The 114,732-nt window shown below is 42.5% G+C and overlaps 1 protein-coding gene and 1 long non-coding RNA gene across 9 annotated transcripts; one reads left to right on the plus strand and one right to left on the minus strand.

Moving 5' to 3' along the window:
* Positions 1-17,223: 17,223 nt before the first annotated feature.
* On the plus strand, positions 17,224-106,415 carry LOC104153745 (guanine nucleotide exchange factor subunit RIC1). 8 transcript variants are annotated; one of them, XM_068925420.1, is made up of 27 exons: positions 17,224-17,524; positions 36,061-36,277; positions 43,088-43,195; positions 48,072-48,148; positions 71,472-71,579; positions 79,361-79,503; positions 79,732-79,868; positions 81,493-81,584; positions 82,865-82,953; positions 83,912-84,056; positions 84,559-84,607; positions 85,681-85,833; positions 86,199-86,402; positions 88,873-88,911; positions 89,234-89,344; positions 90,631-90,720; positions 91,293-91,453; positions 92,498-92,636; positions 95,109-95,225; positions 97,682-98,410; positions 98,744-98,902; positions 99,021-99,154; positions 100,281-100,567; positions 101,272-101,430; positions 103,670-103,847; positions 104,003-104,191; positions 104,531-106,415. In XM_068925420.1, the coding sequence occupies exons 2-27, from the start codon at positions 36,137-36,139 to the stop codon at positions 104,814-104,816; spliced, it is 4,224 nt and encodes a 1,407-aa protein (XP_068781521.1). In that variant the 5' UTR covers positions 17,224-17,524; positions 36,061-36,136; the 3' UTR covers positions 104,817-106,415. The 8 variants fall into 8 exon arrangements, with proteins under 8 accessions (XP_068781521.1, XP_068781520.1, XP_068781524.1 ...); XM_068925419.1 differs by lacking the exon at positions 17,224-17,524 and adding an exon at positions 35,763-35,901; XM_068925423.1 differs by lacking the exon at positions 17,224-17,524 and adding an exon at positions 35,763-35,901 and having other exon boundaries at positions 79,735-79,868.
* LOC138064150 (uncharacterized) lies at positions 19,012-35,988 on the minus strand. Its single transcript, XR_011137434.1, has 3 exons — positions 35,564-35,988; positions 30,119-30,195; positions 19,012-21,191 (listed from the first exon to the last, which is right to left on the minus strand). It is a non-coding gene; the product is annotated as an uncharacterized lncRNA (long non-coding RNA).
* Positions 106,416-114,732: the final 8,317 nt, after the last annotated feature.

The raw sequence follows: 114,732 nt of genomic DNA on the forward strand, positions 1-114,732 counted from the left end.
CATGAGGTTCCTCTCTGCCCATCTCTCCAGCCTGTCCAGGTCCCTCTGAATGGCAGCACAGCCCTCTGATACATCAGCCACTCCTCTCAGTTTTGTATGAGCAGTAAACTTGCTGAGAGTGCACTTTGTCCCTTCATCCAGGTCATGGATGAATATATTGAACAAGACTGGACCCAGGACTGACCCCTGGGGGACACCGCTAGCTACAGGCCTCCAACGAGATGCTGCACCACTGACCACAACCCTCTGAGCTCTGCCATCCAGCCAGTTCTCAATCCACCTCACTGTCCACTCATCCAGCCTGCACTTCCTGAGCTTGCCTATGAGGATGTGATGGGAGACAGCATCAAAAGCCTTGCTGAAGTCCAGGGAGACAACATCCACTGCTCTGCCCTCATCCACCCAGCCAGTCATTCCATCCTGGAAGGCTATCAGGTTGGTCAAGCATGATTTCCCTTTGGTGAATCCATGCTGACTACTCCTGATCACCACCTTGTCCTCCACATGCTTAGTGAGGACCTCCAGGAGGAGCTGTTCCATCACCTTTCCAGGGATGGAGGTGAGGCTGACAGGCCTGTAGTTTCCTGGCTCCTCCTTCTTGCCCTTTTTGAAGACTGGGATGACACTGGCTTTCTTCCAGTCCTCAGGCACCTCTCCTGTTCTCCAGGACCTTTCAGAGATGATGGAGAGTGGCCTAGCAATGACATCTGCCACCAGCTCCCTCAGCACTCGTGGATGCATCCCATCAGGGCCCATGGATTTATGGATGTCAAGTTTGGACAAAAGATCTCTATCCTGATCCTCCTCGACCAAGGGAGAGTCTTCCTTTCTCCAGACTTCCTCTCTTGTCCCCAGGGTCTGGAATTCCCCAGGGCTGGCCTTAGCAGTGAAGACTGAAGCAAAGAAGGCATCCAACAACTCTGCCTTCTCTGTATCCTTTGTCACCAGGGCACCCACCCCATTCAGCAGCGGGCCCACATTTTCCCTAGTCTTCCTTTTGCTACTGATGTATTTGAAGAAGCCCTTCTTGTTGTCCTTGACATCCCTGGCCAGATTTAATTCCAAATGGGCCTTAGCCTTCCTCGTTGCTTCCTTGCATACTCTGACAACGTCCCTGTATTCCTCCCAAGTGGCCTGTCCCCTTTTCCACATTCTGTAGACTTCCTTCTTCTGTTGGAGTTTTGCCAGGAGTCCCTTGCTCATCCATGCAGGTCTGCTGCCCACTTTGCTGGACTTCTTACTCAGAGGGATGCACTGCTCTTGAGCCTGGAGGAAGTGATGCTTGAATATTAACCATCTTTCTTGGACCCCTCTTCCTTCTAGGGCCCTCCCCCATGAGATTCCTCCAAGCAGGTCCCTGAAGAGGCCAAAGTTAGCTCTCCTGAAGTCCAGGGTTGCAATCCTACTTATTGTCCTGCTTCCTCCTCGCAGGATCCTCAACTCCACCATCTCATGGTCACTGCAGCCAAGGCTGGCTGCCCCCTCCCACCTTCACATCTCCAACCAGACCTTCTTTGTTTGTTAGTACAAGGTCTAGCAGCACACCTCTCCTTGTTGGTGTCTCCACCACCTCTGTCAAAAAGTTATCCTCAATGCTCTGTAGGAACCTCTTTAACATGTCCTATGGATATGTTTCTCTATCGAGCTATATCATAAATCTTTTCCCAATGTGGGAAAGCCACACGGAAGTGCACAAGCACTCTAGGAGACTTTTGGAGCATGCCGAGGACAACTTCCCAATGCAGTTGTGGGATGTACCTACCAGGAGTGGTGTTCTTCTGGACCTACTGCTTACAAATAAAGACGACTTGTTTGGCGACATGACCGTTGACAACAGCCTGGGCTGCAGTGACCATAAGATCATAGAGTTTAAGCTCCTAAGAGGCATGAGGAAGACAAGTAGCAGAATAAAGACCTTGGACTTTCAGAAGAGCAGCTGTCTACTTGCTTAGGGAACTTGCTGACTTTATTTGCAAGGAAAAACTGTCAGATTCTGAGAATGTCCTGGGGGTATTTTTCCCCTCCTCTTCTTCCTCCTCTTTCCCTCTTCTTGCAAATAAAGACAGAAGAGAATGTTGAGACTGACCTACTCTATCCTGCCTTGAATTCTTTGTTATTGTCTTTCATTGGGGGGATACTCCTGGAAGGAGTGCCCAGTGTACCTCCATGCCAAAGGAGGTACACCTCTGAGGGGACTGCGGCCCATAGGTGACCCATGCTGGAACAGGGACACTAAGAAACAGAGCAGCAGAAAAAAAAATTGGCAAGAAGCAAAGAGCAGCAGAAAGAAACCAACATGCACATGACCTCCCCCAACCTCCTACGCCACCCATTGCCTCACCAGAGGAATTGGGAGGGACTGAGTGTAACCCAGGGGGAAAATAAACTTAAGTTGAGTCTGGGGAAGGAGGGGGGATGGTGTTTTTCTTAAATGTTTGTTTGATTGTTCTCGTTTTTCTCAATACCTGAATCAGTGATCAAAAGTTTGTGTTTATTGGCACTAAATTAATTAAGTAAAAATTCCCTGAATCGAGACTGTTTTGCCTGTGACAAGGTAATAGGCAAGCAAATATTTTTTCACGTGGTAGTTAACTTGACATTGAAAAGGATATCAGTGGATGTTAATTTTATACTTTGTCTCTCAACTTTCTTCCCCTCAGATATTTCATTGGCTTCCCCTTTCCTTCTTTCGCACTTCCTCACACGTTTTTGAGTACACACTTGCTAAGAAAAAATACATTTTCTGATTAGTGACTTACTGAATAATTTGTTAGGCTAATTCATATCACTTGAATTTATTTCCCCTTGTTTTCTCATTTCTGGCACTATTTTAAATTGCCAATGATGTTTAAATGAAACATGAAAAATAATGTAGACTTCATCTTAGCAGATAATAGCATTGGCCTTATACAGACTTTGTATTTGGATTTTTATAGGCAGGAAAAAGCAAATGGACACAATGTGGCACATGAATCTTGCTGTTAAGGTCACTGATCATGGAGCATTTGTGTATATTGTAAAATCACATGTAGTATTTACTGTGTTAAAAAAAAAAATTTGCTGTTGCTCCGCTGCTTGACTGTGGCAAACTAAAAATATACTTTGGTCAGTGTATAAAAAAAAATCCTGTGTACATTTTGTATTTACTTTTTCACAATTTTTCTTGAGAAGAGCATGTGCATGGGGGACAATAAGAAAAGGACCCTAAGGGATTAATGAAAAAGTCCCTGCAAACCAGAAGTCCCTGCAAATGGGCCAATGGGCCTGTGAATCATAAACTATATTTTTGAGGTAAGTTTCACACAGAGAGGACAGATGGGGGTGGGAGCTCCCTTTGGCCATGTTTGTGGGGGACTCTTACCTGTAAGACCATTATGGGGTGTAGGCTGGTGCTGTATGTGTTTTCTTATCCTTAGGTTGATGACTTTATAGAAAGTTTCAAAAAGCTCTGTCTGACTAACTGAGGAGGGAGTAGACGCACGGGGAGCATGCCATGATCTGTTTGCGTTTCTGTCCAAGCCTGCAGCAGCCAAAGAAAGGAGAACGAGCATGCAAAGGGCAGCATTGTTCAAGGAAAAAAAGGAAAAAGGCTGGAGGAGCCTGACTGCCAACCAGCTCCCCTCATACCATGTTAATAAAGTTTCTCTGTACTTGAGTTAAATTGATTGTCCAGGGTTTCATTTTGTACATGTGTGTAGTAGTAGTGGCGTGTCAGTAGCCATGCCTTTGCCACCACTTCTGTTGAAAGACGTTTACTATGCTGCTGGAGAGGTGGGAAGCTTTGGGAGTATAAAACCCCTTTTTGAAGCTGCTAAAAGGTGAATTGCCAATCTGAAAAGAAGCCAAATGGCAACCTGGCTTGGAAACCAGGACGCTTACAGCTTACACGAGGCAGCAAGAAAGTGCTTTAACAGAAACAAGGGGCTTATGGTGGAGGTGGCCGCACAATGGCAGGCAGACTTGGTGGCTATGCAACAGGTTTCCAACTCCCCCAAAACTGGCTTGGCTTTACTAATTAACGGCCTTGTTTGGGGCTTGGGGATTCCTGTTCTGACATACTTCCGGATAATCGTATTTTACAAAATGGTGGCACTTGTGATGGCAGCCTCCGTGCATGTAGTAGGCAGGGGCTTCCTCTTCTGACAAACATCATACAGTACATGAGCCCATATGAAGAATTTCCAGGAAGCGATTTCTCCCTTGAGTAGAATACTCCTTTGAAGAAAAGGAGATCTTGATTTCTTCGTTTTTCACAGACAGATATTGGCATTGTTTGTGCAATTACTTACAATTTCAGTCCAGAATTCTTTTTTCTAAAGGTCCTCATCCAAAGCCCTTTCAAGTAAAGAGAGATACTTCTGTTACTTGGGGGGGGGGGGGTGTGGATGAATCCCTTTCTCAGTATGAAGGTATAGCAATTTTTCATTCTTCATCTGTACTGCCTTATGTCATAGGCAAAAATAGTCATAATCTAATCAGCATATTGGAAAATGGCAATAAAGCCACATAATCAAGAGAGATCCTGCGCATTTTTGCTCTGAAAGGTGAGAGTATAAATACATCCTCATTACTCATATATGTTTAAAGAACAATTTCAGTGGTAGTGCCTCCAAAATAAGAGCTGTTCTTATGGCAGTATCTCACAAGTCTGTAGCCAATATAACTGACAAAGAGCATTCCTCATAAGGACTATTTTTAATCATGTGATTTCTTTTTTAGTTTAATGCTAATGTATTGCTGTACAGTGACAGTAGTGATGCAAGATTCATTGCTAATAATCGCTCACTGAAATGTTTTATTTAGCTTTATCATTCAATAACTGTGACGCACCAAATACCTCAGTTAAGAAAATTTAAAAACCAACAAGTGAAAAAATTACATCTCTTCTGTTACTAGTTTAATGTAGATATTCTAATGAAATTAAGTAATTCACAGCATCATAGACTAATGTAGCCCATTGCTTTCTTCAAACGCCTTTTTTTTTTAATGGTTTTGTTTTCATACTCCATGTTGGGCTGAGCCACATATACAACCCACCCACCCCCCCCAATGGTGGTCTGGCTAACTCAGGAAAACATTTGCGCTCTTTGGAGTGACTCGGAGACAAACATTTACACAACCAGTTGATTTGCTCAACTGATATTATATCCAGTTGATCCACTCAGCTGATATAGTCGTTTATCCAAAGTAAAGGCCACGCTCTGGTCCCCTTTGTGTTGAGATAGTCAGCTTTCCGTGCAACAGCTGTGGTCAGTCAAGCCCTGCATTCTTCCCTGAGCTTCATGAACACATTGCCCTTGCCTAGCTCCCCAGAGCCGTCTTCCGTTGTAGGGGTTCATTGATCAGTCACAAGACCCCAGGTAAGAGATTAATAAATCTGACTGCTATTTCGTTCCAAGTTATAATCAGCTTGCTTACTTTTTTTTTTTAATTGATGCAATACATCCCATGAAAAGCTTAGAGGACTTTTAAAATTGAGACAAGTGTCACCAAACATAAAATAATATAGAAATTTTGACTGATAAATTGACTAGTCACTTGGTCTTGCTTCCAAATTTACTCTCAGGTCCCTGGAAAATGTACAGAGAACTAACAATGGGCAAGGTGCCTGGTCTCCTTTTGTTATCAGAACGTGTAAGCAAAGGATGAATGAGGCCCAGACGCTGTCCCACTGAAATCTGTCATTTTTCTCCCCTCTGTTTACTTCTGAATGCTGCAGGGAGGGGGAGAGGAGTCACATGCTGTCTTGGCCTAGTGAGCTGACATCACTTGAATAATTAGACTGATTTTGGAGGTCCACAGTTGCTATGTAGTTGTTAGGGATGTAAATTTTGTTAGATAAAGCACAATGAGGCAGGTGTTATGAAAAAAGCGCGTAATTGGTAGAAGTAACAGAACTAAACTTATACAAGAATATTTGACCAGCAACTCGCTACACCAATTGATCAGCGTGGTTCACCAGCCAGTAAAGACCAAACAATCAAGAAGATGCTCTCTACCTCATAAAACTCATCCACCTCAGCCCAAAGCGGGGAGGGGGGGGGAGGGGGGGTGGCACGACGCTATCTTTGGGGATGCCTGACCTCGGAGGACCTCCTGGGACCAAGGTTGCAGGGCCGAACTACCACATTTAACGCCCTACTCCTCCCAACCTCCAACAACCACCTCTCTTGTCAGCAAGGAAAGGGGAAGCAGCCATAACCACTTTTCTGTAACTTTGTAGTGTTCTACGCATTAATAATCACTCTTTCACAGAGGCAATAAATAGCCAAACTCCTTCACATGGAGCCAATTATTGTACAGCAATTAATGTGTGTATTTAGTCTGTCCTGACCTAAACCACGACATTAATAAATTGATGTCAGAAGTGGGATCCAAAGGAGGTTTTGGACTGGTAAAGGAGGATTGTACAGCTGTAGGGCCATCCACTGAATTTCTGCAAGGCCAGGCCCACCTATAGTTGCCAAGTTAGTTCACCCAGGTGTAATCTTGTGGAGCCAGGGGGTGGGCACTCAGGGGTGGGGTGGGGGCGCTGGTGGGAAGTGCACGTGGTACTCCTACTGAAGATAGTGTGTTAATAGTGTAGATAGATAGAACACTAACTTCTTGAAACATGTTCAAGCATAATACAGTAACAAATGAGATGCAAGTCTTTTACCTTCCCTGGTATATTTTCTGTAATCACCCAACAGCTCCCAGCATATAGTCCAGTGAATCCTCCCTATGCGGTCTAGGACATCCTTGGTATAAGACCGTGCTGCTTGGGGTGGGCAGGGAGCTGAGAGATTGTGTGCTCCTTGAGGAGCAGTGGGAAGAAACAGGAATCAAGGTTGTGTGGCTGTGCTCTGAGCAGCATATTTAACTCTTCCTCTCCTGGCATCCACATGAAGAGGTTGTTTCTTGCAGCAGTTTCTCCCACCTGGGAGAGGGGCTGAGAATAGTCACGCAAAACACTAGTGCTATAAGAAACTGAAACCATGCGACCCTAAACAGTACTGAATTGTGAAACCTAAAGACTGATTTTAAACAAGAAGAGGAAAGCCTACTAACCTAGCTATTACGATGCTGGGATGCAGAGATCAGTGGCTTAAAGCTAGATAACCAGGAATCATGTTGGCTGGGGGTCTCTGTTAAATGATGGAACCATGGATAGTGTTGGCCACCTGGAGACATGAACTCAAGCAGCAATGAAGGCCACTATCAGGGCCCTGGAGTGCACTAATAGGCCATAATGGCCCTGACCAGCTTCACCTGGGGCCTCAACCCGCACCCTCTGCCCATGGGCCAAGGAGCGCATTTAAGCGCAGGCCTGGCCCTACACTCCCTGTCCAAGCTAGGTCATAGTTATAACTGTCTGCAGTGCTCGCATAGCCATGCTTGTGCCTGGTTATGAACATCGTTGAGCCTGACCCCTGGACTGACTTCCTGGTGTGACCTCGGACCTGCCTTGGCACTATGTCCCTGTCTGGCAATCAGTGGACTATGTCTGACCCTGGTTACCCTCACTGGCCCTGATCCTGACTCAATTTCCCAGCTTGACCGCAGATCTGCCTTGTCACCATGGACTTGCCTGAGGAGCTAGACTCTTGGTTGAACCTGGCTACCATCTCTAGGGCTGTCCTGCTTGCCTTGCTTGGGTACTGTAGGACTGGGCCCTGCTGGAGAGGCCTCTGCCCTGCTGGCCTTGTTACCATGCTGGTCTCCCAGTTCCTCACCCTTTAGGGAGCAGCTAACCCTCACTGCTCCCTAACAGACATCTGCTAAGCCACAACAGGCTGATGAAGGCCTCATACCATCAGCCCTGCTAGCAGAAGAGTCCTCCTATTCCCCTCTCCTAGAAGAACTGGCTCTGGTAAACCTCCAATAGGGAGGCTCTACCCCCCCAACCAGGTAAGGGGAGAGGGATGATGAAGAGCTTAAAGACGATAACTGGATTTACTGGACTGCGTTGGGTCCTGTGGCCTGATATGTATCAACCCACAGAACATCAAGCCTTGGTGGGCACAGGAGCTTAATGCATCCCTATTCCCTTCCACCCTGAGTGGCAAGACACCAGTCATCATCAAAGGAGTCACCAGAGGCCAGCAGGAGTTGTATGTAGTAGAAGCTGAACTCAGTCTTACTAAAAGAAACTGGAAACATCACCAAGTGGTAACGGGACCTGGCACCCCTTGCAACTTGGGCATTGACTTTTTAAGGAATGGACATTTTAAGGACCCACAAGGACATTAAGGGCATCACTGCTGTGGAGATGAGTAAGGACACCCCTTTCCTGCCCCAACTGCCTGGCCTCTCAGGACAGTCAGTAGTAGGCCTGCTACAGCCATCACCTGAATTGGTGCTGATTGCGACTCGAATGGTACACCAAGGACAATATCGGACCAACAGAGACTTGCTCAGTCCCATACACAGTCTTATCAAAGAGCTGGAAAGTCAAGGGGTGGTTACTTGAACCCATTCACCCTTCAACAGCCCATCTGGTTGTTGTGAAAAACCCGATGGGGATTGGAGATTAACCACAGACTATTGAGATCTGAATGAGGCAACACCACTTCTGAGCACAGCAGTACCAGATATGCTAGAACCACAGTATGAACTCGAAGCAAGGAATGCTGCCTGGTATGTGACCATCAACACAGCTAATGCATTTTTTTCTCTATTCCCTTGACCCCTGAGCATAAACTGCAGTTTGCCTTTACCTGGAGAAGAGTACAATACACCTGGAACCGTCTGCCACAAGGATGGAAGCATAGCCCCACGATCTGTCGTGGACTTTTAGAAAAGGTTTTGGAGGTGAGCAATGCCTCAGATCACTTACAGTACATCAATGACATCAGAGGGTGGGGAAATGCCATCCAAGAGGTGTATAACAAAGGCAAAGAAACGACTGTAAATCTTGCGTTTAGAAAAAAAACTCCAATTAAGAGGAATAAGGGAAAGGGACCTGTGCAAGAAATAGTTTCTGGGTGTCACATGGCAAGATGGGAGCCATCACATTCCTACCGACATGATTGACGAGATTGTGGCAATAGTGCCACTGACCAAAGAAAAAGAAACACAAGTTTTTCTTGGAATGGTGGGAATTTGGTGAATGCACATCCCTGCATACAGTCAGCTCGTGAGCCCGTTGTACCAAGTCACCAGGAGGAAGAACGCATTTGAGCGGGGACTCAAACAACAAGCCTCTGAGCAGGTAAAACAAGACGTAGCACATGCGATTGCCCTGGGCCCTGTCAGAACAGGTCCAAGTGCCTGAAACATACTATATCTATCAGCAGGGGACTGGTCAATCCAATGGCGTTCATGACACAAGCACCAGGAGAGACCAGAGGAAGACCCCTTGGATTCTGGAGCCAAGGATCTGAGGCAAACTATATCCTGACAGAAAAAGAAATATTAGCTCCCTACGAGGGAATCCAGGCAGCATTTGAAGTCATGGGGAATGGAATAGCAACATCTGCTAGCCCCCTGGCTGCTGATACTTCACTGGATGCTAAAAGGAGAAATGTACTCGACTCATCATGTGGCAAGTGCTACCTGGAGTAGCCAGCCCTGATTACCCAGTGGGCTCAGATGGGGGAAACAGGGACATCTGGGCCTTGTAGAAGAGCTGATGGAATGCGCGCCCCCCCCCTCCCCCCCAAAAAAAATATCATGATTTTTGGGCCCTTGTCTGAGGCATTGCCATGTGCTCAAGAAGCCTCAGAATATGACAAACTAGCTGAGGACGTGCAACAACATGTCCTGTTCACTGATAGTTCTTGGCAAATTATTGGCACTCGGAGAAGATGGAAAACTGCTGTTTGGAATCCTGTCCAACAGGTGTTAAAAACCAGCTGTCAGGCTCAGGGAATTCTAAATTTCCCAGTTGACTCTGTCCCTTTTACTCGTTGAGTTGCAGAAGCACCCTCTAGACTCCTCAGCCCATTATCACCTTGTTACATCCTTTAGGGTGTTTTTCCCTCCTGAGGTTTTGCAACTCTCTGTGCATATGGTACTTTGTCACATTTCAGTTATCAGGTGTGTAAGGGTAAGGCGGGCGGGGGGGGGGGGGGCACTGCCTGGACTCCCGACAGGGACAGGGACAGATACACAAGCACAAGGCACACTAGGGGCGATACTGAGTGTTTATTACCTCTGCATCTGAGCGGGGGTTCCACAGCGATTTCCCAATCGAGGCAATAATGGAGCGGGAGAGTCCCTGGCACCGCTGAGCATCGGTCCATGGCGAGGAATGCCGAGGGGAAGGGGGCACCATGTGAGGTTTTTAATGGACTGCACACATGCGCAGTAAGCATATTGAGCTCATTGCTATCTCAATTCAAAGCCCAGGTGTAGCGCCACACTGGCATGGGCTCAGCCGCGTGACTATGGGTCAGCATGCCCCGTAGATGCTCCTTTTCCCACGGAACAGTCTGGCTAGCTTCCATTGCCTGTCTCCACAAGAGTCTTCCGCATTTTCCCATACACTCCACCCCTGCGATGGAAAGCTAGTTACAGGCCGTCCCAATCTTCAGAAGGGCACGGGGTATGAAGGCAAGGGAGTTTACAAAGCAATGAAATCAAAACATAACATAATACAAAGCAAAAGATAAACAAGAGTCCTCCTTGTATGAGGCGGCCCAGCCATCCCATTAGGGAGCCAAACCAATTAGCCAGCCAGGCATCTCCGTCGTGCTGCCGGATATGTTGGATAATATCTTGTAAGTGGCTGATAGCATTCTCAATAGACGCTGATTCATCAGTGATGTTAAAACAGCACATCCCGGTGAAGTCATGACATCCATGGTTGTGTCGCAGTAGGAGATAGTCGCTCACTAGCTGGCTTTGCAGTGTTCCCTTGCCATACTGCTCCCAACTTTTATTTAAAGAGGCAATAGCTCTAAATGTCCAATTTAAGCCTTGCGCACAGGCAACACACTCTAACTGTTTATAATTGTTTGCCACTGCCCCCGGGATCCCAACCAGGCTTAACAACAGGCCTAAGGCTTCTGCATGAGAAAATAACTTTATATGGGGGGTGGGGGGGGTGGTTACAAGTGGCAGCCAGGATATGCCATGGGGTCCTTCGCCGCTCTGGCATAAAGGGAAGGATGCTTAAAGTAACACGACCTGCAGTGCGTGGGCCACCTCTGGCGTTGGCCAGCACATAGGTATATGCTGTAGTGCCCCACAGAAGGAACCCTCCTAGTGGTAGTATCAGGTGAGCAGATGCATAGGTAATAGTCATAGTGTCATTACAAATTAAACTGTGTATTGGTTACATTCTGCAGAACAGAGGTAGCATTTACAAAGCGAAAGCAAATATCTGCTTTAGCAGATAGGAGACTTTAGAGTAAGTCCAAGGTGTCAGCTTTTGGGAAACGATACCCAAATCGTATAGATTCATGGGAGTTACAGACATAGCAAAAATTTTCAGAAAAGCATAACTCTGCAATACCACGAGTGGAGCTGGTACACCTATGTAACACATAGTTAAGCCACCATCCGCTGATCCTCGTCCTGCAATGCAGAAAGCAGAGAGGTTAGCTGATCTTTGTGCAAGCCAGATCCATGTATTTACATGGGAGGCTAGATGGTCTTGTGGATCAATGGCATCTGCCGTGGTCAGCAAGAGGCAACAGTCCAACAGCAACTTACAGATGCCGGCGTGACAGCCTGTTGATGGGAAGAGAGAAAGGCATGGTCTCGCCATCAGGAAGAACTAGAGCAGTGGCTCCTGGACCATCTGCTGAAACAGTGCCAGGCCGTTTTTCCTTCTGAGGAGTTAGTATCCCCACACTGGCTAAAGAGTGCATTGAGGATGTTTGCTGAACTTGAGGCACTCCGGCACTGCGGATCAGCATTCCTCGCAGCATTGGTGCTCCCTGCGAGACGTTCCCTGGCGTGGATACGGATACCTGGAAAGAGAAATCTTGAGGCGAGGTCAACAAGAGTGGGGCTATTTGAACAGGTATTAAAGGTGTAAACAGCCATACACACTGCGAAGGGCAGTCAAGTCTTAAATGTAAGCTTGCAACTCTTTGCTCAGTAATCATCAGTTGCTCAGGTGTATAGAATTCTACCTCCCTGGAGGTGAGCATGTGGGGGGGGAGGGCAATCCCCCCTTCCATTACAGATATCCGAGCAGGGATTGCTAGGGTTGGTTTGGCTTGTACTCGCTCATAGGGAGTAAACATTCCCACACGCCCGTTGTTAAGCATAAACAGCGCTTGTGGGAGCATGCTCGCCCACCCCCCCCCCCGCCCTCCTTAATGTCTGCGTGGTGGTAAGTTTTCAAATTTGTTCTTTTAGCAGGCCATTCATTCTCTCTATTAAAGCACTAACTTGAGGGTGGTAGGGTATATGCAAGACCCAGGTGATCCCCAAGTCCTTTGCCCATTCTTGTACTACATGGCCTGCAGAGTGGGTGCCTTGGTCACTCTGTAGTTCTTTTGGTATACCATAAGTATACATGAGCTGCTCTAAGCCCCGTACAGTGGAGGATTGATTCGCATGGGAGGTCTGCCGCGTTATTTCCACACCAGCTGGTCCTTCTCCATCTGCTGCCGCAGTGTGTTGATCCCTTCCTCAGAAGTATGCCACTCCCCCACTGTAGCAGCTAATTCACCTGTGGACGGGTAAGCACCCACCACAGCAGTGCCTAACCATTGATATAATGTTGGAGCTTCAATAACATTTCCTGCCCCATCCCGCGCAGAAGTTAATTGGGTAAGATAATACTGTACTTGAGCATCAGTTGCTAAGGGGCTCATTAAATTCAGCTCACATAGAATCACAGAATGGCCAAGGTTGGAAGGGACCTCTGGAGATCATCTAGTCCAACCCCCTGCTGCTCAAGCAGGGTCCTCTAGGGCACATTGCCGAGGCTCGCGTCCAGGCAGGTTTTTGAATATCTCCAGAGAAGGAGACTCCACAACCTCTCTGGGCAACCTGTTCCAGGGCTCAGTCACCCTCACAGGAAAGAAGTTTTTCCTCATGCTCAGATGGAACTTCCCGTGTTTTAGTTTGTGCCCGTTGCCTCTTGTCCTGTCGCTGGGCACCACGGAGAAGAGTCTGGCCTCATCCTCTCGACACCCTCCCTTCAGATACTTGTACACATTGATGAGATCACCTCTCAGTCTTCTCTTGGATAAACAGGCCCAGCTCTCTCAGCCTTTCTTCATAGGAGAGATGCTCCAGTCCCCTCATCATCTTTGGGGCCCTCCGCTGGACTCTCTCCAGTAGTGCCATGTCTCTCTTGTACTGGGGAGCCCAGCACTGGACACAGGACTCCAGGTGAGGCCTCCCCAGGGCTGAGTAGAGGGGCAGGATCACCTCCCTCGACCTGCTGGCAACACTCTGCCTAATGCAGCCCCAGGATACCCTTGGCCTTCTTGGCCACAAGGGCACATTGCTGCCTCATGCTTAACTTGTTGTCCACCAGGACCCCCAGGCCCTTCTCTGCAGAGCTGCTTTCCAGCAGGTCAGACCCCAGCCTGTACTGGTGCCTGGGGTCATTCCTCCCTAGGTGCAGGACCCTTCACTTGCCTTTGTTGAAGTTCATGAGGTTCCTCTCTTGCCCATCTCTCCAGGCTGTCCAGGTCCCTCTGAATGGCAGCACAGTCTTCTGGTGTGTCAGCCACTCCTCCCAGTTTAGTATCATCAGCAAACTTGCTGAGAGTGCACTCTGTCCCTTCATCCAGGTCATCGATGAATACATTGAACAAGACTGGACCCAGGACTGACCCCTGGGGGACACCGCTAGCTACAGGCCTCCAACGAGACGCTGCACCACTGACTGCAACCCTCTGAGCTCTGCCATCCAGCCAGTTCTCAATCCACCTCACTGTCCACTCATCCAACCCACACTTCCTGAGCTTGCCTACGAGGATGCGATGGGAGACAGTGTCAAAAGCCTTGCTGAAGTCCAGGGAGACAACATCCACTGCTCTGCCCTCATCCACCCAGCCAGTCATTCCGTCATAGAAGGCTATCAGGTTGGTCAAGCATGATTTCCCTTTGGTGAATCCAGGCTGACTACTCCTGATCACCTTCTTGTCCTCCATGTGCTTAGTGAGGACCTCCAGGATGAGCTGTTCCATCACCTTTCCAGGGATGGAGGTGAGGCTGACAGGCCTGTAGTTCCCTGGCTCCTCCTCCTTGCCCTTTTTGAAGACTGGAGTGACACTGGCTTTCTTCCAGTCCTCAGGCACCTCTCCTGTTCTCCAGGACCTTTCAGAGATGATGGAGAGTGGCCTAGCAATAACATCCGCCAGCTCCCTCAGCACTCGTGGGTGCATCCCATCGGGGTCCGTGGATTTACGGATGTCAAGTTTGGACAAATGATTTCTAACCCGATCCTCCTCGACCAAGGGAGAGTCTTCCTTTCTCCAGACTTCCTCTCTTGTCCCCAGGGTCTGGAATTCCCCAGGGCTGGCCTTAGCAGTGAAGACTGAAGCAAAGAAGGCATTCAGCAACTCTGCCTTCTCTGCATCCTTCGTCACCAGGGCACCCACCCCATTCATCAGTGGGCCCACATTTTCCCTAGTCTTCCTTTTGCTGTTGATGTATTTGAAGAAGCCCTTCTTGTTGTCCCTGACATCCCTTGCCAGATTTAATTCCAAATGGGCCTTGGCCTTCCTCGTTGCCTCCCTGCACACTCTGACAACGTCCCTATATTCCTCCCAAGTGGCCTGTCCCCCTTTCCACATTCTGTAGACTTCCTCCTTCTGTTTGAGTTTTGCCAGGAGTTCCTTGCTCATCCATGCAGGTCTCCTGCCCACTTTGCTGGATTTCTTACTCAGAGGGATGCACTGCTCTTGAGCTTGGAGGAAGTGATGCTTGAATATTAACCAGCTCTCCTGGATCCCTCTTCCTTCTAGGGCCCTACCCCATGAGATTCCCCTAAGTAGGACCCTGAAGAGGCCAAAGTCTGCTCTCCTGAAGTCGAGGGTTGCGATCCTACTTATTGTCCTGCTTCCTCCTCGCAGGATCCTCAACTCCACCATCTCATGGTCACTGCAGCCAAGGCTGCCCCCCCACCAACCTTCACATCTCCAACCAGACCTTCTTTGTTTGTTAGTACAAGGTCTAGCAGCACACCTCTCCTTGTTGGCGTCTCCACCACCTCTGTCAAAAAGTTATCCTCAATGCTCTGCAGGAACCTCCTGGACTGTTTGTGCCTAGCTGTGCTCTCTTCCCAGCAGATGTCAGGGTGGTTGAAGTCTCCCATGAGAACCAGGGCCTGTGATTGTGAGGCTACTTCCAGCTGTCTGTAGAAGGCCTCATCTACTTCCTCTTCCTGATCAGGTGGCCTGTAGTAAACCCCCACCACCGTGTCACCCATGTTAGCCTGCCCTTTAATCCTTACCCAACTCCACCACCTCGCCTTCCTGGCCTGTCTTTCCTAAAAAGCACATAGCCATCCATGACAGCAGTCCAGTCATGCGAGCTATCCCACCATGTCTCTGTGACTGCAATGAGATCATGGCCCTGCGACCGCACACAGATCTCTAATTCTTCCTGCTTATTCCCCATGCTGCGTGCATTGGTGTACAGGCATTTCAGAGAGCCAATCGAGCATGCAGACTTCTCAGGAGAGGTGCAAGAGGATCCTCCATAGCCACGTCCCATGCTGTCTCCCCTGGCTGCATGCACCTGCTGGAGGCATCCTGACTTGAATGGTGTTATACTGACTACCCTGTCTCTATAACGCTCCCCCTCCTCCATCTTTCCTAGTTTAAAGCCCTCCTTACCAGGCTGGCCAGCCTGTTGACAAAGACACGCCTGCCCCGCTTGGTGAGGTGGAGCCCATCTCTCCCCATCAGCTGTCGGTCTTCGACCAGGGTCCCATGGTCATAGAAAACAAAACCCTGTTGTCAACTCCAGCGGCACAGCCAGTTGTTAACTTGGAAAATCCGTCTGCTCCTCCTCCCATCCTTCCCCCTCGCAGGCAGGATTGAGGAGAAAATGACCTGGGCTCCCAGACCCTTGTGATTCACACAGAATCACAGAATGGCTGACTGTCAGCCCAGGCCTCACGGAGAGGCCCTAGGCACTCCCTGCAGCCTGACACCTGTAGAGCTGCATCTGATGTCTGGGAGTCTGTCTGGGTTGAAGCTTCAGACACAGGTGATGCAGCAACTCCAACAGCCACTGGGGAATGCGCTCTGCAGCGTGTCATGACCATACCCGAGGAAGCACACACTACTACGAGAAATGAAGGTGCCTTCTGGCACCCTACTGTGTGAACTGCCACGCAAACTGCTGCGTCTGTTCGCTGCCTCTGTTCGCTGCGCTCTTAAGAGAGTAAGCGAGCCGGCGCCTGCATCCCATGCCCTCACTAACCAGGCTAACAAAGACTCCCCGGGCTGCTGCTGGAAAGTAGTTAAAAACTCACGCAATTCCTTCAGGGTATACGTCCTAGAGTGCTCCACTGTATTCCCATCTACTTGCCTCTCCCCCTTCAATTGCACAAGAGGTGGGTCCTGGGGAGTAGCCAGTCCTCCTTCTAATCCAAATTCAACCTCCGAGTCAGATGAAGTGCTCCAAATACTACCATGCCACTCCTTGGGGTCCCAGGAGGGTCTAGTTATTATTGCGCTCACCTGGGCAACTGTAGCTGGGGCTTTACCATAGCGTGCATGGTGTTTGTTAGCCACTCGTAAAGCTAATCACTCTACCCTATGGGTTAATTCCTGAGTCTTTTCAGTTTGGGTCATAATCAACTCCTGTGCTACCGCCTTCGCGTCACGCAACTCCCCATTCTCCTTCTCCAGATCTTTTACTCGTTGCTGCAAAGATGATACCTCATTATCTAAGACTCGAATGCCCATCAACAGTGCCCACCCTAATCGTCTGGCTAGCTTCTGAGCCACTTCTGAAGTGGCGCGTGTCATGGAGAGGTTTGGTTTAGGGGAGAAGTTAAGAAAATGGGTTTTTACTGAACAATGGGTAGAAGGTGCCAATCACCCTGTCCTTTGTTGTAACCCCGGTTAGCCTGCAGAAATCCCCCACTGCCACAATCTAAGATCATTAGTGGAGGGCTAACACGTAACCTAGCAGCCCGTAACGGTCAGTCAAGCAGAATATTCCAGAAGGAAGGCGAGTCTACACGGCCCACATTAAAATCAGGGATTGAAACCGGACCACTAAGAGCGGGGGTCTAGACAAATTTAACCAATCGCTTGCCTGCGGTCCCGAAGTGGGACAGGGATAAAAGGGGCACACGCGAGCCCAGCAGGGGCTTTTGTGGCGGCGGCGGAGAGAAGAAGAGAGCTGAGTTCACTGAAGAAGTGGCGGCAGTGAAGAAGAAGAAGCCGCTGAGAGCTGAAATCACTGAAGCGGTGGGGAAGAAGACGCCTCGGCGGCCTTTTCCGAGACTCCGAGACGCCAGGCAGCCTTTTCCAAGGCTCCCTCCCTGCCACCGAGGGAAGCTCTCCGCCCCGGAAGGCTGCGGGCAGCCAGCACTGCCGTGCCCCCGATCTGGGATGCTGGGTCAGGCAGCTAGGGATCCCCCACCGCTACTAACACCGGCGGACACGTGAGTACTCGCCTCCTCCCCACTCCGGGGAGCGGTAACCGAAGCGGCACACCGGCTCGACTGTGGCCTGCTTACTTGCAGAGCGCGCATGGCATGGCAGCGGCACACTGCGCCCGGTGTGGCCTGCTCAGTAATCCTCGGGCTCGAAGCGGCACCCCCCACCCCGGGCGTGGCCTGCTTGTCCCTTCCTCCTCCTCCCCGCCCGACGCCTTCCGGCGTAACCACCAGGTACCTTCACCCTTACCGGTTTGAGCTCAAGTTTGTGTTTGTAATGACTGTAATTGCCCCTGTTCTGTGTTGTGTGGGGGGTTCAATGTGTGGTTACTGACTGATTAACGGTGTATTGCTACTATTGTTGTTATCATTAGCTTTTAATTGTTATTGTTACTAGTGATACATATTAAACTTTGTTATTTGTTTCTGGCCGTTAACTGTGAACCCATTCATAAGTGACAGGGACACCTATACCACCACCCGAACCTTTCTCGTAGCGTGGAGTGCTGTGGGGCCCAGAGCATGAGGGTGCTCTGTGGTGGGCTCAGCCGCCCCTCCTGGGCCTCCCGTGGCAGTGCGGGAGGGCATAGCCCGTAAAGCAGATTCAACCACTTTTGGGGTAACATTTTCCCCCTGTGCCAACTCTGGCCAGTCCTCGGGGACTGCCAGAGTGGCAAGCAATGCGGCTACCGGCCCCCACCGCTCAGTCTGGGGCCATCCTGGCAGCCGCAGGCGAGCAGCCTCTCCTTGGCTCTCGCCCTCCCCCTTTGCTCTCCTCGACCATGACATTGGCATTGTTGTTTGTGTATCCTGCTGACTACGCCAACTGTAAGGGTAAGGTGGGGGTAACGCCTGCACTCCCGGCAGGGACAGATACACAAGCACAAGGCACACTAGGGGCGATACTGAGCAGTTATTACCTCTGCGTCTGAGCAGGGGTTCCCCAGCGATTTCCTGATCGAGGCAATAATGGAGCGGGAGAGTCCCTGGCACTGCTGAGCGTCGGTCTATGGTGAGGAACACCGAGGGGGCACTATGTGAGGTTTTTATGGACTACACACATGCGCAGTAAGCATATTGAGCTCATCGCTAATCTTGATTCAAAGCCCAGGCGTAGCGCCACAATGGCACAGGCTCAGCCGCGTGACTATGGGTCAGTGTAGCTGCTGTAGAGCTGTAGATGCTCCTTTTCCCACGGAACAGTCTGGCTAGCTTCCATTGCCTGTCTCCTCGACATTCTTCCGCATTTTCCCATACAGGGTGGTTACTGGGAGGGAGGGTGCTAGATGTGTGATTACAGCATGAGGCAATATTAGCCTAGAGTTGCCTTACAGATCGTGGCTCTCATTTAAAAAATGAAATGATACTTATGGACAGATGAACATGGAGTTGACTGGCTACACCATATACCTTATTATCCCACGGCCTTGAGAAAAGGTAGAACAGTATAATGGACTCCCAAAAACCATGCTGCGAGCCCTAGACAAAAGGGATGTGAGAAACTGGGATATTTATTAATTTGGCAGAAGCCGCTTGGCTTGTGAACACTCAAGGGGCAGCATCCTGACCAGGCCTGGCCCAGGCTAAACCTGTCAGAACAGTAGATGGCGATAAAGTTCCTGTTGTGACAGGCCATGATTGGATGGGAACAAAGGTTTGGGCTGTCACCCCCCTTTAGGGAAAGGGAAACCACAGAGAGGGGGTAGTATTTGCACATGGCCCGGGACATACAGCATGGGTACTGTTACAAAAAGGAGAAATTAAATGTTTATCCACACACACACACACACACACACACACACACACACACACGTTGACTGTAATTAACCCTTTGTGAATATTTTTATATACAGGAAGATAAACCCTATTTTGGTATGGACAGCAGTCTGGACTCTGACAGTGACTCTGACTCATAACAGTGGCACAAACAATCCCCCCCAGTGCTGGCCACAAGCTACCATGCCACCACAGAATGAGAGTGAATAATATGAAACGAACTGTAACAAACTATTAAAAGATTTGCGATATGGTGGGAAATTGAAGGGGAGTATATTGCCACATATGGGGCAGGGATGCACTGGATAATAGTCCCTAAAGGTAATACAACCCAGTTAACTTTAGCTAGGAATAGCAGCCAGAGTGGAGCAGGTAAAAATGGAGCTGGGTATGTAGAATATATTAGTGAACATAAAGGACTATCTCATTGGTATAATGACTAGACTTAATTGGACCACCAACTTCACAAGTATTTATAAATGGACCCAAAACAATCTAAGATTAGAATTTAAATATAATGAGACCTTATCTAAGGGAAGAAACACAAACCAAACTAGTGAACTAACTATGGTGTAATCTTGGCAAAGAACACAATCTGGACCACCACCCTCCATTATGTTTGACCACAGGAAAGTAGCAGACTTTATTTGGGGTAACCCGATAAGAGAGAATACCACATCAGGTGGGATTGGAATCTAAGTTGACACAGTGCCACCTATACCCCTTTTATTATTGGGATTCAACGTGCCATGTTCCCTGAACACGACATTCACAGAAGAACTAAGAGAGACATATTGGGAATGCCAGGACTTGGAGGAGCTGCCCTAAACACCATGGATATCCAAGTCCTCTAATCCCAGCTGCAACTGGTTGGGCAACTAACCTCTTAGCACTTTGAGGAATTAGCCAAAGCTGCTATCCGATAAGAAATAGAAAGAAAGACCTGGGAAGTAGTGAGAAACTGATCTAAGACTATTTCTACTGGTGTCCAGAATGCCTCTTTGGCTGCTACCTGCAAGAGCATGCAACTGACCACTTTGCCAGTAATGAAACAAGAATGGTTAGTCTGTGAAGGAAAACATTGGGATAGCGTAGCCTGTTGTTTTGCACCAGGAGGTGCTGGTTCATTATGATCCCAGTAAGAAAGGCACTCAGACTCTTTAAAGTGTCACTTAAAATGCCAGTTATTAGAGCTAACGCTACAAGGGAAGAGGATTAGTATAGATAATCTTACATCCCTTCAGATGCTGGGAACCTCAAGTTGTGCAGCATCTAACGGGCCTCAAATCAGGGTGCAGCACACTGTGCAGATCCCATCTGTGGAAAGGTGGCCAAGGGATCCCCGTAGCACAACACAGGCCAGAAGACCAAGCTATAACATATAGCAGCACAGCACAGCACAAGCCTGCACCTACTCAGGTTAACTGTTGTGGATCACTAACTCCTTGATGTACAATAGTCTTCCGATTAGGATCACTATATTCCAGCCCTTGATCCACGTACAGTTGACTCCTCCTGAAGATATTGGAAGCTGCAGATTATATCAGTAAGCTTTTTGGCTACTAGAACGATTCTTATGTACAAAGTGATTACTACAGTTAATAATGCAAGAGTAATGACAAATAAAGCAAATATTGGTTGTGAGAATAAGTGTCAAAAAGCAGTTGCATTAGAGCTAGGATCCCTCAAAGATGTCTTGCCATCGGGCTCCACCCCTAGTCCCATGTCCTGTAAGACAAGGGTGGTGCAAACTCCACCAGTCCAGTTGCTTATGTGATGTAGTAGACAAGGAAGAGCTTCGGTGTGGCTGGAGGGCAGGGGTGTCCAGCACGTCATGTTCCTTGATACATAGCATGCAGAGAGCAAAAGCAATACCGTGAGGCTCCACATAGCGGCTCTGCATGAGATAAAACAAAGACATTATTTTACATACAGCATATGTTAAGGCACATAACAAGGGGTGTCTGCTTGCTCCTCTAGGATTAAGTACATGGCTCCTGGCCCATGTGCCAGGATTTCTGCACAGATGATGAGTTTCCCTTGAGAGGTCCGGTACATGTACTTGCCTCTGACTCTCAATAAGTCATTGGGCTCTGTCAACATCCCGGGCTGTACCTCATAGTGCTGATGTCCCAAGAGAAGCTGATAGGAGGTGTATCCTTGGAAGCGTGCTTTACTATTCAAGTTCATTACAGCCTGTGATAGCACTGCTGGTCAATTATGCCTGCCAAGTGTGAGAGGGGAGCAGTACATGTAACTGTTCCTTCAGTAAGTCACTGATCCGTTCGACTAGGCCAGCTCCTCTGGGGTGATAGGGTATACGGTATACCCAGCGTACTTCATGCTCAGCAGCCCACTGTCTGACCATTTGGCCTGTAAAACGAGACCCATTGTCCACCTGGATACAGGCGGGTGGACCTATCCACTGGCTAAGTAATCACAGGCCTTTCAGTGTGCCTTTCTGGTTGGTATGTGTAGTTGGGGACACAGCAACATAACTGGTATATGTGTCTACTCGGGAGTGGGAGGGGTTGCCTCTAGTGTCATGAATACAGCCTTTAGTTCTGCATACTGACTGCCACTCCCCCGCCTTGCCTTGTCGGGTCAAAGAAATTTGCTCAGCAGGTTTAAAGGCAGCAGCCTTCCACCACCTCTCCCCCTTAACATATTTTGCTGATCCATCCATGAACCAGGCACGCTATCGCTACTCAGGGATGAGATGTTCATATGGCAGGGCTTCCTGAGCCTAGGCAGGGGGGTAGCAGCTCCAGATTAGGTTGAGTCACATCTGTCAATCCTATTTGGGCTATTTTTTTCCTGCAAGGCACTGATTTTGTGGGTACCTGGCTTGGCCAGCATGGAAGTATACCATTTCCATTTTATAGTGCTGGATTGTTGTGCTTTTCCAATTTTGTAGTTGCGATCATTAGACAAAACCCACTGCAATATAGGCAAGCCCACAATCAGAGTGACGGTCTCTCCCCCAGTCACTCGTTCAGTTTCTACCAAAGCCCAATATGCAGCCAGTAATTGTTTTCCAAAAGGCACATAGTTCTGTGCAGAGGGAGGGAGATGCCATGGCCAGATGCCAAGTGGGATTTGCTTCCCTTCACCTCTTTGCCACAAACTCCAACATGCTACATCGTCCCCTGAAACTAGGCCTTCCAGTTCAAAAGGTTTGTGACGTTGCCTGAGACCTAATGCGACAACATGGGAGACAGCATGTTTAGCCTGTTCAAAGCCTCTTTTTTCATCTTCCTCCCATACAAATTGGCACCTCTTTGCCACAAACTCCAACATGCTACATCGTCCCCTGAAACTAGGCCTTCCAGTTCAAAAGGTTTGTGACGTTGCCTGAGACCTAATGCGACAACATGGGAGACAGCATGTTTAGCCTGTTCAAAGCCTCTTTTTTCATCTTCCTCCCATACAAATTGGCTCTTCTTTTTTTGCTACATTATACAGGGATCTTAACATCTGTGCTTAGTGTGGGATAAACTGGCACCAGTACCCTAGTAATCCCACAAAGTGCTGCACATCAGCTTTATTTTGGGACTCAGCTATATGAAGTAGTGTTTGCTTTGCAGCTTCAGGCATAATCTGGCAGGGTCCTTGCCAGATGATGCCTAAAAGCATTGCTTCAGTTGCTGGCCCTTGTGCTTTCTGCAGATTAATTTCCCAACCATGCTCTCTCATAAGTGTCCACAACACTACTCCGTGCCTCTCCAACATCCTGTTCAGTAGGTCCAGTCAGCAGAATGTCATCAATGTAATGGGACAGCTTACGCTCTGGGGACAGATTACACTCCTCCAAGTGCTGAACCACAATGCCGTCACAAATTGTGGGACTGTGCAGGTATGCCTGAGGCAGCACCGTAAATGTATACTGCTGACCTTCCCAGGAAAAGGCAAACTGTTCCTGTGACTCTTTAGCAATAGGGATACTGAAGAAGGCATTCGCCAAGTCAATAACAGCATGCCCGGCACTTGCCTCAGCCTCTAACCGCTCTAACAGGGTGACAATCTCGGGAGCCACTGCAGCCAGGGGAGGGGTGGCTGTGTTCAAAAGCCTGTAATCTGTGGTCATACACCAAGACCCATCCAGTTTCTTTACAGGCCAAATAGGGCTATTAAATAATGCCAAATAACCCCTGCTTCTAACAGCTGTTTAATAGTCTGAGAGATTTCAGCATGCCCCTCCAGGCAGCCAGTACTGCTTTGAGGGTATAGGCTTGGAGGGGGTAGCACAATGGGGAGGGTGCCCACAATTCTCCCCACTATGAGTGCCCAGACCAAAAGTGATTGTATTTTGAAGGAACGTTTTCCCCTGGAAACAGGAAAAGCAATAATAAGGTATGCAAATCATGTGGCTGGGGCTGTCTGGCGATACCAGTCAGGTAGCCCTATGCTTCATCATTGCAGTCTAGATCAGGCCAATAAAGTAAACCCTTTGTTGTGACCATACCATACATGCCACACCTGCTTTGCAGTGGGGCGGACTCGGGGCGGGGCGGGGGGGGGGCGCGGGGGAGGGCTTTCCCCAGCTAACACTAACAGAGAAACACCCAGGCAGACAGATTGAGCATCTTGGTATCACTGTGTCAGTGCCCTTCCCAGGCCTGACAGCAGGCCTGCTGTTGAATAGGGCAAGGGACCTAGTGACAGAGGACGTGAAAAAGGCCTTTTTGGGCCTCAGTTTTCTCTGGTAAGGTCTGCCCTCAGGCCTCCCTGAACCTAGTGGCCGAGTCTGAGAGAATGAGACATTACCCACTGTAGAAGAAGATATAGTTATGGAGCACTAAAGCCAACTAGACATGCACAAGTCCATGGGACCTGATGGGATGCATCTGAGGGTGTTGAAGGAGCCAGCTGATGTCATTGCTAGGCCACTGTCTACCATCTTTGAAATGTCATGGCAATTGGAGGAGGTGCCTGATGACTGGACAAAAGTAGATGTCACACTCATCTTCAAGAAGGGCAAGAAGGAGGATCTGGGAAACTACAGGCTGGTCAGCCTCACCTCAGTCCCTGGGAAGGTGATGGAGCAAATCCTCCTGGAAGCCATGTCCAGGCACATGAAGGACAAGAAGGTGGTTGGGAGCAGCCAACATGAATTTACCAAGAGCAAATCATGCTTGACCAACCTCATTGCCTTTCCATGATGAGGTGATGGGCACTGTGGACAAGGGGAGGGCAGTGAATGTTGTCTACCTTGACTTTAGCAAGGCCTTTGATATACTTTCCCACAGTCTCCTTATCAACAAATTGATGAGATATGGGCTAGATAAGTGGACGATAAGGTGGGTGGAAAATTGGCTGGAACGTCAGGCTCAGCTCAGCAGTACAAAGTCCAACTGGAGACCGGTTATTAGTGGCATCCCTCGGGGTGGATACTTGGGGCAATATTGTTTGACATCTTCATTAACGACCTGGATGATGGGACAGAGTGCACTCTTGGCATGTCTGTGGACGATACCAAACTGGGGGGAAGCACTCGATATGCTGGAGGGCAGGACCATGACAGGCTGGAGAAACGGGCCAACAGGAACCTCATGAAGTTCAACAAGGACAAATGTCAAGTCTTGCATCTGGGATGGAATAACCCTGTGCACCAGTACAGGCTGGGGGCCAACTGGATAGAAAGCAGCTTTGCAGAAAAGGACCTGGGGGGGTGGTCCTGGTGGACAACAAGTTGAACGTGAGGCAGCAGCGTGCCTTTGCAGCAAAGAAGGCCAACCGCATCCTGGGCTGTAGTAGTAAGACTGTAGCCAGCAGTTACAGGAAAGCGTTCCTTCCCCGCTATTCGGCACTTGTGAGACCCCCATATGGAGCGGTGTCCAGTTTTGGGCTCCCCCGTACAAGAAAGACATGGACGTACTGGAGCGAGTCCAGCGGAGGGCCACCAAGATGGTCAGGGGGCTGGAGCACATGACATATGAGGAGAGGCTGAGAGAAGTGGGTTTATTCAGCCTTCAGAAGAGAAGGATCAGGGAAACCTTATTGCTGTCTGCAGCTACCTGATTGGAGGATAAAGAGAAGAAGGAGCCAGACTCTTCTCGAAGGGGCTCAGTGATAGGAGAAGAGGCAACGGACACAAGCTGGAACAAGGGAAATTCTGACTAGGCATAAGGAAAACGTTTTTCACTGTGAGAGTGGCGTATTGGGCATAAACGGCAGGGTTTTGGTAGCAGGGGGCTGCGGGGGTGACCTGTGCGGGACAAGGTCATGAATCACCCTGTACCAGTCACAGCCAGTTCCAGATGGCTCTGTAACGGATAAAAACAACCCACCTAAAGCATGCCTAAACTCCACCCACTCAGAAGAGCCTGTGGTGCCTCTGCTAAAACATAGTTAAGAAAGGGCGGTAGCTGCCAGGGAGGAGACACAGGAGAAGACACGTGAGGGCACACGTGAGGACACATAAAAGGAAAGACGTGAGGAGACACGAAAAGGAGACACAAGAGGTACACCCCCGAAGGGACTGTGGCCAGTGGAGGAACCCACGCCGGAGCAGCGGAAGAAAAGAGTGTGAGGCAGGGAGCAGCAAAGAGAGACTGCTTGCTGACCGCTGACCCCCCCCCCCCCAACCTCTTGCACCACCTGTCGCCTCACTGGAGGGAGGGAGTGTAACGTGCAGCAAAACCAAGGGGAGTGGAGACTAGGAAGGGAGGAGGAGAACTGTTGGACTGAAGTTGAGCCCAGGGAAGGGAGGAGGAAAGACATTTAATTGTTATGTCATCTTTGTTTCTCAATACCCGAATCCGTAATTAAAAGTTTATGTTAATCGGCAATAAATTAAATTAAGTGAAATTCCCCGAGTCAAGACTGTTTTGCCCGCGACAGGTGGTCAAACACTGGAACAGGGGCCCAGAGAAGTTGTGGGCTCTCCATCCTTGGAGCTATTCAAACCTCAGCTGGACAAGGCCCGGAGCAGCAAGCTGATCTAGTTGGATGGACCTGCTCTGAGTAAGGGGTTGGACTAGAGAGACCTCCAGAGGTCCCTTCTAACCTATGTGATTCTGTGATTCTCCCAGGCAAATTTAATCTAAACAATGGCTACAGATTCTGCCTGTATAAACACTCCCTTTGAAGTCTCAATTGAAAGTCTTTAGCTTTGGCTTTTAATAAAATTTGGCAAAATTACCATCACAAATATTTCTGATATGTTTCACTTGTTCAAATGAGTCTGTTCAGCTATTCCTGATCAAAGGGTGCTTTGAGCTTTTGTTGTAGCTGACTCCTGATTTTTTTGGGGGGGGGGGGTGTGGGGGTGGTCAGGCACCCTTTCAGCAGGTGCTAGGGAGAGGCCTACATAAGTGCCAGCCTAGCATGTAGCTAACACAGGTAATCAACAGATACAGTAGTAGCTGTTGTAGCAGAAGGGTGCACGGAAAGGGGCCAGCAACTCTGCTCAGAACAGCATACATATCCCTCAGCAATGGTGATGATGCACCACAGGGCATTGTCCCCAGCAGCTGTTGGAGCAACTGTCCCTGTAACATCAGAGACCTTGACCCAGACGGGGCTCTAGAAGGAGGATGCAGTTCTGCAACTCTCAGGCTGCAGGAATGCCTGGGGCCTCTTGCTGATGCTAGGGCAGTGGAAGATGGTCTTCTAGCCTGCAGGAGATGTGCCCTGGTGGAGGATCTGTGCTGACGAGTTAAGGAGCTGTGGGAGGAGGTCAGCAGACTGCGGTATCAGAGATGATGAAAAAGAGATCAACTGGATCTTCTTTGAGACCCTGCAGCTTCAAGAACCTGAACTCCCAACTGTACCAAAGAAGGAGCAGGTAGAGTCTGTGCCTATCGGATTGAAAAGTGGAGACTCCCATGATGGTGAAGGCTGGAGGCTCGTGACTTCTGGAACCAGGAGGAAGGCTCCTACGCCACCTGAAGACTTGCAACTACAGACTAGATTCGGTGCCCTCATAGGAGGAGCGCTGTCAAAAAAAGCATCCGAATCAGCTGAACCCAAGCCACGTTGCAGCACCAGGAGGAAGAAGAGGTGAGTGATAGTAGTGGGCGACTCCCTGCCGTGGAGAACGGAGGCCCCCCCCACCTCCTGACCTGACCTGCTGTCTCCAGACGTTTGCTGCTTGCAAGGGCTCAGATCCAGGACATTGCAGAGAGACTGCAGAGGCTTGTATGGCCCTCAAACTATCACTCCCTGCTGCTCATCCACGTAGGCACCACCGATACTGCCAGGGGAGACCTGGAGCGTATCAAGAGTGACTACATGGATCTGGGGGTAAGGGTCAAGGGCACGGGGGCCCAGATGGTTTTCTCCTCAATACTACTGCTGGTGAGGGGGAAAGGGCCTGAGGAGGAGTGGATGGATCCCGCAGGTCAACAACTGGTTGTGCAACTGGTTTTGATGACAGGGATTTGGCTTTTACAACCATGGGGACCTTCTTTAGGGAACAAGGACTGATAGGGAGAGACAGGATCCACCTGACCAAGTGGGGCAAAAGCTTCACTGCCAACAGGCTGGCCAACATGGTGAGGAGAGCTTTAAACTAGGAATGATGGGAGGAGGGAGATGACTCACTGCCAATTGAGGAAGTGGTAGACCAGGTAGGCAAGCACAGGGTGATGTGAACAGAAGGGTCGAAACGTTCAACAAAACAGGGCTGAAGCGGGGTCACCCCAAGTGTAGGCACATAAATAAGGAAGTGCCTACAGGACAGCATTATGGGGAAAGCTCTCCTACCCCCCCTCCCTTTTTTTATTTAGGAAGTCAGTAAGACTGGGTGCCGCTCTGAAGTGCCTGTACACTAATGCACACAGCATAGAGAACAAACAGGAGGCATTAGAGGTCCTTGTGCAATTGCAGGGCTACAATCTTAATGGGATTACTGAGACGTGGTAGGATAGCTCACACGACTGGAGTGCTGCTGTGGATGGATACAGGCTCTTTAGGAAGGACAGGCTGGGAAGGCAAGGAGGGGGAGTTGCCCCTTATGCAAAACAGCATCTGGAATGCATGGAGCTTTGCCAAGGGATGGATGATGAGCCAGTTGAGAGTTTAGGGGGTTAGGATTAGAGGGCAGACTCACATGGTGGTTGTTGTTGTTGTGGGCGTCTGCTGCAGACAGCTTGATCAGGAAGAAGTAGATGAGGCCTTCTTCATGCTTAACCAACCTGATAACCTTCTATGATGAGATGACTGGCTGGGTGGATGAGGGGAGAGCAGCGGATGCTGTTTATCTCTACTTTAAGGCTTTTGACACTGTCTCCCATACCATCCTCATAGACAAGCTCGTGAAGTATGGACCGGATAAATGGACGGTGAGGTGGTCTGAAAACTGGCTGAACTGCTGGGCTCAGAGGGTTGCGATCAGCAGCATGAAGTCCAGCTGGAGGCCAGTCACTAGTGGTGTCCCCCAGGGGTCAATCCTGGGGCCAATACTGTTTAGCCTCTTCAGTAATGAGCTGGATGATGGGACAGAGTGCGCGCGCCCTCAGCAAGTTTGCAGATGATACAAAACTGGGAGGGGAGGCTGATAGACCAGATGGGTGTGCTGCCCTTCAGAGGGACCTTGACAGGCTGGAGAAACGGGCAAAGAGGAACCTCATGCAATTCAGCAACGGGAAAAGCCAAGTCCTGCTCCTGGGGAGGAATAACCCCCATGCACCAGTACAGGCTGGGGGCTGACTGGCTGGAAAGCAGCTTTGCAGAGAAGGACCTGGGGGGGGGGTCCTGGTGGACAAGAAGTTGAACATGAGCCAGCAATGCGCTCTTGTGGCAAAGGCGGCCAACAGCATCCTGGGCTGCATTAGGAAGGGCGTCACCAGCAGGTCGAGGGCGGTGATCCTTCCTCTGCTCAGCACCGGTGAGACCCCCCACCTGGAGTCCCGTGTGGAGTTCTGAGTTCCCCAGGCTAAGAAAGATGTGGACATACTGAAGCGAGTCCAGCGAAGGGCCACAGCGATTGGAGCTCCTGACCTAGGAGGAGAGGCTGCGAGAGCTGGGATTGTTTACCCTGGAGAAGAGAAGGCTCGGGTGGAAATCTTATCAATGTGTATGACTACCTGGTGGGAGGGTGTAAAGAAGACAGAACCAGACTCTTCTCAGTGGTATCCAGTGAATGGACAAGAGGCAATGGGCACAAATTGAAATACAAGAAATTCCACTTAAACATAAGAACTTCTTACTGTGAGAGTGATCAAACACTGGAACAGGTTGCCCAGAGAGGTTGTGGAGTTCTCATACTTTGAGATATTCAAAACCCAACTGGAGAGAGTCCTGAGCAACCTGCTCTAGTTGACCCTGCTTTGAGCAGGAGGGTTGGACTTAGACAATCTCCAGAGGTCCCTTCCAGCCTTAACCAGTCTGATTCGATATTCTTTGGGTCACAGTAAGGGAACTAAGAGGATCACATCAACATTAAACACTACGGGTAATATACAACTACATTTTTATTTGAAATATTTATTATTTTCTTCCTATAGACTTGCAATTTCTTTCCAACTTGTTTAAAGATTCTTCTAATTCAATAAAAAATGGTGGGAGTGGAGGAATCTGTAAGAGACTTGCTCCCCAATAATTCCTAACAAAATTAGTGGTTTTTGACCAGCTCAGTTGAACAAATGAAGTTGTTGATAGTATGGAGCTAAAGAATCTTACCTGTGTACAACAAAACAGCTAGATCAACTTCTCTTCTGAATTGACTTCAACTCATAGGAATGATACTTCACATATCCTTCCAATTTTAAAATACACTTTGCAAGAACACTTTTATTGTTAATTTTGCTGAAGACTTGACTGCATGCAATTTTCTATATTATAGAGACACAAAAAAAGTATAAAGTTTAAGATACTTACTTGGGATACACAGGCTCATAAATATATTTTTCTCTTGCTGACAGGAGATCAAAAAATAAGATGTATCCATTTACAGTCTGAAAGAGAAACACTGGTAAGATATACAACACCTAATCAAGCTGTATGTGCAAAATCTATGAAAATCTGTTGCGACTGCTAGACAAGTCTCAAACTAAGTGAACACCAACACAGATGCTCATACCAGTTTCAGCGATATTAAACAGCTTATCCTTTGAAATTAATTATTGATAAAATCCATACAATTCCCTTAGAAGCCACTATACAGATCAGTCAGTAAGGAGAAAAAATGAAGAACGTTACTGAGAGATGAATTCAGCATGAAGGGATTGGGCTCTGATTTTTATAGGCTCAAATACTTGAGATGGAAAGCTGCCTGAGAATTTTCAGAAACACAGGGCACTTAATTCCCACTAAAATGCAGAGTTAACATATGAAGGCATCTAGTAGAATGTAGTAGGCACTCAGAGCAAGATGTACGGGGATTTGGACACCTAGGGACACTAAAGGGTACACAGGAGCTAAGTATGGCCTCTCAGTGTCAGGCATCCCGGTAGGTTAGTTGGTTGTTTTGGCTTGTTTGTTTTGGTTTAAATCCTCTCATCACCCAGTACCTTTAGATAGCAACTATAACACTATTTAGCTAACAAATGTAAAACATTTAGTCATCAGATCTTCTAGTCAAGGCTAAAAGCTGATCCAGTGCTTGCATAAATACAGGAGAGACAGGTGACCAGTAAGGTTAGTTGTCCAACCATTAGGTGGTATGATATATAGATATATATATATATATATATATAAACCCATAAATTTATCATTTAGACAAATAGGCAAATGCATTCCAGCTAAACAGTGTTTCTTTCTAATCATTTTACTATGAGATGGGCACGTACCCAACATAATATGACTGAAAACAAGAAGCCATGAAATGAAAGGTTTCAAGGACTCTTTGCAGGGTTGGGTTGGTTCCTCCCCCCACTCCTTTCAATAATCAAGAAAAATGCTCATTAGCTTAGTCCATCAGTTTACAGGGGGGTTTTCACGCAAACGTTTTGCTTTGTAACAAATGAAATTTGTGTTTCAACTTCAAAGAAAGACCAGGAACATGTTTAAGAAAAATGCAGTTGTTCTCATTCTGCAAAGCAAATATCTTTTCTTGTTCAAGAACAAAATAGGTACCATAGTGCTGATCTTGAGACAGGCTGAAAATAAGTGGAAGCTTTTCCCTATGAAGTAAAATAATTTTGAGGTATTATATAGTTTATACATATATATGTACACACACGCACGCACGCACATGAACTTTTTTCTAACATCTATGCAGGTTCTTTCCATTACTTATCCATCATAAGCATTTAACTCGTAGATTGTCTTATGCTGGAAGAAAAAGTAAAAACAATACTTGCAAAACTTCTTTATGCCGATGTTAAGATACAAAAGGCCTTCCTGAATTCCATCCAAAGTGCAAGCTGCTGTTGTTACAAGGCTCACTTTTGAATAGAGCCTTAAATACCACAAATAGTTCCTTGAATTATAAAAGCATTCTACCATAAGCTTGCTGCACGTTGATTCCTCTCCCCCCCCCCAGTTAGTTTCCTACATTATAAGAGATGAGACTGTTTTGCAGTGAAACTTACTAAGTAACCATCACTTTCATTCCCTGATTGCTCTTATCAGAATGGACTGTCGTATTGACCTGAAAGGTATATCTGCCTACAGACCAAAGAGTAAACATTCAGTGCAATGCAAGGGAGAAACCATATAGATGAATTATATGCTATGAAGTTCAATAAGGTTACATTTCATTTGTGGGAATGGGCCCAGAAGAGTAGACTGTATTGGAAGACTGCCTGCAGCAGGGGAAGGGCTAAAATGCCTTGCACACTTTTCTAAACTGAAGTGTCTTACTCTAGTTCACAAGTTTAATTACCGGAATTAGCAACCATATGTGTAAATGCCAATCTAGACAAGAAACAAAATGTTTGTAGGATATCCTGAGTCAGCCTAAGTCAAGTCTGAAGTAACACTGGAAGAGTTAAAGAAAGATGCTAAAAATAAAGCAGCAACAGGATGCGAGAAGAAACTGCCGCGTATCAGGAGAAAGGAAAGAGACCAGTTTAAAATATTGGCTAGGATTGGGCTCTACAGACATCAACAAAAAGAAAATATGAAACAAAGACGGTCCAAAGCAAGAGATCACTTTAGAAATGCTCCAACAGTTTAGCGAGAGAAGACACTACTGCTAAAAGAAGCTAGCACTGCTAGGGGATGAATGCGATAACTACTAAAGCTTGTTTAACTGGGTAGCTTTTAAAGCAACTTGAGATTGTTTTTAAAAAGCCTTGTATGCCAGATCAAAGTTTGCTTTCGTTATGTGTGTTTAAAATAAAAATCACTATTATTCAGATCATAAACTGCAGAGAGAGTTCTTTTCATGGAGAAGTTTCTAAATGCTCCAACATTGAGAAAGCAATAAGAGAACACTGTAGATGGCAGTTCTACTAATGTCTTGACATTAAGTCCAGAATATTCTCCTCAACTCGCTTAATAAAATTGTAGTTAATTAGCCAAATGGTACATTTGCTTATTGTATTTCTGCTTGCTCACCTTTTTTAAACACAAAGTACACCATGGATTTATTATTACAAACTGCAGCAAGCATGGAACTGTGGGGCACAGGTAATGACAGATGAGAAATTGCAAGCCACCTATTTTAGCCTTCAAATTAATATATTTAGTTATTGCACAGGACTTCAGCAGTTAACTTAAATAGCCTATGCTACCTGTGACATTGATTTTCTTTTATTTGTGCATCCGCTATTGCTTCATGATTTACACTCATTAGTTTTCTCCTTGCTGGAAAAGGTTACAAAGAAGGAAGAAAATATTTTCTCAAGTAATGTTTTTCTTTCATGGAGTCAACAAGTTTATCCCCTAGAACAAAAATTCACTAAACTTTTTACTTGAAGATAAAATTATCGCTTTGCATTGGCAGGACTATCGTCCTCATTAAGCTCCTGAAGCTGCCTTTTCTTTCTTTCTATCCCTCCCTCCCTCCCTCCAATAAAAGAATCAACATTCACACATCTGGCCCCAGTGGTAGGACTCGTTAGTTATCTGATTCAAGTGAAACGTCAAACATTCCAAATGCTTATTTAAAAAGATCTTGCAAAAACAAGTGAAAGGGGGTGTTCAAACTGACATAACAAACATGTTTGAATACACAGCTACATGTAGGAGATGTTATGAAGAGTATTCGGAACCTCATGACACTCAGGGTTTCAACAGTTGTCTTGACCGTTATGAATACGAGTCACTTTAGCTTGCAAAATTGAAGTTTCCCGAATTCTAAGACACGAGGGTTTAGATTTCCACTGTTTGTCAGAAAGAACAGTAAGCGTTTAGCTAGAGAAATATTTCGAAGTACGATAACTTAGCCAAAAGGAGATTAAAGCCAGTCTGATTCTCAACTGAACCATAAGGGCTCTTGGGCAAATGGATCCCAACATCACAGAAAAGATGCAATATCTTAAACGATTCAATATAATAAGCTCAATCTCTTCTGAACTAGTTTATAGGAATGTAATTAAAATGTGCTTAGACAGTTTACTTGCTATATTACGTGCTGTATTATGAAATTGAAAAAAATCCTTTGTTTATTCATGATAAATCTTGCAAAGCAGCCCTCTCTTTGCCTTTGCTAATAAGTAGTAGCACTTGTGAACTGAAGATATAATCTGAAACTAATAAAAATGCTTTACATATAAAGGCAATAATAGAGACAGGAACTACTCCAAAAAAAAAAAAAATCATCATCTGATGCGTTTTCCACTAAGATAACAGTGCCTGCCTGGTTAAAAATTACAAGGCACTGTAGGCACCATTTCAGGTACAAATGATTGTTTATAGCAAGCAAGCAAGAAAGAAACCGTACCAATAAATACAGCAGCTATTATCCTATTTGTAATTCCACATACCCAACTTTTGAGGGGGAATTTTACATGATTTCATTCTTTCATCCTGCTGCACCTTCTCATGAGATAACCTTACATACAACAACCTTGATTAAAAGGGCTAGAGAGAGAAACATGCATAAATTAAGATTTAGTCCTTGAACATTCCAAAAGTCACTGAGGGCATCATCTCACATACTGACTCCTAAAAAATCTCTTCTCCCACCTTTGCCGTGGCTGTCAAGTTCTTCAAATTCAATTTTTACATGTTGATGCTGAAATAGTTCAGTCCACTGCTGTGAGCACAGCATGAGCCACTGAACATCATCCCGAAGATTTACCTCCCTCAAAGAAGATTGGAGCTTTCATCTTTTCCTTTAAAACCCTTAACAAAAGTAAATGTAATTGCTATACATCACCTATGACATTAATTGCTGCCTTTACTTCTATGGTCACAATGCATAGCAATTAATTTTTTTCATTTCTGTGCAAAGCTTCTAGCATGGTGGAGTACTGGCTCATGTCTAGACCTCCTAAGCACTGTAAAATACAAGTACAGAGTAATATGAAACTCCCTTTCAAGTAGATTTTGGTATGAACTAGAGAACATGCCTAATCTGAGCCCTATATCCTTTATATTTGCCTATTTAAAATATTTGTTATTACTCTGTATGCATCTGTTATTGGTGGACTCTACGGGGATCCCTGTAACATCTAACTGAATATTTGTAACAAGGATTTTCAGTGTTCATAATCTAAGTGGAGAATTTTGCTTAAAAGGGATGAGTGTGTTTTGTCATACAGTGTTACTTCAGTGTGCTGTACCCTTTGGGTTTTCATCCACTCCTCCCCCCCCCCCCCAAGTTTTGGGTCGTTGTACCTTTAAAGAGAGGGCTGTACATGCCCGGAACACACAGCATATACGTGTTTTTGGCTTAACTAGATTTGCTTGGTGACATCCCATCAGGGAGCCTTCCTGCCCATGGTCACAGAAAGATGGTGGGAAAAATTGATCTTCCCCAGGGTTGCCTCACGGAACTGTGCTTAGGTTCAGGCATAACAGAACAGGTGCTGACTACGGAGAGGAAAGGCTCTCTTAACCCCCCGCGCGACCTATGCACAACTCCTCTCCTTCCCCTCTCTCCCTTAGCAGCAATAGGAGTAAAGGAGAAAGTTCTTGTGCACCTGCGCGCCACTTCCCTCCCCACAGACACGCGTACCCCTACAGCTGTTTTTCTCCCCATCCCCCAGCTCTGGTGCACACATACTTCCACCTAGGTCATTAACACAAAGATTTTAGGGAAGGGGGAAGGAAGTTATAGCCCCCTCCAACGTCACTTCCGTGTTATCCTGCCGAGGGCGCCAATCAGTGCTCCCTCTTCTGCTCCCTTTTCCTCCTCCTCCTCCTCCTCCTCCTCCTCCTCCTCCTCCTCCTCCTCCTCCTCCTCCTCCTCCTCTTCTTCCTCTGTCTTACCGTGGAGCTGCTGTTGTGTGTGCAGTTGTGGTGTTCGGAGAGGGGGAGATATGGCAGTGGTGGCCTCAGTGGCGACAGCGAGGACTGGAGTGAGAGGCAGCTGGAGGAGAGAGGAGCTGCAAGCGTCGCAGCTCTGGCGAGCTCTCTTGGAGCAGTGACCGGATGCTTCCCCTCCTACTCTCCAGACCGTCCGTCCTCGATGGCTGTGCGCTCTGCTTCCCTCCGTGAGGGCTCCGGCTAGGCTGAGCGGCCATTGGGGAGAAGGGCCCACGGTCTTTGGCCACAGCTCTGATTGCAGGCAGCGGATTAAGAAGACTTAGTTCTTCCCACCAGGGCTGGTACGGAGCAGCGGTGCTGAGGCGAGGGTCCCTGCGGCTGGGCAAGCCGGCGAGTGTCTCTGCTCGTGGTTATGCTTGTTCTGCTCTGGGTCGGTGGTCAGAGTCCTCTGTCCAGAGATCATCGGCCGTGGAATTGAGCATTCCTGCTACTCTTCCTAGGTTGATGTCCCCGCTGCCCCCTGCCTAGGCTTGAGTGCGCTGAGAGCCCGTTCCCCGGGAAGAGAAGTCTCTAGCCATGTATTTTCTCAGCGGCTGGCCCAAGAGGCTGTTATGTCCTTTGGAATCCATGGAGCAACCTCTTCACATCCAGGCAGATCCACAAAAGACTTTCTTCACAGTGTTATTCCCATCTCAGCTCAGCATCTGGTACAGCAGAGTGAGTATCCTACTGTCAGCCTTCAAATCCTAGCCTCCTGACTAAACCTCACCTTGCTCCAACCCTTCTTCTTTAAAATACATTTATTCATTCCTGACTCAGAAAGGGTTGTGAAGACCTAGGACTAAATCTTATCAAATACTCTAATACTTGGGAATCTTTCTTGTGAATTGGTTCTATTAAGTGAAGCTTTTTATTGTTTTTATATATTTGCATGACAGTATGCAGCTATCAGTCTCCTTGGAGTGAGCACCTGTTACTACTGAAAATGAGACTTCTAAACAATTTTTCCCACTTTGACTTGAACTAGTATATCAACATATTATAAAGGATGTTTGATAATAATCCTTCTCTTGCAAGCACACATCACATATCTTATGGTTGCATGTTTTGTGATCAGTGTTTTTTGCACCTAAATTTTAGAATCCAAGGGTCTAGCCAAACCAAATTGGTTAGGTACCAAATCTTCAGTCAAGTGCATATTTGTCGTTACTTTCAAGACTCGGGCTTTATTCAAGTGTAATTGTGTAACGCAAAAATTCCCAAGCCTCTTTTAGTTGTGAACCCATTTAACTGATCTGTAGCCCTGGGCATAAGAGTTAACGTGGAATGATATTGAATTTGTCAGGCTCTTGTTTTTGAAATTGCTGCTCTAGCAGCATTCAGCATAAGAATATTTACATAATTTGTATAAATACCTTGCACTAAATGAAAACTTAACCTTTTCCCTTTGATTGACTTGGTTTAGTTAAAAAAAAATGTTGCTTGTCTTTTTTTTTTTTTTTGACGCAATCTTCGGAAGCAGCTGTGGTATTGGGTTGAACTTCTGGTACTGGATTTATCTAAATACTACCTAAACTAGGCCCTAAATCTGTTTTTAAATAACTCTATATCCAGTTAATTTATAGTATACATCTCAAATTACAGGAGAGAAGCAAAGAGAGCAATCTTAGATGATATTCAGAGGTACCAAATGGCAGTCATAGCCTTAAAAGCTTGTTTTAAGTTATGCTGAAATGTCATCACTTTACATTGGTATGCTGTGCTTTGCACAGCGATCCATTAGTTGTGGAGTTCCTGTGGCCCCCGCACGTGCCTCCCTCCGCCATGTTTAATTATGGCATATTACTCCCAGGCTCTATGTTGTATGAACATCATCACAGGGCCTCTGGTCTTCTTTAAGTTCATGTGTGCTTAAATATGTTGTGTAGACATAACCTCATATTTTATAGAAACAGAATAATCTAGACTGGAAGGGACCTCTGGAGGTAATATCTAGTCCAATCCCCTGTTCAAAGCAGGTCTCACAAGTGCCAAATAGAGGGGAATACTCTTGTCTCTGGAATACTGTATCCAGTTTTGGGCTTCCCAGTACAAGTCGAACACTGACATACTGGAGCTAGTTCAGTGGAGGGCCACCAAGATGGTCAAGGGACTGGAGCACATGACGTATGAGAGGCTGAAAAAAAATGTGTTTCTTCAGTCTTAAGAAGAGAAGGCTTGGGGGATCTTATTGCTGTTTTTCTATGCCTGATGGGAGGGTGTGGAGAAGACAAAGTCAGACTCTTCTCGGAGGCATGTAGCAAAAGGATGAGAGGCAACAGTCAGAAGTTGCAGCAAGGGAAATTCCGATTAGGTATAAGGAAACACGTTTTCAGCAAGGGTGGTCAAACACTGGAAGAGGTCGCTCAGAGAGGTTGTGGAGTCTCCATCCTTGGAGTTATTCAAACCTCTAGCTGGCCGAGGCCCTGAGCAGCAACCTGATCTAGTTAACCCTGCGTTGTGCAGGGGGTTGTACTAGAGAGTACCAGAGGTCCCTTTTGGCCTATATAATTCTATGATTCTATAACTGTTTCCATCGACCTCCAGGCTGCACTCTTGCTAATAAGGCCCAGTGTGTGGTTGGCCTGCTTTGCTGCAAGGGTGCGTTGCTGGTTCATGTTCAACTTGTTGCCCACCAGGACCCCCCAGGTCCTTTTCTGCAAAGCTGCTTTCTTGCCAGTTGGCCCCCTAACCTGTATTGGTGCATGGGGTTGTTCCATCTGGACTGTGATGGACTTTGCACTTGCATTTGTTGAATTTCATGAGGTTCCTGTTAGTCCATTTCTCCAGCCTGTCCAGATCCCTCTGAATAGCAGCCCTGTCCTCCAGCATGTCGACTGCTCCCTCCAATTTGGTATTGTCCACAAACTTGTACGTTATGTCCCATCATCCAGGTAGTTAATGAAGTCATTAAGTGATATTGACCCTAGTATTGATCCCTGAGGCACGCCACTGGTAACTGGCTGCCTGTTGGACTTCATACTGCTGATTACAACCTTTTGAGCCCAGCAGTCCAGTCAATTTTCCACCCACCTTATTGTGCACTCAACCAAATTGATAAGACATGGACTGGCTGTAAGAATCCTATGGGATACTGTGTCAAAGGCCTTGCTACAGTCAGGGTAAACAACATCCACTGCCCTTCCACAGAGACAGTCATCTCATTGCAGAGAACTATCAGATTGGTCATGCATGATTTGCCCTTGGTGGGCAAACCCAGGTGAGGCTGACTGGCCTGTAGTTCCCCAGATCCCCCTCTTTGCCCTTCTTGAAGATAGGAGTAACACTTACTTTCTTCCAGTCCTCAGGAACCTCCCCTTATCTCCATGACTTTTCAAAGATGATAGAGCATGGCCTTGCAATGACATCGGCCGGTTCCTTCAGCATCCTCGGATGTGTCCCATCAGGTCCCATGAACTTATGTATGTCCAATTGGCTTAAGCAATCCCTAACTTGATTTTTCTCTACTGTGGGTGCTGCTTCACTCTCACAGACTCTGCTGGTAGACTCAGGGACCTGGGAAGCCTGAGGGCAAACCTTACCAGTAAAAACTGAAGCAAAAAGGGAAATGCCAAGTCCTGTACCTGGGGAGGAATGACTCCATGCACCAGTATAGGATGAGGGCCAGCTGACTGGAAAGCAGCTTTGCAGAGAAGGACCTGGGGGGTCCTGGTGGGCAACAAGTTGAATGTGAGCCAGCGGTGCACCCTCGTGGCAAAGAAGGCCAACAGCATCCTGGGCTGCATTAGGAAAAGCATCACCAGCAGGTTGAGAGAGGTGATTCTTCCCCTCTACTCAGCACTGGTGAGACCACATTTTGATTGCTGTGTCCAATTCTGGGCTCCCCCAGTACAAGAAAGAGATGGACATACTGGAGCGAGTCCAGCGAAGGGCCATGAAGATGATTAAGGGATTGGAGCATTTGACTTGTGAGGAGAGGCTGCAAGAGCTGGGATTGCTTAGCCTAGAGAAGAGAAGGCTTGGGGGGGATCTTTTCAATGTGTCTAAATACTTGATGGGAGGGTGTAAAGAAGATGTAGCCATGTCTCCTCAGTGATGCACAGTGACAGAGTGAGAGGCAGCGGGCACAAACTGAAGCAGCATGGGGAACAAACAGGAGGAATTAGAGATCTTTGTGCAGTTGCAGGGCTACGATCTCATTGGAATCACAGACGTGTGGTGGGATAGCTCACAGAACTACTAGAGTTCTGCAATGGATGCAATGGGTACAGGCTCTTTAGGAAGGACAGGCTGGGAAGGTGAGGAGGGGGGGAGTTGCCCTTTATGTGAGAGAGCAGCTGGAATGTGTGGAACTCTGCCTGGGGACGGCTGATGAGCCGGTTGACAGTTTATGGGTTAGGCTCAGAGGGCATACCAACATGGACGATGTTGTGGTGGGGGGGTCTGCTACAGACAGCCTGATCAGGAAGAAGTAGATGAGGCCTTCTTCAGACAACTGGAAGAAGCCTCACGTTTGCAGGCCCTGGTCCTCATGGGGGACTTGAACCACCCCAATATCTGCTGGAAGGACAACACAGCAGGGCACGAGCAATCCAGGAGGTTTCTGGAGTACATTGATGATCCCTTCCTGACACAGATGAAGGGGGGCTCATGAGAGAGCTGTTTGATTTTCAAGGATCACCTCCTCCAAGCTCAAGAATGGTCCATCTTGATGTGCCGGAAGTCAAGCAAGAGTGGCAGGAAGCCTGCATGGATGCACAAGGAGCTCCTACCTAAACTCAAACATAAAAAGGAAGCCCACAAGAGGTGGGAGCAGGGACAGGTGACCTGGAAGGAATATAGAGAAACTGTCCGAGTGTGCAGGGATGGGGCTAGGAAAGCCAAAGCCCATCTGGAGTTGAATCTGGCGAAGGATGTGAAGGGCAACAGGAAAGCCTTCTTATAGATATATCAGCAGCAAAAGGAATACTAGGGAAAATGTGGGCCTGCTGCTGACTGGGACAGGAGAGCTGGTGACAGGGGGCACAGAAGAAGCCGAGGTACTGAATACCATCTTCACTGTGGTTTTTACTGGTAAGATTTGCCCTCAGGAATCCCAGGCCGCTGAGACCAGAGGGGGAAGTCTGGAGCAATGGAGACTTACCCTTGGTGGAGGAGGAACAGGTTAAGGAACATTTAAACAAACTGGGCATACACAAGTCCATGGGACCTCATGGGATGCATCCACGAGTGCTGAGGGAGTTGGCTGATGTTATTGCGAGGCCACTCTCAATTATCTTTGAAAGGTCAAACACTGGACCAGGTTGCCCAGAGAGGTTGTGGAGGCTCCATCCTCGGAGATGGTCACAACCTGACTGGACATGGTCCTGGGCAACCTGCTCTAGCTGACCCTGCTCTGAGCAGGTGAGGTTGGACTAGACGAACTCCAGAGGTCCCTCGGAACCTCAACTGTTCTATGATTCTATGATCTTAAGCTTCAAAGAAAAAGTCACATGTTGGACAAAATTGTTATGACAGCTTGTACTCTTAACGATAACTCCTTTAGACTTGTCCTAAAATTGCAAGGCACCAAATGAAATTGACTTGCAAACCAGTTCAATTATAACTCACTGTTACTATTATATGCAAAAGTTTCTTCCAAATTCTCAGTCATAATAGCAGCTTGAAGGAATATCACAAGGACTTTATAGTATAAACATTGCCTGTATGTTCTGTAAAAGTATTGATAAATAACTGTGCTACAGAGTGCAGTACTGAGGTACTATAAAAGTGTTTGCCTGCTACTAAAATGCTTTAAGCACAGGGACAGAAAGTTGGTCTCAATCATTAGTGCAGATTACAGAGACTGAAGTAAATCTATATTTGGCAAGACACTTTTTTTCCCCCTTGTATATCAAAGGTAATTAAGGTAGGTTTAAGCCAAGAAATGAAAAAGATTGTTCTTCTGAAGTACACATCAAAATGACTCTTTTAAGTCATTAGTTATCTATTTAGTATTAGATGGCTTGATTTGCAAATAGCTGCAATAGAAGAAACTGAATTGAAAAAGCTAGTGTAGATAGTTCTTAGGTTAAAGATTAGCTTGCTTGTTATAAATTTCAGTGTAACTATTTAACTCTATTCTTGGTAACCCAGTCCTTTGTGGATGCAAAATTTAAATAGAGCACTCTTTATTACAGAATGCTAAGATAGCAAAGTCAAACTCTGAATTCACCAGAGCTAAGACTGCCTATGCAACATTAATTCAGCTCCTTTTTCATATGCATTATGGAAGTCTTTGATTGCATAGTTGCATATTATTTTTCTTTTAAAATAATTTGTTTGTAACCCCTAGTGGATGGGGCGTGGTCTTGTTGGGTTTTTTTGTTTGTTTTTTTAACTAATTCTACAATGTGGTGGTAATGGACACTCACATAGTGAAAGGAATGAGTGCTACTCAGCTTTTTTGTTCCTCTTTGAGGCTCCAAAGAGGAGTGTGCTCTTTTTGATACAGAATTCTCTTCTCCAACTCGAAAGATAAATTGGCATTGGAACAGTTGAGGAGAGCTATTATAATGATTAGGGACAGTCTCTTTTACAAGAAGAGAAGAGCTTGACTTGTTTAACTTAATTGAAGGTTGAGGAAATACAGTTGCCATCTAACTAATATACACACGCATTCCCCCTCCTTCCCCGGGGCAGGGAGTGAATACATGTTTAAGCTAAAAAGCCATCATTGGCTCAAGAACAAGTTATTACAAACTGGTCTTGAATACATGTAGGCTGGTGATTAGAAGAATGTTCCTAATCACTGAAGCAGTGAGGAATAACTTTCCACTAGGATTTGCTATTGCAACTCCCAACTGCTTTCATGAGAAGGATTATGTGACTTGGTGCTTATGATGGCAGTCTCTGGGCTTGATGATCCAAGAGCTCTCCTCTACTTCTAGGAGGAGAGGTGCTAGTTGATGCATCTCATAAGATCATATCTGGAATCTTTTCCTCAAAGCATAGAGGTTGTGTGGCTGCTTAATTTCTGACTACCTTTTGCACCTAATAGGTACAAAGCAGATTTCTTTAGTCTCACTTTCTGCATTGTCCCAACAACTTAGTAGAAACAAAACAAAGATTGAACCAATTCCTCATTATAGAAGATTTCATCCTAAATGTTTTGACAGTACTTTCTATTATAAGAGCTTGTTTGAAATGTTTTGCTTATCTCGAGTAACAGTCACCCTGTCTAATCTGCAACTACTTGTATGCTCTATAATGACTTCATATTGGATGACTGAAGTATTTTATTTAAAGGACCTTTTTTTTTAAGATTAAGATTGACAGTGCCACAAGTATTATGCATAATCTCTCTTTAAAAGCACTGTGTAATTCATTGTCAAATATACACTAACAATTTATTGAACCTGTATTTTTAAAGGGAAAATTATACTCTTGTTAAATTAACAATCTTTTGCTGTTGCATAACAAGATAATAAAAAAAATTCCATTCCTTTTAGACATGTCATGTAGTTATCATTGTTATCCTTTCCCCAGCCAAGTGTATTAATTGTAAGCTACAAGGAACCATCAAAATCAACTTCCCAGTTTGGACCTTATAAAGGAGCAGAATGGAGGCCTAATAGCACCATGATAGCTGTTTCGGTAAGTAGGGAATTTTTTCATATTGTGAGGTTAAACTAATGTGGAGAGGATTTTGTTTATCGTTAACTTCCATGGAAAGACCTGCTGACAAGATGTAACCAATATTTACCTTGTCTATATATAACACCCAGTTCTTTAGATAACTTAAGTAATTGTCATTAAGAAAGCTTCTAATTTTTTCCCCGAAGAATTACAATTCTTTATTTATATTAAAATAATGTTCAGAAGCATAAGCCAGGATCCAGCATCTCATTGCTTCAGTAGTCTCATCACAAACTAAATATGATTCTTTCTGTAGGGAATTTAAAGACAAGTCGTGACAGATGAATAAAATAGATGAGGAGGAGATAAGTGACATGAATGTATCTAACTTGATAAATAGTTAAGGTTTACAAGTGTTCCAGAAGAGGTGAGTCTTAAGAGGATAAAACAGTGGCTTTATTGAGGTGTGAGGAGTTTTTGTGAGAGTGGCATGAAAATCAGCAATGAAGATTTGGAAATGAAAAAAATTAATTGCTATGCATTGTGACCATAGAAGTAAAGGCAGCAATTAATGTCATAGGTGATGTATAGCAATTACATTTACTTTTGTTAAGGGTTTTAAAGGAAAAGATGAAAGCTCCAATCTTCTTTGAGGGAGGTAAATCTTCGGGATGATGTTCAGTGGCTCATGCTGTGCTCACAGCAGTGGACTGAACTATTTCAGCATCAACATGTAAAAATTGAATTTGAAGAACTTGACAGCCACGGCAAAGGTGGGAGAAGAGATTTTTTAGGAGTCAGTATGTGAGATGATGCCCTCAGTGACTTTTGGAATGTTCAAGGACTAAATCTTAATTTATGCATGTTTCTCTCTCTAGCCCTTTTAATCAAGGTTGTTGTATGTAAGGTTATCTCATGAGAAGGTGCAGCAGGATGAAAGAATGAAATCATGTAAAATTCCCCCTCAAAAGTTGGGTATGTGGAATTACAAATAGGATAATAGCTGCTGTATTTATTGGTACGGTTTCTTTCTTGCTTGCTTGCTATAAACAATCATTTGTACCTGAAATGGTGCCTACAGTGCCTTGTAATTTTTAACCAGGCAGGCACTGTTATCTTAGTGGAAAACGCATCAGATGATGATTTTTTTTTTTTTTTGGAGTAGTTCCTGTCTCTATTATTGCCTTTATATGTAAAGCATTTTTATTAGTTTCAGATTATATCTTCAGTTCACAAGTGCTACTACTTATTAGCAAAGGCAAAGAGAGGGCTGCTTTGCAAGATTTATCATGAATAAACAAAGGATTTTTTTCAATTTCATAATACAGCACGTAATATAGCAAGTAAACTGTCTAAGCACATTTTAATTACATTCCTATAAACTAGTTCAGAAGAGATTGAGCTTATTATATTGAATCGTTTAAGATATTGCATCTTTTCTGTGATGTTGGGATCCATTTGCCCAAGAGCCCTTATGGTTCAGTTGAGAATCAGACTGGCTTTAATCTCCTTTTGGCTAAGTTATCGTACTTCGAAATATTTCTCTAGCTAAACGCTTACTGTTCTTTCTGACAAACAGTGGAAATCTAAACCCTCGTGTCTTAGAATTCGGGAAACTTCAATTTTGCAAGCTAAAGTGACTCGTATTCATAACGGTCAAGACAACTGTTGAAACCCTGAGTGTCATGAGGTTCCGAATACTCTTCATAACATCTCCTACATGTAGCTGTGTATTCAAACATGTTTGTTATGTCAGTTTGAACACCCCCTTTCACTTGTTTTTGCAAGATCTTTTTAAATAAGCATTTGGAATGTTTGACGTTTCACTTGAATCAGATAACTAACGAGTCCTACCACTGGGGCCAGATGTGTGAATGTTGATTCTTTTATTGGAGGGAGGGAGGGAGGGATAGAAAGAAAGAAAAGGCAGCTTCAGGAGCTTAATGAGGACGATAGTCCTGCCAATGCAAAGCGATAATTTTATCTTCAAGTAAAAAGTTTAGTGAATTTTTGTTCTAGGGGATAAACTTGTTGACTCCATGAAAGAAAAACATTACTTGAGAAAATATTTTCTTCCTTCTTTGTAACCTTTTCCAGCAAGGAGAAAACTAATGAGTGTAAATCATGAAGCAATAGCGGATGCACAAATAAAAGAAAATCAATGTCACAGGTAGCATAGGCTATTTAAGTTAACTGCTGAAGTCCTGTGCAATAACTAAATATATTAATTTGAAGGCTAAAATAGGTGGCTTGCAATTTCTCATCTGTCATTACCTGTGCCCCACAGTTCCATGCTTGCTGCAGTTTGTAATAATAAATCCATGGTGTACTTTGTGTTTAAAAAAGGTGAGCAAGCAGAAATACAATAAGCAAATGTACCATTTGGCTAATTAACTACAATTTTATTAAGCGAGTTGAGGAGAATATTCTGGACTTAATGTCAAGACATTAGTAGAACTGCCATCTACAGTGTTCTCTTATTGCTTTCTCAATGTTGGAGCATTTAGAAACTTCTCCATGAAAAGAACTCTCTCTGCAGTTTATGATCTGAATAATAGTGATTTTTATTTTAAACACACATAACGAAAGCAAACTTTGATCTGGCATACAAGGCTTTTTAAAAACAATCTCAAGTTGCTTTAAAAGCTACCCAGTTAAACAAGCTTTAGTAGTTATCGCATTCATCCCCTAGCAGTGCTAGCTTCTTTTAGCAGTAGTGTCTTCTCTCGCTAAACTGTTGGAGCATTTCTAAAGTGATCTCTTGCTTTGGACCGTCTTTGTTTCATATTTTCTTTTTGTTGATGTCTGTAGAGCCCAATCCTAGCCAATATTTTAAACTGGTCTCTTTCCTTTCTCCTGATACGCGGCAGTTTCTTCTCGCATCCTGTTGCTGCTTTATTTTTAGCATCTTTCTTTAACTCTTCCAGTGTTACTTCAGACTTGACTTAGGCTGACTCAGGATATCCTACAAACATTTTGTTTCTTGTCTAGATTGGCATTTACACATATGGTTGCTAATTCCGGTAATTAAACTTGTGAACTAGAGTAAGACACTTCAGTTTAGAAAAGTGTGCAAGGCATTTTAGCCCTTCCCCTGCTGCAGGCAGTCTTCCAATACAGTCTACTCTTCTGGGCCCATTCCCACAAATGAAATGTAACCTTATTGAACTTCATAGCATATAATTCATCTATATGGTTTCTCCCTTGCATTGCACTGAATGTTTACTCTTTGGTCTGTAGGCAGATATACCTTTCAGGTCAATACGACAGTCCATTCTGATAAGAGCAATCAGGGAATGAAAGTGATGGTTACTTAGTAAGTTTCACTGCAAAACAGTCTCATCTCTTATAATGTAGGAAACTAACTGGGGGGGGGGAGAGGAATCAACGTGCAGCAAGCTTATGGTAGAATGCTTTTATAATTCAAGGAACTATTTGTGGTATTTAAGGCTCTATTCAAAAGTGAGCCTTGTAACAACAGCAGCTTGCACTTTGGATGGAATTCAGGAAGGCCTTTTGTATCTTAACATCGGCATAAAGAAGTTTTGCAAGTATTGTTTTTACTTTTTCTTCCAGCATAAGACAATCTACGAGTTAAATGCTTATGATGGATAAGTAATGGAAAGAACCTGCATAGATGTTAGAAAAAAGTTCATGTGCGTGCGTGCGTGTGTGTACATATATATGTATAAACTATATAATACCTCAAAATTATTTTACTTCATAGGGAAAAGCTTCCACTTATTTTCAGCCTGTCTCAAGATCAGCACTATGGTACCTATTTTGTTCTTGAACAAGAAAAGATATTTGCTTTGCAGAATGAGAACAACTGCATTTTTCTTAAACATGTTCCTGGTCTTTCTTTGAAGTTGAAACACAAATTTCATTTGTTACAAAGCAAAACGTTTGCGTGAAAACCCCCCTGTAAACTGATGGACTAAGCTAATGAGCATTTTTCTTGATTATTGAAAGGAGTGGGGGGAGGAACCAACCCAACCCTGCAAAGAGTCCTTGAAACCTTTCATTTCATGGCTTCTTGTTTTCAGTCATATTATGTTGGGTACGTGCCCATCTCATAGTAAAATGATTAGAAAGAAACACTGTTTAGCTGGAATGCATTTGCCTATTTGTCTAAATGATAAATTTATGGGTTTATATATATATATATATATATATCTATATATCATACCACCTAATGGTTGGACAACTAACCTTACTGGTCACCTGTCTCTCCTGTATTTATGCAAGCACTGGATCAGCTTTTAGCCTTGACTAGAAGATCTGATGACTAAATGTTTTACATTTGTTAGCTAAATAGTGTTATAGTTGCTATCTAAAGGTACTGGGTGATGAGAGGATTTAAACCAAAACAAACAAGCCAAAACAACCAACTAACCTACCGGGATGCCTGACACTGAGAGGCCATACTTAGCTCCTGTGTACCCTTTAGTGTCCCTAGGTGTCCAAATCCCCGTACATCTTGCTCTGAGTGCCTACTACATTCTACTAGATGCCTTCATATGTTAACTCTGCATTTTAGTGGGAATTAAGTGCCCTGTGTTTCTGAAAATTCTCAGGCAGCTTTCCATCTCAAGTATTTGAGCCTATAAAAATCAGAGCCCAATCCCTTCATGCTGAATTCATCTCTCAGTAACGTTCTTCATTTTTTCTCCTTACTGACTGATCTGTATAGTGGCTTCTAAGGGAATTGTATGGATTTTATCAATAATTAATTTCAAAGGATAAGCTGTTTAATATCGCTGAAACTGGTATGAGCATCTGTGTTGGTGTTCACTTAGTTTGAGACTTGTCTAGCAGTCGCAACAGATTTTCATAGATTTTGCACATACAGCTTGATTAGGTGTTGTATATCTTACCAGTGTTTCTCTTTCAGACTGTAAATGGATACATCTTATTTTTTGATCTCCTGTCAGCAAGAGAAAAATATATTTATGAGCCTGTGTATCCCAAGTAAGTATCTTAAACTTTATACTTTTTTTGTGTCTCTATAATATAGAAAATTGCATGCAGTCAAGTCTTCAGCAAAATTAACAATAAAAGTGTTCTTGCAAAGTGTATTTTAAAATTGGAAGGATATGTGAAGTATCATTCCTATGAGTTGAAGTCAATTCAGAAGAGAAGTTGATCTAGCTGTTTTGTTGTACACAGGTAAGATTCTTTAGCTCCATACTATCAACAACTTCATTTGTTCAACTGAGCTGGTCAAAAACCACTAATTTTGTTAGGAATTATTGGGGAGCAAGTCTCTTACAGATTCCTCCACTCCCACCATTTTTTATTGAATTAGAAGAATCTTTAAACAAGTTGGAAAGAAATTGCAAGTCTATAGGAAGAAAATAATAAATATTTCAAATAAAAATGTAGTTGTATATTACCCGTAGTGTTTAATGTTGATGTGATCCTCTTAGTTCCCTTACTGTGACCCAAAGAATATCGAATCAGACTGGTTAAGGCTGGAAGGGACCTCTGGAGATTGTCTAAGTCCAACCCTCCTGCTCAAAGCAGGGTCAACTAGAGCAGGTTGCTCAGGACTCTCTCCAGTTGGGTTTTGAATATCTCAAAGTATGAGAACTCCACAACCTCTCTGGGCAACCTGTTCCAGTGTTTGATCACTCTCACAGTAAGAAGTTCTTATGTTTAAGTGGAATTTCTTGTATTTCAATTTGTGCCCATTGCCTCTTGTCCATTCACTGGATACCACTGAGAAGAGTCTGGTTCTGTCTTCTTTACACCCTCCCACCAGGTAGTCATACACATTGATAAGATTTCCACCCGAGCCTTCTCTTCTCCAGGGTAAACAATCCCAGCTCTCGCAGCCTCTCCTCCTAGGTCAGGAGCTCCAATCGCTGTGGCCCTTCGCTGGACTCGCTTCAGTATGTCCACATCTTTCTTAGCCTGGGGAACTCAGAACTCCACACGGGACTCCAGGTGGGGGGTCTCACCGGTGCTGAGCAGAGGAAGGATCACCGCCCTCGACCTGCTGGTGACGCCCTTCCTAATGCAGCCCAGGATGCTGTTGGCCGCCTTTGCCACAAGAGCGCATTGCTGGCTCATGTTCAACTTCTTGTCCACCAGGACCCCCCCCCCAGGTCCTTCTCTGCAAAGCTGCTTTCCAGCCAGTCAGCCCCCAGCCTGTACTGGTGCATGGGGGTTATTCCTCCCCAGGAGCAGGACTTGGCTTTTCCCGTTGCTGAATTGCATGAGGTTCCTCTTTGCCCGTTTCTCCAGCCTGTCAAGGTCCCTCTGAAGGGCAGCACACCCATCTGGTCTATCAGCCTCCCCTCCCAGTTTTGTATCATCTGCAAACTTGCTGAGGGCGCGCGCACTCTGTCCCATCATCCAGCTCATTACTGAAGAGGCTAAACAGTATTGGCCCCAGGATTGACCCCTGGGGGACACCACTAGTGACTGGCCTCCAGCTGGACTTCATGCTGCTGATCGCAACCCTCTGAGCCCAGCAGTTCAGCCAGTTTTCAGACCACCTCACCGTCCATTTATCCGGTCCATACTTCACGAGCTTGTCTATGAGGATGGTATGGGAGACAGTGTCAAAAGCCTTAAAGTAGAGATAAACAGCATCCGCTGCTCTCCCCTCATCCACCCAGCCAGTCATCTCATCATAGAAGGTTATCAGGTTGGTTAAGCATGAAGAAGGCCTCATCTACTTCTTCCTGATCAAGCTGTCTGCAGCAGACGCCCACAACAACAACAACCACCATGTGAGTCTGCCCTCTAATCCTAACCCCCTAAACTCTCAACTGGCTCATCATCCATCCCTTGGCAAAGCTCCATGCATTCCAGATGCTGTTTTGCATAAGGGGCAACTCCCCCTCCTTGCCTTCCCAGCCTGTCCTTCCTAAAGAGCCTGTATCCATCCACAGCAGCACTCCAGTCGTGTGAGCTATCCTACCACGTCTCAGTAATCCCATTAAGATTGTAGCCCTGCAATTGCACAAGGACCTCTAATGCCTCCTGTTTGTTCTCTATGCTGTGTGCATTAGTGTACAGGCACTTCAGAGCGGCACCCAGTCTTACTGACTTCCTAAATAAAAAAAGGGAGGGGGGGTAGGAGAGCTTTCCCCATAATGCTGTCCTGTAGGCACTTCCTTATTTATGTGCCTACACTTGGGGTGACCCCGCTTCAGCCCTGTTTTGTTGAACGTTTCGACCCTTCTGTTCACATCACCCTGTGCTTGCCTACCTGGTCTACCACTTCCTCAATTGGCAGTGAGTCATCTCCCTCCTCCCATCATTCCTAGTTTAAAGCTCTCCTCACCATGTTGGCCAGCCTGTTGGCAGTGAAGCTTTTGCCCCACTTGGTCAGGTGGATCCTGTCTCTCCCTATCAGTCCTTGTTCCCTAAAGAAGGTCCCCATGGTTGTAAAAGCCAAATCCCTGTCATCAAAACCAGTTGCACAACCAGTTGTTGACCTGCGGGATCCATCCACTCCTCCTCAGGCCCTTTCCCCCTCACCAGCAGTAGTATTGAGGAGAAAACCATCTGGGCCCCCGTGCCCTTGACCCTTACCCCCAGATCCATGTAGTCACTCTTGATACGCTCCAGGTCTCCCCTGGCAGTATCGGTGGTGCCTACGTGGATGAGCAGCAGGGAGTGATAGTTTGAGGGCCATACAAGCCTCTGCAGTCTCTCTGCAATGTCCTGGATCTGAGCCCTTGCAAGCAGCAAACGTCTGGAGACAGCAGGTCAGGTCAGGAGGTGGGGGGGGCCTCCGTTCTCCACGGCAGGGAGTCGCCCACTACTATCACTCACCTCTTCTTCCTCCTGGTGCTGCAACGTGGCTTGGGTTCAGCTGATTCGGATGCTTTTTTTGACAGCGCTCCTCCTATGAGGGCACCGAATCTAGTCTGTAGTTGCAAGTCTTCAGGTGGCGTAGGAGCCTTCCTCCTGGTTCCAGAAGTCACGAGCCTCCAGCCTTCACCATCATGGGAGTCTCCACTTTTCAATCCGATAGGCACAGACTCTACCTGCTCCTTCTTTGGTACAGTTGGGAGTTCAGGTTCTTGAAGCTGCAGGGTCTCAAAGAAGATCCAGTTGATCTCTTTTTCATCATCTCTGATACCGCAGTCTGCTGACCTCCTCCCACAGCTCCTTAACTCGTCAGCACAGATCCTCCACCAGGGCACATCTCCTGCAGGCTAGAAGACCATCTTCCACTGCCCTAGCATCAGCAAGAGGCCCCAGGCATTCCTGCAGCCTGAGAGTTGCAGAACTGCATCCTCCTTCTAGAGCCCCGTCTGGGTCAAGGTCTCTGATGTTACAGGGACAGTTGCTCCAACAGCTGCTGGGGACAATGCCCTGTGGTGCATCATCACCATTGCTGAGGGATATGTATGCTGTTCTGAGCAGAGTTGCTGGCCCCTTTCCGTGCACCCTTCTGCTACAACAGCTACTACTGTATCTGTTGATTACCTGTGTTAGCTACATGCTAGGCTGGCACTTATGTAGGCCTCTCCCTAGCACCTGCTGAAAGGGTGCCTGACCACCCCCACACCCCCCCCCCCCAAAAAAATCAGGAGTCAGCTACAACAAAAGCTCAAAGCACCCTTTGATCAGGAATAGCTGAACAGACTCATTTGAACAAGTGAAACATATCAGAAATATTTGTGATGGTAATTTTGCCAAATTTTATTAAAAGCCAAAGCTAAAGACTTTCAATTGAGACTTCAAAGGGAGTGTTTATACAGGCAGAATCTGTAGCCATTGTTTAGATTAAATTTGCCTGGGAGAATCACAGAATCACATAGGTTAGAAGGGACCTCTGGAGGTCTCTCTAGTCCAACCCCTTACTCAGAGCAGGTCCATCCAACTAGATCAGCTTGCTGCTCCGGGCCTTGTCCAGCTGAGGTTTGAATAGCTCCAAGGATGGAGAGCCCACAACTTCTCTGGGCCCCTGTTCCAGTGTTTGACCACCTGTCGCGGGCAAAACAGTCTTGACTCGGGGAATTTCACTTAATTTAATTTATTGCCGATTAACATAAACTTTTAATTACGGATTCGGGTATTGAGAAACAAAGATGACATAACAATTAAATGTCTTTCCTCCTCCCTTCCCTGGGCTCAACTTCAGTCCAACAGTTCTCCTCCTCCCTTCCTAGTCTCCACTCCCCTTGGTTTTGCTGCACGTTACACTCCCTCCCTCCAGTGAGGCGACAGGTGGTGCAAGAGGTTGGGGGGGGGGGGGTCAGCGGTCAGCAAGCAGTCTCTCTTTGCTGCTCCCTGCCTCACACTCTTTTCTTCCGCTGCTCCGGCGTGGGTTCCTCCACTGGCCACAGTCCCTTCGGGGGTGTACCTCTTGTGTCTCCTTTTCGTGTCTCCTCACGTCTTTCCTTTTATGTGTCCTCACGTGTGCCCTCACGTGTCTTCTCCTGTGTCTCCTCCCTGGCAGCTACCGCCCTTTCTTAACTATGTTTTAGCAGAGGCACCACAGGCTCTTCTGAGTGGGTGGAGTTTAGGCATGCTTTAGGTGGGTTGTTTTTATCCGTTACAGAGCCATCTGGAACTGGCTGTGACTGGTACAGGGTGATTCATGACCTTGTCCCGCACAGGTCACCCCCGCAGCCCCCTGCTACCAAAACCCTGCCGTTTATGCCCAATACGCCACTCTCACAGTGAAAAACGTTTTCCTTATGCCTAGTCAGAATTTCCCTTGTTCCAGCTTGTGTCCGTTGCCTCTTCTCCTATCACTGAGCCCCTTCGAGAAGAGTCTGGCTCCTTCTTCTCTTTATCCTCCAATCAGGTAGCTGCAGACAGCAATAAGGTTTCCCTGATCCTTCTCTTCTGAAGGCTGAATAAACCCACTTCTCTCAGCCTCTCCTCATATGTCATGTGCTCCAGCCCCCTGACCATCTTGGTGGCCCTCCGCTGGACTCGCTCCAGTACGTCCATGTCTTTCTTGTACGGGGGAGCCCAAAACTGGACACCGCTCCATATGGGGGTCTCACAAGTGCCGAATAGCGGGGAAGGAACGCTTTCCTGTAACTGCTGGCTACAGTCTTACTACTACAGCCCAGGATGCGGTTGGCCTTCTTTGCTGCAAAGGCACGCTGCTGCCTCACGTTCAACTTGTTGTCCACCAGGACCACCCCCCCAGGTCCTTTTCTGCAAAGCTGCTTTCTATCCAGTTGGCCCCCAGCCTGTACTGGTGCACAGGGTTATTCCATCCCAGATGCAAGACTTGACATTTGTCCTTGTTGAACTTCATGAGGTTCCTGTTGGCCCGTTTCTCCAGCCTGTCATGGTCCTGCCCTCCAGCATATCGAGTGCTTCCCCCCAGTTTGGTATCGTCCACAGACATGCCAAGAGTGCACTCTGTCCCATCATCCAGGTCGTTAATGAAGATGTCAAACAATATTGCCCCAAGTATCCACCCCGAGGGATGCCACTAATAACCGGTCTCCAGTTGGACTTTGTACTGCTGAGCTGAGCCTGACGTTCCAGCCAATTTTCCACCCACCTTATCGTCCACTTATCTAGCCCATATCTCATCAATTTGTTGATAAGGAGACTGTGGGAAAGTATATCAAAGGCCTTGCTAAAGTCAAGGTAGACAACATTCACTGCCCTCCCCTTGTCCACAGTGCCCATCACCTCATCATGGAAAGGCAATGAGGTTGGTCAAGCATGATTTGCTCTTGGTAAATTCATGTTGGCTGCTCCCAACCACCTTCTTGTCCTTCATGTGCCTGGACATGGCTTCCAGGAGGATTTGCTCCATCACCTTCCCAGGGACTGAGGTGAGGCTGACCAGCCTGTAGTTTCCCAGATCCTCCTTCTTGCCCTTCTTGAAGATGAGTGTGACATCTACTTTTGTCCAGTCATCAGGCACCTCCTCCAATTGCCATGACATTTCAAAGATGGTAGACAGTGGCCTAGCAATGACATCAGCTGGCTCCTTCAACACCCTCAGATGCATCCCATCAGGTCCCATGGACTTGTGCATGTCTAGTTGGCTTTAGTGCTCCATAACTATATCTTCTTCTACAGTGGGTAATGTCTCATTCTCTCAGACTCGGCCACTAGGTTCAGGGAGGCCTGAGGGCAGACCTTACCAGAGAAAACTGAGGCCCAAAAAGGCCTTTTTCACGTCCTCTGTCACTAGGTCCCTTGCCCTATTCAACAGCAGGCCTGCTGTCAGGCCTGGGAAGGGCACTGACACAGTGATACCAAGATGCTCAATCTGTCTGCCTGGGTGTTTCTCTGTTAGTGTTAGCTGGGGAAAGCCCTCCCCCGCGCCCCCCCCCCGCCCCGAGTCCGCCCCACTGCAAAGCAGGTGTGGCACGTATGGTATGGTCACAACAAAGGGTTTACTTTATTGGCCTGATCTAGACTGCAATGATGAAGCATAGGGCTACCTGACTGGTATCGCCAGACAGCCCCAGCCACATGATTTGCATACCTTATTATTGCTTTTCCTGTTTCTTGGCCCTTCCTTTTTGCCACCCTTGTCCCTCCCTTTCTCTACCCCAATCTCCTCCCAAATAAACAACCTGCCCCTCATTACTTTTTCCCAGTGGTCCCATTTTTGCTACATCCATACCCAAATTTGGTATTTCTGATACCTGTCCCTAGGCACTCTTGGCCTTATATGCTATTACTGATACGATTACCCAGGCACTGCTGGCCTTGCATCGTTCCACTCCCCAAAAGGTCCCCAATGCTCCCTGTCAGGTGTCTGTGAAGTCTGACTGTTTCTCACATCACTCCCCCTTAACCACCTGTGCAATCCAGCCTTCCTTCACAATGCTGCCTGTAACTTTTGTCAGCTTCTCCCTCTGTTATCTGTCACATCCAGCAATTTCTCATGTCACCTCCAGTAGTTTTCCACATCCTTTTCAGTTAGCTGAACGTTGTCGGGCCAGGACCTAGTCAGTGGCCTAGTCATTTGCCTGCAACCCTAACACCTCTGTTTTTCCTAGTCTTCTTTTTGCTGCCAATGTACCTATAGAAGCCCTTCTTGTTGCCCTTCATGTCCCTTGCTAGTTCCAGTTCCAGCTGAGCTTTGGCTTTCCTAAGTCCATCCATGCATACTTGAGAGATGTCTCTATATTCTTCCTGGCTAGCCTGTCCCTGCTTCCACCTTCTGCGTGCTTCCTTTTTGGGTTTGAGTCAGGAGTTCCCTCTTCATCCATGCTGGCCTTCTGCCACACTTGCTCGACTTCCTCCATGTCAGAGCAGACTGTTCTTGCGCTTTGAGGAAGTTGTCCTTGAAGGTCAACGAGCTCTTTTCAGACCCTTTGCCCTCCAGGGCAGTCTCCCATTAGAGCCTGCCAAGCAGATCCTTGAACAAGACGAAATCTGCTCTCCTGAAGTCCAGAGCTGTGATTCTACTATTTCTCTTGCTCACTTCTCTCAGGATCTTAAACTCCACCTTCTCATGGCCATGCAACCAAGGCTGCCATTGACCTTCACATCCCCAACCAGGTCTTCTTTGTTTGTGAGTAACAGGTCCAACAGAACATCTCCCCTAGTCAACTCATTGATGACCTGCCTCGAGAACTTGTCTTCAACACACTCCAGAAGTTTCGTGGATTGCTTGTGCCCAGCCCTACTGCCCTTCCAGCAGATATCGGGATGTTTGAAGTCCCCCATGAGTGCCACTGCCTGCAATTGTGAGGCTCCCTTCAGCTGTCCAAAGAAGGCTTTATCTACTTCCTCTTCTTGATCAGGCAGTTTGTAGCAGACTAGATTTCCCAGGGCTTTATCCAGTGTGGTCTTGAAAACCTCCAAGGACAGAGATTCCACAATCTCTGGGCTCCTGTTCTGTTACTTCACTATCCTCATGGTGAAAATTTCATCCTTATATCCTGCGAGAACCTCCCCTGTTTTGATTCATGACTGTTGTCTCTCTCACCATGCACCTCAGTTAAGAGCCTGCTTCTGTTTTCTTGATAATCTTCTCATACGTATTGGAAGGCTGCTCTTAGGTCCCCCCAATGCCTTTTCTGTTTCAGGCTGAACAAACTCAGTTCTCTCAGCATCTCCTCATAGGGTATGTGCTCCAACCCCACCAACTATCTTGATGACCCTCCATTGGACTTGCTCCAGTTTATTAACGTATTTTTAGTATGGGGGGCCCAAAACTGGACACGGTAGTCTAGGTGTGGTCTAAAGAGTGCTGGGTAGAAGGGGAATAACCATTTCCCTCAATCTACTGGGTACCCTCCTGTTAATATGGCCCAGTATCCTGTTAGCCTTCATTGCTGCCAGGATGCACTACTGACTTGTGTTTAGTTTGCTGTCCACCAGGACCCCCAGGTCCTTTTCAGTAGAGCTGCTAACTAGCTAGTCAGTTCCCAGACTGGAGCAGGGCAAGGTGCAGGACTTGGCATGTGTTCTTGTTGAATTGTGAATATCTAAAGCCAATAATTTATTGTTAGTATAATGGAAATTAACAGTCTAATTCAAGAACCATCATAAGTCTAGATCTAATTATTACAGAAAAAGAAAATACTAATGCATTTAGAGTACTTATACACAGAAAAAATTGCAATAAGAGTAGTAATATAATTAAAATTGTAACATACACTTCTTAGCTTCTACCCCTTTTCCAGGTGTTATGCTCCCCCTTCCACTGTTCTTCTGGGTCCTAAAGTCGATGGTTTCACTCTGGTGTTGGCAGTGGGGGTGTTCCCACTTGGGGTAATTTCTATATGTTTGCTAACATGCTTTTACATCTTCCTCTTTCTTCCATTAGTTTGCAGCTCCAGGTTACAGCCAAGTTTACTATATATGGTGCCCTTTACATGTTAGATGCTATTTCTTTGTTCTCTTTGTTGCCCCTAAAGCCAGTTTTGTCCAGCTCCAGGTCTGCATTTTTTTAACTGACCATTAGTGAGTTGTTTATAGCCATGGGGGTCGCCAGTGCCAAGCCTGTGCCCCATCTCTTATCACCATCCCATGCCTGTACTCCTCTACGCTGCATCCTGTGTCTCCCCTTCTCAAGGCCTCTGCTTTCGTACCAGGCCTGTATTTCTGTGCACTATGTCATTGTGTTAGAGTCATAAATAGCTCATTCTACCTAGAACAACTACTTGTTACTGCTATTTATATAAAACTATGGTTGTACCACACAAAGATAAGCAAAAGTAGAACAAATTAGCCATAGACACCTGGTTAATTAGAAATTGCTATCACAGCTAAGCCAAGTAAAACAAAGCTACAGGCAGGTCAAGAAAACTTCAGACAGCGCAGGCCTGACAAGCCTCAGTTCTGAGGCCTTGCAAACTCAGTACAAAGCTTATGGCCTGTTACTAGCAATGGCAATACCATATTACAGGGATACATGGTTACAATATTAGGGGACCCCAACAGTATGCATGCTTGGAGCAAATCAGCATGCAGCACCTGCCCCTGGTCAAAGCATGCTCCAATCAGCACTAACAGTGTCATAAGCAGGAACAACCACTAGGGAGTTTGAGCAGGTCCTGATGAAAACTATATGGTTAGTTTATAGTACAGTTATATACTGAATAGGATAAGTCTCAGGATAGACCCCTGAGGAAGTCCACTTGTAACCAGCTTCCGGGTAGGGTAGGAACCATTAACCACTACCCTTTGAGCCCAACGATCCAGCCAGTTCTTTACCCATCCAGACCATAGCATCTTAACTTGCATCAAAGGGTGCTGTGGGAGATGATTGTGTCAAAGGCCTTGCTGAAGTCAAGGTAGTTGACATCTATTGCTCCCCCCTCATCCACGTATCTAGTCATTTCATCATAGAATGCAATCAGGTTGGTCAAGCATGATTTAGCCTTGATAAATTTATGTTGGCTCTTCCCAATCACCTTCTCCTTTATGTGCCCAGAAATGGCTTCCAAGAGGACTTGGTCCATGGTTTTCCCAGAGAGAGAAGGGAGGCTGACCCACCTGCTGCTCCCCATATTGTTCTTGCCCTTTTTGAAGATGGGTGTAACATCTGCCTTTCTCCAGACATTGGGAACCTCCCCCAATCTCCACAGCCTTTCAAAGATGATAGAAAGTAGCCTCATAATAACATCAGCCAGTTCTCTTAGCACCCTCAGATGCATATCATCTGGTCCCATGGACTTGTACGGGTTGAGATTTCTCAAGAGCTGCCTGACTGAATCCTCTTCCACTACTGGTAGTTCCTCTCCTCCTTGAACCCTGTTTCTAAGCAGAGAGGCCTGGGAGGTCTTGTTGGTGAACACTGAGGCAAAGAAGGCATTGAGTACCTCAGCCTTATCTGTGACCACTGTCACTAAATCATCTGCTCCATTCAGTAGTGGTCCCTCATTTTCCCTGTTTATTCTTTTATTATTAACATCTCAGTAGAAGCTCTTCTTGTTACCCTTGACATCCCTTGCAAGTCTCAATTCCAGTTGAGCTTTGGTTTTCCTAACATCCTCCCTACTTGCCCAGGCAGTGTTTCTATATTCCTCTTTTGTATCCTGTCTTCATTTCCCTCTCCTGTATACATTCTTTTTGCACTGGAGCTCAGTCAGGAATTCCCTGTTTAGCCAAGCCGGTCTCCTGATAAATCTACTTATTTTCAGAGTATTGGGACAAACTGCTCTCCTGAAGTCCAGGATCTGTACTCTGCTGCTTGCCTTCCTCACTCCCCTCAGGATCTTCAAGTCCACTATTTCATGGTTGGTACAAGCAAAGCTGCCATTGACTATCACATCCCTGACCATTTTCTTCCTTGTTCCTAAGTAGCAGATCTAGGAGAGCATTACTCCTGGTTGACCTATCTACCATCCATGTTCACAGAATCACAGAATCGTTTAGGTTGGAAGGGACCTCTGGAGATCATCTAGTCCAACCTCCCTGCTCAAGCAGGGTCCTCTAGAGCATATTGCCCAGGATCACATCCAGACGGGTTTTGAATATCTCCAGGGAAGGAGACTCCACTACCTCTCTGGGCAACCTGTTCCAATGCTCTGTCACCCTCACAGTGAAGAAGTTTTTCCTCAGGTTCAGATGGAACTTCCTGTGTTTCAGTTTGTGCCCATTGCCTCTTGTCCTGTCGCTGGACACCACTGAGACGAGTCTGGCCCCATCCTCTTGACACCCTCCCTCCAGATACTTATACACGTTGATGAGATCCCCTCTCAGTCTTCTCTCCTCCAGGCTGAACAGGCCCAGCTCTCTCAGCCTTTCCTCATAGGAGAGATGCTCCAGTCCCTTCATCATCTTCGTAGCCCTTCAATGGACTTGCTCCAGGACCTCCATGTCTCTCTTGTACTGGGGAGCCCAGAATTGGACACAGGACTCCAGATGTGGCCTCCCCAGGGCTGAGTAGAGGGGCAGGATCACCTCCCTCGACCTGCTGGCCACACTCTGCCTAATGCACCCCAGGATACCCTTGGCCTTCTTGGCCACAAGGGCACACTGCTGCCTCATGTTTAACTTGTTGTCCACCAGGACTCCCAGGTCCTTCTCTGCAGACCTGCTTTCCAGCAGGTCAGGCCCCAGCCTGTACTGGTGCCTGGGGTCATTCCTCCCCAAGTGCAGGACCCTGCACTTGCCTTTGTTGAAGTTCATGAGGTTCCTCTCTGCCCATCTCTCCAGCCTGTCCAGGTCCCTCTGAATGGCAGCACAGTCTTCTGGTGTGTTAGCCACTCCCCCCCAGTTTAGTATCATCAGCAAACTTGCTGAGAGTGCACTCTGTCCCTTCCTCCAGGTCATTGATGAATATATTGAACAAGACTGGTTCTTAAGAACATGTTAAGAAGTTTTAAGAACATGTTAAGAACATGTTAAGAAGTGTTAACATGTTAAGAAGTTTTTCCTGACAGCCTCCAGGTTGGCCAGCCTGTTGGCAAAGATGCTCTTGCTCCACTTTGTCAGGTGAAACCCATCTCTCCTCAGCAGTTCTCATTCTCACAGAAAGCCACCAAGATGATTAGGGGGCTGGAGCATATGATGCACGAGGAGAGGCTGAGAGAACTGGGTTTGTTCAGCCTTAAGAAGAGAAGGCTCAGGGAGACCTTAGTGCTATCTGAAACTACCAAATGGAAGAGTGTAGAGAAAATGGAGCCAGACTCTTCTCAGAGGTGCACAGTGGAAGGATGAGAGGCAATGAGCCCAAGTTGGAACAAGGAAAATTCTGATTAGATATTAGGAAAAAAATTCACTATGGAGGTGCACAAACAGTGGAACAGGAGTCCAGAGAGGTTGTGGGATCTCAATCGTTGGAGATATTCAAACCTCAACTGGACAAGGCCCTGAGCAACCTGCTCTAGTTGACCCTGCTTTGAGCAGGAGGTTAGACTAGAAACCTCCAGCGGTCCCTTCTAACCTAAATTGTTCTGTGATTCTAAATTCCAGCAGCCAATCTTAGCACATTGCCAAAACCCAATTAAGAATGATAAGTCTAACATTCTTTTAAGGAGATGATCAAGGCTGTCAGACATTTTGGGCCAGTGCAACCTGATCATAATGTGGTTAAGATCATGAATTACTGTAGCAACACAACCAAAGTTTAGAATTATAGTAGATTTAGCCAAATTGTCAAGAAGTTGCCCCCTGTTGGTTTCAGGAAAAAAATTTTTTCTGAAATAAATAAAAAATGAACACAATGAGGTTTCAGATCTCCACTGTCTCTGTTTTGTGGGAGCCGGGGAAAGATGACATGAAGTGGAAAAGAAACAGTGCTGTGGAAGTAGATACTATTCTACACTCAAATCTTAGAGATTTGGATTTTCAGAAAAGCCACCGGTAGTCCTAACATCAGGCCATTGACAAGTCAAAGTAAGGGTGCAGAAAAAGAAACAAGACAAATGAATCACATTTTATTTTAAAAACTTGTGAATAGCATTGTAATAAATACTTTTAATCTTCATATTTATAACACAGGAAGGTATGAACTAGCAAAATGTAACCAATCACTAGCTTAAGAAGTGGAATTGAGAAAAATGTTTCTCAAGCACCTGTTAAATAATCACATGAGCATATATTTAATGTCATAGAAGTGGGAAGGTTCCCTTTCTTCTATTTCCAGTATGGGGACCTGAATAAAAAGGCAGTCCAAATCAAGAGCTGTTCTTCCTGAAGGTCCAAAAAGTTGCATTGTCCCCAAATGGTGGATCCAGAAGAGTGACCAGCAGTAATCAAGTAGTGACAACTATATCACCAAAAGAACTTCAGAGTAAGAGATTAAGCAGCCAATCAGTAGTATCTGATTATTCCAAAACCATGGTTATCAAGAGGGTTACAAAGCATCTTTCAGGCTTAGCTGCAGGTAGATCTGCAGTAAGGACAGAAAATGTCCTATATGCATGGCATTCTGTTTTGTTCCATATTTATCTTTTCCATGGGCCAAAGTTTTGAAAACTTTCTTTATAAACTGGAAAGCTAGAGTCTCTGCAGGGAATTCAGAGCTCAGGAAAAAAAATAGTGGACTATTCAAGAACTAGCTATAAAATTCATTGGGGGCTGAGAACCCAAAATTAAAAAACAAACAAAAATAAATAAAACATCAAAGCTTTCAAACTTTTTCACCAACGAGAAGAAAAAACCATCTCCCTTTGAGGGAAAGAGCCTCAATTCCACATTATAGCACTGGAGATGACAGAGTTTGCATCAGGTGGGGTAGTGCCACTTTGACCAGAATTGCAGCACAGTCTTGATCAGCCTGTAGTCATCTTTCTCTGTAATCTTCCTCTGCAATTTCTTCTCCCTTCTCCTAGGGGTTTGACTGCCTGTGCTCAAGGGCAGCTCTGATATGACAGTCATGTAACCTGGGATCAGACTGGACCCCTGCTTCACTTGGGGGCTGCATCCCTTGGGCCTTGCCTAAGCATTGTTGCACCTGACCATGTACCTTGCTGATCCTGACCCTAACCTGCTGATTTGACTTCCTGGCTTTACTTCAGACCTGCCTCATTACTACAGACTTGCCTGATGATCACTGGACTGTGGCTGACCCTGGTTACTGTCACTGGACCTGCTCTACTCTTCTTGTTTGGGTACCATGGCCCTGTTGGTGAGGGCACTGCCCCACCTGCCTTGCTGTCCTCAGCTCCCAGCTCCTATTTCCTTGCAGAGCAGCCACTCTTGCTGCCTCCTGACAGAAGCCTCCCTTAATGGAGCTTGTTCCCCTTTCTTAGCTAGCAGAGCACTGTACTAATTCTGTAGATTCAGATCTGCAGGCAGAGAGGGAGCCTTTCTCCTGCTGCCAGAAGTCACAAGCTTCCAGTCTCCCCCATCTTGGGAGTCTCCATCTACCACTCGTTCAAAAGCATAACCTCTAGCTGTCCCTCCTTCCTTGCATCACGTGGCTCAGGCTCTTGCCTCTACAGACTCTCTGTGAAAACCCTGTCTGTCTCCTGCTCATCGTCCCCCATGCTACCCAGCCTGCTCCCCTCCTCCCTTAGCTCCTTCACCTGCTGACTCAGTGCCTCAACCAGAGCACACCTCCCACAGGTGATGCCACTGTCACCCCCCAGCCCCAGGCACTCCCTGCAGCCCCAGACCTGGGCACCCGCACCCTCCCTCCAGGGCTCTGTCTAGGTCAAGCTCTCTGACATGCCAGGGGTACTTGCTCCAGCCAGTGCTGGGGACCAAGCCCTGTGGCACCTCAGCACCATTATAAAGTCCCAAGCAGTCCCACACTGTCTCAAGCAGAGTTTCTGTGCCCCCTGCTCCACTAACTGCCCAAGTCTCTGTTAGCTGTATTCCTGATTACCAGTTATATAGCTGCTATGCAGCAGCAGTAGTTGACGTTCACTAGTCAGGAGTCAGTTGACAACAAAACGTGTAGGCCTTTCCTGATCAGAAAACAGCTCAATCCGGGAACAGGGAACAGAAGCTGGAATGGGTGAACACTCTTATTTCTCATTGGCTAGAAGCTACAGTTTTTTCACATATCTGAAAAATGGCACTTAAAGATCTGATGAGCCTTGTTTCAGAAAAAGAAAGCCTAATACTAACAGGTCATTTAAGTGCAGCTACTACCAAATTTATCACAGATCCCAGCCTTTGTTCTAGGAATACCAAGATTAGCTTTTCAAAGTTGCATTATAATCTTATTTGAATGTTTTATGTATGAAATGCAGTAGATTTCATCATGTTAGGTAGAATTTGTTGTCATATAAACAAAGCAAGATTATGTACTTGCATTATTATAGTAAGACTAGTCAAATTAAAATGAAGTATTTTTATAGTCACAAATTAAAACAGTGATGATGGCACCCCCTGCTAAACACCTCTGATGTATATTGGATAACCTATGCTATCCTGTAAGAGGAGAACTTTTTCTTTAAAGCATAAATATTACACCATCAACACAAAAAATGTTTTGAATGGTCATGAAAACCTGGACTTTTTGTAATTAATTCTGTTATCAGTTATCTGTAGGAAAAAAACTGATTGGTAAGCATTAAATGATTTCTTGCTCAGTTGCGTGGAAGATTGTGTGTGTGTTACAGCTATAATAGATCTTTTGGCCTCTAAAAATGCCTTTAGAGCCCTGGAATGCAGTGGAATTCACTGTAGCAACTAGTTTGTCTATATTCCTAAAAATTATGTGATATAGCTTTGGTATATTTGTGTTGACATACCTCTTCTGAGACCTGAATAGCATTTTTCAAACTGTATCTTAGCAAAGTCATTTTTTATCTGATTTCCTGTCATCAGAAAAAAATGAAGTAGCTCAAGATACTGCTTTGGAAGTTGCTGGATAATTGAAATGTTCAAGTAATGCTTTAGCCTTTGTTTGGAGAAGGGGGGGACAGGTGGGAATAAGTAGTGATTTTTCCATCCATATGGGTATTGCTTGAAAAGAGTACAAGTCTGCCAGTTTGGGATTGATTATCTTGACAGAAGATCTATGAGTGATTTCAGAAGACTTGCCTGCATTATTTTTAGTAGAATTGTCCTAGCATAGTCAGTTCAGCGCAGTCAGTTTATACCTGCAAAAGAGTTTTTTTGCTGGTGTAGCTTAAACCAGTGTCTCAAAAGAATTAAGATGAAAGGGAGAAAGTGGGAGGAGAGTGGAACAATTTTACTGATTGTAATTGTATATGCATTAGAGTATTTCTGTTTTTAGTATGTTGTTTAGAGCTATGAGTTACCCTCTTCCCTCCCAACCTGATCAACATACTTCTGAAAGGAAAATTTTAAAGTATAGATTGAGGCTAAAATATAGTCATGTTTGTGCAAGAATCTGCCTCTTTTTCTATATCTTTTAGTCATGTAAAGTAACTAGTTTTTGGAAGGTAATCTTGACAAGAAAAAAGATGCTGCCATTTGTTTAAAAATGGGCAGAATTAGATTCTAGAAAAGTTGATTTCTTGCTTAAAAAATGCTCCTTAGGCATGACTTCGTCCTTTTCATATTGACCTATCGTAATGATCTTCCTATTCTGAATTTCATTGTTTTAATGGAAGTACTGGGCTTTCAAGATTATCTGGGCTTCAGGTTTGCCACTGAGGCCCACAAATGCCTTAAGTTTTTTCTCTCAAGATCTAAAGGCACAGTTTTAATGAAATTTAGGTTATATGAAATTTAAGATGGTTGTATAGGAAATTCTTTTAAAATTTCTTACTCCATTTCCTCATGCTCCAAACATACTTCAAAGTAGACATGGTAAAAGTTAAGGAATCGTCCTGTTTAGCATTACACATGTAAAATCTACGGTCAAATTAATATGATAAAATAAAATTAATGCTCCTAAGAGTATTGTACCATTAATTCCAAATATTTTTCCATAGAAAAAAGTAGATTTTTCATATTTCTCCTGGAGTTACTTGTTTTTTCTTTTCTTTTTTTTTGTCATATAGCAATATTTTAAGAATGTTATGAATTGAAACTTGCTCTATTGAAGGAAAATGTTTTTGGCTCTGTGAAAGTTTGGCTAGCGATAGCTAGTCTAGTCTTAGAGTAATGGCTCAATGAAAAGCTAAACTATCCTGCTTCATTTGTTAGAGTAAAAACAGAAAAAAAAAGAGTAATTGGCTTTTAAATTGTGCCAGAATAATCTGCAACTCTGTTCCATCTCTTAAAAAATCTTTGTTCCAGTTCAGAGAAGACTTATAACAGTACCAGTATTGGCTACAAGTCCACATTTGGGGATTCTCTCCTCAAGTGAGCACAAACACATAGTCCTGCCATCTTGCCTCAATTAATTTAGTCTAATTCTACCACTATATTTGATTAAAAAAAAAATAAAACATAATGAAAAATATATGTATGGTAAAATGACAAAATTTGATGTTCGTTGTTCCCATCTCTGTATGTGATATGCTTAAAAGTGACAATGTATAAATACAAATTTGTAATTTTATAAGCTGCAGCAGGTATGCTTTTTTTTGAGAAAAGGTCTTGAAAAGCAAAAAACATATTCCTTCAAATATCCCTTGATATCCATCACAATGGTGTTTAAGGTCCCTCTATAGTAGTAGAGGTTTCCCTATGCTGATCTGTTTCTTGCTTCTGTTCTGTATCTAGGCAAGGGAGTGACAATGCGTGCAATGACTTATGCTGAGGATGTTTTCTCCTTTAAGAGAAAAGAAATAACTCCACCCACTAGTTGAGATAACTTGTTTTCCACAGTTTGCAGGCAACAAAATGGTAATTGTAGGCTGTGGTAGTTGGGGGGGGGTTATTTGTCCCAAATTTCTTAATATCCACAAGTGAAGCCTTCATTTGGCATTGTAATGAAAAATGTGGTATGGATGATTTGTATCATCTAACATGTAATACATAGATTTTGTGTAAATTTAGAACAAGACTAGAATAAGGTAGGCTTTTAGATACCTAAAGACATTTATAATTGGAAACTAGGCTTCTAATAATATGGACATATGAAAAATTAGCACCAAGATAAACTGGGGATTAAACTTGCAGCATATAAAGCAGAATATAGATGTTAGCTGACCTTGCTGTATGCAACTGGTTAGTGTATTCACACCCTGCTCTTCTTGGCACTTTTCTAAATGTTTTTTTCTTTCTTTCTCTATTAGCAAAATTGTTTATGAGCATCATAAATTACTTTATCAATGGGAAAAGGTGGAGATTTTTAATTCTGTGGAATTAGGTTAGCACATCCAAAGGTTTTGATCTTTGAACCCTAGAATAATCAGCACCTACACAACAGTAATTGCATAGTTAATTAACTTATTGAAGTGCTTTTGGTAGGAAGTAAGTTTGGAGTAAACTGTGATTTAACAGTGTAACTTTCCAATAAGTTGTTTTTTGGCATTGCTTGGATAACGTATATTTAAAACTAGATTAGTTGCAGAACTTTTGTTACCCCGTATGGCATTTTCTAGCCCTATTATTGCTTCTGATATCTTCATTTACCCATATTTATCTTTTGGAAGCTTAGCATTTGTTGACCATGAGCACATCTTTGAACTTTTCTAAACCATTATCCAGCCATAACTTTAGACCCAATTTTAAAATTATGCAATATAGAAATATTATAATGGTTTCTTTTGCATATGATCCCTTCACTGGTAGTTTTTATATACTGCCCTTTGTTCAGCCTTCATGATGTAGATGTTATAATCTGTAGTAATTAGCTGTAGGTTTTTTCCTACAGAAACTTATCAGCACAGAAAATGATGAAGTGTTTGGTATAAGGACCAGTGTAATCCAACATACTTAAGGTCCTGTTTCTGTTTTTCAAGGAGGAACTACGTTTGACTTCTCTGTTGCTTTAACACCTGAAGACAGATGGATCTATGCATCAAATATCTTTCTGCTTTTATGTTTTTATGATAGAAATTAGTCTGTTATGTCTGGGGCATTACAATGGTAAAGCCATGAAATGACATCAGAAGAATCTGGCAGTTTTTAGAGACATTGGATAGTTGAACAAAACCATTAAACAATTTAACATCTATTATTCTGATTACTGTAGATGGTAACTTAAAACTTAAAAACCTTATCTAATACTATTGCTACCTCCAAAATAAAATTCTTCAGTAAAAAGCAGAGAAAATTTGACATTATTTTGAAGACAAAAAGAGTAGGAACAGGAAACTTCTTTAGAACTGTCAGTGTTAAAACTAAAAAGGATTTGTTGTTCTTACTCACAAATTATAAAGAAGAAAAGTATGTATGTTCTTTAAAAAAATGCTTTGCAGATCAGCTTTTAAAGGAACATTGTCTGACTCTCCCAGTGAGAGGTTATAACCCTTTCTGCCTTTCCCTAGCACAATGCTTTGCGCTGATTTGTTTGCTAATAGCAGTTTACTGTTTGATAATATGTAAGCATAAAATTTTGACTCTTCATTTTTGCCTTTTTAGAGAAACATAAACTCTTCTCTTAGAGTGAAAATCCCAAACCTGATTAGGTTTGGGAAAATGACTATATTTCTTTAGGAAGAATGGGATAAGGAATTTAGAGAGAGCATGAAGTTTCTAATGTGTATGATGCACATTATATACCTCATCATAATAGAAAAGGTGCCCATGTGTTGGTGTCTGCATCTTGATGTATTATTTAAAATATTTTATGCATGTTATGCTGAAGGGCACTGCAGAGAACCATTTATAAATGTCTTAGGCATTAACAAATTGAAAGGAAGGATGGGATGCTCTTTCTGCTTCTGCTGGAATTAACCTCCTTTCTAAATATTCCTTAATTGCTTATCCTAGAAGTGAATAAGTCTGGTAATGATACTTCTGAGTAAGTTTTCTCTTTGCTAAATGATACATTATGATCCAGGTATTTAAATGGACTTAGAAATGTTTCATCTTCCACTTGAACCAAAGAATAATAACAGTACCGTATTGCTAGACCACTCAGCATACTTGCGTGCTGGTTCCTTCCTGCATAAAAGGCCCACCCCAACAAAAAGCAAAAAACTCTCCTTCCTCCGCCTCCAATCCAGGGAAGGCTAACTGAATGTGTTTTGCTCAGTGCCACCCCTTTTGATTACAGTTAAGAATACTTATGTTTTAAAGACATGTGGCTCTCCATTTTTTCATCCTTGTGTTTTGCACCCTAGTTTGGCCTAAGTTCTTTCTTTTAACAGAATCAAATAATTCATTTGATCTTTTTCTTATATGGAGAAGAATCAGTTCTGTAATTAATGCAACAAATTATGACTTAATGCTGGCAACTTAATTCATTTATAGACTCTTTCACTTTGAGGAAATAGGGTCAAAACTAAACAGCAAGAAAGGGTCGACGTGGGAAAGCTTAGAGGATCAGAGTTTCGGAGAGGAGGGCAGCACTTAAGATGGAATTATATTTACCATTCCTCTTTGTTCTCATTTAAAAGATGACACGCGATTCAGTTACTTAAGCTTTCAAAATCTGGAAGACACTTCTATTAAATAACCATATAGTACTTTGTTTATTGTGAATAGACATGTCATCTGTGATGCATGGAATAGGGAATTTATAAAACATCTGAACCCTTTCCCATAAAAAGCTTATATTTTACCATATTTTAAAAAAAAGTTTCTTCCTCAGGGTTTTTTTTTGCATCACACATGTAATGGGAGCTTTTCCTCAGTTCTAAGTGTAGAGAGAGTTATTCCAACTTTTAATTATGTTAATGGATAAGGACAAAATCTTTAAAATCAATTAATAAAATAAGTTATCTTAAAATTGAGTTTTGCTGCTGACAGGCCTTCAATTATATAAGGTAGTTAAGGCCTAAAATCAGGAAGTAAAGTACAAACAAAGTCTCTGAATCTTTGACTTATATGATCCCCCTCCCAGCACAAAGTCACTCACTTCATGAAAGTATTTTTACATGTATATAGTAATGCAAATACAATTGAACTAAAAATATTTGTTTCAGATGCACTTTTTTTTGTCATTGCGGAATGTGGTCATTCCTCTGAATTGTTGTGCAAAATTGAGTTGCTTAAAATTTGAATAGAAATGTAGCAGATGGTCATTGCTGACACATGAGCAAACATTCGTTCCTGCTTTTGCCGGCAGTACACCTTGGCTTAAGGTTCAAAGCAACTTAAATAATAAAAGTGATTAACGAAAATGTGGACCACTTGTGAACATAGTATACTTTTTGATTGCACCCCCTGTAGTAAGTTTGTTTTGAATTGGTAAATTTGATATAGAGTAACTAGGAAATGAATCAAACTATGAATGAATTAAAGCAAAGATATGAAAATACTAATATTTTTGAATTTCAGTCATGACAATAATGCCTCTGTGAAAAAGAACCCCACAATTTAATTAGCTGAAATTAGCATATGCAGTTGAAAATGATTCTTATGATCCCATTTTATCAAAGGTATTTTAAAAAAAATGTCCCCAGAAATGAAGATTTGCTGTTCCTCTTTCAATAAGTAGTGTTGCCTTTTAATCTGTGCTGTTCCTGTTCTGCCCTTACAGTTTATGTTCTGCAGAAACATTACATTTTTACTTGGTAACAAGAGTCACCTTATAAGCTGTGTTATAAATATGGAACAGTAGTATTTATACAAGCCTTTTTCTTCAGTTTCCCTTGATGTAGTTGATTCAGTTAAATGGAAATGTCCATGTTTTGGTCCCAAGCTTGGTAACTCACAGTCATTTAATTTTGTTTAGGAATATATTGTCATCTATATCTTCCATTTCATTTCACCTCCTTGGCCCTTTAAGCTCTTCATGTGCCATTGGACCAGAGAAGAACCTCTTGTGTCCTCATGCCTTGAAAGGTACAAGTCTCCAAACACCTGGGGTTTTTTTGTAATTTTTTGTTGTCCCCTTTCCCTCCCCTCAGGATAATGCATTGCAGATAATGACATTGAAACCTTGTAACTTTTGAAGGAATTAATCTTGTATGGCATTTCTTTTGGTTCTGTAGGAAGTCCTTGGCTTGAAAAGGTGCCAGGACCAATCAAGTGGATTTGGCTTTATTGACTTAAAGAAATGTAATCTCCTTTAAAATTTAACAAAAAAGCAAACAAAGAAACAAACAAACCCTAGTGTTAACTAGTCAGCCTTTTTTAATCTCAGGTCTTCTGTCACTCCCAACTCCCTAGTCAGCTGTACTTTGTAGTTTTCTTTTGAAGTGCAAACTAAACATTTTAATCAGGTGTACAATCTGTGAGTAATACATTACTTGTCTTTACAGTAATTGTTCTCATTTTTGCTAAAATCCTTCATAGCCACCATGGTTTTGTTCTGGAAAGATCTTATTAGTTCCTTCTACTAAATCTAACATATCAAAGGTAATTTTGATTTTTCATCTTAACTATGTCTTAAGCAGTTGCATTGACTACTCTGCTGTAAAAACAAAGAAATGCTTTGGCAGTTAGAGTCCAGATAAAAATGACTTTGATTTATGTACATTGTTTCTGAGTAGTGAGGTTAGGCTTAGCTTTTAACTCAAATTGTCTGTCAAATTGTCTGGTTTTGCTTTGCTTATTAGTTTAGTATATTGCTGTATTCAGCACCAGATTAACATGATTTTACAATGCTGGTGATCATAGGTCCCTTTTCTACAAAAGTATTGTCATTAACCAAAATATTGACACCTCTAATTGCCAAGAAACCTAGGGAATATTTTGATAAGGCTGTATTGAAGTTTAAAATAATTGCATTTTATAAAGATATGTGAAATTTCAAATGAGAAAAAGTTAAATTGGAAGCTTTCTGCAACTTAAAGATGCTAAATGTGATGGTCTGTTTAGAGGAGGAGGATCTGTGATCTGCTTTTTTTACTAGTTCTTCTTTTATTGTTATTTTGCTATGGGAAATCTATTCTTTTACTTCTTTTATGAATTACTGTAAGTCACACCTATCTCTTGGGATATGTGGTACATAATTAATAGTATAAACATTGATCCTACAAAAAGCACTGAAGAAACATAAGCATCTTTCTACCTAAAATATCTATAATGTGGTTTGGCAAAGAATGGAGAGGCTCTATGTTTCATTATCTGCTTGAGAAATAGAATCTTCACATTTTTAAGATTGTCTAAGTATGTGTTGAACTTGTAATTAATGGAACCATTCATATACTATTTCATTGAATATGCTTTTCATTGCTTTAGCGTACATATCCTAAAATAAAAATATTGCAAAATACACTGACAGTTATTATAATGCTGTTCATTATCTTATTTTGCTTACATTCTTTTTATAAGCATATATGATATGCATATATATATATATAGTTATAGTTTTAGGATCATATGACTAAACCTGTTATGAATGTACTAAAATTGTATTCCAAATGGCTAGTTTTACTTGTGGCAAATTTTAGGTGAATGTCTGGTGTATGTACAAAACAAAACTGAGTAAGAAATGTGAATCTGAATAACTGTTACCTCTTTGAGGCACAGCTTGTTTCAATTTAATATTTGACTTTTTTTATAGAGGAAGCTCTCATGTGAAGGGGACCCTGCATTATAAGGAAGAACAATGTGTTCCTTCATTAAATCTACACATGAAGAAAGTGCTGGACTTGCAAGCATCTATATCAAGGTATGATCAGTGATCATATTAAGAATTTTTCTCTATTACAGCTTGTTGTTAAAACAAAAAGGGAAGGGAAAAACTGAATTAAAAAAAACTTCTAGTAAGTCTTAGAAGGTAACATGTAAATTGTTATTTAGGAATTTGTACATGGGAAGCAGACACTTTCTTTCTGGGCTTGTTTATACTGGCATTTTTTGGTTTGTAGAGGTATATAATTAAACATTAGAAACATAGAATCATAATCTAGGTTAGAAGGGACCTCCAGAGGTCATCTAGTCCAATCCCCTGCTCAAAACAAGTCTAATTAGATCAGGTTGCTCAGGGCCTTGTCCACTCGAATCTTGAACGCCTCCAAGGACAGATTCCACAAGCACTCTGGGCAATGTGTTCCAGTATTTAACCACTCTCATGATAATTTTTTTTTCTGAATATCTAATTGGAATTTCCCATGTTCCAACATGTGTCTGTTGCCTCTTGTCCTACTGCTGTGCACCTCCAAGAAGAGTCTGGATCTGTCTTCTCTGTATCCTATGATCAGGCAACAATAAGGTCTCTCCTGAGCCTTCCCTTCTCCAGGGTGAACAAACCCAGTTCTCTCAGCCTCTCCTTGTACGTCAAGTGTACCAGCCTCCTGACCAGCTTAGTGGCCCTCCGCTGGACTTATTCCAGTATGTCAATGTTCTTCTTGTAATGGGAAGCCCAGAACTGGACATAATACTCCAGATGTGGCTTCACCAGAGGGGAAGCATCACCTCCCTCGACCTGCTGGATACTGATACTCCCTAAGTCCAACTCTCCCCCTTTAGATTGGAGACTTGAGATGTAACTGATCAAGATGTTTGTGATGTTTATTGATTAAGCAACACACCTTTAAGAAACTAATAATACTTTAATTGGCTAATAAACATACCACTGTTGTTAGTATTATTAATGCACAATTATATCACTGCAAGTAATACAGTTACAATTCTATTGCTTTTTATTAGTATTAGTATTGATACACGATTATATTACTATAAAGAAATCTCATAACTCACACACATGAGCACTATTAAGTTGCAATTCTATTGCCTTTCCTCCTGCACTTAGTATTAAGGTAAAAGTCTATCCCTCCTTACAAGTTTATCCCTTCTTACTCCACCCTCCCACACCAAGTCTTTCAGACATAGACCTAGTAGAGACTCTGACGGGTTATCCAAGGGGGTTCCCTTCAGTGTCCTGGGGGCTTGGGTCTGTAGGTCAGCTTCACCATCATCTGTAGGTGTCCACACTCCTGCTGTCAGAAGATCCTCCTCTTCTTTGTTTTCCACCTTATTTTATGCCTTATTCCCCATTTTTTTTCTTTTCCTGAACCCACCTTTTCACTATCCCTGCACCTCCTTTTCTGCACCCAAACTCCTCCCAAATAAACAACCTGCCCCTAATTACTTTTTCCTCATTGGTCCCATTTCTGTTACATTCGTACCCAAATTCAATGTTTCCAACACTGTTACCTAGGCATTTTCAGCCCAATATGATATTACTGACAGAGTTATCTAGATAAGGGTGGCCTTGCATCCCAAGACTCACTTCTGACCCTATAGTTCATGCTGGTTACATTTCATTTCCATTATATGCTTTTTGGACAGAATTATCTTACTTTAGCCTTGAATCCCCTACCTAATTCTAATTAAGCACAAGCAATTTCTCATCTTATGCCCAGACAGCTTGCATACCAGAGAAAAAATATAACTCATTTTTTGCTCACACTGTGTCTCTGCCCTTGATTAGTTTTCATCACACTCCTGGTTCCCATCAGAGGCCTTAGCTAGTTTTGAAGCCTAGTGTTCCAGCGGAACCTCTTGCTCTCGCCTGAACTCTTGCTAATACAGCCCAGGATGCTGGTGGCCTCCTTTGCTGCAAGGCCACACTGCTGTCACACGTTCAACTTGTTATCCACCAGGACCCCCAGGTCCTTTTCTGCAGAGCTTCTTCCTAGACAGTCAGCCCCCAGCCTGTGCTGTTCCATGGGGCTATTCCAGCCAAGATGAAAGACCTTGCACACGTTTTTGTTGAATATCATGAGGTTACAGTCAGCCCATTCCTCCAATCTGTCCAGGTCCCTCTAAATAGAAGTCCTGTATTAACAGTGTATTAACATGCCCCCCTGCCCCCCCCCCACCAATTTGTTGTCATCTGCAAACTTGCCGAGAGTGTACTCCATGTTTTATGAAGACATTAAACAGTAGTGGTCCCAGTAGTGATCCCTGAGAGACATCACTAGTTACTGGCCACCAGATAGACTTTGCACCACTGATCACAACTCTTTGAGCCCAGCAGCCCTGCCAATTTTACACCCACTTTATCGTCCACTTATCTAGCCCATATCTCACCAATTTGGTGATAAGGAGACTATGGGAAAGTATATCAAAGACCTTGCTAAAATCAAGGTATACAACATCCGCTGCCCTCCCCTTGTCCACAGCACCAGTGAGGTTGGTCAGGCATGATTTGCCTTTGGCAAATCCATGTTGGTTTTTCCCAATTACCTTCTTGTCCTTCATGTGCCTGGACATGGCTTCCGGGGGATTTTCTCCCTAACCTTCTCAGGGACTAAGGTGACGTTTACCGACCTGTAGTTCCTCGGTTCCTCCTTCTTGCCCTCCTTGAAGATGGGTGTGATGTTTGCATTTTTCCAGTCATCAGGCACCTCCTCCAATTGCCATGACCTTTCAAAGATGATAGAGAGCAGCCTCACAATGACATAGGCTTCACAAAATCACAGAATGGTTGAGGTTGGAAGGGACCTCTGGAGATCATCTAGTCCAACCTCCCTGCTCAAGCAGGGTCCTCTAGAGCATATTGCCCAGGATCACATCCAGACGGGTTTTGAATATCTCCAGGGAAGGAGACTCCACAACCTCTCTGGGCAGCCTGTTCCAGGGCTCTGTCACCCTCACAGTGAAGAAGTTTTTTCTCAGGTTCAGATGGAACTTCCTGTGGTTCAGTTTGTGCCCGTTGCCTCTCGTCCTGTCACTGGGCACCACAGAGAAGAGACTGGCCCATCCTCTTGACACCCTCCCTTCAGATACTTGTACACATTGATTATATCCTCCCTCAGTCTTCTCTTCTCCAGGCTGAACAGGCCCAGCTCTCGCAGTCTTTCTTCATAGGAGAGATGCTCCAGTCCCCTCATCATCTTTGTAGCCCTCCGCTGGACTCTCTCCAGTAGTGCCATGTCTCTCTTGTACTGGGGAGCCCAGCACTGGGCACAGGACTCCAGATGTGGCCTCCCCAGGGCTGAGTAGAGGGGGAGGATCACCTCCCTCCACCTGCTGGCCACACTCTGCCTAATGCACCCCAGGATACCATTGGCCTTCTTGGCCACAAGGGCACACTGCTGCCTCATGTTTAACTTGTTGTCCACCAGGACTCCCAGGTCCTTCTCTGCAGAGCTGCTTTCCAGCAGGTCAGCCCCCAGCTTGTACTGGTGCATGGGATTATTCCTCCCTAGGTGCAGGACCTTGCACTTGCCTTTGTTGAACTTCATGAGGTTCCTCTCCGCCCAACTCTCCAGCCTGTCCAGGTCCCTCTGAATGGCAGCACAGTCTTCTGGTGTGTCAGCCACTCCTCCCAGTTTAGTATCATCAGCAGACTTGTTGAGAGTGCACTCTGTCCCATCATCCAGGTCATTGATGAATAAGTTGAACAGGATTGGACCCAGTACTGACCCCCGGGGTACACTGCTAGGTACTGGCCTCCAACTAGGCTTTGTGCCACTGTTCACAACTCCTTGAGCCCAGCAGTTCAGCCAGTTTTCAATCCACCTCACAGTCCATTTATCTGGTCTGTACTTCATTAACTTGCCTATGAGGCTGTTATGGGAGATGATGTCAAAGGCCTTGCTGAAGTCAAGGTAGACAACATCCACTGCTCTCCCGTCATTTACACAGCCATAGAAGGCTATAAGTTTGGTTAAGCATGACTTTGTGACTCCATGCTGACTATTCCTGATCACCTTGTCCTTCATCTGCTTGGAAATGGTATCCAGGATTAGCTCTGCTCCATCACCTTTCCAGGGATTGAGGTGAGGCTGACCAGCCTCCTGCCCCCCTTGCTTGACTTCTTGCTCATTGGGATGCACCATTCTTGAACCTGGAGGAGGTGATCCTTGAATATCAACCAGCTCTCTTGGACCCCTCTTCCTTCTAGGGCCCTATCCCATGAAATTCTTCCAAACAGGTCCCTGAAGAGGCCAAAGTCTGCTCTCCTCAAGTCCAGGGTTGTGATCCTGCTCTTTGCCCTGCTCCCTCCTCTCAGGATCCTCAGCTCCACCATCTCATGGTCACTGCAGCCAAGGCTGTCCCTGACCTTCACATCTCCAACCAGTCCTTTCTTGTTTGTAAGTATGAGGTCCAGCAGAGCACCTCTCCTTGTTGGCTCCTCTAATACCTGTATCAGGAAGTCATTGATGTTCTCCAGGAACCTCCTGGATTGCTTGTGCCCTGCTGTGTTGTCCCTCCAGCAGATATCGGGGTGGTTCAAGTCCCCCATGAGGACCAGGGCCTGCGAACATGAGGCTTCTTCCAATTGTCTGAAGAAGGCCTCATCTACTACTTCTTCCTGATCAGGTAGCCTAGAGCAAACACCCACAACAGTGTCACCCATATTAGTCTGCCCCTTAATCCTGACCCATTAGCTCTCACCCAGTCCATCGTCCACCCCTAGGTAGAGCTCCATGCATGCCAGCTGCTCTCTCACATAAAGGGTGACTCCCCCTCCTCGCCTTCCTGGCCTGTCCTTCCTAAAGAGCCTTTGTCCATCCATTGCAGTGTTCTAGTCATGCGAGCTATCCCACCATGTCTCCATAATCACAATGAGATTATAGCCCTGAAACTGCACAAAGATCTCTAATTCCTCCTGTTTATTCAACACCCTTGGATGCATCCTATCTAGTCCCATGGACTTGTGTATGTCCAGTGGGTTAAGTGGCCCCTAACTCTTTCTTCCTCTGTTGTGGGTATTGCTTCGCTCTCACAGGCTCTGCTAGGAGGCTCAGGGACCTGGGAAGTCTTAGGGCAGACCTTACCAGTGAAAACTGAGGCAAAGGCGGCACTGAGTACCTCAGCCTTTTCCCTGCCGCTTGTCACTAGGTCCCCTGCCCCACTGAGCAATGAGCTCACACTCTCCTTAACCTTCTTTTTGCTACCAATGTACTTGGAGAAACCTTTCTTGTTGCCCTTCACCTCCCTTGCTAGGTTTAACTCCAGCTGAGCTTTGATTTTTCTGACTACTTGCATGCGCAATGTCTTTGTATCCCTCCTAAGTAGTCTGTCCCTGCTTCCACCTTTTGTGTACTTCCTTTTTGTGTTTGAGTGCAGTCAGCGCTGTTCATCCATGCTGGCCTTCTGCCACACTTGCTTGACTTCCTGTACATTGCAATGGACTGTTCTTGTGCTCTGAGGAGGACAGCTCCTACAAGGATAACTTCTTGAAGATTAGCCAGCTCTCCTGGGCACCCTTGCCCTCCAGGGCAGTTTCTCACGGGATCCTGCCAAGCTGATCCCTGAACAGGCCAAAATCTGCTCTTCTGAAGTCCAGGATTGTAATTCTGCTGTTTGTCTTGCTCACTCCTCTCAGGACCTTAAACTCCACAAGTCTAATTGGGCAGCCTTGGCAGTGACTTAACCTTTACATCATCCAACAGTTCTTCCTTGTTTGTGACTAGCAGGTCCAACAGAGCATCTCCCATAGTCATTTCATCAGGCACCTGCATCAAGAAATTGTCTTCTATACATCCCAGAAGTCTCCTGGATTGGTTACACTCAGCCCTACTGCCCTTCCAGCAGATATTGGGGTGGTTAAAGCCCCTCCATGAGTACCAGGACCTGTGACTGTGAGGCTTTCTCCAGCTGCCTAAAGAAGGCTTCATCTACCTCCTCCACTTGATCAGGAGGTCTGTAGCAGACACCTACTACAACACCACCTGTGCTGGTCTGCCCTCTAATCTTTACCCACAAGCTCTCTACTGGCTCATCAACTGCCCTAAGGCAAAGCTCCATGCATTCAAGCCACTCCTTTGCATAGAACACAACCCCTCCTCCTCCTCCTCCTCCTCACCCACCCACTCTATCTTTCCTGTAGAGCCTGTATCCCTCCATTGCAGCACTCCAATCAGGGGAGCTATCCCATTGTGTCTCCACAATGAACATAGATGTGCTATACTACCATAAAAGTGTTTGATCTGGATCTCTCTATGTGGGTTAGGGGTTTTGCAGATATGTAGGTGCATCAGGGAAAAATTTTAGACAGAATTTCAGTGCCTCACTTCCCATCTGTAGTGGGTAGCCAATTTGTTTTAGAGTGGCTTTCTTTTGTTTGAATTTTTTGTGGCTAATTCAGTCTCTATAAATAGACATTTAACATGCGTAGTAAGTATGAGCGAAAAATTGGGAAAACTATACAGGACTGAGGTGGGGGATAGGAAGAGGACAAAATGCAGTTTGGGAACAGGCTACATGAGAGGAAACAGATGTTGGAAGAAATGAGATAAGTACTGAAAATAGAAATTTTAGAGAACTTTTGCAAGAACTTTAGGAGAAATCTCATTTTCTGACCTGTGATCTAAGATCAGGCTGAAATGTCATGAATTATTTAGAAAGTCTAGACAGTATTGGTCATCTGCTATGACTGTTCAATGGCAGATTGTTGGCAGCAATGCATCCTGTTTAGTCAAAGTACTGCATATGGCCTTCAGCAGTTTACATATGAGTTAAGTAATTAATAAAGGCTGTATTGTTACAGTAATAAACTCTAAATTCCTGGAGAAAGAACAGAAACATATACTTTTAGGGAGTTGCTGAATCCAGTAGCCCATTAGAGATGGGGCTGCCATAGCTCCATGTCCCCATGTCCAACCAATAGTGAGGCTGAGCATGTATCTCCAGTAGGCACACAAACACATGTATACAATACACACATATACACAGCTGGCAACGCAGATCAACACAGACAGTCACACTGAGCATTCACACAAACACAAACAGCACCAATGGCCTCATCCTGTTCCCCTCTCTGGCTGAACAGCATGAAGGTCCTTTAGTGGGAAATATATACATATATACAATGTGGATACCCTCAGTAGCTGGGCTTAGACACTCAGTCTGTCTAGTAGCTGGCCCTGGATCCTCACTCTCCCCAGTTGCCTCCCAAAGAGAGAGAGAGAGAGAGAGCTGTCCCACACTTGTTCCTCCCCAATCTACCTTGATCCCTCTTTCCCTGCCTTTGCTTCCTCCCCTAAACATCCCATAAGTCTTGTGCAATCCCCAAATGCTCTTCCCCTGCATCTCATAATGTGTCCCATACCCCCTAGGCAGTAACCCCCCATAATCTGTGAGGTTATCCGGAGAACCTCTCCCATTGATTCGTCATGATGGGTGTCACCCTTGAACAATGACAATGGGGCTGACACCCTCCTATGACAGCCCTGGGAGGAGTTGGGGCAGGGTGTCCCTTTCAGGACAGGGTATTATTCAAGTTCCTCCACCTGCCATTGTTCCTCTGTGCTCCTTTGTGTGTGCGGAGACAAGCTTTTTATCACATAACCTAACCATATACCATATTTTAGCAGCTTGGTACCTTTACTTTTTAGAGGGCTTATGCAGTAAATTTATAACTAATTTAACATAATTTCCTTGAACACTTGCTTACTCAAAGTGTTGTAGTGTAGCGGTTGTTACATTAATTGATTTTTCTATGATGTTGGCTTAGGCTGCAGATTTTTAAAGAATGACAAATGCATTTATTAGTTTGCAGTGTATGGTAGAGGATCTACTTGTTGCTACTGCTGATGGATTTCTCCATCTTATTCACTGGGATGGCATGACCAATGGAAGGAAGGTCATCAACCTATGTACAGTACCATTTTCAGTAGACCTGCAGTCTTCTAGAGGTAATTTTATTTGTGATAGATAAATAATGGAGAAATACCCTCTAAAATAAAAGCACAATATTTTCTGCTTTCAACTAGAGGAGTGAAAAATCCCTGTTTTGTAAATATGGACAAAGTAGCCTGTTGACATGAGTTATTATTGCTGTGAGATAATAAGCAAAGAACTGTAAACTCTGGCTAGCAGTAGCACTGCGTTGACATCTTTTAAAATTGCTCATGTTTTCTCAGCAGGTTCTTTTTTGGGCTTTGAAGATGTTCACATCAGAGATATGGAATACTGTGCCACGCTTAATGGGTTTGCTGTTGTTTTTAATGATGGCAGGATTGGTTTCATTACATCAATCTCAAGTAGATTCACTGCTGAGGTATAACATTTAATACTTCTAGGATATGTTACTTTGTCTTTGTATTAGTTGTAGAAAATAACTGAATGTTTTTCTTTCCGTGTGCCCCCCATATTTCAGTTAACTTATAGCTTTCGCTTCAATTCACCCACAAATTAAAAAATGACAAGCTATTTAAGAGGCAACTTGAGAACAGTATGATGTTTCATACCATAGATTGAAACTAAACTAATAAGGTGACTTTATGGGAGAGCATATAGTAGAAAGAGCTTTAGGCCAAATCTTGAGCTATTGTGCACTGTCACAGTTGGTTTGAAGTAGAGTTGATCTTTGATCTTTCATCATTCCAGAGCCTGTTTACAGTTCTGAGGTCTTATTCCTGTGTCTGAAACAGACTTCCTGTTACTAATTATAAGTGGGGTGATAAGAGAGAGTTTCTCCAGCTGTAAAGTATCTCACAGGTACTATTCCTAGCTCTCAGCCTTAGCTGCAAGTCTAACTGTTCTAACAGTGATAGGCATATTTCAGAATTTATTTTAAAGGAATCTTTTCCAAGCTACAAGTTCTCACCTATAACTTGATCTACAAACTGTAGTGATTTTTCTCACTTGATATTATTGCTTTATTTTAATTACAGAAAATCCAGAAAGCTATGTGTAGTTAGTCCAAAACTCCTAATTTGGTAAAAGGATTTTGAACCCTTCTCCCTCCCCCCCCCACTTTAATATTTGTAGATTCAGCAGTTGCAGAAGGGTATTTTTCCTGTTTTGTGTTCTGACTCCATCCTTCATACCTTCGACTTATTTTATGTGGTGTTAGTAGTATTATGTGCCTTATAGCTGTTGTCTTACCTTGGTTATTCAGAGCTTTGATAAACAAAACCTGATGCCTATATAACTTTGTTACTCCTGATGACGTCAATTTGTAGGTAGACTATTCATCTGAATTATATCAGTTAATCTTGAAATCTGCAATTGAAATAAACTTTTCAAATAGAAATACAATATACTTTATTATTGAAAAAATATATAAAATTTGATTTGAGATTACTGTATTAATATGCTTTGCTATTTAAACATCTCTGTAATGTTGTAAATATCAGGAAAATTGTGTTGTGAAAGCATTATATACATTGGTTTTTGGTATTTAAAAACAGATGTACTTAAATTCCTACTATAGATATATATATATTGAAAAGAAAAACATCTACATGATGTAGGTCAACTGGCAGACCCAGAGAATGGGATTATTGCTAATTGCCTTTGTAACTGTAGCTGAACACCCGCAGTGCATGCACAGACCTGTCTAATGAACTGCTACCACGTTCATGGGAGAAAAGATTTGCTGTCATGGTTATGTACAGTTTTTGATTGTTTTCCCCAAATAGGCAGCTGGACTACAATGTAGACATGTTGGGCCACTCTGCAAACACTTCTCTTTTTTAACTACTTTAGTCTAACGGGGGGTTAGGGAGGAGGGCACAGGTTTTAATTTCTCTGTGCTTGATACTGTAAAGCTCCACTTCCAAAACAGCTGTGAACTTTAGTTGAGTGATTATTGAATTATATGGAAAACGTGTAGAAGCTGATTGAGTATCATGAATAAAAGTATTGTTTAACAAAAATCTTTTGTGACTTCTTTACAGCAGCTCTATGGTGTTTGCTCACAAGATGTGGTTGATGGAACTTGTGTGGCAGTAAATAACAAATACAGGCTAATGGCATTTGGATGTGCCAAGTAAGTTTTGTAAGACTATTCTGACAAGTTGATTGGGAAAGATTTGGAGGTTTCTTATGAAGCACAAGTATTAGTTTCTTTATTACAAAGTTATGTTGTAAAAGCTTTAAAGATATAAATTACCAGTCCTATTAAAGGTGGAATTACCTGCTTTGACCAGAAGGTAGAAGGGAAGGGAATCATTTCAGGTGAATGAGTCAAATATCATTTATTTTTCAGACTGGAAGAATAAAAGTAACTAGAGCAGTAGTGAGGCTTGGAAACCTGCCACTACCCCAGTTAATCTCAAAGCAGGGTTGTTTTGAAATGAAGTTGATGTCAAAAAGTTAATATTGCTAATATTAGGCTAGAAATATTGACTTTTTGCACCTGACTGACAGAACTCTGCTCTGTAGAGTCTAGATTTGGTAGGGAAAAATATTGCCTATTTGCTGAATAACTGGGAATGTCTTTTAAGTGAAAGGCACTCTTATTTCTGCTGTTTGCTTTGTTCCTTCGAAGATGGTTCCTTTTATATAATTTTGTTTGTTTTGTAACTCCTATAGTGTAGCTTTTTTCAGAGTCAGCTTCATAAGAACTTGGTCATCTATGTGGTTTAGTCTTCAATTGCCTTCTTTGGGAATTGTATTCCCAGTTGTAGCAATATAATTGTATTTTAGTTCCAGTCACTTTGGGTTATACTTTGGGGGGTTTTTGTTTTTGTTTTTTTGCAATCTTAATATGCACTAGCGCACTTCAAATGAAACTTTATCACCCAGTAAACCGCATCCAATTTAAAAGTATTTATAGGGATTGCTATGGAGTTTGGATCCATGTAAAAGCTTGAACTGTATAAATTTGTTTTCATAGAACCAAATAGTACTCACTGCATTGATGGTTTTATAAGCCTGTTCTGTTGGGTTCTCTACTGCATTCTGCAAAGCTTCTTGTAAACATGTTACTTGACACAATGCATCTGTTCTAGACTAAAAAAAGTTTAGTTTATCTAGATAGTAGCAGACACTAATAGCGAGGTGCGTGTTTTCTATTTTTTAGAAGTGAAAGTAGATAGATAGTTATAAAAGTATCTTCATGTTTGGCTTTGATCAGAACATAGCCCAAAAGTTATATAATATGGGCAGGTTTTCTTTTTAAACTTTTATTTAATAAATTTCTGTGTGTTAACTGTAAGTGGAGTATATCTGAGAATGGGAAACCATTTTTAAACAATATATTAACAACTTGTTGAAGTTTAGAAATCCAAGTGCTCTATAGGCTGCGGTGTTTGTAATCTCTTCCAGCGGCTCTGTGCAAGTTTATACAATGGATATCACTACTGGAGTCATGCAATTTTCTCATAAATTGGAGCTGACACCAAAACAATATCCTGGTGAGTTCTGCCATGTTAATTTTATTGCTAGATTTTTCCAGTTGTTCTTGTAAAGTACAATACAAAGTTGAGCATTCAAGTCTCATGAGTTGAAATTAAGTATTTTGCTTTTTTCTTTCCCCAGGTATTAAAGAATATTTTTATCCTGGTTAATAAAGTACTGTTCACTGTTTGCATTATTACTAGTGATGTGATTCATATGTGAATCTTTGCTGTTTTGGATAAAATTTGAATTCAAGTAGTTGACAGGTAGTGCTTCTTTACTGGTTTTCTTTTAAATGTTGCAGGTTTTAGTATCCTGCACAATTAATCTTAAGATTTTAAATCCCTCTACTGGCCAAGTAAGAAATAACATTGAAACATAATAAAAACATATCTGGTTTTAGACTGAATATTCCTCCTACGGGTTTTCTGTAACGTAGTAAAGATGAATTCATTGTATGCACTTTGAACAATACCAAACACTGGATGGACATGGTTTGACAAATGTATTTGATCTTTATTTTGGTTATCAACATTCAATTTCTCTACTTTCTTCCTTTCCTTTCTCCTTTGATTATTAACAGAAAGCAACATCACTTTTGCATTATTCATCTGAGAAAATGACAGGGAGAATTGGTAAGGAGTATGTTAGTGGTAGGAATTTGTGCAGTGAACTTGAAACAATTGTCATGTTTTCTGTAGGTTTATTTAAAAAAAAATCCTGTAGAGTCCCACCAATTTCAATAAAAATTGTATTAGGAATTCAGTGATCCCCTTTAGCCCAAACTGCAATGTTGCTTGAACACAAGCATAATTTTTTTTTGTTTGTTTGTTTTGTTTTTTGTGATATTAAATGCAGCAAAGAAGTTAACTGGACAATCAAAAGTATATGTATAATTTTTTTTCTTATGACAAAAGCAGTTGAAAAGTAACTAACGTTTTTCACATACTAATTTTGCTATCTATTTTAAAACAGATATTTGGAATAAAACGGGACCAGTTAAACTGATCAAGTGGTCTCCTGATGGTTGTGCTGTTATGGTGACCTGGGAATTTGGAGGCATGTCCTTATGGAGTGTTTTTGGTGCCCAGCTTATTTGTACTCTGGGAGGAGATTTTGTGTGAGTATCTTTCACTATGAAAACCATAAAACTTATTAGAAAATACTTTTAATTAACTGAATTGTAGATTTGATTGTTTGATGTTGTTTCAATTTTATTTCTGTAAACATCAAAATCACTAAATGACTAAACAGGAGAGGATCATGTGAAAATGAATAATCCTATACATTTTTTGTAATGGTCTCCTTCTCTAGCAAAGCAAATGATTCTGAAGGAAGACTTAATAGTCAAATAGTATTAAAATTCTCTTACTACTAATAGTATATGTGCTGAAAATGTATTAGCATTGATGGCATCCAGAAAGCATAATTTAGAATGTTTACATTACATTACAGACAATATGAAGTTGCTTTGCCTTTAAGTAGTAGTGTGCCTCACACAGGCCTTATAGCTTGAGCAGAGGATAAAACCAAAATGCTATGACAATACTGCAATAGGAAGATGTTTTCTTATTTTGATACAGTTATTCCAGACTCAAATTTGTCCTGTTCTGGTTTTTAAGGTATCGTTCTGATGGTACTAAAAAGGACCCTTTAAAGATCACTTCTATGGTAAATATGATTGTAAAAATACTGTAATGGGACGGCTGTTTGGTTCCCTCCCCCCCAAATCTGTTCTATTACAAATATTTTACAAAATAATAAACTGGCTTTCTTCAACAGTATTATATTTAATAAACAAGATACTATACTTTCTAACACAAGTAGCTGTACTGAGGGGAGAGGGAGAAGGGGAGAGTTGATTGTTCTTTTTCATTTATATTCCTGATTGTGAGGTATGCGTACCAAGCCTTTTCTTGTCTTTGCTTTTTTTAAGAATGAACATTTTTTTAGCTTGACTTCTTTAATAGTCTCCTTTATTATCTTATATATTTCAGAGTATCACGAGACAGGAAACTTATTTTTTTTTTACTAAAATTATTAACTAATCTAGCCTTGTCTGTTGAAGTAGTTTAATTCACAATATGGACTCATGAAACAAATTAGTGTGAATCCTGCTAGTCTGTCAAATAAGTAGATGTTGGTAAATATAAAACGTTATCTATTTCACAAACCATGGTATAAATTGTACAATTATTCTCAAGTTTTGAATTTTATTTGCATATAGTCCTATCACTATCAAGATACACGCTTTTTAAACATGCATAAAAAGTGGGAATATATATTTGGATGGATAATACAATATACCTGTTCTTGCTTTTTATGTGTTTTTTTTTGTTTTGTTTTGTTTTTAAGTGAGGTTGAAATTTTGATATCACTGATGTTAATGATCAACAACCATTGACTTTATTGGGATGAAGAATTGTATGCCTCTTATTATTTTTGTGGCCTTTTGGTTAGACTCTTTAGCTTGCAGGCTTAAGCTACTATCTGCATAACTTATATGGAGTTCATACATTTAACAAACTTTTATATATAAAAGGAAAGAACTTAAGCTATATGCTTAATGTTCCCTCTGGGTTTTACTGCCAGAGGTTCCTATATGATGCTTTCTGTTTTCAGAATGGCAAACTGGCAGTTTTCTGCTAGTCGTGTGTATAGCCTAAGATCAATCACAGTACATTCCTGTAAGTCTTGCTGAGAGTCTAAAGTAATATTTATTTTTACTTTTTGCATATGTTCAGAGTTGGGGTTCAGAAGGATATCACCTCTGGGTGATTGATGGGAATTTTTCTCAAAATACAAAGTGTAAAAGAGACGCAAAGAATGAAGCTCACCAATTTAGTATTTTGCAATTTCAATTCATCAAGAGTGTACTCACTGTTAATCCTTGTATGGTAAGTATTTATTGATAAGTATCCTTATTTTAGAGTATGTTCTCAGTTTTCGGATGACCTTTGAGTTATTCCCTTATCAGATTTTCAGGCTCTTTTCCAACAATTCAATTAGCCTGTTTCTTTTTAAAAAGCACATCTCTTTATAATAAAAGCCTTTAAAATGGCACTTGGAAAATATTGCTGTGTATTGCTATAACAAACCCCATAATTTGATGCATCATATATGGTGATGCAAAAGTTAAACTGCTTTAATTTCTATTTTTCATGTTGTTTAAGTTGAGTTTGTTAATAAAGTGAATTTGTGTTTTACTTCTCATTTTCTATACATGAAGTTAAAGGGGTTGGTTGGTTGGTTTGTTTTGTAGAGTAACCAGGAACAAGTCCTTCTTCAAGGAGAAGATCGCTTGTACTTGAACTGTGGAGATGCCAAACGGGTCCAGAGTCCCAGAAATACTTCACTGCACTCTGAACATAAGCCTGCCAGGGGAAGAAGCCCATTTTCAGATGGTGGTTTAGATTCTCGAGGTCTAAGCACTTTATTAGGACACAGGCATTGGCATGTTGTACAGGTAACTTTCATTGGTCACTCATATAAGTATTCTATGCTTGCTAGCGTTCATGGGGTTGGGAAATGAATCTGTTCTTATTATCACTCTTTAATGTACCCTTTTTGTATGGGATGTTTGCTTGCTTATTTTCTCTTGCTTTTCCCTAGTACAGCTTCTTCTTATTGCCTAATGGTAAAGTAATGTTGGCCATCCTGGCCTTCCAGTTGTGGATTTAAATCCTAGCCAATAAAACAATTAAAATGTCTTTTCTTATGCTCAAAATCTTTACAGGTGAAGAGGAAGCACACTTTATATATGTAAAGCCAAGAATTTAGTGTAACAGAACTCTTAACAGTGTAAATCAAGAATTATTGTTAGTCTGGATCTATTTATTACAGGAAAAAGAAATAATAATGCAATTAGAGTACTTATATACTGGAAAAAGTCACAATAATAGTAATAATACAATTTTATTTGAAACACACACACAAACATCTTGGTTTCTATCCCTTCTCTTGAAGTCATGCTTGCTCTTCTATTGCTCCTCTGTTTCTTAAAGTCAGTAGCTTCAGACTGTTGGAGAGGATAACACCATAAGTCATCAGCCTCTGGAGTCCTTCTCCAGGAGGAATGTGATGTTGAGGTTGCTGGTTTCGTCTTCCTCCTCCCAGGATTCACTTTTACACGTTTGCTAACATGCTTTTACACCTTTCTCTTTCTTCCATTAGTTTGCAGCTCCAGGTTACAGCCAAGTTTACTATATATGGTGCCCTTTACATGTTAGATGCTATTTCTTTGTTCTCTTTGTTGCCCCTAAAGCCAGTTTTGTCCAGCTCCAGGTCTGCATTTTTTTAACTGACCATTAGTGAGTTGTTTATAGCCATGGGGGTCGCCAGTGCCAAGCCTGTGCCCCATCTCTTATCACCATCCCATGCCTGTACTCCTCTACGCTGCATCCTGTGTCTCCCCTTCTCAAGGCCTCTGCTTTCGTACCAGGCCTGTATTTCTGTGCACTATGTCATTGTGTTAGAGTCATAAATAGCTCATTCTACCTAGAACAACTACTTGTTACTGCTATTTATATAAAACTATGGTTGTACCACACAAAGATAAGCAAAAGTAGAACAAATTAGCCATAGACACCTGGTTAATTAGAAATTGCTATCACAGCTAAGCCAAGTAAAACAAAGCTACAGGCAGGTCAAGAAAACTTCAGACAGCGCAGGCCTGACAAGCCTCAGTTCTGAGGCCTTGCAAACTCAGTACAAAGCTTATGGCCTGTTACTAGCAATGGCAATACCATATTACAGGGATACATGGTTACACTTTCTGATCTTAGGAAAAAGAAGTTAAATTCCCTTCCCATGCTTTGAAGGGGAGGATAGGTACAAGAAATACTCTAGGGATTAGGTTTATTATGTTTATACACATTGCTTTAAGCACTTTCAACTGCTGAAATACAGCTTTAGGTTTTTTCTTGTATTTTCAATCACTCTAAAATGACATGTTTTAAAAATAAATAATTGAAACTTTAAAATATCAAGCTTGGGGAAAAAGAAGCTATTACCAAGAGCAGGTTCTGTTTTTCAAGCAGTATGAACAAATTAAATAAGTTTTAATCCATAAATCTAGTCTATCTTCTACTTCCACACTGTTTGTTTTTAAAAAAATTATGTTTTAAAAAAAATTGTTAAAACCTTGAATTTCCATTCAGAAAAATGTACACCAGGATTGAGATTTTCACATGAATCAATACTGTTGTGTTGCATTTGACGCTAGGCATTTGTATCAAGTTCTGAATGCTGTCTAGTCTCTACTCTAACTGGCCTGGTGGTTTTCTTGTCCCCTGAAATGGAGGGGGGGGAGGGTGAGATTTTCAGTCTATGTAGGGACAAAACAAACACAATTGAATCTTATGTGAGAAAAAACATACCCAACAGAAGAGCTAATGGTTTGGTGATGAGGATGCTCACCCGAATTATATCAGATTGAGGACTGGATCTTGATCCTGGATTTTATATTATCTCAAGTGACATGGTAAATCCAGGATCAAGATTTAATCCAACACATAACAGGCAAGTGTCTTTACCACAAGGCGGCTGTTGGCCATCCTGGCATGTGTTTCTGCTTAGAGAAATTCTATCCTAACTGAAAAATCCTTTCCAACTGCAGGGTTTGGTCAAAACTGGTACATTCCTATGAAAAGTTCCACTTTTGTTGGATCAGGAGTTTCTGTGTGGAAGAAAAGCATGTAGAAATTTGACTAATAATCCATAGGGTAGTATTAGCTATTACGTGTTATTAATGCATTGCTACATTCCTTGTATTCAAAACCAGCCAAACACTTATGGTTCTATAGTGTTCTTGAAAATTGTGTTTAAAATAAATCACAAAACTAGAAATTGAAATGCTTTGAAAAAACTTGATGCCATAGAAGTTCCTCTTGAACATTATATTTTATCATAACTTTAAATTTAATTTTTATTTTTAGATTCATAGTACATATCTAGAGAGCAACTGGCCTATAAGGGTGAGTTATTTCTTTAATATTTTGTTGCTTCAATAAAAGTATTAGGTTCCTATAACTGACTGTTAGCGTTGGATGAGCTCTAGCAGGTGAGATAATTGTACTAAATTAGTTCTAAAAGAAAAATATATGTTGGAGAGAATAGTAGAAAACATTAAGATTAAGAAGCTAGTAACTAGCTTCAACTCTTTCAACTCTATTGCTTATAGTAACCTACTTGGACAGAATATAGAATTTAAATATATAAGTATAATATATATATATTATATATTAAATAATTTCTGAGGTTCTCTCTCTTTCCCTCCCCCCCTTTCTCTTCCTTCAGTTTTCAGCCATTGACAAGCTGGGGCAGAATGTAGCTGTGGTTGGCAAGTTTGGCTTTGCGCATTATTCTTTACTCACAGAAAAGTGGAAGCTGTTTGGAAACATTGTCCAGGTATACTGGGGAGATTATATTTGTTGGAACATGTGATTTCAGAAAAAAGCAAAAAGTATCTTTTTCAAATAAACTGCTTGAAGACAGACTAGGGGATTATGGATGCTGGATTTTCAATGTCTTTTCATAAAACACTTGAAAAATATCTTCTGTCTTTGGCTCAATAATTCTACCTGATTATTAACAGTTTCCAAATCTGAGTACCTATGGTCAGACTCCTACTCCCTTATGTCTTATTTAAGAAACTACATATACAATTTGGCTTTGGACACCCAAGCTTGCAAATTCTGGACAGTAGCAGAAAAAAATAGAGGCAGATTAGGTCAGTGATGCCAGTAGATTGATGAACAGAATCATGGAATTGCTGAGGTTGGAAGGGACGTCTGGAGATCATCTACTCCAACCCCCTTGCTCAAAGCAGGTCAGCTAGAGCAGGCTGCCCAGGACACTGTCCAGTTGAGTTTCAAATATCTCCAAGGATAGAGACTGTGCAACCTCTTTGGGCAACCTGTTCCAATGCTCAACCACCCTCACAGTAAAAAAGCTTTTTCTTATGTTTGAATGGAACTTCTTGTATTTCAATTTGTGCCCATTGCCTCTTGTCCTGTCACTGGGCACCACTGAAAAGAGTCTGGCCCTGTCTTCTTTACTCCTCCCCATCAGATATTTGTATACATTGATAAGATCCCCCCTGAGCCTTCTCTTCTCCAGGCTAAACAGTCCTAGCTCTCGCAGCCTCTCCTCCTATGAAAGATGCTCCAGTCCCTTAATCATCTTCGTGGCCCTGTTGGCCTTCTTTGCCATGAGGGTATGATGCTGGCCCATGTCCAACTTCTTGTTCGCCAGGACTCCCAGGTCCTTCTCTGCAAAGCTGCTTTCCAGCTGGTCAGCCCCCAGCCTATACTGGTGCATGGGATTATTTCTCCCCAGGGGCAGGACTTGCCTTTTCCCTTTGAACTGCAGGTTCCTGTTTGCCCATTTCTCCAGCCTGTTGAGGTTCCTCTGAACTATAGAGCTATGGTGGGTGTTTTGTTTTGTCTTCTTCATCTACTATTCTGCAGCACTCTGTCATTTTTAAGTAATAACAACTGAATATTAAGTGGCAAAACAGCCTAATCTATGTACATGAAATCTTATATAGCTCATGTCTGACTGTTGGTAATTACTTACTAAATGCATATATATATATATATATATATATATATATATATATATATAGTTTGAGCGATTTGTGGAAACCTAGAAGCTTGCTGATTTGCCTTTCTTTCCTTTCCTTTTATTTTAAGGAGCAAAATATGATGGTAACAGGTGGCTTAGCTTGGTGGAATGATTTTATTGTTCTTGCATGTTATAATTTAAACGACCATCAGGAAGAGGTGAGGTATTTTTCCTCAGAGTAAGTGGTTCATAATGTTAATCATCAGATGTGTTCTAAAATAATATTTTAAATGTGAAAAACTCAATGCATAGATGATTCTTGGTCACCTGCAAAAAAGTGTGCGTGATTTTTTTTTGGGGGGGGGATTGGTTTGGTGGTGGTGGGGTGTTTGTTTGCTATGTAACTAGTCCTTTGAAGAAAAGGTCATTATTGATACTAAAAGCTATTTTATGCTGTTTACCATGAATCTCCTCATTGTTCCTAAAATTGTGATATTTTTTGAGTGCTAGCACACAGGTTACTTTGAGGTTTCCAGTTAGAGTATTTTGGGAGAATTTTATAAGGTTTTCAAATAAGGTGGGCATAAGAACTTAAAATATATATATATATGTGTGTGTGTGTGTGTGTATAGGCTGTACTACACTTTAACCACTTTGGTTGCAAGTAGCATTTGTTAATCAAGCACTTACTGATGTATCTTGCTAGAAATCCTTGACAGTCATTTCACAAATATGGAATCAAGAATCAGTCAAAAGAAACCTATATTAAAACTATTAATTTTCCTTGCAGCTGAGAACGTACCTGCAAACATCTAATCTTGATAATACATTTGCATACATCACTAAAGTACAAGCAGCTACGTTACTTCTCAGTGTCTTCCGGGACATCGTAATATTGTTCAGAGCAGATTGTTCTATTTGCCTTTACAGTATTGAGAGAAGGCCTGATGGGTGAGTACCAGTGAAACAGGTTTATACAGTTATTTTTAATGCTTTTGCAGTAATGTATTTTGAAATCTCTCTTCAATCTGAATAAATTATTTTGATAACATCAGATTCTTTGATAATCTCTTGAGTCCAATTTTTAAAATATCATATCAGTGAGTAGCAAATGTCACCTGTATGTACTAGTGACATTTCTTGAGTGTTGCCACCTACATATGTGCATACATGCATGTATGCAAGTATAGAGATAATGACTGAGAAATTCACATTCCAAACTGTATTTGTGTAAGTTGAGTCAGAATTGAGGTGCTTTGGAAAACTTGGCTTGTTCTAGCTGATAGGAACTTGAAGACTTGCATCATACTGAATATAGACTGAAGAAAAAGGCATTGAAAGATACCTGTATATTTGGATATTGTTTAGAAAAGAAGTGTTGCCAAGATTAAAAGTAGGAAATGTTGGGGGGAGGGAAGATGAAGTGATTAAAAATAAAGGGGGGGCACACTGTCTTGAGACAAAAGAAATACCGTCACAAAAAACAGCTAGTTACAGACTTAAAACTAGTGATGTTAAGAAAGAGATAAAGATTCCTGTATAGTTTTTGAGATTCTTAAGCAGATAAAGTTTTCCTCAGTATTGTAGCTTGACTTCAACAAGAAGGAACCTTCTTTAGCAGAATAAAACCTGTTGATTAACTTGGGAAGAAAATATTTTCAACATCTTTTAAAAATACCCTTCAATAAGGACAGTTTTAGTTTGTGTCTCTAGAGATGTTCTTGAGTATCTTGTGTTCTCTTCTATCCACTCATAACTATCCTCTTAAATTATTAAGGTACAGTAACTCAGAGTAATAAGTTTATTCAATAACTGTATGTAGCATAGATATGTGGGCCTGCATGATTTCTGGTTAAAGGGAAGTCATTTTGATGTTTGGTGTGAGTTGTTTACTAAAATTAAGCTGGTTATTGTCATTACATTCACTTTCAGAAACTAATTTTCTGTGAAACACAATTAAACAATTGCTAAACATAATTATATTTTCCCTTGCAGTCTTAACCCTACTGCCAGTGTCCAAGTTCTTCAAGAAGTATCTATGTCTCGATACATTCCTCATCCTTTTCTTGTAGTGTCCGTTACTTTGACATCAGTGAGGACAGAGACTAGCATCAGCTTAAAAATGCCTCAGCAGGTACAAGCTCTAAAATGTTCAAAATATTAGTCCTGGATTTGGCAACTCTAGTTCTCAAAGGCTGCGTGACTGATGCTATAAAGTAGTGGTTCTTCTATGTGGTAGCATGCAGAAGATGTTTTCTCTAGTAATTATTAAGGAGACATTTTATATATGAGCTAAGGGGGGGAGGCAACTTATTTCTGTAAGTTTAGCCATTTGAATAGCTGCTTAAAGCCCATAGTCTTCAAACATTGCAAGTCTTGCAACTTACTGCTTCCCTGTTAGATAGATGTAGCAGGTGCTTGTTCAGTCTGGGTGGATCCACATGCTAAATTAGTGCTTGATTTATCTTTTACCTGTTGCCTGATAAGTCCTGGTAAGACCAAAGCTTTATCTCATAGAATGGTCAAGTGTTATCAGACTTAGAAGATCCAGGCTCCCAAATAGCAATGTTGGTCAAGCCAGCATTTATAGCACAAGTCTTGGGCATTACTTGCTTAAGTATGTGCTAAGAAGTTGGTACTAAATAAAACAGGAGCACTGATGTCAGCACTGATTCTGACACTGCACAGGAACCACTGAAAGCACTGGATGCATTAAGACTTTGAAAATGTTGAGACATTCTGCTTTAAGTTGGACACATCATCTTAATTGTTCAATGCTGTAACCCATTAGCAAACTTCCTCTATTATCATTTTACAGATGGGGAACTGAGATTTCTTGATCTATCTAAACAATCTTTTCTCTGAGTTGTTTGACATACTATTTTTTTTTCTCCAAAAAGTTGTCATTTGCCTGAGAAAATAACAGGTATAACTGATGCAGTAGATACTTTGTCTTACTGGTACACTTGCTAGATTGTTCTTAAATGCCTCTTGCATTGTATCATTGTATACATGCTGATGTTGCAGGAGATGCTTGCTGTTCTTAATAGTAAAGGAATAATAATAATAAGGAAAAGGGCCAATAAGCTGTTTTCAGTCCCTGATGCTGAGAATTTACTGTACAGGCCCTCTAGCCTTACCTATTAAAATTGAACTTCATGCACTTTATAATATTAACTCGGGTAACTTGGTTTAAATTTAACAGTAAACAGTTCTAAAATAGAGGGTTTTTTTGGTTTAAGCTATATGTGCTTGCTTGATATTCCCAAGTAAAAGGATTTTTATCTAACTGCAGCTTCTAAAAGCTCAAAATACTGTGTGAAAGTGTAGCTAAGCTCTTTTTGGCTCTTGTATCAGTGCTAGTCTCTGCAACCAGCTATTAGCATGTCTATAATGATGATATCTGTGCCAATGCAGAGCTTTAACTTCTGAAAATATTGGTGGCTTTGCTAATGCTAACAGAAGTGAGGGGAAAAACTTTTTTCAATTATTAAAAAAAAAATCAGGTAAACATGTGATATGAGTCTAGCAAATGAAGAAGTACTATTCTTATAATTGCTTTGTGCAAGAACTACACAATTGTAGCCATCTATAGATATTCAGTTCTACTGTTTCTTTTGAGTCCTGCACTAAATTGTTTTCTAAGAGGCTTCTCTATATGGATTGGAAAGGTAATGAATTCACATTGGCAGAAAGACTATTTGAATAAAAGAATAATACTTTGAAAGGATGTGTATATACAGATATGCTTTAAGATGCAGGAATAAAATAAAGGAATGAAAATATTTTAAGAATTAAAAACACTTGATTAAAGCTTGTGGTAACTTCTCTGCTCTTATTCCATACTCAAACTTAAAGACACTTAACCATACTCAAACTTAAAGACACTTAAGCTTTTTGGAGCATATTCAGCAGCTACAGATGATGCAGCAACCATTGTAAATCCAGTCTCTCAATTGATGATTGTGTAGAGGCCAGTAGGAATCTTTTTTGTATGTATATAATCAGCTGTTTCAAGTTTATATAAATCACTTTTAAAACCATGGCATTATCCAATTTAGGTTTAGGACTGTTTGGGAAAGCATATATCTACTTAATGAAATATCTGTTACAATTAAATGTCTACATATATGAACAAAGCTTGAAGCTACAGTGCACTTACAAGGAGGTGGATGTTGGCTTTTAATGTAGTTACTGTTGAGTAGCTAATGTGTTGCAAGGTCACAGTGCAGCTTATCATGCTGTAATTTTGTCAGCTCTTCCAGTAAAACAGTGAAGGAAAACAAGGCCTGGAGTTATCATAGATGTGCCCTGTTTATGCATACTACTTTTGCCAAATAAAGCTGTTTGTTAGGGAACCCATTGGGTAGTTTCTTGTCTGAGAAGCAGAAGTGGAGTCCTCTGTATTGGTCTCCCCTGTAAACAGAATCTGTCTTGGAAGATAAGTAAATAGACAGTAGCTTCTAAATTTTCGATACCAATTATGAACCCTCTGTGCAGAGGCAGTGCAGTGAATTTACTCTGGGTTTGTATTGTACTTAAGGGTATAATGATGCATTCAAAAAGCTTAAATAACACTCTTTTGTTTTGTTTGTTTTATCCTTAGGCCTGTGAGGCTGAAAGTATTATGTTAAACTTAGCAGGACAACTCATCATGTTGCAAAGGGATCGATCTGGCCTCCAAATACGAGAGAAGGATAATAACCCTAACCAAAGGAAGTTTGTGAGTAAATATATCTGGGATATTGTATAAGGCTTCAAAGATGTCAGAGGACTAGGCAAGTTGTGAAAAGGAGTGGTCCAAACATAAGGGAGGCCTATGTCTTTCTGCAATGTTTGCACTAATAGGCTGAATTGTTAGTTGGAAGTAAGTTATCCCTTCTATGATTCTTCTAAGAATCTCTGAAGTTGCTCCTTAATTGTGCAAATGTCTAACAAGAATTATTTAGCACTTGTATTGCAGTGAAAGCTAGGATTTTAAATATCAAGGTCCTGCTGCACAAAACTTATGCACAGTTTAGGTAGAAAAATCTTCAGCTGATGGCTTAAACTGTTTTATATGTTTATGGAATATTATCTGTTAAGGGATGTTGGAAAGCTGCTGCCTCCGAGACCCGGGGATTCCTTCTTACCAGCCACTGGAGCCCAGTCCACGGCACCCTGAGACCCAGATGTCTCTCCATCCTAGGCCGATGGATGCAGCTGCTCCTTTCCTGTTTGCAGCTTCAGCCAGTAGCAAGGCTGAGCATGTATCCTAGAGAGGTGCACGCATGCACAGAAGACACTAACACAGCCAACCACATAGACAGAGCACTGCCTTTAGCAGCGCTCACATATAACACTATCAGAACTGACATAAAACATAAGTACAAATAGCCAAGTTATGTTCCTCCTCTCTGGCTGATTGGGATTGAAGTTCACTAGTGAAAACACACGTGCCCTCACTCTCCAGATTCACAAGCATACTTGCATTCATGGATCCCTTGAATATTATCACAGACCCTCAGCCCATCTAATATCCATGCCCAGACCTTGGGCCCTCTTACACAGTAGGCAGGTCTCCTCCTATTCACTGGCTAGTCCAGCTTGATGCTCACTAGCAAACAGATGCATGCACTCGCACACTCATCTCACAAGCACCCCCACACTTGCAGATCCCTCGAATATCAGCACAGGCTCTCAGTCTGCCTAATATCCATGCTCGGACCCTGGGCTTTCTTACCCATCTCTGGCTCAGACTTTGAGTCTTTCCAGATACAAGTTTTCCTACTACTCTCTGGCTAGTCCAGCTTGAAATTTGCTACTGAATTACACACACATACCCCCGCACATCGAGTTAAATTCATTAGGGGAAGCACACTGAGGTCCCTCCAGTTGCTGCTGGCACCCAGACCTCTCTTGCACCTCAGTCCCTCCAGTTGCTGGCACCCCAGACACATGGACCCTATGACCTGTGGTCTGACTCCAGTGGCTGGCACTTGATTTACTCACTCTGGTCTCTCCAGTTCCTGGCACATGGACCTTGCAGCACCCACAGGTGGGACAGTGAAATTACACAGAAAGATAGTTAAGAAAGGATTTAAGAAGAAGATAGGATAGACTGCAGTGATCAGGTGCAGGGCTCAGTCAGACAAGCTTACTGACCAGCCCCCGCTTACAAGTGACTGGCCCCTTTATCCCCCTTCCTTTTCCCACGCTTGTTCCTCTCCAATGCACCCTGATTTCCCTCCCTCCTTTTCCCTTGCCTTTAGCCCTTACCCTAAGCATCCCATAATACATTTTGCACAGTCCCACAAGCCCCTTCTGGTATCCCATAATAAGTTTTGCACAATCCCACAGGCCCCCCTCAAATATCCCATAATACTCATTTTAGTCTTGTTTTCCCTCTTCTTATCACTTACAAAGTTCAGGTTGGCCCTCTTCACAGCTATGCCTGAGTAGTTTCTTAATGGCCCATCAATCAGTGGCTGAAGAGTTCTGGTCTTTGTTATTGTCTCCATTATGGCCTGCTCCTCAGGTTTGTGCATCTGTGTGTTTAATTTATCACTTTCCTTGTTACTTGTTATTTAAAAGGTTCTTAACCTGATAACTTCAATGAACCAGATGCTCTCATATGCCACATACCCTTACATTATCATCTTCACGCAATATACTTGCAGAGTTCCAAAAAATAACAATCAAAATTAATAACGTATAACTTTTTCTATGCTGATGAGAAACATAACTCCTGCTATATGAAAACAAGCAATACCACATGTTTGAGAGAATGAAATTGAGCAAGATTAGACTGAAGAACAGTTATTTGGGATTCAAGCAAATATTATCAAATATGGGGAGGTTATAGTACTTTCATCAGCTCTAGGTTGAATTCTTGTGCAAAATGGAAAAGCAGAGGTGTGCTTTTTTTATTTTCTTCTATATTATCCTCAACCCCTCTGGCTTTCTGACTAGTATCAAGTGAAAAATGAAAGAAATATCTTTTCAGTTAATATTGGTAATTATTGGTGCTTTTCCTGGTGCTAGGGAGCAGTTACAAATCTGTTAATCTCTGAAGTTTTTCTTCTTTGTTAAAAGCATAAAGTATGCTTTGCAGAGAAAGGATATTCTTAGCTCAGCTGATGGAAGTGTTCTTGTGAGGGAAAACTTTAAAAAAAAATTTTTTTTCTTTTTCTTCCATAGCTGCCTTTTTGTGCTCCAGTTGTACTAGCCCAGTCTGTTGAAAATGTCTGGACTACTTGCAGGCTTGAGAAACAGAAACACCACTTACTGGAGGCTCTCTGGCTCAGCTGTGGTGGGGCAGGTATGAAAGTCTGGCTTCCTCTATTTCCTAGAGACCATCGAAAACCACATTCCTTTCTGTCAAGGCGGATCATGCTGCCTTTCCACATCAACATATACCCATTGGCTGTCTTGTTTGAAGATGCCTTGTTTCTTGGTGCTGTTAATGACACTGTGCTCTATGACTGTTTATACACTCAAACCAGCACTAGAGAACACTTAGAGGTCCTCTTTCCTTTCTGCATTGTTGAGAGAACCTCTCAGATCTACCTCCATCACATTTTACGCCAGCTTTTGGTTAGGAACCTCGGTGAACAAGCCTTACTTTTGGCCCACTCCTGTGCCACGTTACCATACTTTCCTCATGTACTAGAACTGATGCTTCATGAAGTGCTGGAAGAAGAAGCTACCTCACGGGAACCCATTCCTGACCCTCTGCTTCCCACTGTGGCGAAGTTCATTACAGAATTCCCCCTTTTCCTGCAGACAGTTGTTCATTGTGCTAGGAAGACAGAATATGCCCTGTGGAATTACCTTTTTGCTGCTGTTGGAAACCCAAAGGACTTATTTGAGGAGTGCTTAATGGCCCAGGATTTAGACACAGCTGCCTCTTATCTTATTATCCTACAGGTAATGGTATCCTGAATCTTGCAAAAGGGAGGTGATATTTACCATTAACAGTGGTAATGTTTACCAGTTAACAATGTTGTATTGTTTAAAAATGATTGTCATACTAAACTTATGTTTCAGTTTTTGTTGAAATTATGCCCAGCTGTGGAAGGGGAGGTATAGAACAGTATGGATCGTTTCCTATAATAAAATGGAAAATTACAGCATGAAATCTGACTTTACAGATATCTCGTATTGTTGAGTCTACCATGAAGAGGCTTAATTTTATAAAAATATTTTTGTTGCTGGATGCAGAAAGCAAATGATTTCAGATTTATGCTTTGTTACTTGCAGAATATGGAAGCTCCAACAGTTAGTAGACAGCATGCTACTCTCCTATTTAACACTGCCTTAGAGCGGGAAAAGTGGGACCTTTGTCGTCATTTGATCAGATTTCTTAAAGCCATTGGCTCTAGAGAATTGGAGACACCTCCAGCTACACCAACACTTCAGGTTTGCGAAGAAAGTAGTAAATACTGTGCATCAGCCCTTGTGCAATTTATCTTGCCTATAACCACTATGTAGCATATTTACTTCAGTTGATCATATGCTTGGGGGTTTTTGGTTTTAGGAACCCAGTTTAAGTGGTGGCTTTGAATTCTTCAGACATCGCAGCATTAGTTTATCCCAATCAGCAGAGAATCTCCATAGCAAATTCAACCTACAGAAAACACTGAGTATGATCTCTGGCCCATCTGGGAAAAGGTAATAATTGATAGTAATGTCCTCTCCTTCCCTCCACTGTTAGTTACTGTATTGGCTCTCCCAATTATAGAAAAATATTATATAATATATGTCACAGTCACTATTTGCTTGTAAGTAGAGCCTCTTCTTCTCCTGAAATGAAGAATAGCTTAAGTTCAAGCCACAATAGAATTTTCTGGTGTTCAGAAGGTAATTGTCCTTGGACATGCACGTTCCCCTTCCTCCCCCCATCCTGTCCCTGTTGCATTTGTTACAGAATCTTGTAATGTCCATGTATATCTTTTTTTATGTTCTTGACAGTAGGCATGTGGCTATTGATGGTACATACATTACCCTAATGGGTACTGTTGACCAAAAGCCTCTATTCTGAGTCCACTGAATACATGTGTAGTAACTTAAATAGCTAGTCAGACCACAATGTGCCTCATATCTGAAGATTCTGGCTTGCTGAATGGCTGGTTGTCCTGACAGACTCATGATATTGCAGCATCATAACATATATTGCACTATGATGCTGTGCACATATTGATATATCAAGCCACTATAAATATGGCCATTTATGTCTTTGGGTAGACCCATCTCCACCTGCTGGATACTAAATTCACATTGTCTACATTTGAGCATTAATATTGATCAATGAGGAAGGAATTTAATAGTGTCTTGGTTTGCTTTTGTCCCATATATTATTTTCAAAATAATCTTAGCACAAATTAAATGCTTTTCTTCAGTGATTTCCCATTAAAAATATATTTTAGCAACTTTAAAAGAAAGTCTCAGACTAATGCTTGTCTTATTCTCTAAACTTTTCCAATTTCTTGGAGATCTTTGCAGTGGGCACTTTTTTTCCCCCCCATTTTTTTCTTTTTTTTCTTTCCTCTGCCCTTATTGCTGATGCTCTACAGATAGTGTTGCCCGCATAGCTTTTTTCCTTTGTTTCACTTGCCCATTGTGGCACTGGAGACTTTTAGAGAAAGTAAGTACCAAATAACACTGAAGCTGGATTCTGTTGGTATAGATGTGGCTTTCACTGTTACTCTGGCAGATTTGCATGCCATGTTTGTGGCCAACAGTCCTTACTACTCAATCTTATAAATCTTAATATTCCTTTTTTCTGGTTTGTTCATAGGTGGATTACAGACTGTGACTGTGCTGAGAACATGTACATTGATATGATGCTTTGGCGACATGCTCGGCATCTGCTAGAAGAAATCAAACTCAAAGACCTTGGCTGCTTTGCTGCACAGTTAAGCTTTGAGCTGATTGGCTGGTTGCGTAAGGAGCGAACCAGAGCTGCCTGTGTGGAGGATTTTGTGATTGCTTTGAAAAAATTACATGAGGATTTCCTCTGGCCATTTCCAGTCATACCAGCTTCCTCTATTAATTCACCCTTCAAGACTGGAATGTACAGGACAGGTGCTGTAATATCTGAGTTGATTTGGATTAGGTTTCTTTTCTGCAAGCCTGCACCTATCAGTTTGAATCTCTCCTTCCTCTGTTCAGCCAAGCAAAGAACAGGCTGAGGCTTATCACCTTCATAGCCTTCTTATGTTGGATGTGTTTTCTGAAGGGACTGTTTGGCATAGACCTAATTTCTTCCTTTAGTCCTGTTATGCTGTTGTCTCTGAGATTTTTTTGCTTTCTCAGGTGTATTAAGTTGGATACCACTCATATGCAGACATCTAATTGAATGTGGATATTGCTCTTCAATGTAAATTCAGCTACAGAAACTGACTAAAATCAACATTATTATATGTTTTTTAGCTATGGATTTGATCAACTCTTTCATATTCAAAGATGAATGAGTTTTTCATGTTTAAAACTTGCTAACTATGTGATAATGAGGATGGAAGAGAGCATAGTTAACACTAGCTACTGATTTTTCCCTCCCCTTTTTGATGGTAGTAGTAGTACCTTCATTTGAGTGTGGTGATGCTAGCAGCTTATTAGATGAATATTTCTTTTATGCTAGCTGATCAAAGTTCTTGAAATGGCTATACTTGCTTTTGGTGGTGCTTTTGGTCAGCAAGTAAATTATTTGAATGTTAACTCAGGGTGCTTTTATTTTGGGGGGGATTTTAAAGGTGTGGGGAAGCATCTCCTAAAATCTCATTCTGTAGGCACCTTTCTAAATGTGGAAATGGACACAGGGGTTCCAAACATACCTCGGAGTCATAGCTGGCTTGGCACTATTAGCTCCTCTCAGAGAGAGATTGACACAATTTCATTCTATGGACCCCCCATGCAAGATGCAGTCCTTTCTCCTTTGTTAAATAAAGGTTGGTCACTTTTCTTTCTTGATTGAAGTGAACATTAATATTCTGATATTTGCATGTCACTGCTGTATTGCTATGTTTCTCAACTGCTGATGCTAAAAGCCAGAAAAAATGAGGACTCTATGAAAAGCATGCTGAAATTTTTACAAACAGAAATATATGCCTGTCATACAGCTATAATTACTTTAAAGGTAAAAGATGAAATTCATATTTTCTTAAATTCTTCATCGGTGTTGGTAACTTGAAACTTAATATTTTTTTCAGTTAAACTTGGGAAATAGAACTCTTAAGCTTATCTTTGTGTATTGCAAGGTTCTATAACTCACCATTGCAAACAGTGTAAAGGAATTCTCTTTAGCCTTTACTTGTGTGTGTACTTCCACTAAGCTGCATGGACACTTTCCCGTCTCTAGCAATTGATCTGTGGGGTAAACTGTCTAGTTACTATAGTACAATAAGAGGTGAAGAAACAATTTTTTAGGTTAATTTTTATTTGACTGGTAAGTGTTTATAACAGAAGTATTAGGCACTAAGTACAGAGCTGATCAGATAAAAACTGTAGCTGTTATCATCTGTCTTCAACAGTATTTTAATGCATAAACTCTGTTCTTTGAATCCTTTACAAAGGAACTTTTTCTTCCCTATTCCATGACCTTTTCTAATTGCATTTTTAAAAACACTAATATATGACCAGCTTACAGAAGATACAGAGAGAAATCTTATCTTATTCTCTGTGCATCTTCTCTGGCCACAGACAGAGACAGGATACAGAGTAGACAAATTTTTTAGTCTGCCTACTTTTTTTTTTTTTTAACTACTGTCCTCAAGTCTTTTGCCTACTAAAGCAGAAAATACCTGATGTGAGATCCCGTTGAAATGTTACACGTTCCTTTACACTCAAGTATCTTTTGCATAAAGTACACTCTCCTCCAGATGGTGTGCTCCTGAGTATCACAGCACTTGGGGCTACTATTCACTAGGTTAACAGTTTTGGAAAAAAAAATGAAGGAAGAGTCAGGTTCTGTCTTTCTCTTCAAGCACTGCCTTCCTGTATTTTTCACTTCTATTTATTTCTTTTGTTTATTACCTATTGAGACTGCAAGAATGCAAGGAGAGTTTAAATACTTTTGTTATACAGTCCTTCAAAAAGCAGTTTATGGATCTGAAAAGAATATTTATCTTTTCATTTCTCTACTACAAGTTGCTGTTACTGAAGTTTCTGCAGATGGATATATGATTTTTCTAAATAGAATTAAGGCCTTTGAGTTTAATGACACTTTAATATACATTCTGAACTAATTTATTTTAACACTTTAATATACATTCTGAACTAATTTATTTTAAAAATGTAAATAGATTGTTTTATTATAGTCTTTAAAACAGTGCTGGCTGAATTCTAATAATAATTCTATAAGCAACAAATCTATTAGTGACATTTGAGCAAGAAACTATGAAGTAGCTTGCTGTCTTCCTAAACCTTTTCAGAGAAGATGTATCTATGCTAATAAGTAGACTTCTGGAGGATTTTAATGACTCATCACCATAATGATTGTAGTTTGGCTGCTACTGTTTTTGCAAAAATTGTCCAGCTACATCTGTTCTGTATATTTTTATTTTTTCTCTTACCTACTCCTTTGCTTTATTAGCACAGGTAAATTTTTACACTATAGAAGATTAGGAGTCTTTAGGGTTTTTCTATGAAGGAAAAAAAGCTTGCTATTCTACCCTAGTTTTTAACAAAGTGATTTAATGTTAAGGAAGAGTACCTTTTAAAAGGGTTGCAGCTCTTTCTGCAGACTTAATTGTAGGATTATAGCAGATAGGAGGCTCACTGTGGTCTTTTACAACAATTATTTTTACCAACACAGCTTTAGGAGGCATCTGTCACAGCTGATAAGAGTCCAAAAGCACTTCACTGTAGCCAGAGTATTTCTTAATAGCATCTACAAATATCAGTTGATAAATGAACATTGCCCACTTTATTCAGCAAAATTATTTTTATTTTATGCAAGAACTGTTATGGTCCTGGAAGTGATGATATCAGTAACTGCTTGCATAAAAGAGACAGAATGCTGACTTAGGATGGACAATATGCCCAAAGTAACTTTTTAGTGATAATTGTGATATACAGCAAGGTATTACTGAGTAGTGTGTCAGTGTATATAGGAATCAACACAAAAAATAGGGTTTTATTAAAATAAGTTTTTTCCTTTTTCCTTATACTTCTGAATATTTTTGATAGATGATGAATGTAGCATTGGTTCAGCAACAGACCTGACTGAAACCAGTTCTATGGTGGATGGTGATTGGACCATGGTGGATGAAAATTCCTCTAGTCTTAGTTTAACTCAGTCAGAGCTTGAACATCTCTCTCTGGAACTGGCTTGTAAAGGGCCCCGCAAGTCACAGGTCCAACTACAGTAAGTTACATTATCTTTGCATTTAAGATTTAAAATGATTGATATCTGCTCTTAGGATGCAACATTAGGGGAAGGAATCACTGTCTATGGTAATTGAGCATTGGGATTTTGTCCTTCGAGTGGAAAAAATGAACTAAGTAGATTTTTTCATACAGGTATTTACTACATATCTTCATGGAAGCAGGATGTCTAGATTGGTGTATTATCATAGGCTTTATTCTCAGAGAATCTTCAGTAATTAACCAGATTTTTAGTATAATGCAATCTTCTGATATTGATGGAGAAATCTGTCAGAACATCAAGACTGGCCTACATGCTATTGACAAATGGGCTTCCACAGATTGGTAAGTGTTATTTTGGATAGTTCATTTTCCATTCTACTTAATAAATAACACAAGCTGAAGTTACCTTAGCCATAATTAAAACTATTTTTTTAACTTATTCTAAAATGTCAGGGCAATCATTTAGAGTATGGCTGTATTAACTTAAAAAAATATATATAGTTAAATTATGCAGAATTTCCTTATTTAAAATATTGACCCTGTTTTTATACAGGAGGGATGATAGTCGTAGAAGACACTCCTTTATAGTAGATACTTCCCAAGCAATAGTCTACTTCATGGTTGTGACAGAAGTACTATTTTTAACTCTCTAAAAGTGTTCTATACCCTTTATTTTCTTAGCCCTGGGTACAAGCCATTTCTAAACATCATCAAACCACAGATCCAGAAACTAAGTGAGATAACAGAAGAGCGAGTGCAGCCTGAAGCTTTTCAGCCAGTGAACCCTCCTAATGTTACAGAACAAGCAAGCCCCGGAGTTGAGGAAAGCATGACTTTGTCTAGCCATTGCACTAATCCTCAGAGTGACGCTGCTAATAGCAGTGTAATCAGACATGAAGAAGACAAGTCTACAACAGAGGAAAAGGATTCTTTCCAAGAAGGCAGTTATGACTGCACTGTGTCTTAATTGGAAGATGACAACTCTCTCAAGAATAAGGGGTGTAAGGAAGTAAATCAGCTTTTAGAAATGCTTCCACATTTGCGGTTTAATCTTTTTATGTAATTTATTCTTTATTCTATAGAGAAGTATAGTACAACTAAAACTGCTTCATCTAATACAGTTGCAAAAGAAGGCAAAATGTTTTTTTTTTTATGCTGAACAGCTTTACACTTTGGTACTTTATAATGTTGAGGGACAATGAATGCAGCTGTAGACAGGTAGAACTAGTATTTAGTCAGTTCTTTGCATTAAATGTGTTCTGGAAAACCTTCTTTCTTAGTATCGCCTGTTTGAGTATAAAAGACAAAGAGGAGATGAAAATTGTTATCTTTCCCAGCTTGCCTGTTTTTCTTATGAATTACAAAGTACATAGAAGCTAGGCATTCAGCTCCTTGATCGCCTAAAAGATGCTTTGTATCAAAGAACTGTAAAATACTGTATGGTTTTGTGAATGCTCTTCTATAAATATTCATGGTTGTACCATATTTGAAGATACTGATATGTACTGTGCATGTTTCTAGATAACTAGCGAAATTAAAGTGGAATTGCACATCCTTCTGGATGAGGCATATTGTTACTAACTTATTAGTGGCACTAGGTGGTTTAACTTTTTAAAATCAGCTATGCACTTCCTACAATTGGTTTAGGGTGATTGGTGAAGGTTATTTCACTTGTAAGTTCTTTTCTGAATTTTTTTTAATGTAAATATTCACTTATGTACTCTTGCTTCTAATTTTTACTTAAACAGCTCATACTTAAACAGTTATAATGGACATGCTTGTAACTAAATAAGAGTAACTTTCATACAATGTTATGAAAAGCTGACTCCGAATGTCTATTGCTTTTAAGATACTTCTTTTCCTAGCTGCTGTCCCTATGTAATAACTGCTTGTAATGGTAATAACTTAGGTATCATCTTGTTTGTACTGTGCCATCTGAGAGCAAAAAATGCAGCATTGTTTATTTTATATGAAACAGTTCATTTTTTATAACATCACCTGATTACCGACATGGACTAAATGTGTTGTCATATAATAGCTACAGCGTCTATCAGTTTCCCAGTGCATTTAAACCCTGAAACTTAAAAACATTCACTATTAAGTTGAAATGAATTGTTTTGTTTACTTGTATAGTTCATTTGCAGATAGCATTAAGTGCTTTAAAGTATATGAATATTAAACTATTGCTTTATGATAGCTTTTTATGCCCAATAAAGCCAATGCAAGTGCAATAATTTCAGTTATCTAGAAGACTGGAGATGAGCGCATTCCAACTCCTCAACTGGAAACTCAAATGGAACTCCAAAAATCAGAGTTGCAGCAACTGATGCAAAGAAATCCTATTTGAGTCCCAACTTTGTTTAGTTGGCGTTTTAGATACAGGTTTCAGATAATGTCTATCATACTGCTAAAATAAATGGTTCCTTCCAAATAAGAACTTACTAGCCTAGTGTGAGCTGACTTTAAAATCCATTACTACCTTAAGGGGACACTTATAAAATTATTTTTCTGAAAAAACTGTTTATAAGTTTCCATATTAAATCAAATAAAAGCTGTTCTTCAAGTTAACATTTTCCTGTGATTGTGGTAATGCTCGGTACCTACAAGCAAAAGCCACCGTTCGTCATTTTTTCTCCTGTTCAGTTTTTGGATCTCCATGAGAAGTGAACACATGCATTTGTTTAACTGTTACCTTGTGTTAACATATTTACATATTTAATATGTCACTATAATGCTACTGTTGTTTGGAAGAGCTACTGTTTACTGTTAAATATTTAATCATGGCATTTTAAAAGTCATTCATAGGACTTTGGATAGGGATATCTACTACTCAAAGCAAATCTCATGTGCTAAACTTCTGGTTCAATTCCAGTGCTGTTACATGCATAATTTTTAAAAAGTGTTCAATTGTACTTGAAGTTACTCCTATGGAGAACACCTACTGCTGGCCTCCTGACATTAATAGGAAGTTACAAGAGTTCAGGGTCCCGTCTTAGAGAGACTAAGCTTTCACAGGACCAGATGAATATTTCACTTGTTTAATTTGCTGTGTCATAATTGTGTACTGCAGAATGAAGAGCTCTCTCTCAAAGCTAGAGTCACCCTATTAGTGGTTCTTTGACATAACCAAGTCCATTAAATGTTTCAAAAAGGGGTTTACGTATCTATAGTTAAGATCTCTTCTTGGCTCAATCTAAAGGCAAAAACTAGGTTCAGTGGCCATGTAAAAGAAACAGCTTGATTGCTAACATTGTCTATGGAATCCCATAACTCATTCGCTCATCTCCACAATTCACTTACCCCACTAAAGTTAAATTGACTGCCTTAGTTATTCCTAGTAAGGCCTACTAAGACAGTTTGGTATTTAATAGTATGTAAAGACCACTGTCACTTAATCCCAATTTGTTACCAGAACTGCCTTCTTGGATTCCTGTCTTGTACCCAGTTAACTATCTCTAAAACCAAACAGCAACACCGCTTGGGTTCCTGCTGTTCATTAAAAAAAACCCCTTTCACACAAGGTATACTTGCAATAAGGATTGTATCAAGACAGTTTTTGATGAACATTTTCACCATCACCTTTATCAGCTAAGGTTAGTTGTTTCTTATCAAAATGTGTAGTATGAAATCATTATCTTTCAGTCTTTAGGCAGAGAAGTCCCAAACAGCAACTTTCAGAATGGTTGTGGTTTTTTAAACCTCGTTAGGAGTTGCATCTCACAGCTTGAGATCCAGCACTAGGTCTCAGTATAGCTGTAAACAAAATACTGAAATGGCTATTTGATGCAGATTCTGTCCTTGCTAGATCTTTTCCTCATGCTAAGTTGAAAAATCCTTGTCTACAGATAAAATGGGATAACAAAGGAAAAATAAAGGTAATGCTTGGTAAGCTGGGCACAACCAAAGGTAAGGAGAAGCCCCCAAGGAAAATGAAGACTGTAGGCCATGTTTACTATCTCAGAATAGTTTCTTCTATACTATAGCTGAAGCCGTTTGGAGGAGTCTAGTGGGTAACCAGATAAATGCTGTTTGTGGGGAGTGGTAAGCATAATCACAGTGCTTGAACACAGAAAAGGGATAAAACAGTCAGTGTTTACCTTCTGGTTTTGTGCTGGTTTATGTGTGGTAACGTTATCTACATTTCCAGAAGTGAGATTGAAAATTGCAGAAAATTCTAAAGATGGGTGCCACCAGACACCAGTGCCTCTCCTCTGTTCATAGCTGACAAGTCTTGCTCATCCAAAGTGAAGGTTATGCAGGTAACTTGATCATAATGCAATTGTCATGTGAAAATAAAATCTGAGCAGAGGCATGAAGAACTATGAACACATCAAATCAAGAGGGGATATTAAAGCTAGAAAGCAAAGTTGAACACATTATCAGAATAAAAGCTGTGAAGGACAGGTCAACCCCAGCATTGGCAATAGGCTTGTTTACCAAGCTAGGATCCTGGAAACAAGCATGTTGAGATTTTTTAATTCACCCCACTGAGAGAGGTGTGGACAGAAGTGACAGATTAAGGCCTGTAGTAAACAAGCTAGTTCTAGTCCTCAGGACAGAGATTGTAAATCTGCTTATCCAGATACCTTTAGCAAAGTAATTCTCTGTTCAAACAGCTTTCCTATGCCAGTGTACATTAAATTCATCTACAGACTTATAAAAGGAAGATATGACTCATTCAAGAAGTCCTGCTGAGTTGCCTACCACTTGAAATGAGTGACCTCAAGCTGCTTATCAAAGGACCTTGATGGTATGGCATTACAAAAGCCAACAAATGTAAATTGAAGCTGGCTTAGAAATAAGGTGCAAACTTAATTTACCATTTGAAACAAATTACCAAGGACATTGCTTAATTCTCCAATGTCGCTCAATCGTTCAAAATCAAGAATAGACATCTTTCTGAGATAATTACTTTAATTTGTCTGTACCTATTGTCTTGAAGCAGATATTCATTCCATAAGATTGCAGATCAGATTGGTAGAATGATCCTTTTTCATATCACCTATTCTTACCTTTCAGGTCTGATCCTTGTAAATTTTTAAAACCATTATCCTGATTTCTTCAAAACTGGTTTAGCAGCAGCCACCTCAGCATCTGTGAAAGATCAATGAACCCCCTACAATGGAAGAAGGCTCAGAGGAGACAGGCAAGGGCGATGTGCCCATGAAGCTCAGGGAAGAATGTAAGGAGTGACTGACCACAGCTGTTGCCAAGAAAGCTGAACTTATCTCAACACAAAGGGGACCAGAGGGTGGCCTTTGTTTTGGATAAATGGATATATCAGTTGAGCAAATCAACTGGATGTATCAGCTGAATGAATCAAATGGTTGTGCCACTGTTGGTCCCTGAGTTAATCAAAATAATGCAAACATATGTCTTCCTGAGTTAACCAGACCAGCCGGGGCGGGGGGAGGGGAGCATATGTACTGGAGGACTATTACACATAAGTTCATTTCCATATGTGGTACTTTCCCAAAATTTACTATTAAAATATCAGTGGATATCTACTCCAAAAAGCAATTAAAAACAATATTGTAGAGTTATACTACTTGATTTTTAGACCAAAAAATGTACTTTGAAACAGATCAGAATGAGTCAATATATTTTGTTCTAAGGTTCACTTCAGAAAAAGCACTATTCCTGAAAGCAACTCCAATGACAATGGCATCGATTTTACAGGAATTTACATTCCTTTGGAATGTACTTATTCAGATGCCATTTTGTGTTTCCCTTCATTTCTACTGCTCACTCTCTGCTTAAGTAACAAGGCAGAACGGATAACAAACTGTAAACCAATATGCAAAAGATCTCCTTTCCTGGCTGTTCTGGGCTTGGTTATAACAAAAAAAGGCAATGGCAATGCATCTATTACTAAATCACTAACTTAAAAGATATACTTGTTTTTGTTTATTCCTTAGATACAGTTATTTCAAATCAAGTTTGAAAGAGAACAAATCTACAAATCCTTATGCACACAACCACCTAAAGAACTGTCTCCTCATTATAAACTTAGATAAATTGTTACATAATGCCCATTGTCACACTTTCTGATAACATGGAACATTGCCAAAGTCCCTGTATATACAGAAGTCTATCTGCTGGGCTAATACCATGCTGAAATACTTCCTATGCCACCACAGAGGAAAAGGGATGTTTAGCTGCCAAGACATACTCTTTCATCAACCAAGAATTTTCAGGTACTGCCAAAAGAAGAGCCAAAAATTCACAGGAATATCACTTAAAAATTCAATTAAGATATATTTCTTTAATGAGTTTCTCTGCAATAGCTTTTTGCTACCACAGAGTTTTAATACTTCTGCTCCAGAAGCTATACTGAGTTTATTTGTGCTGTTTGAAGTGCTCACGCACATTTGGAAGGCAGCATCAGCTGCACTGGGAAAGACTGGCCCTTTGAGTGTTCAGTTACATGGTAGATAAACATATCCCAAAGAAGAACCCAACACTAGCATGGAGTCAACAGCCTTCTGTACAGTTCCCATTTTATCATTCATGCACGATGCATTCTCATATCAAAATCATGATTTGGAAAAAAAAAAAAAGCCTCTCCACTGAAGCATACAATGCAAATAAAAAAATAAAGCAGCTGCAGCAGTGAAAAGAAGTCCATGGTCCAATCAGTACAGAGCAGAAATTAACATTGGCATACTGGGGGGGGGGTGCTTTCTGAAAAGCAGATGACATTCTACTGCCACTCTCGCTCTCTCTCTGCAAAGATGTTGAAAGAACTAGACTATGATTCCAAAATAAAATGAAGTGCACACAGTTTCACCCTAGAGCATATGAAAAGATATCCAAACCTATTTTCTCTTAACTACTTTGACATAAAATAGATCTACAGCTACTGTAATGCTATTTTACACAAGACTTCTGTCTGTGAGGCAACATCTGTGGTGTAAGACAGAGTTCTTTGTTTAAAAACCAGAAAAGGAAATTTTTCCATTCTTGCAGTTTGAGTAGAATTTTAAAGGACCCTATACAATTAAAAGCAAAAAATGCACCTGGTCTATTAACAAATGAGAAATGAGAAACCAAGATTAAGAATAGTGTTTAGATGTGGAGTATCAAAGTCCAAAACAGTTTGAGGATTTTTCATATACAAATAATAAATAGTGACAGCTCAACTAGCCTCACTCTCTCTCTCTCTCATGCTTCAAGCTTTATGTAACTAAAAATGTAGAGGAACTTTTTCTACATTTTTCTGTCCAGTTTCTCTTTGCATCCCATGTCACACAACCTTGCCAGTAACATCAGCCTTGATGTCTGTTTATTTCTTCCATAATAATTTCCTGACTTTTTCCCATGCTAACACTGCTTATGCAATCTTGAGACAATTTATATTCAGGATACCTGTGATGTGTCAGTAATCATACATACTGAAAACAAAGTACTTTTGATTCAGTCATTTTGATAAACATTCCCTTAAATTAAAAATTTGTGTGACCTTGCAACACTTTATCCTGACTTACTACTTGTTTTATAACACTCCCAGAAAGCTTCTGGTCAGCAATAAAGACAGTGTGCCAGCAGTTCCAGGAGAGGGAAAGAATGACCATGGGTAAGTCCACAATAAAGGGTTGCAGAATGCATGAGACATGTTTCCACAGGCTTTCCTACCTTCCAGACAAAAAGCACAGATGACTGTTAGGAGAGTTTGCAGACTATGTGTGTATTTGTGGCAGGATGACCTTTTAGGGTTGTGCAGATTATTTAAATAAGATCTATGTTTCAGAGACTCATTTTGTACATCTCTCATATATTCAATGATAGCACATAGCCAATAAAAATACTATATCTTCTACATAAGTAGCCTTGTTCCAATGGGGAAATTATTGAAGAAATTCTCTACTGGTGGAAGTGGATGAAATATCTTTGAAATCAATGGAGTGGCAACTGTTTACACCAGCAGAGAATATGGCCCCTAATTACATTTTCCAGGTGGGTAAATCAAAGGCATTTTCAAAAGCAGGGCATGTATGGTCAGCCTATGTTTAAGCTATTGCCAATTTTGTCCTACAAGCCTAACAGTAAAAGCCAAAATGTCAGCTAACCCCTGAATGGTTAAATAATTCTTTAGGACGTCACAGGACAGAACTTAAAAAGCATAAACTGCCTCATCATAAATGCTCTTTATTCTCTGAAGCACTGATGTTCCAGGCAGGGTCCCCTTTCATGTTTCACCTCATGCAAAATATTTTATATAACTACACACTTTGTGTTCACTCAAACAAGCACTTAAAAGTGAAAGCTAAACCTTAGTCTTAGTGAAAGCTGAGCTGACAAACTAGATTTGAACAGAGATGATTTTTCTTGCAGCCCAGAGGAAAGTGTTTTCTTCAACTTACAAATGGAAACCCCAAGAGCCTCTTCATAAAGTCTAAAACTCTTAAATTCTAAAAAGGAAAAAATGTAAGTATCATTTATAACAGCGTAAACAGTCTACAGGTATTCCTTACCTTCTTGAAGATAAATGAGCAGCTCAGATTTAATTTTGAACTGTAAAATGGGAAGAGCAACAATAGATGATCAAGGCAAAATACTTCACAAAGCTGCAGGTATCATAAAAGCCCTTTCTGTGTGAATTTGTGTGAATGGGCTTTATAGATACCGATAGAGAAGTAGTTACCAGAAAACAGCAGGCTGAAGAGAGGAAAAGTACATGCTGAGAGGTAGCATGTGAAAGTCTCCCAGGAACAGAAAGCTCTGGAGACTAGAAGTCCTGCTGAATCTGCAAGAACTGATAAACTCAGGGCACTAAGAGGCTGCCAAATCTGTCCAAGGCCACCAGCACAAATTGGCATCAGTAATGGGTTGTGCAACTGGGACCACATCCAAGAAGGTGGTGGCTATTACATGCAGACAAAGACTACTGGATTATATCTGCAGGACTCAAGTCATTCTAAAATCCTTCCAGATGACATGATGTTTATTTGATCTCTTAAACTCTTTTTTTTCCCAGTTTCTGCATTCAACTCTGAATGAGTCCATTCAACTCAATGAGTGTAATTAGCTTGTTCAGCTAGACTGCATGCAAGATGATCTGGTGGTTTGCAGCACAGTTCAAAAACTTATATAAAACTATTAGGTAAAGGAAGAGCTGCATATCCTACACAAACTTGGGTTATCTTATTAAGATAATTCTTTGTTATACTTTATTTTTGTTATTTCAAACAGGCTGCTCAGAGCATTCAGCCATTCTCTTCCTTCTTGATAAAGATATGTAAATTGTTTTACAGACCATGATCATTTAGATTGAATCGTGCTGAAATGATGCTAATGAAGTAAGAAAGGAAGTTTTTTGTTAAATAAGCTAACCTTTTTGAATTTGTGACCTGAGAGCAGCAATTAGCACAGCTATGTTGTCCTTGAAGCTGGGGAGGCATGTGTGTGTAATGGAGGCCACTTGGCAACGTAAGATGAAGAAAAGAAAATATCTGAATTGAATAACTACAGTAAGTGCCTGGCCCCTGGCTCCCCTCAGGAATCTCCATTGATTAGAAGGCACATGTACAAAGGAGGTTTAGCCATAAATTACCATTTATTTCCTCATTTCCTTCTGTCACTTCTCCAGGCTAAAATATCACAGCTCTCTCAGCCTCTCCTCCTATGTCAGATACTCCAGTCCCTTAATCATTTTTGTGGCCCTTCGCTGGACCCGCTCCAGTATGTCCATGTCTCTCTTGAACTGGGGAGCCCAGAACTGGACACAGGACTCCAGATGTGGCCTCACCAGTGCTGAGTAGAGGGGAAGCCTGGAGAAGAGAAGACTGAGGGAATCTTATCAATGTTTATAAATATCTGAAGGGAGGGTGTCAAGGGGAAGGGGCCAGACTCTTTTCAGTGGTGCCCAGTGACAGGACAAGAGGCAACAGGCACAAACTGGAACACAGGAAGTTCCATCTGAACATGAGGAAACCCTTCTTTCCTGTGAGGGTGACTGAGCACTGGAACAGGTTGCCCAGAGAGGTTGTGGAGTCTCCATCCTTGGAGATATTCAAAACCCAACCAGACATGGTCTTGGGCAATGTGCTCTAGATGACCCTACTTGAGCAGGGGGGGTTGGACAAGATGATCTCCAGAGATCCCCTCCAACCTCAACTGTTCTGTGATTCTGTGAATCACCACCCACGACCTACTGGCAATGCTCTTCCTAATGCATCCTAGGATGCTCTTGAATGTCATTGCTGCAAGGGTGCACCACTGGCTCATGTTCAACTTCTTGTCCACCAGGACCCCCAGGTTCTCTGCAAAGCTGCTTTCCAGCCAGTCAGCCCCCAGCCTGTACTGGTGCATGGGGTTATTCCTCCCCAGGAGCAGGACTTGGCTTTTCCCATTGCTGAATTGCATGAGGTTCCTCTTTGCCCGTTTCTCCAGCCTGTCAAGGTCCCTCTGAAGGGCAGCACACCCATCTGGTCTATCAGCCTCCCCTCCCAGTTTTGTATCATCTGCAAACTTACTGAGGGCGCACTCTGTCCCATCATCCAAGTCATTACTGAAGAGGCTAAACAATATTGGCCCCAGGATTGACCCCTGGGGGACACCACTAGTGACTGGCCTCCAGCTGGACTTCATGCTGCTGATCGCAACCCTCTGAGCCCAGCAGTTCAGCCAGTTTCAGTTCACCTTATTGGCCACTTATCTAACCCATACTTCAGTTTGTCTATGAGAATGTTATGAGAGACAGTGCCTTGCTAAAGTCGAGGTAAACAACATCCACTGCTCTCCCCTCATCCACCCAGCCAGTCATCTCATCATAGAGGGCTATCAGGTTGGTCAGGTATCCCTTCCATAAATCCATACTGACTATTCCCTTCTTGTCCTTTATATGTTTGGAAATGGTATTCAGGATTAACTGCTACATCACC

The sequence above is a fragment of the Struthio camelus genome, chromosome W (assembly GCF_040807025.1).
Source record: "Struthio camelus isolate bStrCam1 chromosome W, bStrCam1.hap1, whole genome shotgun sequence".
Lineage (NCBI taxonomy): Eukaryota > Metazoa > Chordata > Aves > Struthioniformes > Struthionidae > Struthio > Struthio camelus.

What these genes read in the sequence shown, in the direction of transcription:
- LOC104153745 (XM_068925420.1), top strand. Translation starts at nt 36,137, where the DNA reads ATGTATTTTCTCAGCGGCTGGCCCAAGAGGCTGTTATGTCCTTTGGAA. An exon ending in ACCCTAACCAAAGGAAGTTT is followed by an intron (nt 95,226 to 97,681) that starts GTGAGTAAATAT and finishes TTTCTTCCATAG; the next exon opens with CTGCCTTTTTGTGCTCCAGT. An exon ending in CAGCTACACCAACACTTCAG is followed by an intron (nt 98,903 to 99,020) that starts GTTTGCGAAGAA and finishes TTTTGGTTTTAG; the next exon opens with GAACCCAGTTTAAGTGGTGG.